At 35.4% G+C, this 144,179-nt stretch overlaps 1 non-coding gene across 1 annotated transcript; it reads right to left on the bottom strand.

The window, feature by feature from the left end:
* Window positions 1–64,782: 64,782 nt before the first annotated feature.
* On the bottom strand, window positions 64,783–64,885 carry LOC149540561 (U6 spliceosomal RNA). The gene has a single exon (XR_016356602.1). It is a non-coding gene; the product is annotated as a U6 spliceosomal RNA (small nuclear RNA).
* Window positions 64,886–144,179: the final 79,294 nt, after the last annotated feature.

Below are 144,179 nucleotides of genomic sequence, written 5' to 3'. Positions count from 1 at the left end.
GAATTATCCACAAAGAAATGCTTAATACACGATTTGAGAGAATAGAAAGATTTTATACACAAGTTCTTACTAGAACATGTACCCATCATTAAAAACATGTACCTGTCACTAAAAAAATTATGTTTTGTCTTCTCCTCTCTTGATCAATATGTCTCACCGCTTATGGTTTTGCAAAAGTCACTCCAACACACAGGTCTCTAATATGTTCCTTTTATCATTAATGCCTACTCATTCATTAATATCTACACAAATCCCTATTCATGCATGTGATCATTTATCGCTTCCCTGTATGACTCTAAATGCCTGGAATTACTTAGATGCTATGGAACATTTGGAATGTCCTCACCACTTTCACATGGATAATTTTATCTTGCAGTAGGATTTCCATCCACTTTCCATAACCGCTTTAGTTGACTTTGGCATTTTCCCTAACCTCTAAAATCTCGGTCTTTGTAGAACTCTAGAATTCATCTAGGACAATTCATCAAAGTTTGTCTTTCTCATTGTAGAACTCTAGAATTCATCTAGGACAATTCATCAAAGTTTGTCTTTCTCCCACTTGGAGCCTCAGCACTTGAATCATGGAACTTAGGGGACTCTTTGTGTATCTCATTTTTACTTTCTAAATATGTGTCAGTGGAATTTAATGCACTAAACAAATTTTTGCTATCATATAAGTGGATCTCAGACGTTAGTCTTAGAGTTTGAATTTTATCCTATGTATTGTCATGCCATGGGAATATGATGATGTCATCATTTTGCCCCAAAACTTGCCTCTTTTAATCATTGATTTTCTGGGCTTTTCTGGGTTTCTTTCAGAAAATCCATGTACTGTGTCTGTGAACCAATTATTGCTTCAAGTTCAAACCTGTAGTTTTTCCTTATAGTGAGCCATCGTTCACAATTCCGATCTGTAATGCTAAAAAGCAATAAAACATACCTGCTTCTTATGACTTGCATGAAGCTGTTATGATGCTGACTGTAGCTGCTAACTTTCAATTCCTTGGAGGAAAGAACAAAGTGACTTTCAAAGTATCCACAATAATTATCTTGGTATTGTCATCTGTAGAATCCTATGGTGGGTATATAGCTGCAGTAGTTTGAAAATATACATTAAATTACTTGTTTTTTGATCTAGCTCTCATAAGAGATTAGTAATTTGGAGTGACAGGATAACTTGTACATGCTGTCAATGGCTATAATGACAAACAAAGTTTGAAGAAATGCTGAAGCACGACTTGCTGCAAGTGCCCTTTTGGATTTACTGCTCCAATTTTTTGAATATGTAATGTACACAAGATGGCAGGCTTTTGAGCAACACAACTATATCTTATAAAATTACCAAATCTACACGAAAACATCTTTCATCTACTGCTCTGTTCTTTCCCTATGTCTAATGAGAATTTTTGTTTTATGATTATGCAAATTCTTGGAGGCATGAAAAGTGTTCAATCACCTTTACACAATTGAGTTAGGTTGGGGAAAGATGAAGCTGGGAGAAATGGTGAGGATGATTGAGAGGTTGAAGGCCTTGCAAATGGGTAAGAATGTGTTTGAGATCTATTTCTTTCCCCCCCATTGGTGAAATAATAACTAAAGATTAGCCTTTAACTGCTGAGCATTCCTCCCACTAGGAGTGGTTATTTAGGATATGACATAATGGTAAAATCTAAATTTGTGAGAGAAAGTTGTAACCATAGGGCATCTTCTCATGAATTCTTCATGTAGCTGAATCTTGTCATCATCTATGCTCACAATAGTTTCTAAATAATAATGCATTCTTTAATTTGAGTAGATGGGATGTGTCAATATATGTTTGGTTTGGAATGCACATTACCATTTTTTGTTTGTTTGTTTTCTTAATGCCAAATGTGAGGTTTTTAAAGATAATTGTTTAATACAATAATGCTACAAAAGATAATTTTTTCAGTATTGCTTTGGGAAAATAAACACCAAAATATTCAATATTGTTAATTTTAGGTAGGGCTCGTTAACCACATGCAAATCATCAAATCTATTGCCTTCCCAAACATAGATGATAAGCTCTTATTGTCACCCTCAAGCACACTGCATATTTTGCATATTATAGTATTCAATGTTCATAACCATTGATGCAAGAATGGCCTTGCATATATATGAATCAATAGTTGGCCTTGTAGTTTTGGTACCAAGAATAGGATCAGTCCTATTAATTACAAGTTACATTCATATAACTCTTGCCCAATTACTTAATTGCAAGTTACATAAATCACCCAAATAGGGCCAGACCAAATGAGTATTGATATGACAAAGTTCATTAGTAACTTGGCTAAGGCTGACATGCCAATTAGCCATTAGGTGTGTCCTAGGTCGGCCCTAGAAAGGATCTCACCTAGCTAGACATCAACAAATATTTGAAATTCCCATAAGCTGAATATAACTTTCAGATTTATTAAAATGTTTGGGTAGCAAAATCATGATAAAACTACCAATAACCAAAAGAAAAATAGCTTCAAAACATAGTAAGATGGGGATGTGTCCCCCCCCCCCCCCCCTCCTTTCGCCCCACGTCTTGGAGATGGGGATGCATTGGGAACTTCATTCCCCCATCCCCAACAACGCCACTAGATTTTGCCACCTCTGTCGAGGATGGGGGGCATCCTGGTGTTGACTATTTGCTGATTCGAGAATTTATTTCAATGTTTGATGTTCCAATTCAATGCAATGTTCAAGTATTCACTCTTTTACATCTTTATATCTTATATTGCAATAATCTTTTCATAACTAGCATTTTAAGTACCATATGCATAGTATATACAACCCCTCTCGTCCCCTGCCATTCCCTCGGCCCTCCCCCACCATCCCCAAATTAAGGTCCCTCTTTCTCTCCATTCTAAAAATGTGTCCCCCTACCTCTGTCATCCCCCCAGGGTGGTGTAACTATGTTTCAAGATAATATTACAAACATACCCAAAAGCGACAATGCATTACAAATCTGAAACAAAATTTAAAATAGAATGTAATGTCCCATTTTGAAAAAAAGATTTACTACAAAATCATAATTAAACAAAAAAAAATTATTAAATGAATGTGTCCTTAATAATAATATATTATTATTAAAATACTAATATAATGTATAAATATAATTAATACATTATAATAATCTATTATTGATATAACATATTTTTTTTGATAGGTATTGATATAACATATTATTTGTAGTTGGTAAATAATTGTAAATGAGCCAACGGGTAGGATAGTATGTATTATTTGTTATGTAGCCAACTTGTGCCTAACAGGTTCCTTCAGAACCTTCCGAAAGGCCCTTCGGTGAGTATTTATACCCCCTTCGGGAAGCATTGTAATGATTAGAGATCATCAAGCATAATGTAATGTTTTGGCATATGTGAATAAAGGAAGAAGTTCTACTATTTCTATCTATTGTCTGTGTGCATCAATGAATTAATCTATGTGGTAAACATTTGGCGCCGTTGCCCGATGGACTTGGTACGATGATAGACGAATGAAGACTAAATGCCGAATCAGTTGAACAAGAATAAGAATAAGTTGAAGGAAAAGGAGCGCAGAAAAAATTAATTTTGGCACAATAGGTTGAACGCAGACGGAGATTTCAACGAGTTACCGACAGACATAGAAGCACTGAAAAATTGTTGGAAGAGACTCGACAACGGCTCGATTTGGTGGAAGAAGCAAGGGAGGAGTTTCTAAACCTATATACACCGAGGGAAGAGAATCTAGATAGAAGGGGATCGACTTGCACGGCTTGGAGTGCCAAGAGAGCACGAGCGTGGGGTGAACTCTTCGTCCGAGATATACTTCCAAAAAAAATAGCTTCAGTTGATGAAAACCCTTCTTCAAAAAATAGCGCAGGTATCGAAAACAATGCGGGTGTCAAAAACAACGCGGGTGTTTGAAATAGCACGGGTGGGTAGAACAGTGCAGGTGTGCTGAACAGTGTAGGTGTGCAGAGCAACACAGGTGTGAATAGTACAAGTATACAAAATAGTGCGAGTATTCAGAACAACACAGGAATACTAAATGATACAAGAGTGCAAAATAGCGCAAGTACATAACAAAACCCACAACATCTAGTAATAATAGCAGCACCAAAAGAAAAGTTGCCTAAATTTGATGGTGAAGGAGCTACTGATCCGATCCGACATTATAAATTGAGTGAAATGATCTAGAGGGAAAATGGCATAACAAATACAAATGAATGGATTCGATAGTTTCTTGCTACCCTACGGGGTGTTGTGATTGATTGGTTTACTGAGATAGATCCACAAAAGTTAAATAGTTGGGATAATATTAAGAAGGAATTTATTGCAAAATTTCAGAGATTTTGTGAGGATAATGAGATTATAGAAGAGATATTCAATACTAAGCAAGGGAAGAATGAAATAGTCTGAGTCTTTGCTAGGAAGTTGAAGGACCTGATCAATAAGATGGAAAATAAGCCGACTGATGGGCTACAAAAGAGATGGTTCATTGAAGGCCTTCGCCTGAAGTTGTGAAAGAAGATGAAGATCGTGCCACCATAGACATACATTGAAGCGTACAATCAAGCAATGAACCTCGAAAGTGAGCAGAAGACAAAGAAGAAGAAGAAGAGCAGCTCATCCGATTCAGATGACAATGCATCTTCAGGAGAAGATAGCAGTGATGATGAGGGCAGCAACAAGAAGGTCCGTGCCCTCTAGAAAGACATGATTCAGATGATGGAGTTCAAGAACATGAACAAGGAGACTAAGGGCAATGAGCTATGGTGCACGGAGTGCAAGAAAGAAGGCCATATGAAGGGATCCTGTCCAAAAGATCAATTTTGTGAGATTTGCTAGATTTTGGGGCACTCAGTAAAGGAATGTCCTTTCAACCTAAAATCAAGAGCACCATAGCAAGTGTTCCTCACGCAAGAAGCGTCCACATCAGGAGGGAGCGGGAACACCAGTATAGAAGGTGCCACATTGGGTGGATACAGAAATAACCGACGTGGTCAAAATAACAACAACAACAATAGCGGCAACAACAATAATGGCAGGAGGAGTCGAATCCAGTATGATGCGAATGAACGAATGATAGTTCAATCCCACACATGCAATCTATGGGATCACTTTGCCTGAGAGTGCACAACGACGAACACACCAAAGTTGCTATGCCGATGGTGTGGACTTGGCGATGATGACGATGCTAAGTGCTTGAAGTCTGGAGTAAACTTGATCACCGTCGGGATGGACGAGGAAGAAGTTCTGACAATCACTCGGAAGCAGGCAAAGCTATACCCTGATCCGATAGAGGAAAAGAAGAGACTGGAGGAAGCACGAGTAGAGATCCAGAGAGCAACGTAGGTAGAAACAACACACCTGAAGGACACGCCTGGTACCTCCGTAAGGAACTGTGCAGAATAGAACATCGTATGAAAAATATTACAAACCGAGGTATCCATCAGGATAAATGATCTATTGCTCACTATGCCTTAGCTCCGATTGGCACTCACAAACATCGTTCCCACTGCTAAACTACCAGAAGAACATGGAAGGGAGTAGGAAAGTGGAGCAAGTACAGTGGACAAAAAGGAGAAGGAAAGTGGCGCAAGTGCAAAAGATCCAATGTTGTTAGCCCTCTCATCCGGACGCCATTCGACAGTCATCGAAATGAGAATTCTTGGGACTGTATTGACAAAAAAAATTATGGATGGAGGGTTCGGTGTCAATGTTTTACCCGAAGACACCTGGAAAAGGTTGGGACAACCGACATTATGGCCACCTACATTCCAGCTGCTAAAAACCGATCAACATGGAATCAAGCCATTAGGAGTCCTGACAGCACAACCAATGACGATTGGAACATAGCAATTCTTGTTAGATTTCGTCGTGATCCCATTGAAGTGGAGAGGATATAATGCCATTCTGGGTTGGGGGAGGTTGATACAAGCCAAGGTGAAGCACGATTGGAAGAAAAATACTTTATCACTTGAAAGCAAAGGGCAAAAGTACGTCATCGATCTATACACTCAAATGGTTAGGGAAGAAGCTCTATCATTAGATTTTGAAGAAGAGGATGAAAGGAGGTAGAATATGGAACTAGATAAGGAGGGAGTCCTGTGGTTAGAAGGAGGATTGACAGATGACGATCTGGATTTGGTGAATGATCTTTACCACTGGCAGATAGAGGACTACAAACTCTTTCTGAGTTGTAATATGTTAAGGGTGTATGAAGATGAGAAAGAAAAGAGAAATGAATGCCCGAAGGAATACGGAGAAGTGGAAGAAGGAAAGGCGGTTGGGACTGAAGTTGAAGGAAAGAACATATAGTATGAACCCACAAAAAAGAAAGATTCCATCGTACGATTGCGTAGAAAGGAAATATTACGTCAAACCACAGATATAGCAGAAAGGTGCCGGCAGCAAGGAAAACACATCATACGATCTACACAGGAAATAAAGAGGAAGGGTTTAATAAAAGTTGTAGCAGTACGGAGTGAAAGTGTTATTGATGGAAAGAAGGGGCAGTTGAGGGAGTCCATGGTACCAAGCTTCGGGAACAAACTGGGCAATATGGAAAATCGGATGGAGAGATCGTGTACCTTAAATAAACTTGATTAGCGATGATTGCAGGCATAAGGGGACACAAAGGTAACATAGAATAGGCGTAAGGCGTGGCACAATAAGCACCTGAAACTACTTAGGTTTCAACTCAAACAATGGGTGTTGAAGTATGACGGTTGGAACGAGATCAAACTAGGCAAGTTTAGAGTCAAATGGGTAGGACCATACAAGATACAGGAAGTTGGTGATAATGGCGCGATCAAGTTATGGGCACTCGACAGGAAGGAAGTATCGGACACAGTGAATGGGTTAGAGTTAAAAATCTATCATGAAGTGAATAGTCCCCCGTTGATGAACAATTGAAGAAAGAAATTTAAATTTAAAAAAAAAAAAAAGATGAAAAAATTGAAAAAAATAAGTATGAGAATGTCACTGTACGGGTTTTGGAATGCCCAGTCATAGTACGATTTTTAGGGAAAAGTTACCATACAGAATTTTTTAAGCACAGTCATTGTATGGGTTTTTAAAGCCACCTAGCATATGAAGCCTAGCCATCATACGGCTTGGGAAAGGAAAGGTTATGCATCGTATGACTTCATATCATATAGCGTATAGATTCCAATAAGCTAGGCAAATGTATGAATTTTTTAAAGACATTATTTTTGGCAATTTGTACCATACAGATTTTTGGATGTTGGAGATTGGTGTATGGATTTCCCTACCATACGAATTTTTAGAGCTGATGTATGGTAGAGGCCACCATACGAATTTTCCAAGCCTGGTCACCATACGGATTTTTAACCTGCTCACCGTACGGTGTTTGGAGGCTTTGATTTTGTGGATATTATAAAGTCTAATACCAACTTGGCACACGGGTGTATCGATTTAAAAATTGCTAGCATATGGACTCTAAGTAACTTTGGTGTGTGGGATTCAGGAATCCAATAGGGGTATCGATTTTGAAAGCCATTCTTACCATACGGGATTCACAATATCTCTTAACGTATGGTTTTTTTTGCATATCTTGGCGTATGAACTTTAACACTGGTGTATGGATTTGGGAAGGCCTATAACTTGAAATTTCTATATAGATTTCTCAGGAAAAAATTGGTGTACGAATTTCATGGTTTGGGTGTACGGCTTTTGCATGTTATTGCATTCAGATTTTGAATGACATTATAGGTTATTGCATAAGAAATTGGCATACAAGGTTAAGGTTGTAACATAACAGAGGGTGACAAGAGGTTTTCTAAAAGAAAAAAACAAGTTGACAAATCAAGGATGCTCAGATTGAGTAATTGATGATGCCAAAGGGAAGGGAAAACATCAGCGGAGAAAGAGTGTGGGATTAGAAGAAATCGCAAAAATAGTGTGTTCCATGCATTTTGTGTGGGTGTCAAAGTGCTCATTTGGTCTTGGTGGTGAGGGGCGCTGCCCCTTGACCCTGCCCTATATCGTGAGCCCCAGGACCCCACGAGGGCACTGTCCCTCGACCCCGCTGGGGGCATTGCCCCTAGAGCCCCAGTCATTGCGGATTATCAGTTGTGGGAAGTATGACCAGTTGATGAGACCTAGAACTGCTGCAGGCATGGAGTGTTTGTGTACCAGAGGCACTTGGAGTAGGTGTTGGACATGAGGCTGTCTTGGTGGATGCATAGAGAGCTTGGGAGGAGCTGATCATCTAGTTGGAGGCAGTCCAATGACACTTGGCTCAGTGTACCAAGGAGTTGGAAGTAGACTAAGCAGCACTGGTGGCTATCAAAGTCAGCTAAAGAGACAATATTGTGTTAGCAGAGGCTGTAGATGCAACGTGGTTTGGAGACTAGTTTGGTGCGGGAACAAGACAAACGTGAAAGTGATGTGGCAGAAGCACATTTATCTTGTTGTACTTAGTTAGTTAATGAATTTTGTTTGTTAATTGTCTTAGATATTTTGTAATTGTTTCCTGGAGAAGACTGTTCTTTTTGGGGGGGATGACGTAGTCGATAAATAATTGTAAATGAGTCGACGGGTAGGATAGTATGTATTATTTGTTATGTAGCTGACTTGTGCTGGACGGGTTCCTTCGAGAACCTTTCAAAAGGCCCTTCGATGAGTATTTATACCCCCTTTGGGAAGCATTGTAATGATCAGAGATCATCAAGCATAATGTAATGTTTTGGCATATGCAAATAAAGGAAGAAGTTCTGCTATTTCCATCTATTGTCTGTGTGCATCAATCAATTAATCAAATAATAGTAAAAATAATAATAAGTATGTTGTAATATAATATAATTGCATATAGTAAATAATAATGATTCAAATATAAATATAAATATTACTAATTTAATTTATGAAGCATTATTAATATACGGATATAATTAATATATATCATAAAACTAAAACCAAAAGGAGTATAGGATCATAAACAGGCAACCTTGGTATTTCAGGTATAGGAGTTTGTATCAGAGATTGGTTAGGTAATGTATTGGCAGTTAAGGTAGCTCCCATTTATCCAGGCACAAGCAACATGGCAAAGGCTCATGCTCTATTTCAAGGACTAGTTTTGGCCAACAAGGGTGGTTTTTCTAAAGTCCACATTTAAGGGGATTCTCTAGTGATAATTAATGCATGCACATCCAAGATTGTTCACAATTAGCAATTATACTATATTATGAATCAGATATCGCATTTACTTCTGTCTTTTCTAGATACTTGCATTATACACATGCTTAGAGAAGGCAACAAGGTGGCTGACTACTTATCAAATCATGGATGTGACGGGTAACTTAATTGAGTTGTTTTCAGTAGACCATATCTCAAGCTTGATTCCTGAATTGGGGATATTAATATGCTCGAAACTAGTCGAATTTTCCACAAATTATTGTTTGACTGGAGCATATCTGGGCCTACGTCTTGTGAAAAACATGCAGCCCTAGCCCGCAATTGTGTGCACAACTTTTTTTCTCTTCTCTCTCTTTCTATGTTGTAACCTGGTAAGGATATTGGGTTTTCGTCTTGATTCTTTCCCAATTGAGCCCTTGAATTAGGTTTTCTTTTATATATTCTAGTGGTTTGCCACTTTTTCTTTAAAAAAAAATATCAAAATATTTCAAATATAACCTTATAATAATAGATGAATACCAAACAAAGCTTGTTTACCATATGGGTAAATAGATTAATGCACACAAACAGTAGACAAGAAAAATAGTACTTCTATTATTCGCATATGCCAAAGAGATTACAGAATGCTTATCCCCCTTATAATGATCCTGAATGGTGTATATATACTTTCCTAAGAACCTTCTTGAAGGGTCGTCAACTACATAACAAGAACCTTCTTGAAGGCACCGTCGGCTACATAGTATTTACCGACGACATACATCCCATCGCCTACACAATAATTACCAACAACATCATCCCCCCCAAAAGAAAAGTCATCTTTGGACAACAATACAACAAAACTCAAAACAACTAATTACATTTATTCATAAAAACAACATAAACAAGTGAAAAAGAACAATAGTACTCCTTTTATTATTCGCATATGCCGAGAGATTATATAAAGCTTCTAATGATGATTACAATGATCCTGAAAGGTATATATATACTTTCCTAAGAACCTTCCCAAAGGGTCATTGGCTACATAACAAGAACCTTCCCGAAGGCCTTGTCAGCTACATAGTATTTACCGACGACAGACATCCTGTCGGTTACACAACAATTATTGACGAAAAACCTAATCAATGACTACGCCATAGTTCCAACCCTTCATTGACCACATATATGGAGCAATATGGTGGGAATGAAGGATTAAACATCAACACTTAAAATTATACAGTCAACAATCCTTATATGTGCAAAATTGAACCATAATAGCCAATTGGAATTTATGGGGAGCAACTACATCATATGAAAGAGAAGAAGATTTTTTCTAATATTGGATATCAAACTTGACCTTCAAATTAATCCTTAAAGTCATGGATACATAGACCAAAAAATATTATAAAGAAGAGACAAAAATCAATGAGAATATTCAAGAATCTATGTGGACCAACCATTAACAGATAATCACATACGTTTAAAGATCAAAAACATAAATTTATACATTACTTTCAAATCACTATAAAGTCTATGTTTGATAAACATCATGTAGCCATAATAACTACTACTTATTCATTCTTTCCACATCATTGAGTCATTAATAGAGCATCGAAAGGATCCCTGTTTATCTGAAATTGATACTTATTTACATTACATTTATCTTCCGATTTCCATAACCATCAATTTGGCCAAACACAGATATTACAGTGACTTGATTGATTTTGGATATAATTGCAGATCAATATCCAATCTCTCTACACTTGTAGATTGATATTTATTAGCTTACACACATTGTTTAGAGGGATATGGGTATAAGGTTTATAGGGAGAACACTATCATCAAGAACCATTTAAGAATAATTTTGGAAATGTAAACACCGAGATAGAAAGAAGTCACTTGATATTTAGAACTATAATAAAATGCTAAGAAATTGTATATGGGGATATTATAGAATGGCTCCAAAACTTTGCAATTCTGCACTTATCCCAACAATGAATGTTGTCCTTTCCTTTTCTATCCCTAGGTTTTGCCACCTTTGCCAAAACGTCAGACCAAACCTAGGCATCTGGCTTCTAGATCTCCAACGTACCTCTTTTAAGTGGACTACTAGCCAAGGAATGGTATGACCAGAGAAATGAAGGAAGAACTGCAAAAAATCTCTTCAAAGTTGCTCCTCTATGCTTAGGAATTTGTCAATAAATCCCTTCATTGAAATAACCTAGAGATTAGAGTTGAAATCCTTCGAATAAAGCTCATGTGTAGTCACTGAATGAAACTACATGCAAATCCTCAAAGAAAGGCCTTGCACATTCAAAATGGATATCCTTTGTGAATGTTTTCATCCTCAAAAGAAATTTGGAAAAACACTGTTCAACGTGAAATTTCTTCATAAAATTCTCAACCATAAGTTGCAAATGAGCTCCTGAAATCTCTTTTACTTAAATTTCCTTTATCCAATTCCAACACTTAATAATTATAAATCCTCCTTATGTTTCTCACATTAGACCACCCTTTTTAAAATAAAAGATTAATGCATTTCTAGTACTCCTTATGTTCCCTTAGTGTCCATTTAAGTTACTTCTTCATCTTTAATAACATTAAGTTGTAAGTTACTTTTTAATCTTTAATAATATTAAGTTGAATAATAAATTTAGATTTATAGCTTTACTGTTATTAAATAAAATCTACTTAATAAATATCACAAACTCAATACTAAATCCACCCATGGACCATCCCAAGATGAAACCATCACAATTGACCAAGTTAGAGCCCAAGGTGACACTAAATAGAATTAAAATTGACTAAGAGAATGAAAATGCTCAAGGGAGTGTTAGTTGGAATCTCCAAAGGCACTAAACTCATTGCAACACTTAGAAATGCCAAAGAGGTTGAACAAAATGGTATTGGAGATTTATCATTTGCCTAACCAATCCACATTAGGCTACAATAATTTGAGGAATATACTAATTATTTCCAATGATCAATCACTTAGGAAAGGGTCACTACAAACACCCTCCCAAAATTGCTTCTCCCCAAGTAATTGCAATTTTAGATGTAATAAATGTTCACTCTCTGATGTCGCATCCTAAATAATTATATTCTTCCCTTCCATTTAACCAATATATTTTGTAACAATCCACAATATAATACACTCCTTAACATCAATGATAGCCTCAAGAATCAAAATAAACTTCTGCTCATCTAATGGTGGAAAATTCAAGGAATCACATTGTGGCCAAGTTCCTTTTTGAGGGATGACACATGAAGCACATTGTGTACTCTACTAATTGTTGGTGACTCTAGCTCATAAGCTTTTCCAATCCTTTTGGAGATTTTTAAGGGACATAACATTGTAGCCTAAGATTCTCCAATCCATTCTTCTTAAGAGTGGATTGCCTCTAGTGTCATAATCTTAGGTATGTCGTGTTACTTTCCTCAAAAATGAAATCTATGTGGTGATGATTAGTGTACAACTTGTCAGCCGATTGGATTGTCGTCGATATTTTTGTAGCCAACAGAATGATTGTCGTCAGTGTTTTTGTATTCTGTAGCCGATGGGTAAATAGTTTGTAGCAGACATAATGTTTGTGGCCGACGGACTCCTTCGGGAAGGTTCGGTGGATAGTATTTATATCCCGTCTGGGATCATTGTAAAGCATCATTGATCTTATCAATCAAGCATAATCTACTATTTGGCATATGTGAATAATAATAAGTTCTGTTATTCATACCTATTGTCTATGTGTTGATTTCTTTACCCAGTATAATAAACATTCGGCATGGCTCCTGCTGATGAGGAGGAGAATAGTGATGTGGAATGGTCATTGGAGGACTTCACCAAGGAGGATTATAGGTCGGATGAGGATAGGTGTAGGGACTACCTCAAGACTATTAAGTCTGCGTTGAAGAAGGGACACGATGTGGCAATTTAGGCTCTGACTCAGTGGAGGGAGTGGCATTTGATCCAAGCATATATCTGTGGGATTTGTCCTCGATGATTTCAGACTTTTTTTGTAGATAGGGGTTGGTCGATGGTGGAGACAGCTGAGATGTTGGCAGATTGGGTTGCTGAGCCAAAGTTGGGACCTAGTCACACCCCTCTGATGAAGCTGGCACATGAGATTGTGGGATTGTACAAAGATGTTTACTATGCTCGTCGGCGCATGGAGGCAGATAGGGTTGTAGTAGAGAGATCATTGGCAGTTGAGAGAGAGGCTAGAGAGAAGCTAGTTGCCAACTTGGCCAACAAACAGGTAGCATGGGTAGCGGAGCAGGCAACACTATTGAGGGATATGGCAGCAGTTGTGCAGGATAAGGACATGGCTATCCGAGTTGTGGAAGCGACTGTATGGGATAAGGATGCAGCTAAGCACGAGTTGCAGTTAGCTAGGAGACAGGCTATGGATGCTGCGCTTCTTCTAAAGGAGGTCGTCGAGGTTAATTCACAAATTCATACAGATCTGTGCATCAAGACAGAGCAAGTGTATGAGTTACGTCGTTAGCAGCACTCTTCTAGGACACCTCCTCCTTCTCTCTAGTATTTCTTTTGTTGTCTATACATTGTCTCCTAATTTTTTTAGTCATCAGGAGACAACTTTTCTTTTTGGGAGGATGTTGTCAGTCAATTGGATTGTCGTTGATATTTCTGTAGCCAACGGAATGATTGTTGTCGATATTTTTGTATTCTGTAGCCGACGGATAAATAGTTTGTAGCGGACATAATGTTTGTGGCCAATGGACTCCTTTGGGAAGGTTCGACGGATAGTATTTATATCCCTTTTGGGATCATTGTAAAGCATCATTGATCTTATCAATCAAGCATAATGTATTGTTTTGCATATGCGAATAATAATAAGAAGTTCTGTTATTCGTACCTATTGTCTGTGCATTGATTTCTTTACCTAGTATGGTAAACAAAACTTCTCCTAATTTTGTGTGTGTTGCAAGTTTTTTTTAGAGATTTCAATGTCTTGACTCTCCTATAAAATTATTGGTTATAGAATCTTTATTAGCAAAATGAAAATCAACAAATCTTGGAGATTCATACCCATACTATGCCATGAATGGTGAGATCCTAATTGACATGTGGTAAGTAGAATTATAACGGTATTCCCCAAGGTATAGCCATCTCACCCATGCCTTTTTCAGTCCTTAGAGTTTCAAGGTATCCTTCCACCTATTTGTTGAATATTTCCATTTGCCCATCTACCTTTGGGTGATAACTAGTACTACGAGTGAGTTCAATAGCTAATGCATATAGTTCTTACCAAAGAAGACTCAAGAGCTTGTCCTTGTCACTCCTAGGCATCCATGAAGTCAACATATTTCTCTAAAAAATAAACCTACTACACATTAAAATGGTAAAGAAATGGGTATTTTTTTTAATCTATCAGAATGACATATACCTTCCTTACCCTTTTACCTTTTATAGCCTTGTGATGAAGTCCATAGGTGCACTTCCATTTCTGGTTGGGAATAGGCAAGGGTTATGATGATTCAACTAGATAAGTGTGTTCAATTTTATTCTGGTTACATGTGGGGCACTTCCTAACATGCTTAGGGGCTTCATTAATCATTTTATGTAAATCTCTCTTGAATCTTCCTATATGTTTTGAAGAAACCCAAGTTTCCATCCATATGCACACCATGGAAAGTACTAGTCAATGTGTATAGTTCTTACCAAAGAAGACTCAAGAAATTGTCCTTGTCACTCCTAGGCATCCATGAAGTCAACATATTTCTCTAAAAAATAAATCTACTACACATTAAAATGGTAAACAAATGGGAAATTTTGTTAATCTATGAGCAACACATATACCTTCCTTACCCTTTACCTTTTATAGCCTTGTGATAAAATCCACAACTACTTCCTTTTTTGGTTGGGAATAGGTAGGGGTTATGACAATCCAACTATAAAAGTGTGTTTAGTTTTATTCTGGTTACATGTGGGGCACTTCCTAACATGCTTAGGGGCTTAATTTTTTAGTCATTTTGTGTAAATCCCTCTTGAATCTTCCTATATGTTTTGAAGAAACTTGAGTGATCATCCATATTGCACACCATAAAAGTCCTAAAAACCTTCACCTTAAGTTCTAAATTAGGTGCTAGGTAAATTTTCTCTTTTGTAATAGATTAAGTCATTAGTTACTTTGTACCTATCATCCTATATGACTCCCTCAATAACGACTATAGCCCAAGGGTCCCTAGCATACTCTTCTGAAATCAAATCTCCTCTATTAGTAGTAATATCTACTAGATAACATAAATGAGGTCTCCTAGATGGGGCATTTGCAATATCATCTTTCTTTTCTTTGACATACACAATTTCAAAGTCATATGCCTCAAGTTTGCTCACCCATTTTTCTTTCCTATTATTAAGGTCCTTCTAACTTAAGAAGTACTTGAGGCTATTGTGGTTAGTTTTTAAATTAACTTTTCCCCCACAAGATAGGGTCTAAAGTTGGCCAAACCATACACAATGACTAACATCTCCTTATCATATAATTCCTCTAAGCAACCCCTAAACTTCCTACTACCAAGAGTGATCAAATGCTTATCCTACATCAAGATAGCCCCTATCATCTCTCTAGAAGCATCATAGTTCAGCTCAAAAGGCTTGGAGAAATTAGGAATAGCTAAAATTGGGCAAGTAACACAACCTATTTGAATTGATCAAAGCATTTTCATGCTACATATGACCAAGAGGAGGCCCCATTTTGGTCAAATCTATAAGTGGAGTTTCCGCCTATGAAAAATCCTTGACAAATATTTTATAAAAAGATGCATAATCAAAACCTCTTGAACTATGAGAGATTGGAGGGTGGCAGCCAATCTATGATTGCTTTGATATCATTGAGATCCACTCTAGCTCCTTTAGAGCTAATGATGTGCACAAGGTAAAGAAGCTCTACCATGTCAAATCAAACTTTAACTCCTCGCTATACAATGATTCCCATTCTTGGATGCTCAAAACCTCATGAAGGTGCCTCATGTGCTTCTCCCAAGAAATGCCAAAGATCAAGATAACATCACCAAATTACAAGTGTCACTGAATAACAACTAAGTATTATCTTATCCACATTCAAAACTCTGAATCGAATCTTATGATACCTTGAAATCAATTGTTGTCAATCGACTAGATGGTCCCGGTAGTGTTTCTGTAGCCAATGGGGTGATGTTTGACGGTGTTTCTGTATTCTGTAGCTGACATTGTCAGTAAATAGTTTGTAGGGGATAGAATATTTGTGGCCGACGAACTCCTTTGGGAAAGTTCAATGGTAGTATTTATATCCTGTCTGGGATCATTGTAATGCATCTTGTGATATGATATGCTCTGTATGTAATGTCTGGCATATGCGAATAATAATATAAGTTTTGCTATTCATGTTCCAGTTATTTGTATGCATTAATCTAGTTTACCCATATGGTAAACATTTGGCGCCATTGCCTTATGAATCTGGAAGGTGGGAGGAATGAAGATCAATGCCAAATCAGCTTAACAAGGATCGAAATAAGGCGAAGGGAAAATATGGAATCCGTACTGCGCAAGAGAATTTAATTCTGGCACAGCAAGCCGAATGCCGCCGGAGATTTCAGAATATTGCCGATAGAAACTAAAGCATGGAGGAATTGTTGGAGGAGACTCAATAGCGGGTGGAATTAGTGAAAAAAGCATGGGAGGAGTTTTTGAATTTGTGTTCACCAAGGAAAGAAAATTCAGATGTAAGAGCATCAACTCGCATGGCTCACAGTGCCGAGGGAGCATAAACATGGAGTGACCTCTTTGTTTGGGATAGACTTTCATGGGAGACCTCCGGTGTGGGAGAGCAATCCGCCGGTGTGGGAGAGCAGTCCGCTGGTGTGGGAGTGCAAACCGCCGGTGTGGAAGTGCAGACCTCCAATGTGGGAGACCAGTCCGCCGGTGTGGAAGTGCAGACTGCTAGTGTGGGAGACCAGTCCGTCGGTGTGGGAGTACAAACTATCGGTGTGAGTGTAGACCGCCGGTGTGGGAGTGCAGACCGTTGGTGTTGGAGTGAAGAGTGCCAGTGTTGTAGGACCAAGCAATGCCTGTTTACAGAAACCAATTGTGATGGCATGACCAAAAGAGAAATTGCCGAAGTTCAATGGAGATGGTACGACCAATACCATTCGACATTGCAAAACATGTGAAACGATCTGGAGGGCAAATGGCATAACTGATGAAGACGACTAGATGAGACAATTTTTGGCAACCCTACGGGGCATGGCAATTGATTGGTTTTTGGATACGGATCCACAAAAGCTGGATACCTAGGATAACATTAAAAAGGAGTTCCTGATGAAATTTAAACCCTTGTGGGATGATAATGAAATCGTAGCAGAAATTTTCAATACCAAATAGGGGAAGCACAAAATTGTCCGCGTCTATGCCAAGAGATTAAAAGACTTAATAAACAAAATGGAAAGCAAGCCAGTAGACGGATTGTAGAAAAGATGGTTTGTGGACGGCCTACACTCAAAGTTGTGGAGGAAAATAAATTTTTTGCCACCGTCATCATATGTGGATGTGTATAACAGAGCACTGGACCTTGAAAGTGAGCAGAAGACAAAGAAGAAGAAAACTAGCTCCTCTGATTCGGATGACAACGAGCCTGACGGAGATGATAGTAGTGATGACGAAGGCAACAACAAGAAGGTTCGTGCCCTACAGAAGGATATGGTTCACATGATGAAAGAGTTTAAAAATATGCAGAAGGAGCCAAAAGGCAATGAGTTGTGGTGCACAGAGTGTAAGACGGACGGGCATACTAAAAGATTGTGTCCAAGGAACCAATTCTATGACATTTGTTAGATCATGGGCCATTCGACAAAGGAGTACCCCTTTAACATGAAGACAAGAGGATCTCTTTCTCACATAGGAGGCTTCCCCGTCGAGTAGTAGTGGAAACATGAATACCGTCGGTGCTACATCTGGAGGATACATGAATAATAACAGAGGATAAAATAACAACAATGCAAACAATAACAATAATAATGGGAGCCGAAGTCGAACTCAGTATAATACAAATGGATGGTCAATAATTCAATGCTGAGCGTGTAATTTGTGGGGTCATTTTGAATGGGATTGTACAATAGCAAACACATCAAAATTATTATATAGATGGTGCAGACTCGGCGATCATGAAGATTCCAAGTGTCCAAAGTCTGGAGTAAACTTGATCACTGTCGGCACGGATGTAGAGGAGGTTCTGGAAATTACACGGAGGCAAGTGGAGGAAAAGAGAAAATTGGGAGAAGCATAGGTGGAAATTGGAAAGGCATCGTTGGCAAGGACATCTCAGTTGAAGAACATCACCGGCACCTTGGCAAAGAACTTTGCCAAACAAAACATTGTACGACAGATCTTACAAATAGAGATACTGGTCAAGATAAGTGACCTTCTTTTCATAATGCCCTAGTTATGAACAACCATTCTAAATCATACACCATTTTCAAAAGCAACGGAGGACATAGGAAGGGATAGTAATGCAACAGCGGCAACAGACCCAATGCTTCTGGCTCTCATGACAGGACAGCATCCGGCGGTCATCGAGATGGAAATTTTGGGAAATGTTTTGACAGACATAATTGTTGACAGAGGGTCTGGTGTGAATGTGTTATCGAAGGATACTTGGAAGAAGTTGGGAAAGCCGACATTGTGGCCACCTGCATTTCAGTTGCTCATGACATACCAACATGGAATCAAACCGTTGGGAATCTTGAAAGCGCAACCAGTAACAATTGGTATGCAACCATTTTTATTGGATTTTGTGGTCATTCCATTAAAAAGAAAAGGATATGATGCTATTCTGGGATAGGATTGGTTGGTTCAAGCAAAAGTAAAACATGATTGGAAATGAAATACCCTATCAATGGAGTGCGGAGGAAAAAGATTCATAATTGACCTACATATACAAATGGTCAGTGAGGAGGCAACATCATCAGATTTAGAAAGTGACGGTGAAAGTGATGACAAAGCAAAGAGGAGAATGGAACCCGACGAAGAAGGAGTATTTAGACTTGACAGAGGATCGAATGATGATGACTTGGACTTAGTGAATGGCCTGTTCCACTAGCAGATAGAAGACTACGAACTATTTTCAAGTTGCAATATGTTAACAGTCAATGAACGTGAAAAAAAATAGGAAAATGAATGTCCGGAGGAATGCAGGGAAGTGAAAGAAGGAAAAGCTACCATGGTTGAAGCTAAGGGGAAGAACATACAGTCTGAACACAGAAAAAAAAAGATCCCACTGCCCGGTACATGGTGAATGGACCGCGCAGAAAGAAAAGGTTACACCGTAGCATAAAATTAGTGGAAGGGCACCGACATCAAGGAAATAATCCAGTTGCGCGATGACCGCAGGAACAATGGGCGACAGAGGTGGCACAAAACAGACGTAAGATGTACAACGGTCGGAATGAAATCAAAGTGGAAAACTTTAAGGCCAGATGTGTTGGACCATATCAGATTCGAAAGGTCGACGACAATGGAGCAATCAGATTATCAACTTTAGATGGGCAGAAGGTACCTCTAGTAGTCAACGGATCCAAATTCAAAATATATGATGCTAGGAAGACTCTGTCGTTGTCGTTGAAGGAGACTCCCTTGTCGTTGCCGAATGGCGACAGTCAGAGGCAAATTTGAGGTGCTTCGTATTTTTTTGTAAAAAAAAGGAAAAAAAAAGACAACAAAAAAAAAGAAGAAAAAAGAAGCAAGTAGAGGGTTGTCTGCGAGCTCTCCTCGTGGACTGTGCTCCGTGGGCATTATCCTCGCGGACTGCACTCAGTGGGCAGGATGTCTCGCGGGCTCCTGCGTGTCTTTTCTACAGATCTTCTTTTTTCTCGCTCTTGCAGACTCTCTCTTCTCTGCGTGGTTCTAATTCTCTTTCGTGAGCTTATTTCATTCCGCACGTGGTGCTCGCAGGTTGCTTTCCATGGCTGTCTATCCTACTTGCAGATGAAGAGGTGCAGGTAGAGTTTTTGGTGCGGCATACATAGTTCACGTCACAACTTCGCAGGGTATATTCAAACAGAGTGTGCAAGTTTATGATCTGAATTTGGGATCTGGAGTAGTCTGGAGAGCATGTGGCCCAAGCGAGGATGCCCGACATCTTGTTCTTGTATTTTAGCCATTAATGGCGTCTATGCATTTAACAGAGGAGGAGCTTGGAGTTACGATTCGAAAGGGCATGAGTGGAAACAAATGGCGACTCTCCTGGATGGGATTGATTGTGTTAGAGGAGCTGCGGTTTGGCGAGATGGGATATTTTTTATGGGGTCCCCGCGGTGTTGGGTCGGCAGAGTCCATATTTTCATGGAGCAGTTGACCATTTCCGTGGGAGTTCTAATTTTTGGCTGGGATTTGTTAGTGTCGTGGGTTGTGATACCTGAGGTGGCGTTCTTTTCTTCCACTGTGGAGGTTTTCATTTACTAAATATAAAAAATAAAATGATGACAGATTCAAACAGCTCAAAATGAGTAGCAGATGATGCCAAAGGGAAAAGGAAGTATCAGGGGTTGCCAAAAAGAGTGCAGAATCGATAGAAAATAATAGAAATGGTGTGTTCTGTGCATTTCTATGTGGGTTGTGAAGTGCTAATTTGGTCTTGGTGGCAAGGGGCGTTGCCCCTCGACCCCACCGAGGGCATTGCCCCCTAGACCCTCAGTCATGGTGGATATCAGTCATGGGAGTCTGACCAGTGGAGAAGAGTTGAAGCTACTGTAGGCATGGACTTTTTGTGTACCAGAGGCACTCAGAGTAGGTGTTGGTCGGGAGGCTGTCTTGATGGATGCATAGAGAGCTTGGGAGGAGTTGATCGTCCAGCTAGAGGCAGTGTAGCGACACTTGGCTCGGGGTACCCAAGAGTTGGAAATAGTGAAAGTAGCATGGGTGGCTATCAAGGTCAGCTTGAGAAGACAGTATTTGTTAGCAGAGGCTACAGGCAGGGGACAAAGTGAAGTGATGTGACAGAAGCAAATTTTTCTTGTTGTAGTCACTCTGATGATGTATTTTAATTTGTCTCAGATATTTTGTAATTGTCGTCCAAAGATGACTTTTCTTTTTGGGGGGGATGGTGTCAGTAGACTAGATGGTCCTAGCGGTGTTTCTGTAGCCGACGAGGTGATGTCCGACGGTGTTTCTGTATTTTGTAGCCGATGTCATCGGTAAATAGTTTGTAATAGATAGAATGTTTGTGGCTGACGGACTCCTTCAGGAAGGTTCAGCGGTAGTATTTATATCCCATCTGGGATCATTGTAATGCATCTTGTGATATGATATGCTCTGTATATAATGTTTGGCGTATGTGAATAATAATATAAGTTCTGCTGTTCGTGTTCCAGTTATCTGTATGCATTAATCTAGTTTACCCGTATGGTAAACAATTATCTTATAAACCCTTTGACTCCTAAATTCCACACTTTAATATAATACTTACTCCAAAAAGTATTATTTATTATTTTCCTAACCATTCAGTATAAATTATTTCCATGTTGGATAATAAAGGTTGTCATGAATGGAAATAAAAGAATTGAATCGAACATATATAAATGGAAATAAAAGAATTGAATCAAACATATATATACTTCCAATTTTTGCGAATCTCCAAGAGCTATCGGCCAACTCAAATATTTAAGTCCTTCCATGAGTCCCCACCATACCTTAGAAATTAAACAATACCTCATAAATGTCTTCCTAGAAGACTTCACAAATTTCAATAACAATTAAGGCCAATTGTGAATTTGGAACTAAATGCTTAAAGATGCCAACTACAATTTTCCCTTAGACTGTGGAGTTTTGTTTGTAAACTTTTCCTTTGACCGGCTAAAGGTGTCATTTTTGTTTTGGGTCTACTTTCTGATTTTTTTAGTATTCTCTTTTTTCTTTTTTCAGTTTTATTGAATCTTTCACTAAATTGCAATGCAACTACTAAGACTAAATAAGATCAGATTATTGAAAGTTGAAATTGCTATAGCAACATTAAACAAATTACTCTAGGCTAAATTTTGGATTCTAATTTGTATTACTCAAATAAATGTCCACACATGATGATCAGACCATGTACAACCTCAACATATATAGTGTGCACAAATGTGATAGCTTCACACCAACTTGATGATAGAAATCAAAGACAAATTTCCGACATCATCTTCTAGCTCCAATCTATTGCTTCTTGAAATTTCATGTCAACCTTGGTAGGAGTGATGTCAACCTAGAGTGATGCAGCCAACGCAAAATTAACCTACGAAACTAATTAGATTCCCTAGTAATGCTAATCTTCTTCTTGAGACTCTTTTTCTACTTGCTATGAACAAAAATAGTTGATATCTCTCCCAAGACAATACCTTAAATGATTTCCCTTCTTGATTACAACTGTATGGTTATAAGGAATGGCCTATAAGTAAGTGGTATAACTAACTGTTCTAAAGCTATTTGTGCATCAATAATACCCACTAATACCACTTCAATCTGATCTATGATTTTAAACTAGGCAGTTAGTAGCACCAAACAATAAAAATCTGCTAGAGGATGATGCCCCAACTGATATTAGCAACAATTGAGTACTGTATACAGGATGATACCATAACTGACATCAACTACAATTGAGTATTGTATGATCCTAGAGGGAACAATATCAATCTGAAACTTCTTGAAACCTCTCGCAAGAGTGACCGATCTTAACTGTAGCTAGTAATTTCACCTTCACACTCCAAAATCATACAAGAAAATCATTCCTTACAAGGTGAAATCAGCTGCAAGGAAAATTACAACTCCACTGAGAATATTTTGATGCAAAATTATTGTTGGTCCTCCTTGATCTACAATAAATCTCTGATTATATTTTGATTAATAAAATGTCTGTCAAGCTGATAGCCAATTAATTCTCAACCTTTGAATAAGCTATAGGGATGTCCACCCTATTCTCTTTCCAAGAGGTTTCATTCTATTAGTGCTACAACCTTCCTATAGAGAGCTCTGTCATGAATTCTGAGATAAAAATAATGTGGATGATGATAATAGGCTTCCAACATCCTGCTTTATTGGCATTAATCCCTAATTTGTTTTTAGAGTTTCCTTGCATTATTTTTTTATTAATTCTTTTATTTTGTCCTTATATCTCCCTCAACCCCTTTAGGCTCCCTTATTAATAAAATTAAGTTATTTTTAAAACCAAGACAACTATGTCTCCTAGGCATCATCACAGAGGGGGGCCCAACTTGTTACTTTATTGTTATAATTAAAAGTAACATTATTGTTATTTATTTATTCCAACCAACTTAAGAAACATTATAATATTTCTCAAATTATTCATAAAATTTGACTTTGGACTCAGAGCAGTGCGATCACTAATGTTGTCTAACTCCTTATACCCTAATTGACAAATTCTCCTAATATTTAGGAAATCGTCCTAAAATATAGGAACCTTTCTTAAATACTGGAAACTCTTTCAGAGGTTTTTGCTCTATCCCATGGTCTCTTAGGTGGTCTTTCTATCAACTATCAATTCTCTCTTCAAGTTAGAAGATTGCCCTAATATGTATGAACTATTGTGGAAATGCTCAACATTACTCACAGAGTCTCTGCAATTCTCTATGAACTTTCGAGTAAGTCCTTTAACCATTCTGTTGGCCCATAGGAACTCAGGTGATAGGCGAATTTCTTGATAGGCCAACATCATATGTCTATTGGTATGATTATATTTGAGCTTTATATGGACATGATGTCCTAAAATTTGTGGATTTGTTTTGTTGCAAATAATAAAGTGTTAGGGGTAAGAGATTTGGTCAAGAAAAGCTACAAATTTTTGGAAATGTTCAAGGAAAATATCTAATGAACAATAATTCAAAAAAAGATGTAAACATATTAACACATAAATTTTAAGGTGTAAGCATGGTTTTCTTGAGGTTGTAGCATGATAAAAAGTCATCTCTTAGGAGAAGTAGAACTAAGAAGCCCAAACCTCACTTTTATGGGCCTAGGAAATGTCACCATGTTGGAAGATAGCCTCCATCTGTTGTGCTGATATCTCCTTCGAACCATCATTTTTCATTCCTCTCAGAATGACTTTTTAACTCATCGACATTAAGGGAGAACTTAGTTCACTGAAAACTTTGTGTGTATTCAATAAGAATTTCCATCCAATGGATGCCTAGAATGACCTCCATGTCATCCACCGCTGGAGTACCTCCTTCTTAACTTGGCATAATCTTTGTAAGATATATTCCCTTCCATATTTGCATTCCTCTAATCTTTTTGTAACTATTCTTCCATTTCTTCAAAAGTTGGTTCTTGTCCTTTGTATGGTGCCTCAACTCATGGAGGGAAAGTTAGCATCAAGGTTTGTGAACGTGCAGAATGAGGGTTTTCTTCCTTGTAACTAAGTTGTCACTATGTCCATTGTGTTCTCTGGATATTTTTCCTTTGGTCAATTATCATAATCTTTCCATGATTCATTGAGTGTCATTGATCTAAACTTGATTCCTTGTGAGCTCACTTAGCAACGACATGACTTTGGCAGTGGGATCTTGGGAATCTCTCATTCTACCAAGTTACCCCATTCTTTTCCTTGTATAAACTTGCATTCAATTTTGTTGGTAAACAGGTTGTTCTTTTGATTCAACTCTTAAATGACCAAATTCATGAATGACATCTATTTGCAACAGTTGGAAAGTTGTTATGGGATGACTAACTTTCCTCTAAATTCTTAGGTACAACTCCCTATTGCATTGTGATTTGCAGTGAATTATGTTTTCTTCTAAATCTAAAATGGGGTGTGTTATTAACCTGAGAATAGGAGAGGTAAACCAAGCTAGGCCTAAACAGGAACTAACTTAGGCAAGAGTTGGTACTTTAAGATTAACTAAGCTTATGAATTTACACATCTTATGAACCCGCAAGGCATAATGATTTGATAATACATGCTAACTAAAACTAAATTGATATCAATAGGAAACTAACCACAGAAACAGAAAGACTAACTTGATGGAAGACACAAAAGGGATTTCTCTTGAACCTATGATAACAATACTATCAACTTCAGTTCGCTACCTCAAAACAGGGGACTGAAATCTATTCATTCCTTGATTTGATTTAGATGAAGGAGAAAATGTAAAATTAACATAAAATAGAATGGAATAGAAAATAATTGACATAAAATACCATTCAATTGTCTCTGCAACATCAAGTATTTCACAGCAAAAATTAGCTGACCTTTTTTTAATCTTTCAATCTAGTACATATAGGATTCCGAGATGACCGTTACAAAAGGAACTTAAATTGGTTCGTCTCCTTCAAAATGACAAATGGAAAGGAGCCAATTTGTCCATTACACTTATTACATCAAAATATGAAAGGGGCAGAATATGAATCACTTCACCTTCTTTCCTTCTTTTGATTTTTCCCTTTAGGCCTTGGCGGCAACAATAATTGAAATTAATTCCTCGTGCCTATGAACATGTACATTAGTGTATCTTAAGAGCCATTTAGAATGCTCTTTGGCTAAATCTTTGACAACATTTAACTGATCTTGTATTTCTCCATGGCCACATGTACACACCCGCCGAGTTTTTGGAGCTCGAAAACTCTATTCTAGTGACTTGACGATATCCCCATCAAACTATCTATGTAATTGGAGAAGTTCATTTGCATGGCGGCTACTCCAATGATTCCCTTCCCTTGTCCACTAGTTTGTGAGTCCGTATGTAGACCTCTTAAGAAGTTCATAGTCTCTGTCTTGATCCTTTTTGATTTTAGATTTTGTTTCCTTAAATCCTTCCACTCTCGCCATGATCATCTCAAATTTGAACTACTTGCTCTAGAGCCCTCAAATAAAGGCTCATTTCCTTTAGGCAAAATATTTTCTTCCATAGCCTCCTTAGCCTTCATATGGGTAATCATCTTTAGTAAAGAGACACAATCTTCACTCTTAGCTTTCTCTGCTGCCAGGGTGCTCTATTTGCTGAAATGTTGTCCTTTGTTTTGAGCTTTAGTATTGCATTACTGATTTGCTCGGCTACTCCAATGATTCCCTTCCCTTGTCCACTAGTTTGTGAGTCTGTATCTAGACCTCTTAGGAGTTTATAGTCTTTGTCTTGATCCTTTTTCACTTTAGACTCTATTTCCTTAAGTCCTTCCATTGCCGCCATGATCATCTTAGACTTGAATTGCCTGCTCTGGGGCCACTCAAATAAAGGCTCATCTCCTTTAGGCAAGATCTTTGCTTCCACAACCTCCTTAGCCTTCATATGGGTAATCATCTTCAATAAAGAGACACAATATTCACTCTTAACTTTCTCTCCTGCCAGGGTGCTCTATTTGCTAAAATATTGTCCTTCTTTGTTTCGAGCCTCAGTATTGCGTTGCCAATTTTTTGTATAAAGGCGAGTCCTTCTAACTTGAGTTTCCTGCTCCAGTCTCTACCTATTTTCCCAATGTGTTTATCTTCTTGGAGTTGAGAGATGAGTGCTTGGACATCAGAAGCAATAGGATCACAAGTGATTGACATTCTAGAGATGCTTGCCAATGGGGTAAGTAACTACCTGATAAAGCCACTAAGTTCATCGATTTTTGTCTTCATTCTGAACTTCGATAATTTAAGGCTTTCAATTTGTCCCTCTATTACCTCATTTTTTGACTTCCATAGGCCAACCTTGATATCATGTCTGACCTCCCCGAGATCCACAGATTGCAGGGCAAAATCATTTGCAGACATATCTTCGATTCTTCCTTCTTTAGTGGACTTTTCAATTTTCATTGTCAAATGCCTTGTTTCAGGATCTTGTCTGAGAATGGACAAAATCTTCTTCTTTTTTGACTTTGCTTAGTGCTAACCCAAAGAAGATAGCCAGAGATAAAGTCTCTTTTTTAGGAGCTCCTTCATCTCTCCTCTTTCTTTTTTTGTCCAAGGTGTCCTCAAGCCATGAATCTATGTCAATCACCTTGGAAGTAGTCCCAAGAGTATCTATGCTAAACATCTTTCTCTTGATTGGAGTGAGTGTTTTCATGGCCAAAGAAAAAGGATTTTTTGGGGCTTGTTAAATGAGCTTTGAAGAATTCGGGCCCTTCTCTACCTCTGAAGTCTTCTTCATTGTCTCATCGGATTCAGTTCACTCTCTCTCATTGCTCCCACCATCACTGAGATCTACTACTTGCACTTGGGGACTACTCGGAAGGAGTAGTGCAACACTTATAGATGAGATTGGACTACTATGAGGTGAGAGGGCAAGAGTGACTGCACCATCTTTTGATTCCTCTGCCTTCTTCTCAGCCTCTGATGGAGTTACCGAAAGGGATCCATCCTAACAAGTCTTAGTTAAGGGAATACTTTTGTTGGGAGGTTGATCACCTCCATCTGATGGTTGTGTTGGCCCTTGGGTAATGGCCAAGTTTGCACTTGATGTGCCACCCTAAAAGGAGGAAGCTACTACAATTGTTGGGGAAGCTTGAGTGGTTGTGCTTTTGCTCTGACTCCTTCTAGTTGCGGTCCATTCGAGCCATCATTATATCTAACTCTTCCTCGGAATCTTCATAAGGTTCTAAACTTTGGAGTGCCTCTTAGCTTAATCGGTTAAATATTGCTCATCATCCTCCACTCCTTCCACATCAATATTGAATTTGTACATTTTCACCTGATCAACTATTAGTCTAGTGAAGGCAAGATCATGGCTCTCAAAATCGTTCTTGCAATTAGCCTAGTAGTCTTCAATGGTGGTGATGTGCTTGATAACACTTCCAATTTGCAAAACATCCCTTGCGTACCCATTCAGGTCGAACATAGGCCTCAATACTTCATACATCTCCAATTTATACTTCATTTCAAACACCTTCAATGTGTTCTTGGCATCCGAATGGGTGTCACAGCTGAAAGCTCCCACCTTCATGAGAAATTTATACCCTTTCTTCTTCAGACTCCCACTCAACACGTTCACTTGAATAGCTTTCCACACGATCTCGATCAACATGATCATATCACTGGGATATCTTGGCAGCTTCAAGGGGAAACCATCAAAGGCTACAAGATGTAAATAAGAAAAGGATGAGAATTGGATGAAATAACTTCCAAATTGGCTAATGGTTGCCATGGCTTCAAGACTGAATCTCCTTTTTGGACATCCCTATAGCTCCTTGTAAATCCTCATAGTGAATGCATCATTAACTTTTACCTATTTTGCATAGCTATTTTCCAACTATAAACATGGGTAAAACTCATAAGATTTCACGTCATCAAGAAAATTTTCCACTCTAGGGAGGCCTAGCCATAGTTGTAAAGAAGCTAACATATAGATGAGGAAAGAGGACATATAGAATTTATTGTAAAAGTTTACAGCACGGAGAGCATTGGATAGAATTCTGCTTACCTCATAAGCCCAATCAATATATTGGGTGTCAGAGTAGATGAATTGCACTAAAAAGAAATATTGCTCAATGAAATTCAAAGCTTCTACCTCACCTTCCAATCTATGCAGAAGGACCAAGATGTCAATAATCTCTACTTTGAGGTTGGTTCCAAACAAGGTCTTAGGAACTTTGCTCTTGGCACTCCATGGTTTTTGGAACCATGTCTGCATGATTTTTTTCCTCCATATCATCTTCTTTACGGAGAACTTAGAGACAACCCCTCCAAAGGTCAACTCTAAGAATTCCACTCTTTTCGGTACTCATAGGAAATTCACCACAGTTTTCTTGTGAATTGAAATCAACACCGTGTTATCCAGTAGTACAATCTACCTCGTTTCTAGGTTGTAACAGTGTATACATTCGTAGATCAAATCTGGGGCCTAAACTACAATTGGAAAACTAGTTGCCTCAACCAACCCACATCCTCGAAGCTTCTCAGTGATGGGATGAATCTACTCAAAATTCACTCTTTTTTGAAAATCCCCCATGTCGTAGAGATGGAGAGAGATATCTATGAAATTCTGCAATTGGGATTTGATTTTGTTCAACCCGTCAAAGCTTGCAAATTTGGTTGCCATTGTTTTGAATATGAGTTTTGAATTAAGAAGGTGAAAAGAAAAACTAATGCAATAGATGCTGGCTTTTTTGAAAAAGTTATGCACATTAACATAATATTAGTTCAAAGAAAGAGCAGTAGTTTGTTCAACTATTAATGTTTCCATATATATGGGAGCCTCGATTCATCCGTTGATCTTTAGAATTTGCACCACATGAATGAATTGAAGAAGAGATCTATTGAAATAGTAAATTTGGGGGTTTAATGGATATCTAGGGGTCTTTTCAGTATTTCATTGGCTCAATGGTAACTTTCTTTCTCCCCATAACTTACTTTCCTATTTTCATTTAAGTTTCAGGAAGTTACCAATAGAGTACTCCATGGGAGAATGTCCACTAAGTTGAGTTCTGATCATCAACTCTTTTTTGCAATGGGCTTAATTATTACTATTATCATTCTAAATCATTTTATGCACAAATTGTAGATCCAATCTGATTACTGGCTTGATTTTCTTTAAAATTTTGGAAATTGTCTTCATGGGTTGAAAACTCGCCAAGGAGAAGACAATTTCTGTTTCTCCACCAACACTTCTTTTCTTGATTGAACTTTTGATCATTATCTCTTTTGGGATCGAAAATTCCTAAGTGAGGTACAAAGATTTTATAGGAGCCCAGTTATCATTTCTTTTCACTCTAAACTGCCTTTTCAAAAAACTAACTTCATGGGTTAAAAACCCATGGAGGAGAAGTTTGTTCTGAGTTTTCTGCCAGGAATGATTATGAGAGCTGTGATGAATCTTAAACATTTTATGAGGTCATAATTGCAAAGGGAACATGGATTTTCCATAGGGTACCTTGCTATTTTCATGTTTTTGATTCATGTATATCATTTGGTGCCTTTTGCAGGAAATCATCTTCATGGGTTGGAAACCTGCTGAGGAGAAGTTGATTTTCAAATTTTTGCAAGCTTCTATTTCTATTGAAAAAGTGATAGGCTGAAAGTGGACATAACTTTTAATTGATCATGACATGGGTAACATGAATCTTCATCAGACCAAGCACTAACCTACCCATACAATCACTTCAACAAAAGGAAAAACCATCCTACTAGAAATGGGGAGGATGGAAAAAGGAGAAATTTGATGGAGATTCATTCTACCTAAGAGGGATTAGACCTAGACTCAATCACAACTAAGAACTCACTCCTCTCACTATAACACAAACATTCACTTTGCTAATCGGTTAGAGGATGAAAAGTGGGGCAACAACTTTCCATAGGCTGGTAGGGTCACTGACTCTGATACCATTGCAATGTTCCAAAGTTGGTGAGGCGAGTCCCTTCCTGAGAGGGATGTTACTTGGAGCCCACACTTTTCATGAGGTATGACAATTTGACCACACAGACTACAAATCATCCCTCCCAAATGTGGTGTATGATCACCAAATTCCCAATGGTGCTCCCTTTCCTCTATGTTATTCTAAGATATAGTCAAGGCTATTGTATGATGTTTGAGCAAGCTACTTGGCTATACGATGAAGCCAATGCCTAGTCAAGCTATTCTTATGGTGAACCCAAGGGGTTGTATGGTGTTAGAAGTCTAAAGGTGGTGGTGGGTGGCAAGTTGTATAGGCAAGTAGGTCGTATGGCATGGATGGTTACAAGGAATGGCATATGTGAGTTCAGGCAGGTCGTACATAAGGTATTAGGCATTTAGGAGGGAGTACAATTATTTGAGCATGCAATTGGAAGGATGAATTTGCCAATGCTAGGAAAGGGTAAATTGCAAGACTTGATGATGTCAAAACATATATGAATCAATTGAACACTAGCTATGAACAAAATATTGCCCAAACATAGATATGTACACCAAACATAGAGATGTATACAATTTGGCACTGAAATAGATAATTATATTTGTAGGCAAGGATGGTGCTAAAATTTTCTAGATCCAAGAAAGGTAAAGCATGTAGAATAGGGTAGGCCATAATCCTACCTAAACTACAATAGCAAAATAGGGAAGGTCTTTCACTTCCAAACTAGTGCAATAAGTAGAACTCCATCTAGAATTTGTAGAAAAAACAATTCAAGTCGAATATCTATGATAACCAAGTTGAGAAATATATATACCCCATTGGAGAAAAACTTTTGAGGGATAAAACAATGAGTTGACACATAACATAAAAAATAGCTATAGAAATTAAAAATGGTACAACAAGCAGAACTCCAGCTAGAATTCATAGAAAAAATAGTTCAAGTTGAATACCTATGATAAGATAATATTAATGTCCACAAAAATCCAAAAATAGTTTATGGGACTAAGCATACAAACAGAAGAGCCAGCCAAAGCAGAAGCACCAAATGGTGACTGAGAAGAAACAAAAGCAAGAGACAAATGATAAAGAAGAAAAAGTAAGGACTACGAGTCCTTCCTTGCCACAAAGAAATCAATAATAGAGAGGTACGCTCATGAATAATCCATAGCCTTATAATGCCATGAGGGACGGCTATAAGACTGTCACTGCCTAGAGAGACTGGTACAATGTCTGACTGATCTTGAATGAGAAGTCATGGAAGGCCTTTTCAAACCCTTTGGAGGAGACAAGGGATAGAAAAAGGCGGTAATGAGCTGATTTGAAGTATGGTCCTAAGGAATAAAAGACTGCAGGGTAATCTCTCAAAGGTGGGTGGCCTCTTGAAGAAAAAGTGCAAGACACTGCTGATCAATATAGCTAAAGAAAATTGAAAGAGAAGAGCAGTCTCTGAAAAGGAAATAAAAGCTCCCTCTGATCTCATAGTAATAAGGACAATGAAATATGAAGCATAACCAAGTTGAAAAATATATATACCCCGCTAGAGGAAATTTTTCAAGGAGAAAACAATGTGCCAACACATGACACAAAAAACACCTATAGAATTTTTTTTAAAAAGTAGGTCTCAAGATAAACTAAATTGATTAGTTCCACCATAAAATTTAATATCTTACTTTTATTTTATATTATGATGGGATATTACACTGTTACAAGTACTTTAAGTCTTGGGTTTTGACTATGGAGGGGCCAAAATGCACCTACATAACGAATTTGTTTGTATATTTTAATAAATTAAAATTAATGAAACTGTTATACTTAATTTTTAAATTAATTAATAAAAGTGCATTGTCGCACCTGCATAGACTTTGGCTTCCTATATTTGTTTAACAAAATATAAAGAGTAATCTACTACCTTTGGTGTTGTTTTAATGTCAATTTCAAGATCATCAGTATTATTGTAGCAAAAAGTCCTTTTTGTTTAAGTATTAATGTTGTTTACAACTGGTATTATCATAGCAACAAGTCCTTTTTGTTGAAGTATTAGTGTGTTATGAGTTGTATATTGAATCATTCTTAAGAAAAGAGGAATAGATTGAGAGAACCAACCTATTTTGTTAATTTTAGTTAAAGTCATTATTGAAACAACCTGTGATAAGAAGGGAGCATCCCCTATTGCTGAGAGGATAGAAAAACTTCATGAGATATTGTCTAAAATTTCTATTTTGCAAGTTGTAGTCTTAGTGACTTACTAAATTGTTAGCCAATAATTTTTGGCAACTTTGTAGGGGACACAATGTGTGTTTGAAAGTCTCACACTTTCATTTGAAGTCTACTCGTGTCCTTTTCTTTGTGAATATTTATTGTAATTTTATTTCTTGTAGGTTTTTCAAGCTTTTACCAAGAACATGTAAACGGCTGGCCAAGGTCCTTGGGGAAAAAGCTTTTGGTCTCATTAAATCTAGCTATACCAAAAGATGCTCTATCTAAAGGCTCATGGAAGAATTTTCCCAAGTTCTTTAGTGATGAACAACATGCTGATGAGCATTTTGCTGCTTTCTACATTGCACGTGGTGTTAATGTTGTTGAACATGAGAATGTATCTGTAAGGTTTTTCATGGATAGTCTCCAAGGTGTGGCTGCAAACTAGTTCTACTATTTACCTCCATGTACTATCACAGGTTGGGCTACTCCCATAGCCAAGTTTAAAGAAAGATTTAAACCCCCTAAAGATGGTCATGCACTGTAGGCCCAACTTACTTTGCTAAAGAATGTTAATTGTTTTTGTATATTCATTCATTTCCAAGAGGAAGATTCGACCTTCCATTAAATATATTGGTGGTGTTCCTTCACCAAGGGTCACCATTTTTGACCCATTAACTAATTCAAATAATTATATTATATTATTATATAATAAAATTATTTTATTATAATAATTACATAATTCTCTCACAATAATATTATCATATAATAATATAATAATTATATTATAACAATAAATATAGTTATGATATTACTAGTATAGTTATTATATTATCAATAATCATAATCACACAACCTTTATATTAACTAAGTTTGCCTGAAGGAATTTGACCATAGCTACAATAACATTAACACTCCCTCTTAGCTAGGGAGGAATCCTTCTTATCATTTACAAGTTCAATAACCTTATTTTGATGATTGATCACAATGGATACAACCATATGTGGAAAGATATCACCTCTTGTGATATCAACCATTCAAACTTATCCATAGATATCACTTCACGTAATATCCACCATTATGGATTCCATAAATATCACATTACATGATATACACTATTATGGATTTGCATGAATATATCCTCACTTGATATCACCACTATGACTTTCCATAAATATCACTTTGTGTCATATCCACCATTATGACTTTGTAGACATCTCCACATGTAATATCCACCAATATGGGTTTTCATAAATATTACTTTACATGATATCCACCATTATGTGTTTCCATAAATATTACTTCATGAGGAGTCAACCATCATTGTAAGATCATTACCTTACAATTATGGTAAGAAGCACAAGTGTCTAGCATTGTGAGATTGTAGTGCTTGCCCCTAGGTCACATTTTTGCTATCATGGTCAGACTATGTTAGACTAGTTTTATGTTGATGGTTAGCAGCATTATTTTGAGATTATCAGATATTGTGCTATGGATTTAATTGATATGTGATGAGATTACCTGGTACTTTACATTTCATGTATGCATGATGATTATTCAGTGATTTCAGTTATTGATGATGATTAGTAAGATGATTTATTATCATATGTGTTTTCTTATGGATACTTACCCCATACTTGCATGTGTTTGGTGTGTGTGTTTGCTATTATGTATGGCGTGTTTGATGCGGTTAAGGAAGGGAGTCGTAGTCACCTGCTAGTCAGGATCTACATGATGCATCACTTCCTACCATTGCCTGTTTAGTTTAGTATATATTGTGCTTGTACATGCATGGTTTTTATGCAGGTTGTAGGTACCGAGTATCGACTTCCCTGAATTGCCAAGATGAGCGTACCCTATCACATTATCTCAATAATAAGAGAGGGGAGATAAATTCTCAAGTCCAAATCCCAACCCTTTAAGCCATTTGTCCTAATTGGAAAATTAGGACAAGTATCTGAGTTGAGTACCCTCTGAATACGTTGGATAATGTAATTCGTGATATTAACCCTTGGTTTGATTTTGTATGTATTTTGGCTGTGATGGATTTTTGTATTTTACCTTGTGAGTCTTTTGAGTATTTTCTATTAATCAAGCCTAATTAAAAGATTTAATTAATGGTTTAATTTAATAGAAAATTAATATGATATTTTAATATTTATTTTATTTAATTAATTGGGAAATTAATTAAATAAAATAATTAAATTTGAAGATAAAAGTTACAAGTTTAAATTTGGAATGTGACAACATTTATTTTAATAATAATATATTTGGAGTTCATTTTTAAATAAATGACTAAATAATATTATTATTAAAGTTAATAAATATTTTAGCAATTAAGTTTTGAAAATGAAATTTAAAAGTGGAAAATATATATTAAAATTATTAAAAGATTAAAGGTTGCATGATGTGTGCACATGATTAAAATATAAATATATTAAGATAAGAATAAGTGGAATTATTAAAGTTAGTGCATGAGATTTAATAAATAAATAAATTAAATTGAAAAGAGTAAAGTAAATATTATATTAATGATTGTGCATTATTTTTAATGTTTGCTCACATAGGAGTTTTCAAATTCTCGAGAGTTGTCATGTAGACAACACAGGAGTTTGCACTCTAAGTATGCACTAGTTGTCTACACTTAGGAGTTAGCATTTTATTTGAGCACATGGTGTCTACAACCTTATGACTCATCTAGAAGGTTGGAGAAGACTCATGCTTGGTTGTCATGCTTATCTTCTAGTTGTTTCTAGAGACACTCTAGATGCATCTTAGAGGCCTTTAAATAGAGGCTCTCCTAGTGTGTTTGGGAGAGCTTAAATGGAAGCTTCAAAGCTTACATGCATTTGAGAAGCTCATATGCTTCTACATGCTCATATGTTTCTACATGCTTCTATGCTTTTTCAAGCACTTCTAGTCACGTGGGATTTTTGGTTGGCTTAGATCTTGGAGGAATTGCGAATGTAGGTGAAGGAAGGAATTTTCTATGTACTTCTGAGGCATGGAAAATTAGCATCAGTGTCCAAGTGCACTCGTGAGATTCGCATATTCCCTTTGCACTCTTTCTCTTCCTGTCTTCATCGTGTCTGTTATATGTGTCTGAAACTTCTCTATGATTGAATTTGTGATTTGAAATTGGTATCTAGATATGTATTTATTTGGTTGCAAAAGAAAACAATAGAGAACTTAATAGAAAACCCTAGTTCCAAGTGAGAAAGAATTAGATCTAAATCAGGTTTGGGTTCGAATTAGAATCAAATCGATAATGGTTTCTAAAACTATAGTCAAACCTATTAGAGAAATTATTGGATAAATTAGAGATCAAATGTTTTATAGAAATTTATTAAAGTTTGGAAGCCTTTTTGTGGAAACTTACATGTTTATATATTTTCAAAATCTCCACATATATATATATATATATATATATATATATATATATATATATATATATATATATATATATATATATATATATATGTTTATACTGAAGAGCAAACTCTATATATATATATGTACACACATATATATATACATATATACTTATATATATACATACATATGTATATATATATATATATATACATATATATTTAATGAAAGTCGAATATTAAAAAAAAAGAAACGCAATGAAGAAACTTTATAAAATTCGAATGACACATTTGATGAACGTTTTATAAAAAACATTATGTAAAAATAAAATTTTATATATATGTTGTAGGGGTAGGATATATCCCCACCCCCCCGTACCCCATCTCTGCTTTAATATTCATCACTGACAGTTGTCTGTACCTGCTGACGTAGGTATAGCGACTACCGTTGCAGGCCCTATGTCAGAGGGCAGAGGCCACATGGCCAAAGCGCACGACGTTGTTGCAATTTATTATCGTAGTGTGTATTGAGTGTTGTGATCGATATTTGTTTACTATCTAACGCGCAGTGTACTATGTACTGCGACATCTATTGATATAAACAGGTTATGTGATATGTTGCGAATTTGATTATACATATATCAATTTTCATATTATATTAAGAGTTTATATATATATATATATATATATATATATATATATATATATATATATATATATATATATATATATATATATATATATATATATATATATATATATATATATATATATGGATATGGATATGGATATGTATATGTATATGTATATGTAACATTAATGAAATGTTTATTTAAGTAATAAAATACATATAATTGTATATTCAGAATTAATAAATTTATTAGAATGAGTTTAAATGCTATAAGTTATTCTCATATAAGATCTTGTTGATTATTGTTAAATTAGAAAGAGATATTGAATTATTAATTTGAATATTGAGTGTTTAGAGAATTGAGTCTAATGGTTGATTTTTAATATTAAATGTTTAATGTATATTAATATATACATTAAGTAATTAAGAAATGGTAATTTTATAATACGTTTTTAAATGAGGAGACTTTAATGAAAGTAGATTAAGATTTAAATTGTCAAGGAGTCATTGTTATAACATAGCTATGAATTGAATTATTAGTACATTATGTGTTATTGATATACCCTAATGGTATTAAGAGTTAGCTAATGAAGCTTATGTAAAGATGCTCTGGATTGATTAATATTAGTTGTGATGAGTTTATTATTTATTAATGTTTGTTGGGTCTAACAATCTATTAATAAATAATAGTTTAAATGGTTTAAATAGTTATCAATTAGAGTTAATCTAGTGGAGATTATTTAATAATTAAGTTTTTGTAAAAGATATTAATCTTTGGATTTGGAGTATAATTGATTTTTAAACAATTGATATTCATTGAGTTGACAATATAACTATGTTATTAATAATGAAGTTGTACGATATAGTCTTACTTGAAATGATTATCATGATAAATGTGGTCATTATGGATAAGATTCCTAAAATAACTTGTTATTATGTGTGTATTGGATTGAAGTTGGCTTTTACGTACAAACTATTGTTAGTTAATAGTCAATTGCTATTATTTGGGTTGATGGTATGGTTGTGTAATTATTAATTAAATCAATTAACTAGAGTGATTTGGCTTTAATTAATAATTATGTAATAGAGATTTAATTGATATAATTCTTTTAATGAGATTGTAGAAATATTGATATTGAAGTTGATAAGTCTTATGACTTGAATTATGACTTTAGATATTATATGGTTGTCAACGATGATAACGATTAAATTAAAAGACTCAAACTTTAGTAATACTTAATTAAGTTTTTAATTGAAAACTATTAGAATGTTAATAGGTCATGGATGGTGTACCTATGTTAATTGATTGATTTAATTGATCATTTTAATAAAGCTATAATCTTCTTAATTCGAAGATTGATAATTGGCTCTCTTATAATCTAACGAATAATGATCCTTGATTTACGTTGAAAATTGAAGTAAGATTAAAGAAGAATATGGTTCATAGTTAAATAAAGAGAACAAGTTAATTAAAGGTCAATGATGATCAGTTTAATGAGTAAAGTATTTACCCTTAAGCTATTCTTAGAATATTATGGAAGGAAAATGCTATCGGGGTGAACAAATGGGTTGACTTGTAGGTCAAATGATGAAACTTAAGACACTAGAAGTATACTGACAAACAGAAACTGAAACCTCTACACTTAATTCAACAATGTAATATAGCAAAACCAAAACATGTGTTTGCATTGTGTATTCTATATGCTTCTTTTTTTGGGTTTTGGGTTAACTAGTGATGACCAGTCTTAGGTTGTTACCAGAGGCTCGGGGGTTATGAGATGTGATGGCATGTTGATCTTATTTGGTCTCGATCTTTATAAACCCAACCATGGTAATCTGATCGTATGCTCTATGAAATGTTTGTATTTGGGTGTATGCACCGAGTTGTGGTGCCAAAAAGATGACAAAGTTTTTTTTTTTTCTAATTTTCAATAGCGACACTATAGTGCACACGGGCTATAGTGCGTAGACGCTATAGCGTGTACGTGCTATTTTGATATGAAAAAAGTTATATGATGGGCCGCAGACCCGCGGCCCATCATTTTCATTTTTCTTTTTGGCTCTCCAAAAGTGCATACGCGGGTTTGATAGCAAAAATTCACCACCATTTGCCAAAATGCCTCCTCATCGACGAAATCCAAGACAATGAGCACACCAACGACGACGAGGTAAGTGATATAAACTTAACTTTGCATTGTTTAATATGTTTTCCATATTGTTTTATTGGTTTTTGATATTCTTTTGTAGGGTTTTTACAAATTTCATTTAGATTTGTTTATTTAGTTGGATTTCAATTGATTTTTTATCAAGAAATGTCCATAATCAACTAGAAAATCCACAAAACCCTCAAGAACCTCAAAATCAAAACCCTCCTCAAGAAGAACAACAAATTCCACAACCCAAACCAATTGCAAGACCTCTGTCAAGCACACAAGAAAATATAAGAAATGAAATACAGAGAGGCAAAACTGAATTAGAAAGACTCATTGCTTGGTTGAAAGAATCCGGACAAACCAATCCAATGAGGGCTCAATTCGCATCATCCCTCGAATCCATTAACACTCAGATAGCCTTAGTTAGTGGTCAGTTAGATATTTGGCGGGCTAAGAGGGATGATCAAAAAAGATTTTATGCAAATAAATTGTCATATGAAGATGTTAAAAAAAAAGAAATATCAAAAGGTAGTATATGTGCATTATTTAGAAAACCCAGTGAGCCAAATAGTGTTAGAGAGGGTACTAAACGGTTCCCCATCCATTGGTGTATACACGATGCTATTAGAAATAAATTTTGGGATAGATGGTGGATGGTTTTTGATGCCCCTCCTTGCAACAATCACAAGGTCCCCATGTTTTTTTTGAAGAAATTATATTGTGAGTTTGTCCTTGGGGAGATCCCCAATTATTTTGATATGTTAGACTCCCAGGGCAGAGGTGGGGGGTCATCATTTGAGAGGCCAAGAGCACATCATGACCCTAATGTAGTTAGGGCACCTGTGGTCCATCCACAACACAAGCATGTGATTATTCCTTCAGTTGTGAAAGAACATGTAGAGGCCAGCACTCTAGGGACCATTAATGCTTTGACGCAGACCCTCATCCATTCCACGAGCCCATTGGTTGAGGGGGAGCTTTCTATGCGTCGTGGTCACATGTGCACTTCATGCGGATCCCTATGCACATTTCGCACTCATGTCGGAGATGCTATGGATGATGGGCTTGTCATCGATGAGTTCCTGAATGAGACATTTGGCATTGACACACTGGTAAATTACTAATTTGATCACATTTCATATGTATAGTGAATGATTAATTAATTAGCATTTATTGACATTGTTCAAAATTTAGGGTCAAAGTGTTGCTGGGCCTAGCAGCAATCCTCTAGGCCCATTTTTTGTCCCTCCGACGAGTCCTAAGGTATGTATCAATTTAATCATTTTAATTAATACATATATTTATTATGTAATCATATTAAGGATTGACAAAAAAATTTATGCATGTGCATCAGTTCTCCACAGGACCCTCAACCTTTACCATAGACACAGAGCAAAGACATCATACGAGCTTCACACAGGTACAGTTGTTTCATGTTAATTTAATTCATTTGATTATATTTATTCCATGTTTCATGTTAGATATAACGTGTATTGTATGACATGCAGCTCATGATGTCGGACACACCTCCTCATCTGTGACATTCTGTTGATAGTGGAGTGGCCGCAGCTGTGGCTAGCTCAGAGCCACTGACGGAGGTATGAAAGAATTTTCTTTGTTTTAGTTGTTTTTTATAATAGTTAATCTCAAAATTTCTAATGTTATTTATAAGTGATTATATTTATTGAATTTTTGCAGGGTCTTGTCACGCCTGATCATCCACGAGCATTTGAGGTGGACTTACAGAGTGACTATTTTTTGGCGGTAAGAAAATAATTGATTTTGTGTGTACATATATTTGATTTCAACATATAATAAATATTGATTCATATCTACTTTCTTTGTATCAGTTGGACCTGGAGAAGAGCCTCAACAAGAGGTCAAGTGAGTGTGTTAGGAGGGCCCCGTCATCTCCACTGTCTCCCTCCACACGACGGCAGAGGATGTCGAGAGACTTGTTTCCTTCCCCTCGTGGGAAGGAAAAGATGTAGTTGAGATATTTGATACATACATACATATACATACATACATACATACATACATACATACATACATAGATATATATATATATAGATATATATATATATATATATATATATATATATATAGAGAGAGAGAGAGAGAGAGAGAGAGAGAGAGAGAGAGAGAGACTTGTTTCCTTCCCCATGTATATATATAGGCATCAGAGAGACATATTTGACATACATTTGATGTACATATGACATTATATATTTGATGTATGACATTATTGGTTAATATATGATATGTTTGTTCATATACAACATTATTGGTTATCATAATATATTATGTGTTTGTTAATGTATATTACATTATTGGTTATCATTGTATATTATATGTTTGTTCATGTATGACGTTAAATTAGATATGTTTGTGCATGAAATTAAATTAGATATGTGCATGTATGAAATTAAATTCAATTGCTAGAAAGTTGCCATTATGTCTACGAACTAGTAGATGTTATTTTTTGCTTTATTAGTATTTCTCAAAAACTGCAAAGAAGTTGTTTCTGGTGAATAGTTGTAAAAAATTGTGATCATCGACTTCATGTACTCATGGCTTTGGCTGTGAACACTTGTAACTTTGGCTATAAGCATCCATGGCTTTGGCTATGTGCACTAGTGGCTTTGGCTGTGAGCATTTATGGCTTTGGTTGTAGGCACAATATAGCCTTGGTTGTAGGTTGTCTTTCTTGCTACATGTCAAAGTTACCTTCAAGAATATCATTAGTCTAAGATCATTACAATTAAAATACTATGACATAATACCTTGGAAATTATAGTCTTTAACCCATTACTTTATTTGTTAAAACATCATGTAGTATCTACTATAATGCTTCTACTCAAATATGTTTTCAAAAATACTTAGTATGGCAAAGAAATGTCTATGGAAATCTTGTTAAATAGGAATTCTTACAAGAATTAACATGATGTTCACAAGAGCATTACAAGTTCTCGTAATGCTATTTCACATATTGTAATCATATTCAATTTTGAATGGCCATTTGTGTTACAAGAATAAAATTTCTTTAAGGTCTTTTAATACTAGACATGAATTTTATTTTGAAGCTTTTCTATGACAACCCACTCAATGCATATATTGTTGTTCCACATTATGCTGATTTGACTTTCATTGGTTGATTTGGGTCTAGACATGACGTTATTCACTACCTTTTATATATATTATTTTTTTGTAGTGAGGTTCTAGCCTGAATGTATGTATTAATCATCGAAGTTGTGAAACTTGGTCGAGATCCTTACAAATATATTTTCAAATTGGACCTCAAATAGTTTTCTCAGTCACCCCCTGTACACAGATACTGAAATTGTAGTTAATTACAAAATTAATACTGAATTAACACAAGTTTAATTGAGAAGTATTAGGTACCTCAATAGGCTAGATTATTATTGATCGAGAAGCTTTATCTTAGAGTAGTTGGTTTCCTAAATCTTTAGCGCAATGACACTCTTATGGAATGTGGAATTAGGTATGCTAGCTGAGGAATGTTCTTTGAAAGGCAGAGGAAACTCAAGACTCACATGTTTCCAATCAATATAAATGTTTAAATCACTTCTCTAGTTTTTTCTATTTATGATCTTCTTAAAACTTAACTTTTTAAATGCATTGATGGGGAAATAAAGATCTTCTAGGAACTAAAGGCTAATCATGTTTAATACTTACAATTCTTTGTTTTTATCTAATAATTTAAAAAAGATTGTACAAGTGTTTTCAAAGAGCAACACTTGTCACTAACATCATAAGAAGGAATATCCAAGGAGAATTACCACTGATCCCCTACCACCAAATTCAAGAGAAAACAAAAACCCACTACTAAAGAGATAGTAAAAACGATCATCCCTAGTCTCTCCCTTATCACAAAATGATTACCATCAAAATTTGCATTTCCAATTGTGTCATGTGCATTCAAGCGATAGTAACATTTTCACTCTCTTACCTAATGTCTCCCATTTCTGAAACCCCTGGGGAAGGGCAAGGCCATCTTCTCAGTACTTCAAAATACAACGAGTTCCATTTTTTCCCATATTGATAATCGTTGACTTAAAGTATAGTCAAAGTATTGACAGCCCATAGGAACTCAACCTTTGAACATCCCATCTGTAAATGACCTCATAAAGAAAGTTCAATAAACCCGCATGAAATAGTGAAACAAAAGTTGCATACTTGTGAAGATGATCAGACTGCAGGTGATTAATATGTCTCAAATCTATATTCAATTCTTTTACTATGCATATAAATGGTTTTTTATATAAAAGACTTATATCCACCAGATAAATAATCATTTTCTTACTATGCTATCCTTATCCTTGGCTGATCTCTGGTCTTTGCAACATGGTCCTGTAGGAACTGGAATCTCATCCATATCTCGCACAAGCTCTGAGATAGGCCCTGTCAAAGATTGCAACCCTGTGGGATTTAGTGACCCTTAGGGACATTTTGATTCAGCGTGCCTAAGAATGTTCGAGCACTGATGAGGTTGGGGATAGGGTTTACCCAACCACCTAGAGCTAATGGAGCAGACAGTTTGATCCATGATGAAAGATGAGAGAGATTTGGCAGTTGGCAACTTTGTACTAGCCAAAACTGCAAGTTTCAACATCACCTGAGATGGCGTTGTAGAATGAAAATGGAATACGAATTTCAAAAAGTGAGAGAGGTTATTGCAGGTCTCTACAACACAGTCCTGTAGGAATTGGAATCTCATCCATATCTCGCACGAGCTCTGAGATATGCCCTGTCAAAGATTGCAACCTTGTGGCATTTAGTGACCCTTAGGGACATTCCGGTTCAGTGTGCCTGAGAACGTTTGAGCACTGAAGGGGGCAAGAAAAGGTTGGGGATAGGGTTTACCTAGCCACCCGAAGCTAATGGAGTAGACAGTTTGATCCCACGATGAAAGATGAGAGAGATTTGGTAGTTGGCAACTTTGTAATGGCCAACAGTGCAAGTTTCAACATCACCCTAGATGGCGTTGTAGAATGAAAATGAAATGCGATCTCCAAAAAGTGAGAGAGGTTATTGTAGATCTCTGCAACATGGTCCTGTAGGAACCATAATCTCATCCATATCTCACACGAGCTTCGAGATATGCCCCATCAAAGATTACAGCCCTGTGGGATTTAGTGACCCTTAGGGACATTCTGGTTCAGCGTGCCTGAGAATGTTCGAGCACTTAAGGGGACAAGACAAGGTTGGGGATAGGATTTACTCGGCCACCTAGAGCTAATGGAGTAGACAGTTTGATCCCACGACAAAAGATGAGAGAGATTTGGCAGTTGGCAACTTTGTACTGGCCAACACTGCAAGTTTCAACATCACCCGAGATGGCATTGTAGAATGAAAACAGAATGTGATCTCCAAAAAGTGAGAGAACTTATTGTAGGTCTCTACAACATGGTCATGTAGGAACTAGAATCTCATCCATATCTCGCACGAGCTTCGAGATATGCCCCATCAAAGATTGCAGCCTTGTGGGATTTAGTGACCCTTAGGGACATTCCAGTTCAGTGTGCCTGAGAACGGTCGAGCACTGAAGGGGATAAGAAAAGGTTGGAGATAGGGTTTACCTGGCCACCCAAGGCAAATGGAGTAGATAGTTTGATCCCACGATGAAAGATGAGAGAGATTTGGCAGTTGGCAACTTTGTACTAGCCAACACTACAAGTTTCAACATCACCTGAGATGGCATTGTAGAATGAAAATGGAATGCGATCTCCAAAAAGTGAGAGAGGTTATTGTAGGTCTCTACAACATGGTCCTGTAGGAATTGGAATCTCATCCATATCTTGCACGAGCTCCGAGATATGCCCCGCCAAAGATTGCAGCCCGGTGGCATTTAGTGACCCTTAGGGACATTTCAGTTCAGCGTGCCTGAGAATGTTAGAGCACTGAAGGGGACAAGACAAGGTTGGGGATAGGGTTTACTTGGCCACCTAGAGCTAATGGAGTAGACAGTTTGATCCCACGATGAAAGATGAGAGAGATTTGGCAGTTGGCAACTTTGTATAGGCCAACACTGCAAGTTTCAACATCACCCGAGATGGCATTCTAGAATGAAAATGGAATACGATCTCCAAAAAGAGAGAGAGGTTATTGTAGGTCTCTACAACACGGTCCTATAGGAACTAGAACCTCATCCATATCTTGCACGAGCTTTGAGATATGCACCGCCAAAAATATTTGAATTCATAGTGTTTAATGAGAATATAGTTGAGGCTTGCTTTACTTTTCTATGTTAAGTTTGGCTTTCAATTTTGGTTTCCCTACTTATCTATGTGAAATTTCCACTTTCATAAGTAACATGGATGCAATAATACTAAATTAAGTATAGGTCCATGGTTCTAGAAGCTTCACATAGCTTCTCTTCAACTATGGATCTTGTAAGCATTGTACCATGACTATTGGTGTTGTGAGAATATACAAAGCATATATATTATTTGACCAAATGTCTTCAATGAACATGAACTATATGGAAGAAGAGAAGACATGCTGCAAAGTCTTTGAAAATTTTCTTCAATAAATGTAAGGAGCCATGGGTGATTCATCCAAATTATTTGGTAAAATAAGAGGAGGAATGAATCAACCTTTATGATAGAGGTAAATGCTGAATAATATTTATTTAATCACATTGTTTGAAAAAACTTTAATGACCTTGAAATACAATTGAAAGAAATGGAATTGATCTCCCTTACTCATGTAGATGAATAAAATTGGAATTTAAAAAAGAGAGGGACATCCACCATAAAACCATGCAATCATGCACTTCTTGATGGGAGTATCATAAGTTCATTGTTAGATGGATATGCCAAATGTGGAAGAATTAAAAGGAAAATATGTTGATTGATTGAATACAAGCATCAAACCAATGTGATAACAAAAAATCAAAGTTGATTCCATAAGGTCTAACAATATCATATAATTCATTTATCAATAATTTGAAACATCATAAGCATATGTCTAATAATGTCATACATGAAATATATGTAAAAAATGACATACATAGAAAAAATTATACAAAACATATGACCAATAATGCCATATAGGTGTAAAATGTACATCATTAGATATATACTCTTTCCAACTAGGGGAACAAAATAAATCCCTAATTGTCTTTAATTGCCAACAAGTGGGAGATGACCAATGTATATAACGAGGTCTTCCTAACATGCTCACTAGTCCATTAGTCTAGAATCTTCTGTAACTCGACATGTTACAATCAAAATTATATATGAATAAATAAATATTTTATATTAAAAAATATATATATATATATATATATATATTTACACATAAAACTTAATATTTTCTTATAGCTAGCTGATAATTCCTCTGTATGTACACCTTAGGGATACATTGATGGTCAGGAATAATAAGACCCTACAAAAACTATCAAATTTACCACTCGATTGTGCCTATGAATTTTATATTGAATTTTAGTACTAATGAAATTTTAATGTAAACTCTTTCATACCTTAGTCATTGGCTTAGAACTAGTGAGTGCAATAAGGACTCGTTGATCAATACAATGATAAAGATGTAAAGGTATCTTTGATGTCAATAGCCGAAAATGATAATACATGAGACTCAAATGAAGTTATGAAGAATACACATTTTCTTTTGTCTCCATATCAAATAAAATATTTTGGTACCTCTGTGAATGTAGTATGACATCCTTCATTTTATAGTGTTGATCCCAAAGCTACAACACTTATTATTTATTACACATGTATGTAAATCTGTTAAGCATCAAATTCAACACCTTTGTCTGCAAAATAATGTACTATATGTTAGAGTAATAAATTAATTTCCTTAGTAATTAAATTATATTGATATAATTACTAAGTTACTTATTATATTGATATAGTTTACTTATAATTCCTTTCGATTTACAACTAATTGAAATGATTTCCCCAATTTTCCATCTAGTCACTAGAAAATTGGATTTGTTGTCTCTTTCTCTTAAAGAACTGGATCTACTAGTTCCTTTGGTCTAGAAGCCTTCCATTGAGATTGGGGTTTTGAAAGGTTCAAGGGTTGAGGAACTTTTTATAGAATATCTTGAAGAAGGAGAGGTCATGTATAATGGTTTTGAGGAAGGCTAGAGTTCGATCCAGATGGTGTTGCAAAATGGCCAAGCGGAGGAGGAGGTAGAAGAATAAATAGAATAAATGCATGAGAAGGAGGGTCATGGGGGCAATGGATTCAAACCCACAACCAAGCTTTTATACCATTATACAAATTACAAATTATAAGACTATGCCTTTCATGATAGTCGCATTTTCATATTGACAAATGAAGAATGACTTTTGGAACAAACATAATAAATACTTCCAAATAAAAATGAAGCCAATGTATTGTATTATAAGCTTGAATGGTAAAGACCAAGCCCAACCATTTATTAAGGTGTAGCATTTATAATTGTCAGGTTCAGGTGAAGAAGTCATCGTTCATATTCTCATTGTTGTGTAATTTGATGATAAGAAGAATACAATGATATAGAGGTTGATAGTGACTTAAAACTTTACAAAATGCAATAAATGAGAATTTTACATTGAGGGGGGAGTAATAATCAATGTTTCATTCTCATTGTTTGACAAACACTTATATAAAGAGGGAGTAGATAGATGATATGGTTTAGTCTTCTTCCGAGAATCTTAGTCATATTGGTTCAGAAGGATTCATGATACAACTACTATACTTAGCATGACCAATTGATGCTAAAAACCTTAGTATTGATGCTACAAACCTTAGTATTGACATAATTTAACCTCTGCAATTCCAGGCATAAGATGATTATCATACAATAGTACTTGAACAAAGAACACTAATAAATATTGAGGATGTGAATTGATAATACCATTTTGCAGATGATTTTGGCATCTCACCCTTTATCACTTGTTCATCAACTTTATTAGCCCTCTTCTTTGGTGACCTACAAATGAAGAATTAGCACAATAACAAATCTAAGATAAGATTAAAAAAATGGGTCCTATTAAAGAATCTAATATAAAATCAAATAATGTATCTATATTCTAAATAAATCAAAACTAAATCTCATCACTTACACATCATAACAATACGGTCCACCTTAGTCATGTGATAGTCTTGGGGAAGAGGTTGTAACATTGTATTTGGATCCAATTGATCACTTTTTCTCTCTCTCCCAATTCAATCTAATGAGGCAACTGGATCTGCTCGACATTTTAATGTTTCAAGTATTGCCTCATGGTCTGACTCGCGAACTTTCCAAAGAATCTTATTATGTGGTTTTCCACCATATTTTATCAAGTGGACATTTGATGCGAAATCAAGGTTTGAATAATGAAGAATCTTCCTCTCTGTTTGCCAATCCTTAAATAACCACAAGTTAGGATTCTTCATAGGATATCGTCTAAGCCATGTGCCTATTACAACCATCGCACCGACATGGTACTCTAAACCTTCACCATCTATAACCGAGTGATCTAATTTTTGTTTGGCTTCAACACGATGACACAAATAATAATTTGTCCCTTCTTCATTGTCTTCAGGTGCAATAGCAGCAAAAACATGGCCTGCAGTGACAAATGTACAAAATGTGGTCATTAATTTAGAAAATACTTGGGTAAAATTTATAAAGTTACATATTGAAATTACAAAGATATATAAATATATATATATATATATATATATATATATATATATATATATATATATATATATATATATATATATATATATATATATATATATATATATATATATATATATATATATATATATATATATATATATAACCAGGTTGCACTAAATTTGGCAAGTGGTCAAAGTCAATAGATGAATCCATCTCTACTATTTCCAATGCTTGTGGGGGACGATAGGTGTCAATTGGTTCCAAAACCCGTATATCCCATTTGTCCACCCATTCAGTTGACTCACAGTCATCCCTATTTTCCTTTGCACATAATGGACAATAGCATGCTATTTTTCGTGTGTGGATACTCCATGAACCTGCATTAGAGCTTCTAAAAGAGTGTAACTCACTAGATCCTGTTAGTGTGCAACAATCTTGATATGGTGCAATGTTAGTATTATCTATCAACCAAAAAAATCTATGAACTGTAGACTCACCTTCCTTACCTGGACCCATTGTAGTGTTACACCATTGGATGATAGATTTTGCATCTATCAATATTGCTCCATCTTTGTACTTTAGTTCTTCACGAGCCAAGGCTCTTTTAATGCATGCGCCTGCACCATCGTGCTCTCCCTTACCATGACCAGCCTCTGTGAAATTCCACATATATTGAATTCTACACAACCTGTGCATTCTACTCAACCAATAGAACATCCATGCATTCTTGAATTGAGATGCACAATTGTCTGACCAAATAATGTGTTGACGATATGATATACCCCTGTTAGCCAAATCTCCATAAAATAGTTGAAAACAACCATGTACAAACTCCGTAGAATGTGATCGATCATCATTGATGTAAAAATGGCACTCCCTCAAAATCTTCCTATCATCCTTTGTACTTCTAGGTGAATGCATGAATGTTATGTGAACAAATATAGAAACCTGTTGAGATGTATAATACTTTGCTTGCACCTCATTTTGTGGTTGTAGTGTGTAGTTCTCTGCAAAATCTACAACCAAAACAATGGTATCCAATGGAAACGTATCCTTGCACAACTTGAATTGCAAATCCAACCATCGAGCTCTATGGGTATGTCTTGCATACTCGTACATAATCTTTTCACGAAAAATCTTCATGAACTCATACACTAGAATCTTTTCAATAACTAGATCACATCTTTTACCATGTTTCCCATCTTTTAGAGCATATGCCACTGTCTTGAATTTTTCGTAATCTACTATTTCATTTTCAATTGCATGTGTACTATCCATATGTTGACAAGTTGATAAAAGTTGCAAAGAACCACAAAATAAGCATGTACCATCCAAGCATGATGTCTTGTAAAATTGTTGGCCGTCCCCTATTTCACATTAAATGTTGGATATGAATTCCCTTGAAGATCTTGGTTGCTCTTTTATGTCACAATCCTGCAAAACAAACTAAGAATGCAAAACTATGCATATGTGCCTAAAACCATCAAAATGGTTAAAAAATTCAATATGTATCCTACAACAACAATTTGTGCGTTTGTGATTTATTTTCACATAAAAAGGTTTACCCATCTCAAAAAATATTTGACTTATTCAAATTTGAGGATACGTACTAATAAATTTTGCAAAAAATTGTGTCTGAGTTGAGTCCAAAATATGTTTCGCATGTGGCTCGCGATTTCGGCTACCAATCCTCCTTCTTACAACATCTTTTTGATTAGGAGAAACACGTGTGTTATTTTTCCAAAAATCTTCGATCAATAATTTCAAGGCTTTACTAATTTCTTTATCCTTTCATGGTAGTCTACCGCTAAATGTCCATAACTCATTTTTTTTTGGATTTTCTAATCTCTCACGCCTTAGCATGGCTCTCCTTAAGGTACCTCTACCAATTTTAAATGTTTTGCTCATCTTTCTCATGAGTGGAGCTTTCTTCATTTGGCTACTTACTATTGTCGATGTGAGTACTCGTCTTGTGATATTACTATATTTGGTGCGTGATTTAGAACCCACTTTGTCATAAGCACTCATTAGATTCTTTACAATATTTCTTTCATTTGAATCATCCATCATTCTTAGCCCAAGAATCTTCATGATAGGCCTAAATTTCAAATTCCTCATCATTTCAACAAATAATTGGCATTGACCTGTAATATTTAATTTTTTAAAAAATAATCTCCACATATGATTAACTTTTCTTTGACAAGTAAGCTTGCTAATCTTGTTAGGCATTGATTTCAAAATGTTAGTATCAATATCAATCAAATATTTTAGTTTTCTAAAATGAATTCTAGAAGGTGTTCTTATCTCTTCAATTCTCTCAACATTTTGAACATCAATATAAGGTTGAGTGTATTGCATACCTTGAACTAAAGATGATGTGCCTTGGCAATAAGATGTAAAAGATAGAATATCACCTACTTGATGTGTTGATGTTGTGCTTTCAACATGACATGATGGATTGTGTGTATCGTCGGATCTATAAATCAGTGTCTCTTCAACATGAGAGGATGATATGACTTCAACATTGGAAGATGGTGTAGTGGATGATATGACTCCAACATTTGAAGATGGTGTAGCGGACGATATGACTCCAACATTGGAGGATGGTGTAGCTTCACAATTCAATTGTCTTCTTGAGCGTAACAATCTCATTTGTTCTCTTTGTCTTTCTAATTCTTCCTCCTTGTTTCTTTGTACTGGTGGTTCTTGATCCTCTTCGAAAGTTAATTCTTCATCATTGCTTTGCAATTTTCTTTGTTCACGTAGTAATTTCATTTTATCTCTTTTAATTGTCAAATCTCTCTCCCTATCTGCATTTGTTTGAATCTTTGGTTTCTTCCTTGGCATGATGATGATTTCTACATGTCAAATTATTCAAACATCTGAATTACTTAAAATGTGTAAATTACAAATTATTCAATTACATATAAAAATTATAATTATTTGAATGAATACACAATATATATCAAACGACTTGTCAAAATTCTAACCATTTCGAAATAACATTTCATTCAAATATACAAATTTTAATGAATTCACTATATATTACATAACATATCAAATTATAATCAAATTTGTATCTATATATCGACAAACAATATTTAAAATGGATTGCACTAACCTTTTCTATTAAAAGAATATTAAAAAATTCTTCAAATCACGTATCCAATGATTGAATTTGGTTTTTGCTAGCTTCCAAAAGTGTTGAAATAGTGTTTGCTAGATGTTGAAACCTATGTTTTCTGTCGGAATAACAAAGAGCATAACAGACCAAAAGTTAAAAATGGATGAAATGGGCCCCAAGGTTGGTTTTTGACCATTTTTTGGTGATTTGAGATAGTGCGTACGCACTACAAAGCGCTTATGCACTATAAAGTGCGTACGCACTATAGTGCGTACGCACTATCTCAAAACACATCACTCCCCATCCTCCATACTCTCTCTCCCATCCCCTCCCTCTCTCTCTTCCTACTCTCTCCCATCCTTTACTCTCTCACCCTCCCTCTCCCACCACCTACTCTCTCTACCTCTCTCACCCCCTCTCCTCTCCTATCCCCGACTCTTTAGATCTCTCACACACACTATTATCCCCCCTATCTCTCTCCCTCTCCCTCTCCTACCACCTAATTTCTCTCCCCCATCCCCTACTCTCTCTCTTCTCTCCCATCCCCTACTTTGTCTCTCTTACACATGTTCCCATTCCCCCTCTCTCTCCCTCTCCTGCTGCCTACTTTCTCTCCCCCATCGTCGTACTCTCTCTACCACCCCCTACTCTCTCTCACCCTCACACTACTACTACCTACTATCTCTCTCTTTCAAGTTCTCTCTCTTCCTCTCTAGTCTCTCTCCCCTATCTTATACAAGCTCTCTCTGCCTCTCCCACTCTCTCTCCCATCACCTACTTTCTCTCCCCCATCCCTTGCTCTCTCTCTCTCTCGTCTCCCATCCCCTACTCTCTCACACTCTCACACTCTCCCCCATCCCCTACTCTCTCTCTTCTCTCCCATACCCTACTCTCTCACACTCTCATCTCTCTCATCCCCTACTCTCTCACACTCTCACTCTCTCCCATCCCCTACTCTATCTCTCTTACACATACACCCCCATCCCCCCCTCTCTCTTTCCTTCTCCCATCGCCTACTTTCTCTCCCCCATCGTCGTACTCTCTCTCTCTACCACCCCCTACTCTCACACTCTCACACTCTGTCCCATCCCCTGCTCTATCTCTCTTACACACACACTCCCATCCCCCCTCTCTCTTTTCCTCTCCCACCGCCTACTTTCTCTCCCCTGTCATTGTACTCTCTCTCTGCCACCCCCTACTTTCTCAAAACACATCACTCCCCATCCTCCCTACTCTCTCTCCCATCCCCTCCCTCTCTCTTCCTACTCTCTCCCATCCTTTACTCTCTCTCACTCTCCCTCTCCCACCACCTACTCTCTCTACCTCTCTCACCCCCTCTCCTCTCCCATCCTCGGCTCTTTAGATCTCTCACACACACTCTTATCCCCCCTATATCTCTCCCTCTCCTACCACCTAATTTCTCTCCCCCATCCCCTACTCTCTCTCTTCTCTTCCATCCCCTAATTTTTCACTCTTACACACATTCCCATTCCCCCCTCTCTCTCCCTCTCCCACTGCCTACTTTCTCTCCCCCATCGTCGTACTCTCTCTACCACCCCCTACTCTCTCTCTCACTCACACTACTACTACCTACTATCTCTCTCTCTCAAGTTCTCTCTCTCCCTCTCTACTCTCTCTCTCTCTCTCTCTCTCTCTCTCCCATCTTATACAAGCTCTCTCTACCTCTCCCACTCTCTCTCCCACCGCCTACTTTCTCTCCCCCACCCCTTGCTCTCTCTCTCGTCTCCCATCCCCTACTCTCTCTCACTCTCACACTCTCCCCCATCCCCTAATCTCTCTCTTCTCTCCCATCCCCTGCTCTATCTCTCTTACACACACACACTCCCATCCCCCCTCTCTCTTTTCCTCTACCATCACCTACTTTCTCTCCCCCATCATCGTACTCTCTCTCTGCCACCCCCTACTTTCACATTTTCACACTCTCTCCCATCCCCTACTCTCTCACTTTCATAGATACACACACTCTTATCCCCCCACTCTTCTTCTTCTCTCCCATCCCCTACTCTCTACATCTGTCACACACACTCCCATCCCCCCTATTTCTCTCCCTCTCCCACTCCCTCTCCTACTGCCTACTATCTCTCTCTCTCAAGTTCTCTTTCTTCCTCTCTACTCTCTCTCTCTCTCTCTCTCTCTCTCTCTCCCATCCCTTACTCTCACTCTCTCTCCCATCCCCTACTACTTTCTCTAAAACTCTCACACTCTCTCCCATCCTTTACTCTATTTCTCTTATAAATAAATACACAGTCCCATTCCCCCCTCTCTCTCTCTCTCACAGTCCTTGTCCCACTGCCTACTCTCTCCCATCCCCTACTCTATCTCTCTTAAATGCTTCCATTCCACCTCTCTCTCCCTCCCACTCCCTCTCCCACCGCCTACTATCTCTCTCTCTCTCTCTCTCTCTCTCTCTCTCTCTCTCTCTCTCTCTCTCTCTCACTCTCTCTCCCTCTCTCTCCCATCCCTCTACCATTGCCTACTCTCTCTATCTCTCTCTCCCCTCTCTCATTCTTGACTCTCTCTCTTTGACACACACACACACCCATCCCCCCTCTCTCCTCTTCCATCCCCTACTTTCTCTCTCACTTGCTCTCCCTCTCCCACTCCCTCTCCCACTGCCTACTCTCTCTCTCACTCTCACTCTTACTCTCTCCCTCTCCACTCTCTCTCTCTGTGCTACCCTCTAGTCTCTCTTAAATTTTCACACTCTCTCCTATCCCCTCCTCTCTCTCTCTCTCTCTCACACACACACACACACACACATTTCTATTCCCCCCTATCTCCCCCTCTCTCGCTCCCTCTCCCATCGCCTACTCTCTCTTCCATCCCCTACTCTCTCTTGAGCTACTTTTTCTTCCCCCTCTCCCATTCCATACTCTCTCTCTTTCACAGACATGCACTCCCATCCTCCTCTCTCTCAAGTTCTTCCTCTCCCACTCTGTCTCCCATCACCTACTCTCTCTCTCCTCCATCCCCTACTCTTAATCTCTCTCTCCCAACCTGTACTCTCTCTCACACTTCCTCTCTCTCCCATCCCCTACTTTAAATCTCTTTCCCCCATCCCGCACCCTCTCTTTTCCACCCGTACTCTCTCTCACACTTCCTCTCTTTGCCACCCCTACTCTCTCTCTCTCATCCTATACTCTCTTTGCCACCCTTACTCTTTCTCACTTTCTCTCTCCCATCCTGTACTCTCTCCCCTCTCCTATCCCCTACTTTCTCTCTATCTCTTTCATGCACACACATAGCCATTCCCCTATCCCCCCCCCACCTAGTTCTCTTTTGCAACTTACATCTTAATAGTGTGTGCGCACTATAGTGCTTGTGCCCTATAGCGCGCACGCGCTATTTAGAGCTAAGGTTTAAATAGCACGTGCACACTATAGCACAGACGCACTATAGGGTGCACACACTATTTAAACCTTAATCAAACCCAAGCCTAAGGCTTGGTTTTGCCTTGGAGATCCAACCCAAATGTTTGGATTTGATGAACAAGCTTGAGATGTGTTTTCCAACAAACATTTAAAAAATGATTATTTTCTCTTCTGTGCTCCCCTTCAAGATTTCTCGTGGTTGGGTATCGATAAGATCAGGTTACATAGCATTATAGGTCTCTGTGTTAGCTATCTAACCATATAATTTATTTTTAATTTGAACTATTTCAAGCCTTTCATCTATAATTTCTTTTGAATGTATGTTCATTTTTTGTCAAAAACCACCACGTACTAATTGGGCTATAGATTTTAGCTCGTTCATCAAATTTTGTAACAACTTAGTTTTTTAGAAATTAGATTCCATTCTACACACTTTGAAAAAAAAAGTTTTGATTTTAGATTAGTTTTCAATTATTTCTAGGGGGAGCACACAGAGATTTCACGTTTTTGGGATGTGTCTAGTTAAAAAATTCATTAAAAAAAAATAGACATTATAAAATTACTTGAAAAATCTGGGATAAACTACATAGTGTTAAGTAACTTTTGACCAGAGCGATTAAAAATTTTCAAAAAAAAAGTTAAAATTTTAGGGGGGGCCACACTTTGTACTGTGCTATGTTTTTTTGGAATAAACAGTACCACTTTTTGTGGCCCCCTTTTTTGAGGACCTAAAACTAAACCATTTTGGAAAAAAATTAGTAGTTTAGAAACTAGATTCAAAGGACTACGACTTTTTTTTTTTTCATATTTGAAAATTTTGAGCGTAACTATCTTCAAATTCTTGTTGAAGTTCAAAATTTGCAGATTTTAGGAAAAAGGTGTCCACTTATACCCCCCTTTTGGCACCACAACTTTGTGCACTTACCCATTTACTGATTGTTATTGCTTTTCAATCTTCATGTGTGAAGCTGAGATGTATGTGTATGAGACACTTGAGCTAATCATTTTTGAGTCATTGATCAGTTATCCTTGGATTATTTTCTAGTTGCCATGATGGAACTAAAGTGTTGATTTATTTCTTGATGATGTCATGTTTTGACTCAACCATTTTTGGAGTCTTCGATCAGTATGATTTTGAGATATTCTTGGTTGCTTGTTGAGAACCAATGGATATGATGATTTATTTTGAGATATATTTTGGTTATTGAGAACCAATGGATACTTATGATTATCAGTCATGCCTTCAGTTGCCAATAGAGAACTATTGTGGTCATGATTTTCTATGGATGCTTTTCAGATGCTCGTGGAGATTTGATGATTCTTATCATTGAGATTTGATGATTCTTATTGTGGATATTTGATGCTTTTATCATGGATATTTGATGATTCTTTTTATGGATTATCTTTTGGATTTTCTTTCCAGTCGCTTGTATAGGACTGGGGTGATTTTATGATTCCATGAGCTTAGGGTAGGTAATCTACTTGTAGTGTCGGGAAGTGGCTTGCAATGGGGGTCGGGGCCCTAAGTGGTTGCCAGGGTAACTCATTGTAAGTTTGGTTAATAAGTGATAACATTTACACACTAAATGGGGATTAAATGAACCTAAAAAGATAATTGTTTTGATGTTCTCGCCCATGCCTCAAGTGCTTGTATATACTAGGATGAGAGTAGAGAGAATGCAGGGTTGCTACCTTGCATTCCGTAGTATGCCTCGTCAGTATGAGAGGATACTAGTGGTCACATGAGATCAGTATGGACTCGTGGAGTTTAGCTAACTGCCAGAGTAACTTGTACGTGATAAATGCGATGACACTTTCCCGCTTGCAGAGTAGGTTTCCTACATGTCATTGTGTGCCTTTGGGAATTAGATGTCGATTTTGTGTGATGAAACCTTTAAGTTAGTATACTTTTAGGATTCCTGGACTTATAGAGATTTATGCTATGTGATTTTTGATAGCCTGTTTGAGACTTGAGATTATCTCCTCAGCACGGTGGGAGTGGACCACTTAGGTTCCATGCAGTCGGGTGCTAGTGTTTTTCCACTCTTATCATTTGAGATCCATCCGAGACACCGTGGCTGGAGCATTCTTAGTTTGTATTTATCTTCATTATGTTCTTGGAGCATTATGATACATGATATACCTTATGATGGATGTATTTACTGGTATGTTTCTTACATTGATGATTTGCATATGTTAGATGATGTTATCTTATGCTTTACTTGCATGTTAGATTACTTTCTGTATTTGATGTAGTATGATTTAGTGTGACATTCCTACTATATTAATACCAATGATCTCTTCAATGCTTTAGAATGTTATGCATAGAGGGATGGCTAGGATCCACGATGGTCTAATGATGCTATTTATGGTTGGGAGGTACCGTGCACTTAGTTATTTATGTTTGTGATGTATGGTTATCTCTTATGATGGATGTCTATATCTTATGTGATGATGTATGATTTGTGGTTTCATTTATGTTATTGCATCATGGATTAATATTGGATGTTGATGTACTTTATTTACATGGATGTTTATTCTTTTAAGCCTTTCATGCCTTGTGACATGTACAGTGGTTGATTGAGCAATCTAAAATGTAGTTACAAAAAGGACACTTGTATATTGTTTAGGAACATTGGATGTATCATTGTTATTTCATAAGGATGTGATGTTAGATGAATAAGTTATGATTAGATGTGATTCAACATTAAGGGATCTTTAAAGAATGTAACTGTTATGTATGTTATGTTTACTTTCATTTGAATTGTTGCTATTGCTTCCATTACTATTTATAAGTTGTGAATGGTTTATATTTCATGTTAAAAATAAATAAATAAATTGTTGGCAAACTTAGTGAAATTCTTTGGATTCCTTGGCGGGGCATTACAGAGATTGTCACCTTACAATTATATTCACCATGGCTTATCTAGAGGATGAACACACAAGTAAAAGAAAGTCACCATGGATTCTCTGACATGGTATTGTCACGACATCATAAACATGACATCTCACCATGAATCATATTAGGGGTTGGTAATAAGGACCTACACCTCAAGTCTCTCTTGAAGAGAAATGCAATAACAAGGGATTGCACCTAGAACTTCTCCCTTGTAGAGAGCTCATCTCAAGAAAATCTAAAGGAATCACTGGTGTTACAACTCCCTTTCAGTAAGGGCCTCATTCTCCATAATACCAAGCATGTTTCAAAAAATATACAAACTTCACTTTGGCAAGAGCCTTCGTGAGAATATTAGTCCTTTGTTCTTCAATGTTGAAGTATCTCAACTGAATAGCATTCCTTTTCACCATATCTCTAATATAGTGATATTTAATCTCAACATTCTTTGTTTTATCACAAGATACAAGGTAAGAGCTTGTATCAGTCTTGGTGAGCCCCAAACTCATGATGTATCCATCTGTTAGGTATATCATCAACTAGGTGCGAGTACAAAGACTTTCCAGCCTACACATATGGAACTCCATCCCATGAATCATAGTCTTCCAACTGCTGATCACTAGAGAAACCATCTTGACATGGTCCACTCCTTCAATATGGTCAAGATCCGTGGAAGTCAACTAAAGAAAACCCTCCAGTTGCTCCCTCTATTACAAAAGCATACCTTTCTCACATTGTTCCAATCATAAAAGATATTTGGCTCCAAGATACTCTCATTATCTCACATGATCCATATATGGTTGAAAGTGCTAGATCCAAGACCACCTTGGACAGTTATCATAAGATAGAGCCTTAGACAAGAGATGAATATGATCATCTTGATATTAAAACAAAATTCCCTCTTAGTCCACTCCCTCTCACTAGGAGAGCCCTCTTGTCCCAATTTTTCTTTGTAATCCCCCAATTGAATCCAAACAAGCTTTTGAAAACCAAATGTCATTGCTATTGGAAATGCATGATTTACCAAGGCAACACTATTAATCTTTAGTTTGCATTAAAGTGGATATCAGACATATTAATAACATGCCTTTACAATGTTTAGGCACCAATGCATACTTAAAGAATAAATTTAGGGAATGTGTAGCAATAATTGCAACTCTAGACTTTACTAAAATTTGTCCACTATCTACTTTAAACAACCAGGTTGATTTCAAAGAAAGCTAAAAAAATGGATTATGTAGTAACATAACAACATCCCACAAGTTTTTATCAACAAGAATGAATGGTACAACCCATACAAAACTTATATGCATCCATGCTTGTAGAAAGGGCCTAGATAACTAACAACCAATAGTTTGATCCTTTAATTTAACAATAGTGAAGCTCGCACACAAAAGAAGAAGTATCTCATAGCTTCTTGTAGCAGAGGTGGGGGCATTACTCAATATCAATCTAATTGAATCTACTAAAAATGCATCTATTCTTCTTGAAGACAACTCTATTTCTATAGTTATAGAAAACTTATATGTTCAATAGTTTCAAGTATCACACTCATCTAGACATTCATGGATTGTGGGATTGTCTTCAGTTGATTCCAATATAGGGATTGTTTGCAGTTCTCATGCAACTTTATAGTTTTCTTATATTTTGAATGTACCTTATTTAGATTGTTGTCAATGAGGTGATCGACAATCTTTTTCTTTAGTATTTGGAGGAACTTTGTCAACGTACTTTGTTTGGGTAGAGATTGAGATGGCCTAGCTACTCTAGGAAGTTTCTTGTGCATATAAATTTTTGCATACAGGTTTTCAGAGCTGTGAAGCACCTCTCTTAAAATATCCTCTTCTCCAAAAGAATAAATTATCATCTGCTCCTATTTTAGCATGCAACACCCAAGGTTATTGTCAATAGTGTAACTAAAGAGAGCGTACATAATGAAATGGTGGCACCTCATGTTAGTCGAATGAATAAAACATGATCCTTCCAATGGCATTAACATTTGTTAGAAACACTCTTTTTCTTCTTCTCTTCCAGTTAGTTTTGCATCTTGATTTAAGGATGAATTTGATTTATTAGTTTCATGTATTTTTCTTAATAGTTTATGAAAATTTCAAATCAGAGGAAACTGGAACACAAAGTGCATGTTGTGTTTGATTGTACATACTCCCATATGAGAGTGCATAGTTCATCTCTCCACCAAAATGCACACTAGACTTTGCGGCCAGATAACAACCAATGCACAAATTATGTTTAATTTTTCAAGTTAGTCTACCTTGGATATAAGTAATTGTATCTAAAACATATGAATCACCATATGTATATTTTCCCTTTGGATCAAGGGAGTTAAGAATGGCTTCAAGAGTTGAGGAAACAAAATGTCAACACATCAAAATTGGGCACCAAGATGTGGTTCATGACATCATAATCGACTACTACAAATCGAAGCATCACAATCTTGATTTCAATGGCTTTCGGTTCACCCAAACAGTCACCACTCTCTGGTCATCAAGGCCTAGTCTAGCGATGCCTCATCTTTTGTCAATGTAGATTGTTATGGTGTAATGTCCCTATTTTTGGCAGGTCTATGCAGTTGATGGAGTTAGCTCATTATAGAAACCCTTGTGAGCTGACAGGGTGTTTTGGGGGTCCTAGTTGTAGATTTACTATTTTTAGTAGGTCTATTTTTGGTAGTTTCTCTTTTTTGCAATGTAGTGGGTGGTTTCAGCAGTTAGTTGTCACCGGTGTTAAATTAAGTTAATCATTGCATGAGCTCTTATTTATTCATTAATTATTAAGTTGCATTATTATAATAATGACATTAAGTGATATTTGTTTACCGTATGAGGTAAATAGTTTAATGCATACAGACAATAGACAAGAACATGTAACACAATAGTATTCCTTTTATTATTCACATATATGCTGAAGAGATTACATAGTGCTTCCAATCATGATTACAATGATAATCCAAAGTTGTACATATACCATTTCGAAGAACCTTTTCGAAGGGGCCTATTGGCTACATAACAATTACCGACTATATGCTAATCTACTTGTCAGCTATTTTATAATTTTACCGATGTCATCCCCCCCAAAAAGAAGTCATCTCTGGACAACAAATACAAAATATCCACCCATACTGCTTTCTTTGCTTCCAACTCCTGTGTACACTAAGCCAAGTGTCGTTGCATTGCCTTCAACTGGATGATTAGCTCCTCCCAAGTTCTCTATGCATCGACCAAGACAACTCCACATCCAACACCTACTCCAAGTGCCTCAAAGTGTATCACCCCACTTGAAAGGCTTTCTCTATTGTTTTCTCCACCTGTGGTACACAAACACTTCATGCTTGCAGCAGCTCCAGGTCTCATCAACTGGTCACACTTCCCACGATTGATAAATGAACCGACTAGGGGGTCTATGGGGCTTTGCCCCCAATGGGGTCTGGGGGGTCTTACCCCACATCATGATATAGGGCGAGGTCGAGGGGTAGCGCCCTTGACACCAAGACCAAATTAGCACTCTCAAAGCCACACAAAACTTCATGGAACACACCCATTTTGTGATTTTCTTCCGATTGCACACTCTTTCTGGCAACTAGTGTTTTCTACTTGTTTATGTCTTTCTCTTCCCTTTGGCATCATACATTATTCATTCTAAACATTTTTGATTTGTCGTCTTTTTTTTTTTAGCTGTAGATTTTTCCTCTAAGTTTTTCTTCCACTGCCTCTTTCTTGCAGACTTCATTTATTCATTTGCTTAATTAGGTCAGTTATCCCTCTACAAATTTTTCTCCTTTACAGCATCCATATGGCCCTAATTGCTCCTTTGGACTAGTTGCATGCCACTCAATTTGCCTTACTGGCTATACAACACACACTGTACGATCCCAGTGCTTTGCCTTATGAAGCTGTACACCATACGGTCTTGCTCTGCCCTTCGCTTCCTTCTGTATCACTACGTTTCAGCCCTTCTATATCACCGTACAGCCCTTAGTTGTCACTTTTGTCTCTATTTCTTGCTTCTATACTCTGTACGGTGTTTGCGCTTGTTGTGTCCGCTCCCTATTTCGATACATCGTGCGGCTTCATACCTTGAACTCTGCTCCTTGCATGGTATGGGCTTTTGGATTTCGTACGGTGTCAAAAGGCACTAAAATCTTGTCATATGATCACCATACATAGTTAAAACAATGGAATACCGTACGATGTGCTTCGTAACCACCTACTTCAAGTAATTTGCAGCCGTACCGTGATTACAACTCCTGCCACACCTTCATTCACCATACAGTGTCTTCTAGACAACCTCATACTGCCATACGGTGGGGCATTTGAAACACTGTACGATGGGCATTAGTTGACTGCTGTATAGTGGCCATACAATGACTTTGTTGGCTACCATACGGTGACTCCAATAACTTTTTCTTTTTTTCTTTTTTCTTTTTTCAATTTTTTTCTTTCTTTTTCATTATATATATATATATATATAATCATTTGTTTATCGACGGGGGACTATTCATGATAGATTTTTAACTTTGACCCATTCACTATGTTCAGGTACTTCTCATCGAGCGTCCATAACTTCATCACCCCGTTATCACCAACTTTTCGTATCTTGTATGGTCCTACCCATTTGACTTTGAACTTTCCAGATTTGATTTCATTCTGCCTGTTATACTTCAACACTAGCTATCTTGATTTAAACTTGTTTAGTTTTAGATGTTTATCATGCCACACTTTGCGCCTGTTCTGTGTCACTCCCATGGCCCATTGTGCTAGCAATCATCGCTCATCAAGTTTATTTAAGTTACATGATCTCTCCCTTAGGTTTTTCATATCGCCCAGTTCATTCTCGAAACTCGGTACCATGAATTTTGTCAGCTGCCACTCCTTGTCGTCAATAACTGTATTCTTGATTTTAAAATCTTCACTCCGTAATGCTGAAGCTTTTATTAAGCCCTTCCTCTTTGTTTCCTGTGCAGACCGTATGATGTGTTTTCCTTGCTGCCAACACCTTTCTACTATATTTGTGGTTTGACATAACATTTTCTTTCTGTGCGGTCCGTTTGTTGTGTACTATACGGTGGAATCTTTTCTTTTTTGGGTTTGTACTGTATGTTCTTTCCTTCAACTTTTTTTGTAACTACCTTTCCTTCTTCTACTTCTTTGTATTTCTTCAGACATTCATTTCCCTCTTCTTTCTCACTTTTGTCAACCCTTAACGTATTACAGCTCGAAAAGAGCTTGTAATTCTCCATCTGCCAATGGAAAAGGTTATTCAAATCCAAATCATCGTTCCTCAATCCACCTTCCAACTGTAGGACTCTTTCCTAATTTGGTTCCATTCACTGCTTTCCTTCATCATTTTTTTCAGAATCAAATGATAGCACTTCTTTGCCCACCATTTGTGTGTGTAAATTAATAATGAATTTTCGTCCTTTGCTTTCCCTTGATAGTGTATTCTTATTCTAGTCATGCTTAACCTTTTCTTGTACAAGCCATCTTCGGCCCAGAATGACGTCATATCCTCTCTTCAATGGGATGACGACAAAGTCGAGTAGGAATGACTATGTTCCAATAGTCATTGGTTGTGCCATCATGATTCCCAACAGTTTGATGCCATGTTGGTCCGCCGCTAGTAATTGGAATGTAGTTGTCCACAATGTCAGTTGCTCCAACCTCTTTCAGGTATCTTCTGGTAGGATGTTTACCCTTGAAACTCTGTCCACAATTGTGTCTGAAAGGATCTTTCCTAATATACCCATCTCTACGACTATCGGATGCCATTCGGATGTGAGGGCTAGCAGTATTTGGTCCGCTACACTTGCTCCGCTTTCCTTTTCCCTTCCATGTTCTCCTGGTAGTTTAGTAGTCGGGGCTATGTTCGTGAGTGCTGTCCATAGTTGAGGCATTGTGAGAATCAGATCATTTAATTTGACTGGTATTTCAGTTTGTAATATCTGCCTTATGATGTTTTATTCTGTGCAGCTCCTCATTGAGGTACCGGTAGTGTCCTTCAATTATGATTTCTTTGCCTGCGTTGCTTTCTCAAATTTTTCCTGTGCTTCTTCCAATCTCTTCTTTTCTTCTGTCGGGTTAGGGTATAGTTTTGCTTGCTTACGGGTGATTTCTAAGACTTCTTCGTTTGTGCCGATGCTGATCAAATTCACTCCTGATTTCGGGCACTTGGCATCTTCATGATCTCCAAGACTGCACCATTTGCATAACAACTTTGGTGCATTTGTTGATGTACAATTCCATGCAAAGTGGTCCCATAAATTGCATGCTGGACATTGAAGCATCAAGCGGCCATTCGCATTGCACTAAATTTGGTTGTGGCCCCCATGATTATTATTGGTATTGTTGTTTGGCCCTCTTCTATTATTTGTGTACCCACCCGAAGTGGCACCATCATTTTTGGTGTTTTCGCTCCCTCCTGACGTGGAATCTAAGATATCTATTAGACCAAAGACATTAATTTACAAGGGTCATATAACATTGAACACAAATTATATAAAATCTAGCACATTCATTAGACCAATTAGATTTTTTTGTAAGATCATCAAAATTTAAACATAGTATTCCTATTATTATTATTTTAATTTATATTGCTCTTATTTTTTAATTAGTTTTATTACGCTCTTACAAAAAATTAAGTTTAACATTGAAATGATAATACTTATTTAGCTTGTCCAAAATTTAAAAAATTAAAAATTTATATTTCTCTTATTTTTAATTAGTTTTATTGTACTTTCAGAAAAATTAAGTTTAACATTGAAATGATAATACTTATTTAGCTTGTCCAAAAACAATTAAAAAAACTAAAATTAAAATTAAACTGAAAGGTTCCTGTAAAAATTGAAATGATAATACTTATTTAAGTTGTGGACTTTTTGGAAAAAAAATTTAATTAAAAAAATTGAAATGATAATTAAATTAAAATGTAAGGCTGGTTAAAAAAATTTGGACCATTTCTCGATTTATGCGTGTCATCCTTGCGCAGGGGCCATGCTAATCTTCTCTGTATCGTTCCAATTTTATCGGATGTCTCCGAAGAGACACTAGCAGTGTTGTACTCTGACAAATGTAAAGCAATCAAAATATAATCGTACGCCGCATGTGGGAGTAACCAGACTATGTCGCACGCGACACTAGTCACTGAGAGACACGAGTGCTATTTACTATTTACGCGTAATTGGTAGAAGAACAGAGAGACGAATTCGAAAACTCCATTTCAGTATAGAATGCGTCCATATGGAAAACTCTCTGAAATTTAAAATGCAGACCGGAGGCCATTAATTTTTACTTAACTATTGTTTGGAGGAGTGCGCTACCAATGAGAGTAGCATGGTTATAACCAATGCTTTATCCGTAGACAAGACATGCAAAACTTGGGTAGAGATCAGAACAAACCTTTTTAAAAGACAAGGCTAGCTGGGTAGTCTGAAGTCTGAACTTTGACCAGGGAATACGGGTTCATTTTCTGCTAATCAAAGTAGTTCACATAGAATCAACAGCCAGTTGGGCTGAATCAGGGTTTCCCTCCCTATTTCGTCCTCACCGTCCAAAACAATACAAGTAACTCTCGTTATTTAATCCGTGCCCGCCCCCTTCCAAATCCTCAGCCCGCATTTCGCGTCCTCCTCTATAAATTTAGCGTTAAATGGCCGCACCGCGCTGATCGGCCAGCAGATAAATGGCATCCCGCAGGAAATGCCCTATAGCAATGAATTCCATCTGCAATGTGTGAGAAAGGATGCCCAATTGATCCGTCCAACCCATTACAATCCTTCCCCGATGTTCTGTTCTGGCCCTGAATCCATGTGGCAAATACTCGCCATCGAAACCCACATCGGCCGCAGGGCGAAGAACCCACAAAAAGGGCTTTGTGCTCGACTCCAAACCCACCATAAGGATTTCATGATCATTCATCTTTCTCAGAGCATTTGGATTGGTGTTGCTGTTGGGGATGAGCTCCAATTTGAAGTGGAGTTCATGGATTCGGATATCTTGTGGTGGGGAAGAAAGTAATTTGTTTTGGGCAAAGGGGGCTTGGTGAGATGAGAGGATTAGGGGGATTGAGAAGCCTTTTCCGGCGTAGAATCCCAGACATGGTAGGAGAACCAGATGAGGGCGCTGATCGGCCATTTTCCACTGGTTCGGATTCGGCTTGGAAATCTTGCAACCTCCTCTGGAATGGTGAGGAGATCACCCGGAATGCTTCTATCTTGCAACTGGATTGGATTGCTAGAAACGGAAGCCGGGGAGAAGATCGACCAGATTACACTTTTGGGCAGATGTGTCCACTCTTGCTTCTGCAGAATGCTGTCACTTCAGTTCAATTTGTGGTGCAGATTTGGCAAGTTCAACATTTTTTTGTACGATCCAGTCAGTCGGTTTAGGCTAATTTCGTTCATCTACAGTTCCTAATTCATATGTTAAATTTGTCCATTTTTTCTAGGTGAGTGAAGCTTAAAGCTAATTAACTCTTTATAGAATTCATAGAGCACAAGGTGATCTAAAAGTGTCATTTTAAAAGATTCGCCCAATCCTTGCCACTAAGACTCCCAATAGTTGTTATAGTACTTTTTGTACAAATGAACCAATCAGCAATCAAGAAAACTAAAAAATGAAAAACGTGAACGACTATTGGTGTTCATGGTGATTTGTTTTGGCATGTTTGTGTGCAGGTACCCAAGTTTTTTTGGGCGATAATCAGGGGGAAAGGTAACGGTTAATGTGGTGACATTGCGTACATGAGCTGCAACTGACTTGTTTCCCCTATTATGAAAACTACTTGATATTTGTTGCAACAATTTGATGCAGGAGCATCTTGCATGAGAAAATTATTGAAATAAATAAATAAATGGTTGTCATTCCATTTATCGAGGTGTGTGGATAGAATTCTCGAAAGTTATGAATATTGTAAAAAATTGTGGATATTGTAGAAGGTTGTGGAAGAATTCTAGAAGGTTGTGGATAAGTCATGCATGGGTTGGTAAGTACCTATTTAAGTAAGGCATATGAGCATTTCTAATCAAGCTCAAGGAGAAGCTTGAGAAGTAGAAGCTTGAGAAGTGGAAGCTCGAGAAGGAGAAGCTTGGGAAGTAGAAGCTTTGGGAAGAAAGCTTGGAAAGGTGAAAGTTGTGGAAGGTGAAGCTTGGAAAGCTTGGAAAGTTTCAAGGTGTGGAAGAGAAGGAGGAAGTGAAGAGTGCATTTTCCTGAGTCTGTGGACAGAGTGTCGAATGTGAGGCAGTTTACACGTGGATTTTGGATAAAGTTGGAGAAGAGCTAGTGACTGCGGTTTAGAGACAAGGAGGTTGCTTGGTGGCTTGTGAGCACAAGTTGAGATCTTGGAGGTTTCTACCAGAGTGTGGATCTAGACTAGCTTGGGTTTGGATTGGATTTTGAGAGATCTTGCAAAAATGTTATTGTAATTGCTAAGGATTTTCAAGTTTAATAAAATTTCTTGGGAAGCATTTTATCTCTCTTTGTCTTCATATTGTTGCATTCTTGGTTGTGAGTTGGTAAGGGTGGTGTGGCCCTTCGTTAGTGGTATTAGAGTCGTCCTTCATCACAACTATACACCCTTTCTAATAGAGGGACTACAAAGGAAGTAATTTTATATCAAGTGTGACATCAAAAAATAATAATAAAATTACTTATTAGATTTCTCTTGGATAAATTATATACCTTTTCTAATATAGGAATATTAATATATTGGTTTAGTAAATGAAATTATTAGATAAGAGATTTTTTTTCTACACCAAGTCATATTGTGATATTGTATAAGGATTCAAGGTTGTAATTTTTGAGATTTGACTTCTTACATTCTCTTGAGCAGTGTATGAAAAATGACAAAGAAGATGGGCATGATGGATGCATTGGATGAGAGATCACTTCCCATGCAAACCAAACTTGAATTGTTGATGAACATTAACTTTGCATAAAATGGAAAATAAAATATTTCACACAAGACACATGCCACATTATCAAAGCTCCCGAGAATAAAATTGGACCAAAATCTAATGTGAGAATAAAAGTGGGCTTGTACCAACCCATCTCACCAAAATCCAAAAGTGGATCTCCACCGTCGAGTACAAAATTGTCATTACAAACCAAATCAACCTCATTCAAGTGGAAGAGGACAAACTTATTTGCACAAAGTAAGAAAAAGGCAAGAGTTCTCTTAACAAATACATGAACAAATCCACAAGAGTAGTTTATAGTTGGGCATTTAAAGTAAAGGATTTATCGAGTCCAATGCGAAATGATGAAATATTTCAATCACCTTGTTCAAGAGTAATTTCAATCCATGATGACAAATGGACCACTCAACACTCATTGCATCTAAGTGATGCTTGCAGAGGTGAAGTACCAGGACTTACGGGAGGTCACTCATCTTCGTATTACTCCAACTTAAACGTCATTAAAAATAAAGATGCCTATAAGAGGCAAATAGAGATATCATATTTTGAGATGCTTAGTTGGATTGAAGGTAATCAATGGCATATGTTTATGCAATGTATTTACAAGAAGATCATTATGCAATAAGTGATTCAACGATGATAATCATTAAAGTTCCAAGCTATTGTGTCAACAAATAAAGATGACGAACAATGATAAGAAGTGTATAAAGTTATAGACAAAGAAAATTTGTGTTAGTGTTCTTCAAGATATTAGAAACATAGATGCAATGATAATGGTACTACATGCAATCTAATCCAATGTAGTAAAATCAATGTTGTAATACAATCATAAATATGTTGAAAAAGGTTGTCAAACATGCAATGTTGTTACATAATGACAAAGATGCTAAATAAGTAATTTTTTTTTTTATCAAAGTAAACGAGATTTACAATCTCAAAGTCTATGACTATCTTAAAATAAATAAATAAATTACCAGACAAACAACAAAACATTGTTATGATAGGTGCAATAAAGCATAAGATTTAAGAGTAGTGTCACGATCTCTTGAAGAGCAAAAAGGATAGTAGTAAGGAGATGCTTGGGCTTATGAGCTGACAATACTAAAAAGATGTCATGTGAAAATCATTTGAAGGACAATAGATGAATATAGAGATATCTTGAATGTAGTAGACCAGGGGAATGTAGGAAACTATGGTCTAATGATTGCCCATTAGCAAAAGATGACAATGCTAAATGATGAGAATCAACGTTACCAACCAAGTGACAATCAATGTTACAAAATATTGATCTATTCAATGTCAAATAACAATATGAGATCATTGTCCTTAGGAATCCACAATTTTTCTTTAAGAAAGGTTGTAAGATATATTGAATGTAGTAGATCAATGGTATGCATGAAACACTAGTCTAACAATTGTGAATAAGAAAAAGATGACAATGCTAATTGACAAGAACCAGTGTTAGCAAACAGAGTGCTAGATAATGCTACAAAACATTGATAGTCAATGTGAAATAACAATCTAAGATCATTTCCCTTGGGGATTAACGATCTTTTTTTATGAGAAGCAATTGCAAACACACAAAATATTCCCCTTAGCTAAAGAGATAGAATTATAAAATGGGCACTGGTTTGTAGCCCCCCCTAAATTGAGCATTTGGTAAATTTATTAAGCTTATCAATAGTCTTGACAAATTTTGTAGTTGTATATAAAGAGAAGGCTGATATAAATAGTTGTGAAACTAAGGACAATATGCTATGTACTAAAATTGTTTCAAAGTTTGCTATATAGAGACTAATGTTATCATTTCTCTTCCACATAATGTACCTCTCGTACATTATTTCTACAATTAATATCAACTAGCACATCTGTTTGCATCTAGTGATAGTGCTATCATAACTCTCAAAACAAGAGCTACAAGAGAACATAATTCATGTCAAGTGCTGACAGGTAGGTTTTGAGAAATAGGATAAGATGAAAAAAAAAGAGTAAGGAAAGAGTGTGTAGAGATGTGCAAGAATAGATAAGGATTCTATGAACATTTTCTATATAATGACGATTTGTAGTTTTACAGTTTTTATTTGTTGAAAAAATGTTTGAAATAAGAGACGGAACTCTGGCCATTTGACAATGTAGACAAAGTAGCTTGTGTTTTCTACAACTTTTAAATCATGATATTTGTTCAATAAAATATAACCTTTGCATGGTTGAACAACAACTAGGTTTCTCTCAATATTATTCTTAATATAGTTGTATCATTTACAATAACAATCACATTCATAATTTTCATCAGTGTAGACATTGTAAAATCATTGAAGATGAGAATTCATTGGATTGTATGAGATAGTCCTCTACTAGGCAATCTCACAATCTAGGTCCTTAGCATTCTCGGTAGCAACCGAAATGCTTTATTGAAATAGTCATTTGACATGCTAGATTTATAGGCTTTCTATGTCATGGTAGACTTTATTAAAGGCATTTGTTGATCTGGTGTAGAGGTGTTTGTTCCATGCATGTCTGAAATGTCACCCTCAAAAAAAGATCCAATACCATGTCTAAAGAGATAAATATTGTGCTAGGTTATGGAGGTGAAGTCAAGTTGCAAAAGCAAGGTAGAAAAAGTAAAATTTAATAAATTATATTGGTAGCAATGGCAGGTTTAGAAGGTTGGTTCTATGAAAGAAACTAGCAGAATGCATGATAGAGTTAATTAGAGGCACTCATAAGTCGTAAAAGTATTGCAAAATATTGAATAAAAAAGTAACATATTTTAATCCTCTTTCAATTATTCACAAAATCTATGCCACTCAAAAGTCATGTCAACAATTTCCTAAATCTATTTTTAAATAAAAAACATGATTTTTTAAAGTTTTATAAACTAAATATGATAATATATTGTATATATTAAAATCAAATAATAATAATAAAAAATTCTTTTTATTATTTAATTAGTAAACTTTTAAATCTTGACATCCAATTCTCATCAAAACTAACATTTATACTTAATAAACTTCAATTTTAAAAATGAATAAATAAAATGTTAGAGTATAAGTTAAAACATGAAAGACGATTAAAATTTTATGAAGTAAAAGCATGTTTGTTTTTAAAAACTTAATAAATTAAAACTTTCTAACTTCAATTTTTAATCCAAATTACCACAAAAAATAACTTTTAGATTTAAAAAACTTATTTCATTACTAACTAAAAGACTTATTAGTCTTTGCTAAAGAACTAATATTTTTATTTGACCCCCCTTTTTCAATAAACAAATATCATATACCTAAAGTTTTAAACTGAATATATAAATGTTTTGGCAAAAGTGGGTGAACCACTGAATGTATTATTTTTACAAAAACTGGTTTAAGAGCTCAACTGGGAAAGAACCAAAAAGAAAACCCAGCATCATCGCAATATGTACAAGTATTATACATCGATATTTACAATGTTTTATATCAATGAACATAATCAAAATTATAAAGTAAAGGGATATTCCCATCAGAGTTCGAATCTTGTCGAGTTATTATAATTTCAAAAACATTTCAACCAAATGGGTATGAAGCTCCCAAACTCGACCAAAAAATACAAAATGATTAAAAACATGCCATTTGTCAAAAAATCCTCCAAAACAGAATACCTTAAAACCTTAAAATTTTCATTCCTCCATATACTCGCATGAAACACCATGAGTAGAAGTTGAGGTCGAACCAATTTGCAAAGAGTGTCCCCACCCAGAATCCAAAGTTGTCACTAGAGCCACCTCCCAACTCGAGCCCAAACTAGTAGTAGCATCATTTGTAGTATATGTGACAAGAGGCTCCTCCATAGTAATGTGTGCCCCTTCTTGAACATATCCTGGTTCATGAGATACAATCTCGGGAAGAGTACCAAACCAATGCACCCAATTAGTAATCACTATGTCATCGTGCAAATTAGGACCTAAATCTTGGAGTGCACCTGAAGGAGGCCCTTCATGAATCTGATAATTAAAATTGGATAGGCTCAACAAATCCAATATAGCAAAGCCAGTGTACCTAAGTCTATCTTCTAATTGGTGACCCAAAACCCTTGCAGTAGTTTGGAGAGCAAATTTCATAATGTTGGGATTCTATTTTTCAAAGGCTTTCTAAAGAGCATCGAACATGACCATGTATTCATGTTGCCTTAAGAACTAAGATATTTGGAAGAGACCACCCACTAATGCATGCCCAAACCAAAGATCATACTGTTGCATGGCATTTGCAAGTTATTTTCATTCCAAAATTGAGGAAGAAGCACTTTCACTGCCAACATTTCTAGCAAATGAATCGATTATAACAAGTCCATGGAATTTGAAAGAAAAATGGACACGACATTTGATGGGTATAGGAAATGTTTCACAAAAGGGCATAGAATTGCTTCACCAATTACTTGCCAAAGACGCTAACGAATTGAAGGAGACTTGATGCAGAACATCATTTCCATGGCCCTATCATCAATACACAGGGGCATAACAACTTGATTTATACTGGAGTTAATCCATATATGATAGTTTTTGGGTAGAGGAGACTAGTGAAATCGATTGCAGGATTCACTCTTGGCACATAACTCCAAAGGTGAAGACATTTTTGAGTAGGGCATATCAAATATCGCACAACTCTGTTGATATATGAAGCTAAATAAGCCACTATCACCTTTTATAAAAGCAAAAGGAAATATCTTCATAGTATTTGTGTAGGATAATAAATATTCACCTGATGTGAATACATACCGATCGTATGAAGGATCAAAAACCATGTGAACAAATTGCAAAGTCGATCTTTGTATTGATCTCACCATGTGTAAAAACACCACGCAGCCAAAGTGAAATCAAATCATACATAGGTGATGATAGCTTACATGACGCTATGAATGATTTGAGAATGGGGCAATAATTAATAATCAGTATTTAATTTTGACAAACCACTAATTCATTATTAATTAGAATATGTAAATCTTTGCATTTCTCAAGGATAGCTGAGAGTTGCGTTGTGAAATTTGAAAGCCCACTGCATCCTAAGTTGGAAAAATAATCTGCAACTCTATTCCCCTCTCTATATGTGTGTAAAAATATGACCACTTGAAGTTGATCGATAGTGTCCCAAATTTTTGTTGTAGCACATACTTAAGTTTCCAAGTTAAGTACAACTTAGTGACAACTAGTGACACGGTCAACACTGCCCACTCGGTCATCACTGCCTTGCTTGGTCAGCACACCGTCACTTGGTGCTTGGTAGAAACTCGATCAACAAACCACCTCTTGGTGTCTGAAAAACACTCGATCATCACTATTCTGAGTCACTCAGAAAGACACTATGACCAAACAACCTGGTCAACACTAGGCCCGAGTTCACTCGGCAAACACTATGCCCGAGTAACTTGGCAAGAGCATCACCCTACCTTACTCGGTAAGCACTAAAACTCGACAAGTACTAGATCTTGGCAAGTGCTGAAGCTTGGCAAGAGTACTTGAGCTTGGCAAAATCATCAATACAAATATGAGTAAAAAACCAATTACTGTTGACAATCCACTATCTCATTATAAATCAATTTTTGCAAATCTTTGTAATGCTCAATGGATGTGGAAGGCTGTAATGTAAAAATTGTGATCCCATTACAACCTAAATTGGAAAGATAATCTGCAACTTTGTTCCTCTCTTTATATGTGTGTGATAATGTAACCTTATGGAGCTGATAAATTATATTCCAAATTTGTTGAAGCACATAATTATGTTGCCAAGAAGACAATTGTCTCTGATACAAGCTGATATTATAACTTGAGAATCACCTTCTATCTGCACATGATGACAATTCCCTTTCTTAGCAAGAATTAGTCTTGATATCAATGACTGAGCTTCAACTATATTATTAGTTCCTATGGGTAAGGATGCCATTTTAATTGAAAGCATTTTACTAGTGCAATCTCTAATGCATACTCTCAGTCTCGATTGGCCTAGGTTCCCTCTAGATGCCCCATCAAATTCGAGCTTGATAAATCTAGGCATAGGAGGTTGCCACTTAACTATAGATCTATCTATACTTGTTTGTAATCTTCTAGATGGGCTAGATCCTAATGGAATGAATATTGATTTCCATTCCCAAATGATATCTCCATCCTAAGAAGTGATAATTGAATTGAATTTACATCTATAAAAACTTGCATTAGTAATTCTGAAATCAAATTTTCAATGATTTGGAACACTCTATCTATAGATGATACTTCTTTTCTAAAAATCCTCTTATTTCTTTCCCACCAAATTGCCCAAATTACTAATGTAGGAGCACATTTCCAGATCCCCACAAATAAGGCATTGGGGTAAAGAACCGGCCAGGCCTGAAAGATGTCCCAAATGTTATTTTGTAATGGAGTAAAGTAATTTAATTTGTTTAGAATAAAAGTCCAGCATTGATAAGCAAAATGACATCTTACAAAAAGATGATCAATTTACTCATACTCTTCTTCACATAAAACACATTTAAAAGGAGGACCAATACTTAACCTAACCAATTGATCACTTGTTAGAATCTTGTGTTTAATTTCTAGCCATGCAAAGCACCTAGCCATAGGTAACACTACCTTGTTCCAGCAAAACATGAAAGCTCAAGAAGGGGATTTTTCCAAATCAACTTGTTGGAGAAGTTTGTATCCTTCCTTTATTGAATAATTACCATTCTTAGCTGGAATCCACAATAATTGATCCTCATTCTTCGACACAAAAGCCTATCTTTCTGAAAAAATAGATTGAAACCATTGTTTACACTAAGTATCTAAAGGGAGATGATCTAGATTTTTCCATATTACTTTCCTTGAAAAAATACACACTGCATCCATAAAGTTTATAACAAGATTACCCCACTTTGCTTTTTTGATTGACACAATTTTTTTAACATTTGGCATTGCAATTAAAGGACGTTGTCCATTGTAAGAATCACCCTAAAAAATTGATCTTATCACTACAATTTAATTCCCGGGAAATGTACTTAAGAACAATGCCTCTAGATGCAATCATGAAATCCCAAATAGCAGACCCCTTAGGAGGGTCCAACATGGAGAATCCTCATCATGTAGTCTAGCTTTAAATCCAACATTTTCAATGATCAGAGCTCAAATAAAAAAAAGTTATGTATACTGATTTTGATTTTTCGAAGAACCTAGGAGAAATATGAGGTAACAAGGAAAACCTGCTACTTTGCTCAATGGGCTCAAGGTAAGATTGATATCCTATGAAGCACTACAAACTTCCAAACTGTTGTAATTATTGTAAAAAAACACACCATATTAGAAAGATGCAAAAAAGCATAAATCCACCCAAAAAAACTATAAGAAACTACAACCACTACAGAATTAGTGCTCCACAAACTTGTTCTGATCAGTCTCACAATGCTTGTGATTTTATAGTAACCATTATAGAAAATGAATTTATATTGTTGTAACAACATTGACTAAAACTATTTTCACCAAACCTATATTACTCTTGTTGCCATGGTGGTAGAAACATGTCTTGTATGGCTGAAGAACCCTATCATCAACATGACAACACTAACAATACAAAGAGCTCTATGGCCTCTATTGACTGGAACACAAAGAAAAGCCTATCACCTAACGACAACAGTGAGAATAGAAACAACTCCATGGGATCTGGTGGCTGGAAGAACTGGCTAGAAGCCAACCCAGGAACTTTGTTCCCAACAGCTCCATATCGAACCCCCATCAATCAGAATACTAGAGTGAACCCTTTGTCGGGCGGAACAGGACACTTCCCAACAAAGGAACCCTAGAGAAGTAGCCTATCAGCTAATAATGTATTTATTATCATTAAAATTTTCATATATTATACTATGAAGTAATATATTTTTAAAATATATTATTATATATAAATAATAAAATAGTAATATATTGCATAATTATTATTACCTTAATAATATTGTATTTGTTTATTTCAAATAATATACAAATCATAATATTGATTTGATATACTATATAATATACTTTATATTAATTTATTATATTCTTAAATTATATCATAATTTATTATTTGTTCTTTTATTCTTGAATTCTTTTCTTGAAGAAGCACGGGGATATTACATGCCCTTTAAGTTTGGTCATTGCAATCTTCTCACATTCAAAGTAGTTATCAAGGGCTACAATCAACTATAACAATTCCTCCTCATTCGGATCACCTCCATACATAGGTGCATCGACCTTTACCCTCGGTTTTTCTGCCTAAACTTCCCTCAAAAACTTAGTCAACCTCTAGTCTTCAAGATTCAATTTCTCTTCCTCTTCTTGAGAACTCTCTTCTTCCCTTCTTCCTTAGGTTCACTCTCATCTCCTAGAATAGTACCTCTTTTCTGACTAGTCTCTAAAGTAATAAGCCTCTCCTATAATGCCCTTATCTCTCTGGCATGCTTGTCCTTCAGTTCACTTACCTCTCTAGCAACATTATTCCCCTTTGGAGGCATCTTGCCTCTTCAACCACACCACACACCCAATACAACCTTTCTTAGATCAAACTTAAGCTTGGACACATATTGATGCAAAGGTGGGGCTCTAGTCAACACAATGTAGGCATGTTTCCAACAATAGCCTCATTTATGCTCCACAACCCAAACAAGCCACCAAGTAGAACATTCTCCTCTCAAGGAAAAGCTTCTTGACACTTCAATGCCTCAAACAAGCATGATTTTTTATTGGTTAAGTCACCAACCAACATTCCATTCGTACCTTCTACATGTTCAAGGTTTTTACACAATGATCTAATGCCCTTACAAGGCCACAACTCCCATCTTGCTTTAAGGCCCCACAAATTCCATCCTAACATGTGGGACACTTTTATATGAAAGGATAATCATGTTATAGACTAACCATGACTATCAAGAATCATAGTTTCAAAATCTACATGATGTTGGACACAAACAGGTCTACCTCTTTGTAGCCCTTCCTAATGACAAATCTGGGCATATCTTTTAAGACACCTTTGATATCAACTAACAAAAGATAGTTTGGAGTACCCTTTAAAGCCTATTACAATACATCAAAAATTTGCATAGGGTTGTTTTGGAACAGAAATTCCTATAATTGACTTGTGCAGATTCCTAGCCGCATTAGGTCACTTTTACAAAACAATACTAAGAAAGCTTGATCCCCAACTTCTAAATTATACTCCAATGAATTGGACAAGTTAAAAATAGTTAGAATCCACAACGTTCTATAGGAGAAGTGCTTAGAAACTCTCTCAATCATAAAACTCTTGTTTTGTCCTCCTTATAGCTAATTTAATGAGGGCTTCGTAGCACCGTCCAGGCCTCTACACTGCCAACCAACACTTCAAACACCTCTTAATGGGTCTATCTAAAACCTCCAAGTCATCATAGGTCATTGCATTTCATGCAATTTTCGTGTCTGATCCATAATCTTCAAGCCAAAATTCATGAAAATGCACCTAGGGAATCACCCTTTTGCCTACAAGCACCATTGACCACCCTTGCAAATTACAAAATATTAACATACATCATCACAGGTCTTATTCCATCAATCATGAGGAAATTCTAAGAGTGGAATGAGAGTCTAAACCTAAAATTTGTGTTCAAACCTTCAAAGTCAGGATTCTAAAATCCTCAAATCTTAATGAAAACCTTTCAAACCGAAATCCAAACAAAGTCAAATCATTCCCCAATTAAATGCAAAAGGTTTTGGATCATAAATGCATAGTACAAATCTTGCTACAATCTTTGTTTAGTTTCAACTACATAAATCCATTTGATTTGATGTTGGTGTTCAGATCATTCCTCTTCTTTTGTGACACCATTCCTTGTATTTTGTTTTAAAAAAAATTGTTTGATTCCATAGTCATGATAAAGAAGGGGATCTTGCATGATAATATAATGATTTGCAAGGAGCTAGGTGAATTGTCTAATAACTAAGCTGCTCCATTTTGGATTTGCTAGAACTTGATTTTCCTCTAATTTATCTTTCATGTGGTTGGGTTCCACAAATACCTAAATCTTGGGTGTCTCTGTCTTTTCTTTGTTTCTTAGTCTCAAATAACCTTAAGAGTGGTTGATCCAATCACTTTTCTAATGCTTCCATCATGTATTTTTTTCAACTGTTATTTTTACCAAATCTTACTTCACATTGACCTAACCCAACTTTGCAAAGGCAAGAACACTTGAAATGTTTTTCGCAAATTGCTACATTACCAATAATACTTCTCCTAGAGCTAACTTGCAATCATATACCATTAACAATAAACACAATGTAGAAGGCTTTATTCCATAGTTAGTGTAAATAAAATTTTATTAGTTTGGTACATGTATAAACTATCAGAACTACACCCCTGCCTTTGGACTTGTAATGTTTAGGACCAGTGATTGTTGATTAAGAGACAACTACACAACCAACTGCTCATAACTAAATAAAAATTTACACTTATATGTTGACAATATATTTGATTTAAAATCGAATCAGTTCAAGTTAGCTAACTTGGCAACTTAAATTTTCTTGTTGAAGCCGGTCCTTGTTCTAAACAACTCTAAAATCTCATTCTTGCAAATTGACATCTAAATCGATTTTCCAAAGCTAACTATTAAAGGGAAATATAGAAAAATGAACTAAATGATCTGACTACTACGAATTTAACTAGGGTTGAATTTGTGTCGCTAGTTGATTGCATGAGTAAACATGTTGCAAAAGATGACAGATTGGGTTTATTTTTTTTGGCTCCTTCGAAACATCTCAAAATGTTTATTTTAAGTTGCAAGAATGTAACTCCTTGTTGCTTATTCTTGCAACTTACTCGCTCTAACTAAGTTCTCCTTAATGTTTCATAGAAAATTTAATATGTAGACTTATTTTCTTTGACTTATGATTAAGAGAGTAGCATTATATAAAAAAAAAATCATAATTATTATGTTCCTCGTCACATCTGGAAAAGTGTTTCTTGAGTTTTTATCAAATTATATTTCTTAATGTACTTTTTTCTTTTCTTTTTATTGACTTGTTTATATCCCTCTAACAAATTTTTTTAAAGTATGAGAACAATATATGGGATTAAATTAGAACTAGGTTATTTTGAACTTAAAGTTTACATATATTATAGACTTTATATATATTCTATAATTGTAGCATGTATTGAGACTACATTTATTTGAGACATTGTATTGAGTGCTCCACGTACCTTATCTCTGTTCACCATCTTGTATTCATTTAAGAACTTGAAATGTATTAACGGATCTTGATATATATTCTTACAATTATTATATATCGTTTGCTTACTTCATTTTGCTACATAGGTGTCATTTCTAGGAGGCATTATGCCAAACAATTCACGTGCCATTTTCCATTGTGTTATTTTTTCAAACACATCACCAAATACTATCTCAACAAACCCATTTTCTGCATGTCACACAAGCACTGAATTTAATGAGGCATACTTCTTTGACGCATTTTATCATGGCCTTTGTATGTGCTTCATGGGTGCGAGTTCTTACATTTTCAGAATTCATTCTCCATGAGGTGACGTTCTCTATACTGTGTCTACCAACTTCCATTGAAGTACTTTGGAAAATCATTTGCATGCCTCTGTTTTATCTCACATGTGTGCGGTTAAGGTGGAGGTCGGCGACACCATATGTGAAGCCTCATGTCTTTACAACTTTTCCTTCATTTGTCATAGTTGACTAAGCATTTCTCATTTCAGCAAAGCTAATTTGAGTCATTATGGTTATATTGAACTTAAAATTTTACATATTAGTAATAGTTTTCTACATAAGGGTTTAACATATTAACTTTTCCAAAATACTAGTTTGTGATCTGGGATCATGGCACCTACCATTTTATCATTACAACTATTTTTAAAATAGACTTTTAGGTGGAATTATGGATGAAACTTGAGGATGTGAAATTGCTCTTTTAGGGTTTTGCATGTGGTACAATTTTTCTTCTACATTCATCTTTGTGTATTGCACATGTCATATTGCATTTATTGTTGGGAGCATTAGGGTTTTTTATAATGGCTCCAACCAGCTTCAACCTAGTTGATTTTGGTGTTGGAGTTGTGACAGATGTTCATAGCATCCCCAGTGAACAAATGCCCTTGCAAGTTTTTTGCGAAAGTGTTTCATGAGGTAGACCCATCTGAAATTGTTCTTAACATTTATAACTTCGATACTACTTGTGATTGGTTTGAGAAATATAGTTTGATAGGATAGTTTGTGGGTAGGACCCCTCTTGAAAGAATGATTAAAGAATGGGTTGCCAAAGGAAAGCTTGGACTCCTCATGGGGTCTGGATTGAATGCCTTCAAATCCTCACCAAGGGTTTTTTTTTTGTTTTGGTTTAAAAACTTTTCTTTGGCTAACATAGTTTTTAACCACTGGCCTTGAACAATTAGGTCTTCACTACTTGTTTTTCGGTGCTGGTTCTAAGAATTCTCTATCTCATATGACAAGAAGATGTAGGTCCCTATGTGGGTTGAGTTCTTGGGTCTTCCTATGCTATGTTGGTTGTTTATCCATGTAATTTCTCAAAGCCTTAGTAAGGTGGTGTGTATGGAGCCAAAAAAGTTTTTCAATGCTCGCCCTTGGAGGAGGGTTTGCATTGAAGTAGACCTTTCCCGTGACCTTAAAGAAATTGTTGATATCCTAGTTGGGGCTCATACCTTCACCCAAAAGGTTCTTTATCTGAACCTACCAAACACTTGTTAGAGGTGTTAGTCGACTAAACATAAGATCAACGATTGCCTAGTGGTCATGCCTTACAAATCAGTTCCTAGCAAGGACATGCAGGCTAACACTATTGAGGGTGGTAAAAAAGATGAATGGGCAACCATTGTTTGCAAGTGTAAAGTTTCCTTTCCTTGAAAATAATCAACATATTCATTCACCTAACCTTTGCTAGAGATTGTTCTGGTGACTTCTGCGATTGGTCCAATCATATATGCAATCTAATGCAAACTCCATTCATGAAAAGGATTTAGAAACTTGTAAGCTAATGTAATCTTTGGGTGTGAAGCCAAATTCCACAACCATTCCCAACATCCTCTTCACTATGCCAATATGGGAGCTCTAGAATAAGCCATGGGCATCAATCAAAAGCACGAAGGATGAAAATGCCCTGGTAGACATGCATGCAATAGGTAGAAGCATGGATGCCTTAATAAAATGTGGTCTCATGAAATGTCATCGTTGTACAATATGTCCAAGTTGGATTTGTTAAAGGGGTCTTCAAAATTTTTAAACAAATTGAACTGGCAAGTGTAAAATACTAAAATGCCAGACTCGTCAACCTATCCTATTGGCCTATAATTCAATTGGAGCTCTGGAAGAGAGAGTGGACACCATCAAAGCAAGATTGAAAGTGGATTATTATTAGACTTTGAAGTGTCATTTCTTATCACCACAACCTTTTTAAAAAAAAAAAATCATTATCATGCAGTCCAACTTTAAATTCAACATTTTCAATGATTAGAGCTCAAATAAAAAAAGTTATGTATATCGAATTTGATTTTTTGAAGAACCCAGGATAAATATGTGGTAAATAGGAAAACCTGATGCTTTACTCAATGGGCTCAAGGTACGATTGATATCCTGCAAAGCACTACAAACTTTTGAACTATTGTAATTTCTGTAAAAAAATACACCATATTAGAAAGATGCAAAAAGTATAAATCCACACAAAAAAACTATAAGAAACTACAACCACTATAGAATTAGTGCTCCACAAACTTGTTCTGATCAGTCTCACAATGTTTGTGATTTTATGACAACCATTATAGAAAAAAAATTTATACTGTCATAAAAACACCGGCTAAAACTATGTTCACCAAAGCTATAGTACTCTTGTTGCCTCAGTGGTGGTAGCATGTCTCACATGGCTAAAGAACCTTATCATCGGCACAACAACAATAACAATACAAACAACTTTGTGGCCTCTGTTGATTGGAATGCAAAGAAAACCCTATCACCATAATGACATCAGTGAGAATAAAAATAGCTCCATAGCATCTGGGGGCTAGAAGAACTGGTGGGAAGCCAACCCAGGCAGCTTTGTTCCTAGTAGATCCATGTCGAACCCCTCTCAATCAAAATACTAGAGTGAACACTTTGTTGGGCTGAACAAGACACTTCCGGACAAAGGAACCCCAGAGAAGTAACCTATCGGCTAATAATGTATTTATTATCATTAAAATTTTCATATATTATACTATGAAGTAATATATTTTTTCAAAATACTATTAAATATAAATAATATAATAGTAATATATTGTATAATTACTATCACCTTAATAATATTTTATTTGTTTATTTTAAATAATATACAAATCATAATATTGATTTAATATACTATATAATATACTTTATCTTAATTTATTATATTCTTAAATTATATCATAATTTATTAGTTGTTCTTTTATTGTTGAATTATTTTCTTGAAGGAGCATGGGGATATTACATGCCCTTTAAGTTTGGTCATTGCAATCTCCTCACACTCAAAGTAGTTATCAAGGGCTGCAATCAACTATAACAATTCCTCCTCATTCGGATCACCTCCATATATAGGTGCATCAACCTTTACCCTAAGTTTTTCTCCTAAACTTCCCTCAACAACTTATCTCTTTGGCATGCTTGTCCTTCAACTCACTTACCTCTCTAGCAACATTATCCCCATTTGGAGGCATCTTGCCTCTTCAACCACACCACACACCCAATACAACCTTTCTTAGATCAAACTTGAGCTCGAACACCTATTGATGCAAAGGTGGGCTGTAGTCAACACAATGTAGGTATGTTTCCAACAATAGCCTCATTTATGCTCCACAACCCAAACAAGCCACCAAGTAGAACATTCTACTCTCAAGGACAAGCTTCTTGACACTTTAATGCCTCAAACAAGCATGATATTTTATTGGTTAAGTCACCAACCAACATTCCATTCGTACCTTCTACAAGCTCAAGGTTTTTACACAATGATCTAATGCCCTTACAAGGCCACAACTCCCATCTTGTTTCATGGCCACACAACTTCCATCCTAACATGTGGGACACTTTTATATGAAAGGATAATCATGTTACAGAATGATCATGACTATCAAGAATTTTAGTTTCAAAATCTACTTGATGTTGGACACAAATAGGTCTACCTCCTTGTAACCCTTCCCAGTGACAAATTTGGGCATATCTTTTAAGATACCTTTGATATCAACTAATAGAAGATGGTTTGGAGTACCCTTTAAAGCCTATTACAACACATCCAAAACTTGCATAGGGTTGTTTTGGAACACAAATCCTTATAATTGACTCATGCAAATTCCTTGCCTCATCAGGCCACTTTTACAAAACAATACTAAGAAAGCTTGATCCCCAACTTCTAAATTATACTCCAATGACTTGGACAAGTTAAAAATAGTCAGAATCCATAATGTTCTATAGGAGAAGTGCTAAAAAACTCTCTCAATCATAAAACTCTTATTTTGTCCTCCTTATAGTTAATTTAATGAGAGCTTTGTAGCACCATCCATGTAATGTTCCTTTTTGGATATTTTCTAAAAACCTATGATATAAACTTGTAGATTTAAATCTGAATAGTAAACCAATATTTGATACAAATTCCAAATCCTTAACCGATTTGTATCCCACAGATTTGCATTTAAGGAAACTTAGAAAACTTTGTTTTATTTTTCTAATATTTAGAAAGTACATATATAAACTAGGAATTAACTCAGATATCTGCCAAAGATGTTACTATATTATAATAATAGCAATACAATAACATGCAATAATTCAAATAATCCAATCTTATAAACAGAAATAACAATTAATTGGCAAATGTAGATAAAACCTATAAGAAGGCTAGGTTTGTGTCCAACCTTTAAAGCTTCTTCAAGAGTTTGTGTCCTCAAAAAAATAACCAACAACTGTTTCCAGGTTCCAAATAAATATTTGTTTTAAATATTATATCTTCATGTCCTCCCATGTGGAGTCTGTTGTACCTTTATCACTTTTCCCAATGTGATGCATGCTCTTTTAATGAATGTGGGATAAAGCACCTTTTTCATCCTCCAGTCACTTAAGTGAACATAGTACCTTTTTAAATAAAGTGACAAGTTAAATGAACTTTAATAGTCACTTAGTCAGTAAACCATATAATCACCAGACATTAAAATAGTTGACCAAATGAACTCAAATAATCATGTGCAATAGCTCATTAGAAAGATCTCGGCAAGACGCTTCCAAACCAACATTGAGGTTTTAAAAATATTGTGCTCTATTTACTTACTAAAAATAGTAAGTATTCGGGAAACCTGCCAAAATTGTTCTAATGGGTTTGAAACTGGAAATACCTAGGCCAAACCTCAAACTGAACCCTATAAAGAACCTTATCACCCCCGAAACCTAGGCGAAGTGAGCCATCACATAGAATTATAATGTCCTAGAAAAAGGGACATTACAAAGCCTCCCTTCTTAAAGATTGCTTGCCCTCAAGCAATCTGCTCATACCTATAGAAACCAAATTCTAGGATCCCATACTCACCTAGAGAATGCGATTCTACTCCTCAGCCGATGTAAACCAACGTGCAGCATCCCAATTCCAAAATGGCAAAACAATACAATAGGAATCGATGTGCCAAATAACTTAATGCCAAGATCCCAAGTCTCACCATAAAGGGACACCAACTGCCATGTGTGCCAAAACCCTCAGTCAGCATGAATGCCTCACTCCATGAGTGACTTTGCAAGTCTCTACTGTCAAGTAAAAATGGGAACTCAACAATATACTAGTATGCAACCCAAGATGATAACAACCAAACTCTCCTCCTAGCTCCTCGATGAAAAGAAATACATAGGGATGCTCCACTTGGATCCTAAGTGAGAACTCATGTGCTATCTGAGATACCATTGACTAACTCCTATAATATCGACACCATTGTACCACTATACCACTCCTGCAATATTTGTACCGATGACAATGACAGATCCGACCAATCTAACTCCACCATCATATCACCCTAGTAAAAATGAAGTAATCCTAATCTCTAGAACTTTGATGTGTCAGAAGGCTGAAACACAGAGATCATAATCCTGTGACTATGTAACAACACTGCATAATTCACCAAAAGTAAGATACTATTAACACCTGGATCCCAAAACAACCGAATCCCACATCCATTCACCATATAGAGATAAAATTGTCTATGAGCATCTATAACACAACATCTCTCTACAGCTCTCGCTAAACTCCCATGGATGTGATAACTGACCAAACCTTCATGCCAACCAACACCATATTCATCTGGTAACCATGTACCCATAAGAAAACTTTGTGACATAGAAGGAGCAAACCATGTTGGATACATATTAGCATGATGTATAATTGATAGCTTCCGTTGCAAGTAATCCCCCTCAAATAACTGAGTCAGATGCTTGCAGTCGCTAATCTCATCTTCTGAAGATGGTGAATACCCATCCCACAAAGGATGGTGTAATTCTGGATCCAATCCATATTGATGCATCATTAAGTCCTCCGTGCGTGGGTCAAAAGGAAAGTGATGAGCACTCCTCACTATGTATTCAGGGTAAAATGCTCCAACCTCTGTCAATGGCTCCTCACTAAAAATACTTGAATCAAGTAGCTGATCCCTCTGACTCTAAAAAATAAGAAGCTAGCATCCAAAATTAGCTGCATGGAATGAAGTGGCAGATTTGCTTCCAAGAGATGGAAACAAATCAACATGAGAGCTATACTCCCAACCAGATAACACTTTGCAAATGCCCTGTGTGGATGACAGAGTAGCATTGTGTACTACCACACAACTCTCAAGAGAATCCATCATTATGACACAAGAGCTACCAACAAATTGTCCTATATCAACTATCAAGACACTAACCTCAGGAGAAATTGATACAACTAGTGGTTCTCTATTGTTCTCAACCAAGGTAATCATCCCAGCTGAAGCCTTTGTACTTATATCCGTGATAGATGTAACCACATCCCCACTACAACCCAAGGATATAGGATCCTTATCAACTGCCTATGTATAAAACTATACTATATCTATAGTTGGTGTAGACTGTGTTGAACTCAACTCCTCTGTAAGCTTCTCAATCTGTAATTGTCACTCTTGAAGGGCCAACTAGGCACTTTGCAATGAATCCATAGTCACCTCAAGCTCATGAGTGAGCTTATCAACCTTCTCCTCATTTCCTGCAATGCAACATAACAAATGCAATCCCACTCGAGAAGAAAATCTCTATCTGCAAGTAGTTGAAGGTAACTTTGTTTCATCATTCTAATCACTTCTCAGAGTGCATGTATCTCTGCAAGGGAAAAAATACTATCACCATGCTCATCTGTAAAAGGAGTACTCCAACCATAGGTGGCCAACATTTGACGAGCAACATCAAAATGCTTAACGGTAGTGGCAACCATCCTATTATTTACCTTCAATTGGCTTGTTAAATGATGATCCCCTTGTGATGAAAACTTCTCACACAATTCTTCCAATTTGTCATCCGCACTGTGATATGAGGCTAAATCAATGTCACTCAGCATATGATAAGTAGCATCATGTATGCTATCTTCTAGGCACACCTCAATATCTAGAGTGTTGTTGCTATGCACCTCATAGGATGGCTCAATTGGCAAGGTAGAAGCTTCTGATATAACAGTATCTTCACATACTTGCACTTCCAAGGTGACTGCATGTCCATCCACATCATGATCTTGGGATTTATTGTCATCAAATGAACTTTCTAATTCATTTTCTAAGGTCTGATTCTTTCTCTCCATAAGGTCAGTTGTATGATGGTCAATAACTGTTGGGAATTCATCATAGAGGCTTCTAGATACTATAGAGACCTCTTATTCCTCTTTCTCTTCATTTTGTGATATAGTCTTCTTAAAAATGGAAACCATACATCATGTCACTTTGTCTAGTTTTGCAGGGTCTAAAATCAATTCATTAATCCTTTTCTAATTTTCATCCAACGTTCTCAAACTTTGTTTAAGTTCCTCCATATTCTTATCCAACTATAGGTGTGGATAATACTGACCAGTCTGCAAACGTGAGTGGCAATATAAAGTATGAGTCTACTATGATTTTTCTTCCAGTGCCCATGCTCATCTATTTTCTTTAAGAGCTGACTGCTTCTATATACTGGTAATTTTGATGAGCAGTTACCATGCAAATTATTTCTCAAACAACTGGTTACTGTTATTGCTATGTTCTCATAAGGAAATACATATTACTATCAACTTGCAAGTTTGTACTCAAAGTTCCAACCAAAATATCTGAGACACATGGATGATAGTTGAGTCTACTCCAACCGCCGGTTACTCCTTAACACAACTCACTATTGTATATTGTCGTGCTCTTCAATGTTAATGGTATTTCAACTACTATAATAATCTTGGAAATTTTTTATAACAGATTTCTAAAACTTGTAACTGGGGACTTATGTCAAACAGTTGTCACACAATACATCACATGCTTCATTCACCAAAGTTTCTTAATAATTCCAAATCACTATTAAAATTTTATACACATAGGAAAGTTGAGTTTAAGATGTAAACAAGTACACAACCCAATATGAAAGTTCAGTCTAAGTTTAACAGGCCAAGTTTTAAATCAGTCTAGTGTATAGTGAAACATTAAGTTCTCTCTGAATATATCTCTTGCTTTGAAATCCTTAACAACAATTTGTATTACTGATGCCTAAACTAGAGCCTTACCCACAACTCGAGCACATTATCCCCTCAGCACAATGACCACTGGTAGAGTGTGTGAAATTCGCTAGAAGGGAAGGAGTCACTGCATAACTCGAGTTCGTACTGTCGTGAAGTTCCTACTGGAGTGTTTTCGCATATACTTGGATGTGTTTTATGATGACCTCCATTTTTCCTTCTTAGTGACATAACAATCCTTGCTTAATCTACTTAATCCACTTTAACTAGACGCTTCTCCTGGTCTGGTCGGTACTGAGTTTTATTGTTGCAGACTCCAAACCACGTTGCTGACTAACATTCAAACTATTCTCTCTATGCATAATAAGGTGGAAAAAATGCAGCTGGAGGAGTTATTTCCCAACCAAATCTCGTGCTGGTATCTCACTATCCCTCACATGTTTTTGTTGGCCGACTAAGGGAAAATAAATTATAACTAGCTTCTGGTCTGTCTGAACTGATAACTGATAACCTCGTGCCTCATTACTTCCTAACCCGTAGCTTCTCTAAGACCTGTTAGAATGCCACAATGAAGGTTCCATGGCTGCCAGTCTACCTTAGCTCCATGTGCAATGGAAAAAAAACCACGAACTCAACCCGTGAGTAAGAGTTGGTCATTGGCCGCGGTTTCTACATTTTTTGGTGGAGCTCATGGATTTACCTTCTGCAATCATAGTCTGGGTATTCACATCACCTTTAATGCATTAATCTTAGTTTAAACTCCTCACACCAGTCATGGTAGGGCTGTAGACTGCCCGCATTTAGAGATCTCAACTGATTGACGTCGTTCTTGAAGTGATCACGCGGGTGGAAAAATTATTAATACTGGGCTGGCTCACGTCAACTATGACTACCCTCAAATTTTGGGACCTGGAGAAAATTCTCATGTTTAGATGGCATGTGCTATTCTCATCCTGATATGAACTGATAACTACCTATTGTTAATTGCACAATAACTTAGATAGCATTTCACATAAATCAAATGCACTTACTATCAATCCACTAAGGGCCCGTTTGGTTGCTAGAATAGAGTGGAATAGAAAGAGAAAATTAGAATATGTTCTATATTCATTGTTTCGTACGCTCAATTAGAATTGGGAATAGGAAGACATATTCCAATTTTGCCCCCAAAATGAGCATATGTCTATGCCAAAAAATAGATGGAATTAGAATAGCCATTCATATTCCCAATCTGTTTTTTTATTAAAAAAATAGAATTTAATTCCAGTCCTATTCCATTTTTCTCTTCTAATTTTCAATTCCTATGCCAGCAACCAAACAAGCCCTAAGTGTTGCCGATTTTCTTTTTTGCCCAAACCAATACAATATTGAATGGAAAGGAAGGTTGGGGTGATGTCCAACTCCCTTAGAATCTCCTAGATTTGAGGGGTTTCATCCTCATAGTCTCAGACTAGTCACATTAAAGCAGAACTCTCAATATTGTTGTTCATAAATTCCTATGTGTGTTAACTCCTTCCATGATTTAATTGCTGATATAATTTCACAGGCTAGTAGGATGCATGGCTCTGATACCACTGTAATATCCCTTTCTAGATATTTTCTAAAAACTCATGATATAAACTTGCATATTTAAATTTGAATAGTAAACCAATATTTGATACAAATTTCAGAACCTTAACTGATTTGTAACCCGCAGATTTGCATACAAGGAAACTCAATTTTTTTTTATATTTTTCTAATATTTAGAAAGTACATATATAAACTAGAAATTAACTTAGATATCCACCAAAGACGTTATTATATTATAATAACAACAATACAATAACATGCAATAATCCAAATAATCCAATCTTATAAATAGAAATAATAGTTAAATTGGAAAATGTAGATAAAACCTGTAAGAAGGCTAGGTTTGTGTCCAACATTCAAAGCTTCTTCAAGGGTTTGCATCCTTGAAAAAATAACTAGCTACTATTTCCAGCTTCCAGATTAATACTTGTTTTAAATATTATATCTTCATGTCATCCCATGTGGAGTCTATTGTACCTTTATCACTTTTCTGAATATGTTGCACACTCTTTTAAGCAATGTGGGATAAAGCATCTTTTTTGTCCTCTAGTCACTTAAGTGAACATAGTACCTTTTTAAATAAAGTGACAAGTTAAATGAACTTTAATAGTCACTTAGTTAGTAAACCATATAATCATTAGGCATTAGAATAGTTGACCAAATGAATTCAGATAATCATGTGCAATAGCTTGTTGGAAAGCTCTCGGTGAGATGCTTCCAAACCAACATTGAGGTCAAGAAAATACTATGCTCTGTTTACTTACTAAAAATAGTAAGTATCTGGACAACTTGCCAAAACTGCTTTGATGGATCTGAAACTGGAAATGCCTAGGCCAAACCTCAAACTGAACCTGTAAAGAACCTTTTTGCCCCTGAAACCTAGGCAAAGTGAGCTAGCACATAGAATTATAATATCCCAGAAAAAGGGGACATTACAGTCTAGGCCTCTACACTTCCAACACCTCTTAATGGGTCTATCTAAAACCTCCAAGTCATCATAGGTCATTGCATTTCATGCAAGTTCCCTATCTGATCCACAATCTTCAAGCCAAAATTCATGAAAATGCACCTAGGGCATCACCCTTTTGCCTACAAGAACCATTGACCACCCTTGCAAAATAAAAAACATTAAAATAAATCATTAGAGGTCTCATTCCACCAATCATGAGGAAATTCTAAGAGTGGAATGAGACTTGAAACCTAAAATTTGTGTTCAAACCTTCAAAGTCAGGATTCTAAAAACCTCAAATCTTAAGGAAAACCTTTCAAACCAAAATTCAAACAAAGTCAATTCATTCCCCAATCAAATGCAAAAGGTTTTGGATCATAAATGCACAATACAGATCTTGCTACAATCTTTGTTAAGTTTCAACTACATAAATCCATTTGATCTGATGTTGGTGTTCAGATCATTCCTCTTCTTTTGTGACACCATTCCTTGTACTTTATTTAAAAAATAAAAATTGTTTGGTTCCACAGTCATGATAACAAGGGGATCTTGCATGATAATATAATTATTTGCAAGGATCTAGGTGAATTGTCTAATAACTAAGCTGCTCCATTTTGGATTTGCTAGAACTTGATTTTCCTCTAATTCTTCTTTCATTTAGTTGGGTTCCACAAATACCTAAAATCTTGGGTGTGTCTATCTTTTCTTTGTTTCTTAGTCTCAAATAACCTTAACAATGGTTGATCCAATCACTTTTCTAATGATTCCATCATGTATTCTTTTTAACTATTACTTTTACCAAATCTTACTTCATTTTGACCTAACCCAACTTTGCAAAGGCAAGAACACCTGAAATGTTTTCTGCAAATTGCTACATTACCAAGAATACTTCTCGTAGAGCTAACTTGCAATCATATACCATTAACAATAAACACAACGTAGAAGGCTTTATTCCATAGTTAGTGTAAAGAAAATTTTATTTGTTTGGTACATGTATAAACTATCAAAACTACACCCCTACCTTTGGACTCAAGTGATATTTAGGACCAGTGATTGTCAATTAAGAGACAACTATAGAGCCAACTACTCATAACTAAATGAAAATTTACACTTATATGTTGACAATATAATTGATTTAAAATTGAAATAGTTCAAGTTAGCCAACTTGGCAACTTAAATTTTCTTCTTGAAGCCAGTCCCTATTCTAAACAACTCTAAAACCCCATTCTTGCAAATTGACATCTAAACTGATTTTCCAAAGCTAACTATTAAAGGGAAATATAGAAAAATGAAATAAATGATCTGACTACTACGATTTTAGCTAGGGTTGAATTTGTGTCACTAGTTGATTGCATGAGTAAACATGTTGCAAAAGATGAAAAAATGGGTTTGTTGTTTTTGGCTCCTTCAAAACATCTCAAAATGTTTATTTTAAGTTGCAAGAATGTAATTCCTCGTTGACTATTCTTGCAGCTCACTCACTCTAACTAGATTCTCCTTAATGTATCACAGAAAATTTAATATCTAGACTTATTTTCTTTGACTTATGATTTAGAGAGTAGCATTATATTAAAAAAATATCATAATTATTATGTTCCCTATCACATCTGAAAAAGTGTTTCTTGAGTTTTTATCAAATTATATTTCTTAATGTATTTTTTTCTTTTCTTTTTATTCACTTGTTTATATCCCTGTGACAATTTTTTTAAAAGTATGAGAACAATATATGGGATTAAATTAGAACTAGGCTATTTTGAACTTAAATTTTACATATATTATAGACTTTGTATTTCTTCTATAATTGTAGCATGTATTGAGACTACATTTATTTGAGACATTGTATTGAGTGCTCCATGTACCTTATCTCTATTCACCATCTTGTATTCATTTAACTTGAACTGTATTAACGGATCTTGATGTATATTCTTACAATTATTATATATTGTTTGATTACTTCCTTTCACTACATGAGGTGTCATTTCTAGGAGGCATTATATTGAACAATTCACGTGCCATTTTCCATTGTGTTATTTTTTCAAACAATCACAAATACTATCTCAACAAACCCATATTCTACATGTCACACAAGCACTGCATTTAATGAGACATACTTCTTTGATGCATTTTATCATGGCCTTTGTATGTGCTTCATGGGGGTGAGTTCTTTACATTTTCAGAATTCAAGGCACCATTCTCTATTTTGTGTCTACTACCTTCCATTGAAGTACTTTGGAAAATCATTTGCATGCCTCTGTTTTATGTCACATTTGTGCGGTTAAGGTGGAGGTTGGCGACATTGTATGTAAAGCCTCACGTCTTTACAACCTACATATCCTTCATTTGTCATTGTTGACCAAGCATTTCTCATTTCAACAAAGCTAATTTGAGTCATATTGATAATGATTCTATGGTTATATTGAACTTAAAATTTTACATATTAGTAATAGTTTTCTACATAAGGCTTTAACACATTCAATTGTTCCAAAATACTAGTTTGTGATCTGGGATTATGGCACCTACCATTTTATCATTACGACTATTTTTAAAATAGACTTTAGGTGGAATTATGGATGAAACTTAAGGATGTGAAATCACTCTTTTAGGGTTTTTCATGTAGTACAATTTTTTTTTGAATTCATCTTTGTGTATTGCACATGTCATACCACATTTATTGTAGGAGGATTAGGGTTTTTTATAATGGCTTCGACTAGCTTCAACCCAGTTGATTTTGGTCTGAAGTTGTGATAGATTTTCATAGCACCCCAAGTGAACAAATGCTCTCGCAATTTTTTGGGATAGTTTTTCATGAGGTAAACCCCCCCTGAAATTGTTCTTAACATTCATAACTTCGATACTACTTGTGACTAGTTAGAGAAACATACTTTGATAGGATACTTTGTGGGTAGGACCCCTCCTAAAAGAATGCTTAAAGAATGGGTTGCCAAAGCGAGACTCCTCATGGGGTCTGGCTTGAACATGTTCAAATCCTCACCATGGGGTTTGTTTTAGTTTTAGTTTAAAAACCTTTCCCAAGCTGACATTATTTTTAACCATTGGCCTTGAACAAATAGGTCTTCACCGCTTGTTTTCTAGTGTTGGTTCCAAGACTTCTCTATCTTAGATGACAAGAAGATGAAGGTCCCTGTGTGGGTTGAGTTCTTGGGTCTCCCTATACTATGTTGGTTGTTTATCCATGTCATTTTTCAAAGCCTTGGTAAGGTGGTGTACATGGACCCAATTTTTTTTTTCAATGCTTGTCCTTAGAGGAGGGTTTGCATTGAAGTAGACCTATCTCCTGACCTTAAAGAAACTATTGATATCCTAGTTGGGGTTCATACCTTCACCCAAAAGGTTCTTTATCTGAACTTGCCAAACACTTGTTATAAGTGTTAGTTAGCTAAACATAAGATCAAAGATTGCCTAGTGGCCGTGCATCACAAACTAGCTCCTAGCAAGGACATGCAGGCTAAGCTTGTTGAGAGTGGTAAAAAAGATGAATTGGCAACTGTTCTTCACAAGTGTAAAGCTTCCTTTTATTGAAAATAACCAACATGTTCATCACCCAACCTTTGTTGGAGATTGTTCTAGTGACATCTGTGATTGCTCCAATCATGTTGATGGTGCCTCTTGAGCATCCACTCATTTCAAACCATGTTGGATAGGGGAGAATGGTGTATATGAGTGTCTTACAACCTACTTGGGTCCATACTCTGCATGCAGCTTTCATGATTGTTTCTGAGTCTTTGCATAGATCTCGTAGCCTAAATGGTCATGTTGAAGATCCTGATGGTGGTTTTAAGAAGCAAAGAATCATCTTTGACAAAAATTCTTCTCCTAAATTAACTACTAGTTCTTTCTTGCACAACAATTTCTCCTCTTTTGGGGACAAAGATGACATGCAAGAATTTTCATCATGAATTTCCACTCATGGAATTTGCGGGGGCTTATAGACCTTCCTTGCAAGTACTATGTGTGAGACCAAACATTGGCTTGGTTTCTTTGATTTTTACCTCCAAGAAGTGAAAAATTTATAATTTTTGCTCAAATTGGCCAGACAACCCAATTTTTTCCTCCCAACATGAAGCTGGTCGAGGTGGTGTGGTTACTCTCCTTTCACCTCCTTTAATTTATTCAATTATCTCTCATGGCTCTAACCCCATGCATCAAATTGTTTGGATTTTGTTGTCCTTCAATAATCATTCCTTTGGTATAGTTAATGTTTATGCTGTCAATGAGGTTGTTGATAGATCACAATAATGGCATTGGATAGTGGATTCTCTACCACCTACTACTTGGGGACTTCACTATGGTTGAGCTAGCCTTTGACAAAGATGGGGTTTTACCTTATTGATGGAAAATTGAGGAAAGAGAAGCTTGTTACTACATGCATGATAAATTAGGCATTTTTGGTCCCAATGCTCATCACCACCACCATAGTGGGATTTGGCATACTTGGTCTAATTTTAGAGCTAGTTCTAGCTGGATTTTTAAGAGGCTTGACCTTGTGATGATATATGGACAATCTTTTTTCTCATTTTTTGAAGATAGAGAATTAATTTTCATTCCTCTGCATGATGTGACTTTGTTAGACCACTATCTTATCCTATTTACTATCACTTGGAAAACATCTCAGAGACATCCTTGTAAGACACAATTTTTCCTAAACAATTCATTCCTGAGTCATAATCCCACTATAGCTTACATTTTGCATGTTTGGAATTTGGAACCTCTATCCTACACCCACATTAGATGTATTCATTGGTGGAATGATTTTATTTCCTATACGACAATATTTCTTTGCATCTATGACATGCAACTTGCTCTATACTATAGGTGGTTCTCTGACGCCACCACCAAAGATTTATGTGCTGCTTTTGAGGCCCTAGACTTGAATATGTTTGGTTCTGACCTACAACTTTGGCTTGGAAATTTCCACCACCAAAAAAAATTGCTAACAATTATGATGCTAGGGATGCTTAGATCAAAGCTTCTCTCCACTGACTTCATGTCAGAGACCAAGCTTCAAAGGAATTCTTCCAAGCTCTAAGAGCTCGTCATACCTCTATAAGGATTAAAATAATTAAGAAAGGCTATTAGATTTTCTCTGAGCTTCCTAGCATTCTTTAAGCCTTTGTCTGGCATTATGAGAAGGTGTTTACAATGTATGAAAATTTAGCTAACAGAGACTAAGCCTTAAAGGAATGCACCGCTGTGACTCCAAATTACAAGAAAGTTGTCTTTTCTATGGTAGATGACAAGGCCCTTAGATGTGATTGCTTCCCCTATGAAATTTATAAAGCTTTTTGGGATTCCATTGGGTCAGATTTGCACAAAGTCTACTGTGAAGCCTTTCATTCCAAATCCCCTAGCAATATTATTAACAAAGGAAATATCAAATTCATACCTAAAGGCAAAGATTTGAAAGATATTTTTAATTGGAGACCCATTACCTTGTTGAATGTCTCCTTTAAGATCATAGCTAAGGCCTTGGCTCTTAAGATTCACCACCTCTTGCCTTTGATTGTGGAGATATACTCTTGACAAGATTATTGCTATCTAGGAAGGTATGGAATGGGCTTGTAGGTCTAAATAGAAAACCCTTTTTATCAAAATTAATTTTTCCAAGGCATGTGACAACATCAAATGGCCTTTCATTCTTGCAATGCTTCAAGCCCTTGGTTTTGGTCTTGTCTTTCTTCAATCAATTGAAATTCTCTTTGGAGATGCTTCAACTTGTATCACCACTAATGACAAAAAATTTGAGGCCTTTGTTCTCTTTTGACTACTAAAGGTTTTATCTTTATCTTTATATGTTCTGGCTACTAAAGGTTTTGGGTATTTTCTTGCCAATGCTATCTCATCTTGCCATGTCAAGGGTATTTCCCTACCTGAGTTGCCTTCTCATCTTGTCAATGGCCACTTTGTTGATGACTCTTTTCTCATTCTCTTAGAGGATAAGGAAAATTTTTTAAATGCTCTTCAATGTCTTGAGACTTTTTACCTGACTTCTAGTTCTACAATTCAATGGCACAAAACTTTGTTCTACATGTAATCTTTTCTTACTGCTCTGCCTTGGCTTGCGCAATACAATTAGAAATAGATTCAACATGTAGAGATTTTTGTCCATTTTTTGGGCATTCCCTTTTCCTTCCAAGCTTTAGTTTTTGACCTCTGGAATGTTGTGCTTACCAATATTTGCAAAAATTTGGATTACTAGCTCACTAACATTCATGTTGTCCCTCAACTTCTATAGGCTGGCATAAACTGACTCTATCGGCATAAGTTAACTTTCATCGCTCGATCTTCATTATTTTACTTGACATGTATACTAGCTTAGTCTCTACTGGGGTGCTTAGAAACCTTTTATTCCTCAAAATGTAAAGAAATATTAACAAGTCCTTATAGCTCAACCTTCTCTAGATGGCTTAGTTGCAATAATGACCAACCGACACTACCTAGAAAAAGACTAAGTGATGGACACTAATAGGTAACTTAGGCTTAGAGGTCAACATCATCTCACATCACAACTAGATAATAAAGAAAATATGATTAAAACTTTTCACTACTTAAATAATATAATAGAGTAACAATATTTACTCATAATCCATCCATGAAAATATAAAAACATGACACAAAGATTTTGGTAACCTAGAAACCCTCCAACATAAAGGTAAAATTGTGGTGGGGATGCAACCCACAAATATTTAGTATTGCAACAACAAAGTTTTCCTATTAGGGCTACAACTTGATCACTTTTGATGATCTCCCCTATGAGTGACCTGCTCAGTTAAAAGCAATATAAGATTGTTAAGTCTACCTTGATTAAAGGATTTAAACTCACAATGAAGTAAGCACTATGTTAGGAGATTTGAATAAGGTTTGTTAAAACCACTCTGTTAAGAGATTTTACCTAATACACTTATTAAAATGTCTCAGTTCCTGATCCTTCAGTTCACTCTAGAAGCTATTTATGGATCTCCTCTATTCAATGTCTAAATGTGATCTCTTTATTTGATCTGCTCTATTATGCCCTTTAGTACTAGGTTTCCTTGTTTGATCTCCTTATTAAACTTATCCTTCTTTACTCTATCCTTTTCTTGTTCGATTCTTCACACTTTCTTCTCACTCCCATATTAATTTAGTGTTAGATCCCTTCTTATATATATATACATAGAAAGTTCTAGATTATAATCAATCATCCATAATTCTTCCTTTTTCCATTTTACCCTTCTGATTGGTTAATATGCCCTTCTTGGGATTACTGCCTTCTACAATCCTTAAATATTTCATAGAAGTCAGGTAAAATGATTTACATACGAGTTTGTGCCATTACAAACACATGCCAAAATTGGTTTACTTGGCAATTGTATTTCCTGACACACAGTCATTAACTGGATTAGTCAATGCAAGTTAACTTTGCATCACTTAGTCTCTATTGTTTAACTCAATGTGTATACTGGCTTGATCTCTACTAGGGTGCTTGAAAACCTTTGGCTTTCTTGACATCTAATAAAATATAAACAAGTCCTTTTAGCTCAACCTTCTCTGGATGACTCGGTCGTAGTGATGACCAAACAATGCTGCCTAGAAAGTGATTAAGCGTTGGACACTAATAGGAAACTTAGGCTTAGAGATCAACATCATCTCACATCACAACTAGATAATAAAAAATATATGATTAAAATAGTAAGCACAAGTATAATCTATAATCTATGTTAGTATTGATACTAGTAAACAAAAATATGTACTATAGCAAGAAGCATCTCACATCTCATAAAGTAAAAAAAACATACTACAACCATGAGAGGCCCTACAACACCTCTCTCCCCTCTCTCCTTCCCCTTCTCACTCTATTTCTTTACCCTTTTATAATAAGAAAATGGATCAAGGGGGTGGTCATGTTCCCTTATGACACACTTAAAAGGAAGATATCCAATAAGACTTAAGCGTTGAGTGATTGTAATTACCATTCACTTTAATTAAGGGTTGATTAAGGGAGTGATTGGATAATGTAATATAGAGGGAAATAAAAGAGTACAATACTAGTTTTGAGATGCATAGACCTACAAAGAATAGACAACTTAATAAAAATGCCAAAAATAAAATCAAAAGGGTGACTGACATAGAAAACCAATATAAAGGAGATCTAGAGGAACTAGGTCGCCCGAGTCGGCCTTTTTCCTACACTTTTGAATATTTTCAATTGTAGATTGCCTATGAGATTTTGGACTTCCTAGAATTTATTCAATGAAGGAAACACATGTTCCTACACATAAAAAAGAAGACAATTGTTGTTTAAAGAGGGGTTTGCTTCAATCTAACCTCAATTAGAATGGACTTTGAAATGAAATAAAGGTAAGCGTGCTAATACAAAGAAGAGGCTAGGTGTAAATCACGAAGTGTATCATACCTCAACAACACAATTGTTTCTTTGAATGTGATGAAGAATGTCAATGTAATACCTTAACTCTATATAAAAATATAAAAGACAATCATGAAAGACATGACTACCATATTGATTATTGTAATTGCCACATTGTTTAATGGAGAGAGGGGAATGCCTTAAAGTGATAAAGGCTTGAATATTTAGATGTATAAATTCTTTTGATCTTCTTCTTTGATGATAGAATCTTTTTCTCAACCAAAAAATCTTATTCATGGAGAAAATAACATTAAAAATAACTTAGAAACCTTTAATAATTGAATGCAAACTATGGATCTTGATAACTCTTGATTGTAGATATGAATGATTGAGAATTGTTATCAAAATGAGGAAAGGTGTATTTTTTTATGTGCACCACAACATTTTGGAGCTCAAAATTTCAAAGGAAGCCAACAATTTAAATTTTCTCACTTAACCACTTAAATGGGGCCTTGATTGAATTTCAAGGAAAACCTTGGGGAATAAGTTAATCGGGCTAACCTATTCCCCCCAAAATGCATTAAAATTTAATGAGGATTAGGCATGCAAAAAATATGTTAGAAGGAAAAGTAGAGTGGGGTTAGATCAAGCATGATGGATATAAAAACTCAAGAACACTAAAATGGGGCCTAATTAAGCATGTAATTATAGGTGCTTATAATTTAGAATGATATATTTAGCCCTAGTACTTTAGCTATAGTATGGTATTACCTCATACTCATCATATTCAGATTAAAGTATTGAAAAAAGTTATCATGTGATCAAGAAGAGGAGACACCAAGCTTCCAAGTGACTTGTGTCATTATTAAATCCAAAATTAAGACAAAAAGAAGTAACAATAAAAAAAAATGAGAAAAGAGACTTGAAAAGAGATATTGTTCTTGAGGTGCCTATTTTTAATCATATTTGAAAAATGTTGATGAGGCCTGATATATATACAATATAGATGGAACTAGGGTGTAGGTTGAGATGGTTAAAATCTCTCAAGACAAAGTGGCAAGCTATGTAATTTTTCTATTACTATTAGTAAAAATATATAATCATGGATTAAAAAATAGGAATCTCAAGAATGATACTGGAAAATCAAACTATGAGTTTTTTGTCTATTGAAAAATGAAAAATAAATTAATACATCATAAAATTATTAAAAAATAAAATAATTAAAATGACAAAAACTTTAATTTCATCTTATCTTTGATTGTAGTGGTAGGTCCTATTACTCAATAGATAGGAAAGAATCATCTTTTTATATATTTAATTATATTATAAAATTATTTAGAAAAAAGAAGTATTGTCACTGCAAATTATTTATTTATTTTGATATTTCACTGCAAATTAAAGTTTTTTATTTGTTTTGATATTTGACTTAGTTTGATTTGTTTAAATTTAAAGGCTACTAAACTATATCAAAAATAAAAATTTATAATGAATTGGTTTTTAATTTAAATTATTTAATATATTAAAAAATAAAGCACTATCTCTACTTCAAAAGGTGTAGTGGTATTTATTGTTGAATTCAAAGACTTTTTGAATTATTTAAAATATACGTATGTCTATTTAAAATCTATAAATAGTTTTTTCATGTTGTAAAGTGTATTTTTTTATATAATTCATGTGCCATATTTTGATATTTTGTAGACATATATGAATATTGACAAATATATAAGAACAATCCTTCAAACATTTACACTTATTTATACACACTTATTTGTGTGTGTATATTCCTTGCATAGATTTATAAATATTTACACATTTATATAGATTTATACATATATACACATATATTAATAAATATTTATATATTTATCATATTCATACACATTTATACATGTTTTTACACATTTATACATATTTATACACATTTAAATAAATATTTATAATTATATTTACATATTTATACATATTTATAGCCAAGAGCCTACAACACAATGGTAAGTTTTTGTCATGCCCAAAATATATGGGCAAAACACACAATTTTTTTTTAAAAGTAATAAGGTTCACTAAAGTTTAAGAGTTGAATACGCAAGTGCAAGAATAAATTCACTACATTTTCTCTTAAGTTTGTAATCATGAGGATTGAATCGATCAATAAATTTGAACTCTCGCTATTAAAAGATAATGACATTTGATTTGTTATTATATTAAGATTATAACAATATATTGAAATTTATTGATTGACAATGCAAACTAAACTTAGATTTTAACTAAACAAAACTAACTAACATTATCTATATATATTGATAAAATTTCTAACTTCATGTTATAATCTAAACACTTCTTACTAATACTAATAACTCAACATCCTAACACTAATAACAAAATTTAATTAACCTTTCCATACTTTATTTAATTTAGGACATACTACTAAAAAATAAATATAATAATCGAAAACTATAAGACATTTTTTCTAAAAAACCTCTTGTCCATCATTACTTTAATAAAGCTTAAAACACTACTACCAATATTAAATTAAATGTTATTAATGTAAATCCAAACTAGTCATAAATTACAACTAACTAAAAAAACTTTTAAATAAATAAAATACTAACTATCCTAACATACACCCTGTAATCAATCCTTAAAAAAAAACTAACATAAATCAGTGGCTAACATTCTAACTTAAATCTAAAACTATCTTAAATTTAAAACTAACTAACTTTAACATATACTAACTAAATTTAACATAGGCTAACTAAACTTAATATAAACTAACTACAAACATGAACTAACTTACAAAACAAGAAAAGAAAATCTAGAAAAACAAACTTAATTAAATTATCACTAACCTAACCTAATCTACCCCACCCCTACACCACATCACATTTCCCTTCAATAGTGACACACATCACATCCCATTTCCCACCCTTCCATGTGCTTCCCAAGCGCTAGGCACTCTACCCAAAGCATTGTGTTGACCCAGACTAGTGAGGTGGCGCCAACGACATTGCACAGGCCAAGGAGACAAATAAGTAAGGGAGTAAGAGCAAAGTTCAACTTTAAATGCAAACCCACTTGCGTTGACACCAACTGCCCCACTTGCCATCCATGAACCCTCCCACCAATCACAAATGAACAAAAACATTAATGCCATCCCATGGAGACTGCACCTAGGTTGGAAGGAAGGAGATTTAAAAAGAGGTCACATTAATCATTTGTTTGACTTTAAAACATGCCTCACTTCCCAACACCTTGTCACCCACAAATTCCCATAGAGTGCAATTTAAAATATAATATATATATATTTTTTAATAAGCCTGTGCCAAAGAGGATGGGAGAATAATTAATGACAAAAAGTTTTATGGGTAGATTCTAGGATATTTTGGATATTAAGTTGTAAAGGTTTAATAACTTATGCAATTTACTTGATATTATTTACTTTTAATTTCTAATTTTAAACATAATAAGGTTCCCAAAATATTCTCTATTACAAGGGAAAAATTAAATTGTTTCCCATACAAAAACCAGAGAGTTTTTTTGCTCCTGGGAATGCACATTTTTTTTGAAGCCAATTTTTGTCTAAGCGTTGACATGTTTTACTATATTTTTTTTTGTGATATACTAGGAGTGATATCTAACCTAGTAACAACATTAATCCCTTTTAGCAAGCATACTAATATAAGGAGTGAATAAGGTTATTCCTTTCTTTTCTCCTACCATTCATGTTTTATCAATCATCCTACAACAAGGTGTATGTTCCTTTTATTCAGAGTTCAAAGTGATGCATAATTCTTAATCAAATTTGATTGTGTCAATTATGAAATTTAACAAGGAGAGAGTTAACTTTGTGACCACAATGTAGGATTTTTATTTCCTCTTGATACATAAACCTTGAGTTGGAAACTTCATCATATCAAATTACTTTTCATTACATAATTGAAAACTTGAGAATTCATAATTTGAAGACATAATCTATTAACCTACTTTCTCACATACATATGCAAAACTTGAAATCACATAAAAACAATGCAAGGAGATTTTCATAATCTTTTTCTTTCTCTATTATTCATCCTAGTTCAAGGCTCCATCAGGAAAGAACTAGTAAGAAAACCCAATGTCTTTGCCAATACATCAAAATTCAAATACATTTGACATACTATTACAATTCAAATAAATTCTCTTCTAAATCCTTCACAAGTGCTTCCTTCCAATATCTTCAATTCTTCAGGGAAACAAGGAGAAGACAAGAGCTGACCCGGGGTGAAACATCACAACATCAAGAGCAATTCAAGCATACACCCCAACCCGGTTTTACACAATAGGTCCAAACATAGAACCTGACTAGGGGAGAGGTGGATTTTTCCAATGGGAGAAGTCAACCACCATACCATAACATAGCCCTTTTGGGGCTAAAACTTCAAGAAATTCCATTCTTCTACAAGGCCCTTTCAAGGCTATTACCACAAGGACATTCCTTTCCATATTCAAGAATTCACAATATCAACAAAGTATGTGATGACAAGTAAGGGCCCATACACCCTACCCTCTTTCCCTCCTCTCACCATGAAAGGAGACTCTACACCATTGAGGTCCAACTAAGGCCCTTCCCCCGTACATGGCCACTTCTTCCCTATCCAAGGGTGAGTAATGCCAAAACAATCCCTATGAAATTCCCTCAAAATACAAAACATCAAAGCAAGCATGAGAATAACATCAAAAGAAAAACAAGTTAAGATCCCTCCCAATCAACCTCAACACACAAGCAAGCAATACAAAAACAACACAATGCCTTATGCATGATTCAAGCAAGATTCAAGCATGAACAAATGAAGAAAACAATTCAAAGAAGTGAAGAACTCCTACCTTCACCAAAAGAGTTATGGAAAAAAATGGTGGGTTGAGAAGAGCTTTTCCTTTTCTTCCTTCAATCTTCCAACTTTCTCCAAATCTAGAGATTATGTAACAACCCCAAAAGTACTCCAAAATGCCTCTAAGTATGATCCCTAACTCAACTAGACTTCAACTAACTCAAGATGGAGTTTGAGTCACCAACTCATGTAGGATACAATCAATTTTCGTAATAAACCAAAAGTAGAGTTTTTGAGTGATCCTCAAAGTCAACCAAAGAGACTAAGGGGTTGGAAAGTGCTCTCCACCCACATCCTTACCCCTAGGGTACTTAAATTTAATGTTTTTAGGCCTTAAAGATTTAATAGAACCCAACAAAGCTAGGATAATTTTAAGACCAATTACAACCCTCCAAAGAAGACAATGCAAGATAGCACAAAATTAACAAGTGATTTAGTTCCATCTTTCCATTGAGTTTTCTTGACTAAATTTTTTACACACTCATTGCACACATCAGTAGATCAAGAAATCACATGCATTACGTAAATTTTGTATTAGAAAAATCATATAAATTAAAGCGTCCATTTTCTAATAATCAATTGTTTATCTAATTCTACTCATATCTCCGACCATTAGAATTGCATAATCAAAGTGTTAGTTTTGCATTCATTTACTTCATCATCATACACGTTCATAAAGCATTAAATGATAAAGTCAAATATCTGAAAGTAAAGCATCACATATCATGAATAACATAACTTATTCATGAATTCAGATTAAAGTACCAAAATAATCATCGTTAGGCATGCATATACCTAATCATCATAACAACACCAATTAAAGAATACTGAACTATCTAAAGCATAAAACTTGATCATCGAGATATCAAATCAACATCCTCATTATCAGGTGAAAGCATTTCATACCATCGTTAGTAAAAATCAATATTTTAAACAGTCAGGGTGATGTAGTAGTTCTTAACTCACTAAGTGTCTAAAACATGAATGAAACAACAAATCTTAGTTTCTTTTAGGACAATCATAATATAAGCATTTCTTTACATCCATTTCAATCTCCTATGATAGTTTTGTTGAGATAATGGGTGTTGCACACATTGCATAATATTGTTATTTTATTAGTTTATTTTATTATGTAATGTTTTGCCTAGATGGACGTGCAACATGTAAAGATTCCCATGGAATATTCTTGATAAATTGTATTGTAACATTGTGATAATATTTCATGTAATTATTTAATATTGGGGGAAAAGAATTAAATGCCTAATATTAAATGTGGGGTCAGTGGGTTAGGTAGCACATGGTTTTAGCACATGGTTTATGTAATACCACTTAATGGTTTTGTGGGACTTGCTACTATATAAGCAGCCACAAGGGTAGTTGTTGTAGAGAGAAACAAGAGTGACAAGGAGAAGACAAAAGGCAAGAGTCGAGCGGGACAAGGCTTGACAGGTTAGCCAAGGGAGCATTTGTGAAGGTTGGAAGCATGGCATGGGATGTGTGGATTCATGCTTGTTCACATAGTTTGCTCGATTGTGGCTATGGCCATGAAGGCTTCCATGGTTGTATGGCAATGGTATTTTTTGCTGAATAATACATGGTGATGGATGCTTTTGGAGGCTGGGTTTTCCCCTCAATGAGGGTTTCCCAGGGTATATCTTGTGTCACAATTTTGTGGGTATGTTGTCTATTCTCTTGCATGTGGATTTTAATTCCGTGTTTATTTCAGATCTATTATGGGTTATGTGGAAACGGTTATATTCTTTATTGCCAAGTTTCCTTACAAGTGGTATCAGAGCTATGGTTTTATTATTGTAACCCTAGATTGAATCCATGGGAATGCATGAGAGGATAAAAGAAAGGGCAAGATATATGAATGATTTATTGCAGATCTGAGGACTTTGGATTTGCTGTTATGATGGGATGTTAAAATATTTGGGCATGGGAAATTGTTGGACAAATTTTTTTTTTTTCGGATGTTTCATTTAAATGAGAGTTTTGGGGGGTAGCTTGCAGAAATGACCTCCTGGGCAAAAACAGACCTCACCATTGGATCCGAGTCGACATTTCCATAAATTTTGATATATAATATGCCTTAGTTTGGCCATGTTCAGAGAAAATGAAAGAGTTTTTTGGTTTCAGCTCATGATGGCCGTCAAATTTAATCCCGTCGGAATTTTCGTCACTGAAAAAATTAAAAAATGAAAAATCGTACTGAAAATGGTAAAAAGACTGTCTTAGTAAAATGGCCATAACTTTCTCTCAGAATATCGGATTTCAGAGTTCTTACAGGCGTTGGAAAGCTAATTCAGAGTGCTACAAGATGGTGTAGGTTTGGTTCCATGATTTTGAGATTTTGTCAGATTTTAAGAGCCCTAAAGTCAGATGTTGTTTATTTTGAGTACGGATTAGGGCATAACTTGGGCATACGGAGTCGGATTTTAGACTTCGAGTAGTCAACGGAAAGCTCTTGGAGAGCTCTACACATTGGTTCAGATTTGGTGCAGGTTTGGAATGATTTATTTGTTGATATTTTTATCTAAACAGTTTATGGTATATATTTTGACTATGGTAACATTGCGAGTTTATGGCATTGGAAGATTTAAGATTTGATGTCATTGTATGCTCAATTCATATTTTAGATTGGTCTCATGATGATATGGTTATCAATGTTTGGTTTGGATATGCATGATGACTTGTTGGGTCTACAAGTTTTTCAGTGTTGTAAGCGGTCTATACTTACAGGTTGCATTTATAGCTTGGTTATGGGTTGTCTTTGCCCATTGATCTTTCATTATTGATGCATATTCAGATTGGTGGCTTGGATTTGGGTTGTCTATGCCATGAGTCACATGATTTTATTCTTCATGTAGAAGGGATGAGATGTTGTTACCAGGTACAGTCATGGTGGAGGATTATGGTTGACTATGCTGGCAGGTTGGACACTATTGAGAACCAGATGCTCGGTTCATGGATGTGATCATGGTGTCATGGATTTTGGCATGACATGATTGGATATACAGGTACATCCTTGATGTTCATTAGCTTGGATTTCTGATATAGTTATGGTGGTATATCTTCTTGGTTGAGGATCATGGTTATTTGGTTTTCTTTTTGAGGAGCTCATGATGTGCACTTTGAGTTCTTTGATAGTTTGATGCCTTGGTTGATTCTCATGGTTAGAGGATGGATTTTTATCATTATTATGTCATGGTATACTCTTGATACGCATTTAGAGTTGTGACATGTTATAGTATGTTCATATGGAGCATGTTATCTCTTTGGTTGAGATGGTAAGATCGTGTTGTCATGTTTATGTTCCTGAGGCCATGGTTGGAACTTTGACATTGATCTTGGTTTAGTTTCTTGGTATTGAGTACACTGATCATAAGCTGGATACTTCATGATATTGCTATGTTGCATTTGGAGTTGGCATGGATTGATTGGTTACAGGTGCTCATGGATACTTAGAGACGGTGGTGATGCTGATTTCTCTTGGATTAGAGAAGTATTTGTTGGGCGGTTGATGGTTTCAGTAGGAAGTCCGAGGGGCAGTCACCTGATATGGACTTGAGAGGAGATTGTTCTTAGATGAGTCTTGGTTGGAGACTTGGATATCTTGATGAGCATTCTCATTCCCCACTCTTGGTCTACTCGGCGGTTTGCTACTTGAGAGGTATAGCCCATTATTTTTCTCAAGTGCATTATATTTATGCTTGTCTTGCATGGATATGGATCTTGAGCTATGGTACATGAGTTAGTTCTGGAGGGTTCATTTGAGAGATGGTTAAGCATTGGTTATCTCCATGTGCATATGTTGTTATGCTGGTTGAGTTTGGGAGATGGTTTTATTGGGCATATTCCTTGGATTAGGAATGATTATTCCTTGGTTTAGGAATGGTTTTATGAGTTTGATCTTCTTGTGAGAGGCTTACATCCATGATTAGTTATATGATATGGTTTGGGTGTTATTGAGGCTTCTTGTTGGGGTTTTATGGAGGAGATCATACTTGCACAGTTTACATCTAGAGGTGTGTGTAGAAGGACATGATACATATTATGATTTGCATGGTTTCTCTGGTCTTGGTTATCTTCCTGGATGTTTAGTTTTGCCTACATTGGATTTGAGATTGGTTGGAGATTGTGATCACTGGTTTGTGCTCATGTATGTCATGTGAGAGATGACATGGTTATTCTTTTATCTCTTTCCTCTGTTGGTTGTGGTGAACTTGGGAGACTGTTGGAGACTTGTTATGAGAGTTTTTTCTTGCAGGATATTGGTTTATGTATTGTGGATGTCCTTGACACTACATGGATTCACTTCTTTGAGATGTGTTGAGTGGATTGGTTATAGATTTGACATTATCTTTTGCAGTGGGAGCTTCTTGGTATATATGTGGCAGGTATTGCTCTTGAGGCTTGTGATTGCAAGTTATAGATTGGATATGTCAGTGATATAAGATTCACTTGTTATACCTTTGAGGTATGGATAGTTGGATGGGTTTGGCACTTGCTGTGGGTGCTATTTCAACTATGGATATTTTGACAACTACAGATACATGTGATTACCTTTGGATCAGGTTTTTTGTGCTTGGAATTTTAGTTGGTACAGGATTGTATGATCTTCTAATGCAACAGGTTGGGTGGTTTTCTCTTTGGATGGCTTCTATGTATGTCCAGTGGGAGTGGCATAATAGGAGGTGAGATCATTCATGTTCGAGATGCTGGATACTTTTATTTTGTTGCGGGTACCAGGATGGAGCACTTGGTTTATTTTGATCCATGATGGTGGATGTGCTGGGAGGGATTGTTCCCTTGTTCATTTGTGTGGCTACGGATTGACCCTATGCAATGTATACAACAAGTGGGAGATTGTTGAGATAATGGGTGTTGCACACATTGCATAATATTGTTATTTTATTAGTTTATTTTATTATGTAATGTTTTGCCTAGATGGACGTGCAACATGTAAAGATTCCCATGGAATATTCTTGATAAATTGTATTGTAACATTGTGATAATATTTCATGTAATTATTTAATATTGGGGGAAAAGAATTAAATGCCCAATATTAAATGTGGGGTCAGTGGGTTAGGTAGCACATGGTTTTAGCACATGGTTTATGTAATACCACTTAGTGGTTTTGTGGGACTTGCTACTATATAAGCAGCCACAAGGGTAGTTGTTGTAGAGAGAAACAAGAGTGACAAGGAGAAGACAAAAGGCAAGAGTCGAGCGGGACAAGGCTTGACAGGTTAGCCAAGGGAGCATTTGTGAAGGTTGGAAGCATGGCATGGGATGTGTGGATTCATGCTTGTTCACATAGTTTGCTCGATTGTGGCTATGGCCATGAAGGCTTCCATGGTTGTATGGCAATGGTATTTTTTGCTGAATAATACATGGTGATGGATGCTTTTGGAGGCTGGGTTTTCCCCTCAATGAGGGTTTCCCAGGGTATATCTTGTGTCACAATTTTGTGGGTATGTTGTCTATTCTCTTGCATGTGGATTTTAATTCCGTGTTTATTTCAGATCTATTATGGGTTATGTGGAAACGGTTATATTCTTTATTGCCAAGTTTCCTTACAAGTTTTAATGGAGAATTCATATTAGATAGTTTCATACGAGGAGCGTCCTTACAATTTTGAGCCTTTCATGCAAAAGGTCTTGAGTTTGAGCCCACGCAAGCTTAACACTTAATAATAGTTAATATTAACATTACTTGAAAAATTAATCAAGACCTCCATTGTTTTGTATAGATTCACATATTTATACACATTTTTACATAATTATAAACATGTATACACATTTGTACATATTTATGAACATTTATACATATTTATGAACATTTATACATATTTATAAATATTTATGCACAAAAAAATATTTATACACATCTTTACACAATTATATACATTTATACACATTTATACACATTTGCAAATATTTATATGTAGTTATGCATATTTGTGCATATTTAAAAAATATTTATATACACTTGTACATATTTATATATAGTTATACAAATTTATACATATTTATAAATATGCATATACATCTTTACACATTTATACATGTTTATATATATATATATATATATATATATAAATATATAAATATATATAAATACACATTTGTACATATTTATATAAATTTATGTATATTTCTACATATTTAAAATATTTACGTTGATAGGCATCCTCTACAATGAAAGATGGATCATACTTTTTCCCTTGTCCATCAAAAAGATCGAAGCTATAATAACAACTGTCATCACTGCCGCATATATTTTTTTAGACCTCTCCATAATAGTATGATTAATATAGTCTGAGGTTGGAGTTTCCAGAGAAACAAATTCCAAAGTTGAATCGGAATAGAATCTAAAATTACTGGAAGCCGCATAGTCGTTGTGTGCTCTGCTCGACATCATAGATCTCGTAACAGTTATGAGGAAGAGTAAATGGGGTTGTAGAGTATAGAGGCATTTTCTTCATTGGAGGAGCAAAGTGTGAGTTACGAGGAATATTTAGTTGGACTCTTCATTAAATATTTTTACCTGACCTGACCACCTCCGCTTTATCCATGTGACTTGTCATCTTGTCATTTTTTGCTTTTAAATTTAGCGTCTTCTCATTTGTCCTTTTTTCTAAGTCATCCATGCACCAATTAATTCTATAATTTGAGAAACACTTTCTAAGGTATGACTTCCCATTCAGATTTCATTTTATCTTGAGTTGATAATTTCATCATTTTGCACTTACGAATTGACAGTATTAAATAGGGCCGATTAATGAACTATCACCCCCCATTCTTTCTTAACGAGCATAGCTGGCAAAAAGTATAGATATTAATTGAAAAAAAAAGAATGGTAGTGTGGAGATAAAATATTAAGCAAAGAATACAAAAAATATGGATTATCAAGGTAAATAGTAACACATGTCAAGCAATGCATGTAGTATTTTCTATTAAAAGAATGAGTCAATTATAGTTTGACAGTTTGTAATGATCACTTTAGGCTGACAACTATAGTTCTCTATTTTAACCCTTCATAGACTTGAACTCTATCATCATTTTTCAACTACAACTATAGATCAAAATTAAATACTTGTGGCTGACAAGTCCAACTCTCCATTTTAACCCTTCAACTACTTGCAATATGTCATCATTTTTCCACAAAATTAGATAAATTATTATTGAAAAAATATTATAAATGGTAAATCTACCATTATCTCTTCACACACAATAGCCTCACAAAAATCAAGCGCATAGGTTAGTGAATTTGTTCTTTCTTTTTAATGTTTTGAATAAGTTTTGCTCAAAGATACCATTTTATAGCAGTGTCTTTCAACAATCAAATGATCTATTTATTTTATTTTCTGCTTTGTTATATATGTACTTCTATATATTTTTATAGTTTTCATATATATATGTATACATATTTATACATATTTGTAAATATTTATGAACGTTTATAAACATTTATAAATATTTATAGATATTAATAAATATTTATACACATTAATATACATTTATAGATATTTGTACATATTTAACTTTGACAACTATTTTAATGTATTTTTCTATGAACATGTGCAAAATTTTTTAAAATTATATATACATTTTTTTAATTTTAGCAATTATTTTAATATCTTTTACTATAAGTATTTACAAAATTATTTAAAATTATACATATATATTTTTAGCTTTGACAATTATTATAGTGCATTTTATATAGTTAAAATAAATAAATATCACATAATTATTTTTTTAGTTCTATTAATCATTTTAGTGTAGTTTTCTATGAACATGTGTAAAATTGTTTAAAATTAATTGTTCATTTTGTCATGCCCAAAATACATGAGGAAAAACACACCAATTTTTTTTAAAAGAATAATTAAACTTACTAGGTTCACTAGGGTACAAGAGATTGATAAGCCAGTTAAAAAAACAAAAATCAACTCACTCAAAACATAATTGGCATCTAATTAGAAACATATGCAAATTAACCATTTAAAACAGTATTGAGCAAAATATTAATGAACGATATATAGTATTAATTCTAAGATTGATCGGGTGGAGTATAAGTCTAATTGTTTCATAGCATAAAAATCAAGAACTAATTTCTACTATATCATGTAATATAATAATCCCAACTATAATTAAACTTTATTCTAAAACCAAATCATTTAAAATTTAAGAATTATCCTAGAATAATAATCACATTAATTATATAACAAAAATTGAATGAGTGAAATCTAAACTAAAACATACTAAGACAACTAATATTTAAAACGTTTATACTAACCAAACTTATACTAACATTATTTATGAATCTAATATTTATTACAACTAAACTTTAACTAAAATAAATATTAAAACAATCAACACAAAAACAACTAACTAAATTTGAAACTCACTAAAAATCTAAGTAATATTACAACAAATTCTAATATCTATCCAATACTAACACTACATTATACTACTAACAACTTAAATGATATCACTAATCTTAACCCTATACTAAACTAAAACTAATCCTATCATTAATACTAACCTAGCATTAAATCTAACTAAATCTTAAACTAAAAATAAATTAAAGAAAAAATATGATACTTAAACTAAATTTACTTAAAGTAACTCAACCATATAACACACCTACCACTCACACCCTACACTCCCAAGTGCATATTCCAAAGACCAAGTGCTTCCCAAGCGCTTGCCATGGATACAACGCTCTGCCCCAAACATTACTAGTGCAGACCCAGACCATAATAAATGTATTTTTTTTTAAAAACAAAAACTATGTTACACTTTGACATTACTGTCCATAAGCAACTTGCACATGGATAGAAGGTGGTGCTCCAAGACAAGGGTAGGAATTGTTCAAGAGGCAAGTCATGATAAAGTTTTTGGGCATTAATGCCACTTCACACCTGCCCCCTTCATTTCAAAGTGTAGGCCAAAGTATGATTCGACCCACTACTAAGGACAAGGCGCAGGTGGGAAATACATTTAAAGCAATTTCAAACAAAACCAAAATAAACCCCATGCGCATCTCCATGATTTACTACTGCACAAAGATAGGGTGAAGTATAGGGGTGGTGTCACCCCAACATGATTAATTTGACTTGTTTAAAGTCTCTTTTAAGCCCATTTTAAGAGCTAGCAGGAAATATATTGGATAGTTTAATATGTTTAAAAGTTTGTTTTGATTTGTTGTATTTATTTATTCATTGATTTAAGTTATTTATATTATTCAACAAAGATAAATAGGGGAATCTTTTAAAGATTCTATGTTACTAAAGGGAGAATTAAATTTGTTCCCCATACAAAAACCAAAGAGTTTTTGCTCTCTTGGTTCAAATTTTTTTTAAGTCTTTATTTTTCTAAGTATAAATTTTGAAGTTGATTAATTAACCAAGAGGGGTTATATTTTTTTTTCAAAGTAAATCTAATAGGACTAGTTACAAACTAAATATACCAAGAATTTAAATGATCCATTTTAACAAAATGAAAGAATTGTTTTGTTTTCAATAATCATGAAACTTAACCTTCATTCATAACATAATTTTTGTTTTCAACATATAAGAAAACTTGAAATTTTGCCTAATTGAACATCATCATTTCATATTTTTTTTTTGATGTGCATCCATATAACCGAAAAATACCAAGAAAACTCATGACAAGCAATAATACTCAATCACTATTTTATTGACAACTTGATTCAAAGGCTTAGCTGGGAAAGAATCAGGAAGAAAACCCGACGTTGTTGCCATTACAACAAAGTTATTAAATACAATTTACATAGGATTCCAATCCCAAAATTACAACAATCTAATAAAAATTTCCTTCATGACCCATATCATTTTCTACACTACATTGCTAAGATTGTGGAGGGAACGAAATCTGACCAGGTGACAAACAAACATAACAAGAAACTAAATCAAACATTCATATCCAAACTAGGTTTCCACAATAGGATTCAACACTAAATCAAAATTAAGGAAAGGTGGATTTTTTCAACAAGAGATGTCAAACACAACACCAAACCAGGTGCCCAATTGGGGCTATAACTCAAGAACTTCCTTTCTTCCATTCCTACATGCCAAAACTCATACGTGGTTTGTGCTGACAGGTAGTGGCCCATAACACCCTACCCTCTCTCCCTCTTCTCATCTTGAGAAGAGACTCTACACTATTGGAGTCCAACTAAAAAGACCTTTTCCGAAATCGGCCACTTCTGCCCTCTTCAAGGGTGAGTAATGTCAAAACACTCATACAAGAAAACTTCAAAATTCAAACAAAAATATGAAAGAAAAGCATTCAAGAAAACATGGTTTCAATCCTTCCCAAACACACCCAACTTACATACAAGCATACCAACAAACAATCACAATAGCAAAAGCATGAAACAAGCATGAACAACCTGAATGAAGGAGATGAAGAACTCCTACCTTCACAAGAGGTTATGGTAAAATTAACAATTTTGAGAAGAACTTTTCTTTCCTTGCCTTCAATCTTCCAAGACTCCTCTCTAAAAGTAGAGATTGGGTAACAACCAAAACTACTCCAAAAAGGGCCTCTAAATAAGGTCCAAACTCAACCACCCAAAAGGCAATAACTTCCCCCACTTACCTAAAAATCTAGAAGTTTCTAACTCAACCAAACCCAAGGTTAACCTCCAAATGGAGTTGTGGTTATACAACTCATGGTAACAACTTTCAATTTTCGCACAAAGGCAAAAATAGACTTTTTGAGTGGCCTCAAAAGTCAACAAAAGGGGCTTAGAGGGTGGAAAATGCCCCCAACCCATACCCATACCCCTTGGGTATAAAGATTTCATGTTTTAAGGCCTTAGGAATTTATTTGGGACCCAACAAAAGCTAGGAATAATTAGGACCATCTAACAACTCCAAAATGTAGATTAAACACTAATCCAGATTAGGGGTAACTTAACTTGATTAAGGAACAAATTAGCAAAAAGGTCACTAACTTAATCCAACTTAGGCCCAAGGGTTACACAGTTAACCCTAACTAGCATGCTGGAATGCATAAGAAAATTCATGAGTGTCAAGTGACACTAAAGAACACAATTACAAAACATTAACATTTACTGATCACAGAAAATAAATTCATACATCTCACAATAAAATAAGATACGAACAACATGGTTTTCACAAATGGCACATAGGGATCAGTTCCATTCCTCCGTCGGGTTTCTCGGCTAAAATATCCTGCACACTCATTGCACACATCAGTAGCCCCATAAAATCACATGCACATATGTATATACGTATCAAGAAGTCACATAAATTAAAACATACATCTTTCAAATTAATTAGGGTTTCACTCATCCTGCTCATATTCTTAATCATTATAATTTCATAATCAAAGTGTTAATCCTGCATTTACTTATTTCATCAAAAAGTAAACATCACACAACATGAAATAATATAATATGTTCAAGTATCCGATAATGTATCGACATCTCGAGTTGTGAGTATCAAAATACTAATAATGTATTGCTATGCTACGATGGGTCGCGACGAGGCCTCACACATTTTTATCTTTAACAATCATTTTACTATATTTTGCTATGAATATGTGTAAAGTTGTTTAAAATTAAATATGCATTTTTTTAGTTTGACAATCACTTTAATATATTTTTCTATAAATTTGTGTAAAATAATTAAATGTGCATTTTTAAAACTTTGATAAACATTTTAGTGTATTTTGTATTATTAGAATGAGCATGTATAAAATTATTAAACATACATTTTTTTAGCTTTGATAATCATTCTAGTGTATTTTGTATGATTAAAATGAATAAACATTACATAATATATTTTTAGTTTTGACAAATATTTAACTGTATTTTATTTATAAGCATGTTTAAAATTATTTAAAATTAAACATGCCTTTTTAGCTTTGATAATAAATACACATTTGTAGATATTCATGCAAATTTATATATAGTTATAGCATAAATTTAAAATTATAGATAGTTATGACACAAATTTAAAATTATATGTCTTTTAGCTTCAATAATAAATACATATTTGTAGATATTTATACAAATTTATAGATAGTTAAGACAAAAATTTAAAATTATAAATGTCTTTTTAGCTCTAATAATAAGTACACATTTGTAGATATTTATACAAATTTATAGATTGTTATGACACAAATTTAAAATTATAGATAGTTATGGTACAAATTTAAAATTATACTTTTTTTTAATTTTGATAATAAATACGCATTTGTAGATATTTATACAAATTTAGAATTATTTATGACATTTTTTAAACTTTGATAATAAATATGCATTTGTAGATATTTATACAAATTTATAGATAATTATAACACATATAGTTATGATACAAATTTAAAATTATACATGTCATTTTAGCTTTGATAATAAATACACATTTGTAGATATTTATACAAATTTAGAGATAGTTATGACACAAATTTAAATGTGCATTTTTTTAGCTTCGATATTTATACAAATTTATGACATAAATTTAAAATTATACATGTCTTTTTAGCATTGATATTTATACAAATTTAAATGTGTATTTTTAGATTTAATATTTAAAATATACATGTCTTTTTAGCTTTTATATTTATACAAATTTAAATGTGTATTTTTTAGCTTTGATATTTATACATGTCTTTTTAACTTTGATATTTATATAAAATTATACATGTCTTTTAGATTTGATAATAAGTACACATTTGTAAATATTTATACAAATTTATAGCTAGTTATGACACAAATTTAAATGTGCATTTTTAGCTTTGACATTGATACAAATTTAAATGTGTATTTTTTAGCTTTCATATTTATACAAATTTATGACACAAATTTAAAATTATACATGTCTTTTTAACTTTGATATTTATACATATCTTTAGCTTTGATATTTATATATAAATTTAAATGTACATTTCTAGGTTTGATATTTAGACATGTCTTTTTAGCTTTAATATCTATACAAATTTATGACACAAATTTAAAATTATACATGTCTTTTTAGCTTTGATATTTATATGACACAAATTTAAAATTATACATATCTTTTTAATTTTGATATTTATACAAATTTAAATGTGCATTTTTAGCTGTAATATTTATACATATCTTTTTAGCTTTGATATTTATACAAATTAAATCTGCATTTTTTGATCTAATATTTAAAATTATATGTCTTTTTAACTTTGATATTTATACAAATTTAAGTGCATTTTTTTAACATTGATATTTATAGATTTCTTTTTAGCTTTGATATTTATACTTTTTAAAAATTTTGATATTTGTAAAAATTTATGAAACATTTAAAATTATACCAGCTTGTTAAGGCAGAGATGCCGATATCTATGTAATCCGGTTGTTTCCATTAAAAAAATAAATAAAAAACACAAATTTAAAATTATAGATATCTTTTTATATTTGATATTTATACAAATTTAAATGTGCATTTTTTAGCTTTAATATTTATACAAATTCAAATGTGATTTTTTAACTTTGATATTTATACAAATTTAAAATTATAAATGTCTCTTTAACTTTGATATTTATACAAATTTCTGACACAAATTTAAAATTATACATTTCTTTTTAGCTTTGATAATAAATACAGATATGTAAATATTTTTACAACACAAATTTATACATTTGTGCATTTTTTAGCTTTGATATTGATACAAATTAAAATATACATTTTTTAGTTTTGATATTTATACAAATTTATGACACAAATTTAAAATTATACATGTCTTTTTAGCTTTGATATAATTTTTAACTTTAATATTTATAAATGTCTTTTTAATTTTGATATTTATACAAATTTATGACACAAATTTAAAATTATACATATCTCTTTAACTTTGATATTTATACAAATTTATCACACAAATTTAAAATTATAGATGTCTTTTTAGGTTTGATAATTATATAAATTTAAATGTATATTTTTAATTTTGATATTTATACATGTCTTTTTAGTTTTGATATTTATACCAATTTATGACAAAAATTTAAAATTATACATGTCTTTTTAGCTTTGATATTTATACAAATTTTTGACACAAATTTAAAATTATAGATGTGTTTTTAGCTTTGATATTTATATAAATTTAAATGTGCATTTTTTAGCTTTGATATTTATATAGATTTAAATATGATTTTTTAGCTTTGATATTTATACAAATTTATGACATTTAAAATTATACATGTCTTTTTAACTTTGATAATAAATACACATTTATAAATATTTATATAAATTTATAGATAGTTATGACACAAATTTAAATATGCATTTTTTTAGCTTTGATATTGATACAAATTTAAATGTGCATATTTTAGTTTTAATATTTATATAAATTTATGAGAAATTTAAAATTATACATGTCTTTTTAGCTTTGATATTTATACAAATTAAATGTGCATTTTTTAACTTTTATAATCATTTTATTATATTTTGCTATGAATTTGTGTAAAGTTGTTTAATATTAGACATGCACTTTTTAACTTTGACAATCAGTTTAGTATATTTTTCTATAAACATTTGCAAAATTTAAATATTCATTTTAAAGTTTGATACTTGAACATGTCTTTTTAGCTTTGATATTTATATAAATTTAAAATTATACATTTTTTTTAGTTTTGATATTTATACAAATTTATGACACAAATTAAATGTGCATTTTTAAACTTTGATATTGACCATAAACATGTCTACAAATCTTTTAGTTTTTATATTTATACAAATTTAAAATTATACATCTTTTTAATTTTGATATTTATACATGTCCTTTTAGCTTTGATATTTATACATGTAATTTTAGCTTTGATACTTATATATGTATTTTTAGCTTTGATATTTATACATATCTTTTTAGTTTTGATATTTATACAAATTTAAATGTGCATTTTTAACTTTGATATTTATACATGTATTTTTAACTTTGATATTTATCCATGTCTTTCAGCTTTGATATTTTTATGTCTTTTTAGTTTTGATATTTATACATGTCTTTTTAACTTTGATATTTATACAAATTTAAATGTATATTTTTAGTTTTGATATTTATACATGTCTTTTTAGCTTTGATATTTATATAAATTTATAGTACAAATTAAATGTGCATTTTTTAGTTTTTACAATCACTTTAATATATTTTATTATGAATATGTGTAAAGTTGTTTAAAATTAGACATGCATTTTTAGCTTTGACAATCATTTTAATATATTTTTCTATGAACATGTGCAAAATTTAAATAGTAATTTTTAAGTTTGATATTTATACATGTTTTTTTAGCTTTGATATTTATACAAATTTAAATGTGCATTTTTAGCTTTGATATTTGTACATATTTTTAGCTTGATATTTACAAATTAAATGTGCATTTTTTTGGCTTTGATACTAACAATAAACATGTATACATTTCTTTTTAACTTTAATATTTATACATGTCTTTTTAGCTTTGATATTTTTAGCTTTTATATTTATACATGTCTTTTTAACTTTGATATTTATACATGTTTTTTTAGCTTTGATATTTATATAAATTTATGATACAAATTAAATGTGCATTTTTTAGCTTTTGCAATCATTTTAGTATATTTTTTAATGAATGTGTAAAGTTGTTTAAACTTAGACATGTATTTTTTAGCTTTGGAAATCATTTTAGTATTTTTTTTATAAACATGTGCAAAATTTAAATGTTTATTTTTAGGTTTGATATTTATACATATCTTTTTAGCTTTGATTTTATATATTTATTTTCAACTTTGATATTTATACAATAAACATGTAAATTTACATGATACATGTCTTTTTAGCTTTGATATTTTTAACTTTGATATTTATAGATGTCTTTTTAGCTTTGATATTTATACATGTATTCTTACATTTGATATTTATACAATTAATATGTAAATTTACAATAAACATGTAAATTTACATTATACATGCCTTTTTAGCTTTGATTTTGATATTTATACAAATGCAAAATCATACATGTCTTTTTAGGTTTGATATTGACAATAAACATGTATACATGTCTTTTTAGCTTTGAAATTTATACAAATTTAAATGTTCATTTTTAGGTTTGATATTTATACATGTCTTTGTAGCTTTGATATTTATACAAATTTAAAATTATACATGTCTTTTTAGCTTTAACAATCATTTTAGTGTCTTTTTAGCTTTAAAATTTATACAAATTTACAATAAACATGTAAATTGATATTGACAATAAACATATAAATTCCCCTTGTATGGTTTCTTGGGTACCACCAGATGCCTTATCCAACAATTGTACTCCTCATGGTCACTAGAGAGGTTAGAGCAATTATGCACTCCGTTCACATACTCCAAGGCTGCAGTCTCATTGATGCTCTCCTAGTGGTAGTTTCGGTGGTCATCGTTGCTCGGCCTTGCCTTCATAGAGATTGGGTTCGGGTTGGTCCCCTATGATTCCCCCTATTGTCGTTGATGCAGGCTGACCTTCTATACATAGAAACCCCAAGTGAGCTTTCCCTCGACTGGACTTAGCTATCTCTCTGCCTAGGCTGGAGGGAGAAAAAGAACTTGATGATGTTGTTACTGCCCCTACTGATGGTTGGGCTCCCCTTAAGCTAGCTGCCAACCCTAAGGACTTCTATGGTTTTGATAATAAAGATCCTCCCTCAGTTGGCACTCCTCTTGCAATCTGAGGGCTTTATTTATTTTGTTAATATTTTTTTTTTTTATGAATAGTTGTCTTATCCAGCTTCGTGCCCAGTGAACTTACGGGGTGATCTTATATCCCACAACCCTTTTTTGTGGATATGTCTCTTTAATATTTAATTAATAGGAAAGGTCTATTTATGAAAAATTATATTTTTTAGCTTTGATAATCATTTAGTGTAATTTTCTATGAACAAGTCCAAAATTATTTAGAACTTGATGACTATTTTTTTAATCTTTGACAATCATTTTAGTGTTTTTTTTAATGAACATGTGAAAAATTGAATAAAATTAGATGTGTGTTTTTTTAAACTTTGACAATCATTTTTGTGTATTTTGCTATGAACATGTGCAAAGTAGTTTAAAATTAAAAGATATGTCTTTAGTCTTAACTTTTATTTTAGTATATTTTATTGTGAACAAGTGCAAAATTATTTAAAATTAGATGTGTTTTTTAGTTTTGATAATCATTTTGGTATATTTTTCTATGAACAACTGCAAAACTATTTAAAATTAGGCGTAATTTTTTTTACTTTTGAGAATGATCTTTGTGTACTTTGCTATGAGTATTTGCAAAATTATTTTAAATTAGATGTGCATTTTTAAATCTATGATAATCATTTTAGAGTATTTTGTTATTCAAATATGTACAAAATTAGTTAATATTAGATGTGTTGGTAAACAAATTTGTCACTTAAAAATGGGCCAATAGAGTGTATGTGGAAAATTGTTCATAGCAGTTGGATAGGTCCTTGATATGTGGCCTTCTTCTGCATTTAGAGGGGCAGCTCCCTCATATGATATAATTTTTAAGTTTTTCAAATAAAGATAAAATCTAACTTTAAAAGATCAATAAAAATCCATTGATGATGAATGCACCATGCTACTTCAAAGCTTTCCTGGACTAACTTAAACCATGAATAACAACAATCAAGATCTACACTTGATAATTACTACTAGCACAATGTTGATCCAAAGATTCATAAATGTATGCACAATACCATGAAAATGTTCACTGCAAAGAGAATCAATATTTTTAACAATTTAGATTTTGAAAGAAGAGAACTCAAATAAAATTTTCTTTTATTTTCTCACACCAAGAACCTAAGAAGAACTTTCGATTACAAAGATAAAATTTTTACACACTTTCCAAATATTATCTTATCATCAAAATCTAACCTAAGTCTTTTCCTATTCAAAATTCCAAAAAGTCCCTTTACATAGCTAAGATGATTCCTTATATAGAAATGGAGGTTAAGAACCACCCTTCTATGGTTAATACCTACTTCCCAAATACATGATTTGGGTGAGGTTAATTAACCTCTACAAAATTAACCCAAAAATACAAAACTCTTAACCTTTGACCAAAAGTAATAGATTCACTACTAACAAATTCTCATCCAAGTACAACAAGAGAATGATAATGTTATCCTTGAAATCTTTGAAGAAAGAGCTTGACTGGTATCTCAAATTTGTTGAATTAAAGCTCTCTATAACATCTCCATTTAATTTGATTAGGACACGATCTTATTGAAACGAATTCCCATCTTCTGTTATTTTTCCATGTTGTTTGTCTTTAACTGACAGAGTTGTACAAATGAACATGTACTCTCCACCACTTCCATAATTTCTTTGTCTCTTGAGGCAACCTGTCACACAGTTCATGTGTATTATCTATGCTTTTTCATTTAAAAACATATCTCCATTGAAAGTTTTCTTACATGTACATCCTATCTATATTTACCCTATGAGAAGGGACATGGACCTGTAGATCAAGAATTCATTGGCGAGGTTGGAAATCTAGATAAAGATGATGTACAATAATTCCTTCATTGCATTAGAATGAAAACATCCTCTTCACACAGACTATCCAAGTCATGGGGAATCAATCACCTAACACTGTCAAATTTGTGATGGGCTGAAGATATGGAGTATTCTGTCAAATAGTTTGCGTGTATTATTAATCATGCTATGTCAATGTCCAAAGCAACCCATTAACATTAGAACCCATACTTCATTGCAAGAATGGCTGATTAATTTTTTTTTAAACCTTGTAATCTCTTTGTAGATTAGAGACAAGACTTGGATCTTGAAGAGTGGTCTCAAATATATTTCCATTTTGTACATCCTCTGTAACTTTAAACATTTCATAAAAATGAGAGCACTCTCTCAAACACTTCATGTACAATGTCTGATAATTGGAACCTACATGTGTATATGACCGATGATGGACTAGAATCCATGCTCATTGCCACCATGTTTAGGAGATGTCATTCAGTCAAATAATTTCCATGTACTATCCCATGCTTGCCACTCAATCAACTAATTTTTGTATGTCACCTATGAATTTCTCTACCTGTTGGATAGAATGTGGATAGCAACTTATTGAAGTTAGTCTATGCCTTTACTGTGGCTTCTTCTCATACACCTTGATGTGTCATATTTGTCCAAATGATACTTTTATCTTATTGCAAGAGTATGGAATGCCTAAAAATAATGTTTGATGCAGTGGAGAGGGAGAGTTGAAAGTCACTTGTGCATTGGAGGTTGAAGAATTATGTTAAATAGTTCACATATGGGGTCATCTTGGTTACTTCAATATTTGAGCATCCTTTAACACTTGGGAATACTAAATGTCTTTAACCTACTAGATTTTCAAAAATTAGAATCATTATGGTTTGGTAATGAGGATGGGATTATTGCTCATGCTTGTAGATATTCTAAGGCATGTGTTTAGAAGGGTACACTGACCACAAGCTGGACGTAACACAATATATCAGAATAATCACATGTTGATCTATGCTTTCATGCTTTGTCAAATGACTGACATGCTCATAAGACATTTCAACAAATAGTTCACATGCCTGCCTATTCTTCCAAATCTCGCATTTACAACTACAAGCAATATGTCAAGCAATTACTGACCAATAAAATGTGATTTCCTCAAATGAATCATATTCAAGATCATCATTTCCTCTACTTTGTGAGTTCTTTATAGAGAAATCTTCTAATTTTCCAAAACCATCACAAAATGTGGACTTCCGATTGTTTATAGTGTAATATCATAGACTAGAATAATTACCTATACCCTCAAGATTCCAGAATCCTTTAATAGTATCCACTATTTGGACACATATTCATAAAGACAACCCACAAATGCATTAAGACTATTCAATGTTTGTATTCAAATAATCTTTTGAGTGTGTGGAGTATCAAATTTAGTTAGAATGTGTTCCAATCTTGTGAGGTCATTGCAATCATCTAGAGATTGGAAGGTGCTTTAATTTTATTTGTATATTTGTTTGAGGTAGTTTCACTTTTGAAAATCTTTCATAACATCTTGTGATGCCATGACTTCTTATCTTTGAACTATTAATTTTATGCTCTCATGTCTGTTATGTAATTTTCCATCTTAGATCTACCTCTGAGATGATCTTCCTTCTAGTTATGAAAGGCACAAAGAGTTTAATAACCATCTTAGAAACACATGTTTTGGACCCCAAACCTTAACATTTTTGGATGAGAGGTTAAGATTAATGCTTTGGAATGCGTGCTTTGTAAATTTATCTTAATGTCTTTTTGATGGAGAGTTCCAAAGTGAAACACATGTTTTGGACCGCAAACCTTAAGCTTTTTAAAGGTTAATGGTTAATGATCAAGTGGAAACCACATATTTTGGTTCCTTCCATTAACTTGTGACAACTTTTGACTCAGAAACTGGATTTCAAAGCTTCAAAGTGCTAGATAGAGCCAGAGATGAAACAGTTGCATCAAGATCAAACAATCATTTTACAATTGGCGAGTACAAGAACCATGGCAATAAGATGTACATTTTTTTAACTTTGATAATCATTTTACTATATTTTGTTATAACATGTGCAAAATTATTTAAAATTAGATGTGCAATTTTGAACTTTGATAATCATTTTAGTATATTTTGCTATGAACACATATAAAAAATATTAAAATTATATAGGTATTTTAAAGTTTTGACAACCATTTTAGTTTATTTTAATATGAACATGTGCAAAATTGTTTAGAATTATATATGTATTTTTTAACTTTCATAATTATTTTAGTGTATTTTGTTATGAACGTATGCAAAATTTCTTAAAATTAGACATGCATTTTTTAACTTTGACAATTATTTCAGTGTATTTTGTTATGAAAATATGTTAAATTATTTAAAATTAGAGGTATATATATATATATATATATATATATATATATATATATATATATATATATATAATATTGTTACCAAATTATTTAAAATTAGACATACATTTGTAGTTTACACAATTATTTTAGTGTATTGTTATTTGAATGTTTGCAAAATTGTTTTAATGTAGATCTATATTTTTTTAGCTTTAATAGTCATTTTAGTGTATTTTATATGGTTAGAATGAACATATATCGCATTAAATATTTTTGTAACTTTGACAACCATTTTGGTGTGTTTTATTATGAACATGTGTACAATTGTTTAAAATTAAAGATGCACTTTTTTAGCTTTAACAATCATTTTAGTTTAATAGTTGTATGATACTTATTTTTTAGAGATATTGAAAAAGAACGCCACATTGCTTTAACTGTGTGTCATGTTCCCACATCCCCTACCTCTTCTGCTTCCTCTATTAGGGATATTTGGATTCATCAAATCATCATCCCCGATTTTCATTTTCATCATTATAAATTTGCTGACCTTTTTTATGCAATATTTTTATGCCTTAAATTGGAGATTGTCTACAATAACGGAAAAGCTTCTACTGACTTTCAACACTACTGAGGATGAAATGTTCTAATAGCACAAAATTTGCACTTTTGAAAAATTTATGGTAGAATGTAAACTGCTTTGTGTTCATGATTTTCAGATTTATCTGCCAATCAAATGAAAATTTTATCCCACGATGTCTTCTACTCCATGACGAATCATACTATGAAATCAATGTTGTAACAAGTCTGCTATAAATTTGTCCAATTTCATCATGTTTGCATTCAAAAAAGTTCTGCTCTAAAAAATGGTGAGAATTACGGAAGTAGCGAATCAAGCTAGATTTTTAAATCATTCCTTTTCCAAACAATACCGACATCACTAATCAGTGGAAAATAAAATTTTCCCTAATAAGGGTTTGGATTTTTCCTAGTTATCATATAAGCAACAAGGAGATAGGCTAAAAGGAAAATAGGTGATCCGCTGTATTCTGATCAGTAATAGATTTGAAGCTTTAAATAGTGATCATTCAAAGTCAAACACATTTAGTGCCCTCGTTAAATAGCATGAAGCTAGGGATAGGAAGAAAATAAAGATAAATAAAGACCCATGTGAAAGTAGCAATGGGTAGCAAGTTGTAATTTCAAACAGGAATCAAAGAAGAAATGCATCGCAACTAAAAAAGAGACCAATGATGGAGGAAAATAAAAATCATCAAAAATAGTCTACCCAAATTATCAAACCTATAGAGAAAGAAAAGTGAATGGAAAAATCGGTTACTTTTGCAGCAAAAGTGAAGAAAAATTGTAAGCAAACAATATATAAATCTACCAAAATTTCAAAAGCTAACTGTATTCTAATAGGGCAGAAACACCAACAAGAAAAAAAAGTACTTAGGGTTTCTGAGAAAAATCAAAAAATCTATATACCACCACATGAAAGTGAGAAGGGTATTTTAGATAATGCAAAGTTGCCAACACATAAAAGTAGTATGACAACTCTACCACTAGACAAGGTAAAGGAAACTAATTGCTACAATTGTTCTGATATATTAATCATTAATGACAGGTTCATAGAAGAAAAGTGGAAGGAATGTTTAGAGCTAGGAGTACATGTTCACTGGAGTGGACCAGACAAGCATTTATCAAAATTGACAAAGAAATTAGAGAAGATCTGCAAACAATAGGTAAGTATTAGTACTTTCTCAAAATCCTGTTATAAAGGGCATGTAGTTAAATTTCAAACTTGGATACCTAATTGGAATGATGAAAAAGAGCATATGATACCAACTTGGTATGAATGCAGTAATCTTCCAATAGAAATTAAAGATTTATATACATTATGCAAAAATGATCTCAGAAGATCAAATTGGGTTTGTACCTAGTAAACCAATACTCAATGGAATATCCATCATTTAGGAAACTACACATTCAACAATTAAAAACAAAGAAGCCTATATGTTTATGAAGTTAGATATACAAAAAGCATATGATGTAGTACTTTGGAGGTTTTTATGTAAATGCCTAGAAAAGTTTGGATTTTCCAAACAATGGATACATATAATTTTAAACTATATATCTACTCCAAAAATCTCACTACTTATTAATGGTACTCTTGAAGGTTTCTTCAAGATTTTAAGGGATATCCAACAAGGAGACCCTATGTCACCTTTTCTTTTTATAATTATGGAAAAAAAAATTGGTAGAGCTATTCAAAAGGCACAAGGTGTAGGATTAATTAAAGGAATTACTATCACTGAGAATGTTCCAAACATTACCCATTAGTAGTTTGTTGATGATACCATTGTTTTAGGAATTAGTAAAAAGGAAGAAATCAAAGCTTTTAAACAAATTATATTGGATTATTTAGCAGCATCGGGACAAAATGTTAATGAAGAAATATCAAAAAAATTCTTTTAGAACACACCAAAGATCATGGAGGAATATATATGCAATTATATGGGATACAAAAAGACTAACTTTCCATTCAAATATTTAGGGATATACTTAGAAAAAGGAGTCAAGAGGAAAAAAGGCTGGGACAATATCTTAGAAAGAGTAGGAAAAAAAAACAAAATCATGGAAAGGAAAATGGTTAAGTAAAGTTGGGAGAATAACAAAAATTAAATCTATTTTGTCAGCTATTCCTACTTATCCTCTATCTTGCGTTCCACTACGAAATAATGTTAATAAAAAACTAGAATGAAAACTTAAATTTTTTTTTTTGGAGTGGAACAGAAGAGAAAAAGAAAGAAGCACTAATAAAATGGGATAAGATATGCCATCCTAAGTATAAAGGAGGATTAGGGATAATAAAAATCCTAGTTGGAAAAATGAGGCATTAGGAGCAAAGCTAGTATGATGTTTATACAAGGAAAAAGATATAAGAAAGGGAAAAAATAATTTATAATAAATATCTTAATCCATTAGATCCTTCTCTCTCTTTAGAATTATAAATCCACCAAGTGGTTCAAAAAATTAGAATTTTATGATGAAGTTTAGGCCTCTGGTCAGAAAATATCTTACTTGGGATTTAGGTAGAGGTAAGGAGCCATTATTCTAGGATGATTCATGGTATGGTCAACCCTCGATTATTAATTTTGGAATATCCAAAAATAACATCAATGTCATTTCTAATATTTGGGGACCCAAGATTTCTGATGCCAAAACACTTATTAGGATTGATGAGACCAAGACTTGGGTATGGAAATCTTTCAATAACATTAATATTCCAAGTATAGATAAAACCATCCTTGAAAATATCCTTAAGGGTAGATCTGTGACTCAAAATAATTGAGTAGATGAACTCATCTAGGGAGCATCTAATGATGGAATATACAAAGTTAAGCTAGGATATGATCTTATAATTAACTCACAAAGATGGGATAATATTGCTATACCCTTGGATCTATGCTTGGATTCAACATGCCTACCTAAGGTTGGTATCTTTCTTTGGGCGGTAATTTAAAATCAGATTCTTACAGCCAATGGATTCTCTAAAATATGATTTGAAGGACCATTTAGATGTAGTCTATGCAAAACTGCATCTGAAGATATGGAGCATATTTTGTTTAAGTGCCCCTCTGTGCAAAATTATTGGTATTGAGTTAAGAATCTGATATTTGGGGACCCAAGGTTTAAGATACTAAAACACTTATCAAGATTGATGAGACTAAGACTTGGGTATCGAAATATTTGGATAATATTAATATTTCAAGTATAGATAAAATTGTTGGTGTAATTAAATATTCACTAATTACACTTAATCTTACTTAGGAGTAATGCATTGCATAGTAGTTTGTGATTGAGACACTTGGGAGTTTGCACCTCAATTAAACACATTATGATGTAGGAGAATTCCACTCTAGGTGATCATAGTTCTTATCTCATTCCACCTTTTGTGCACTTATCACATTATCATCCTCATCATCACACATACTACATTGCATAATGGAGGATGATCCACCTTTTTTGGACATGTGATTCCACCTTGTGTGGGTGATATCTTATCTTCTCCTTATCATTGTGTCTTATTGCCTCTCCTATATAAGGAGGCCTATTATGAACATTTCAAATCAATCCATTGGATGTCAATCTAGTCCATTATCAATAATATCATTCTTTCATCTTCATGCAATTGTCTTGCCATTCTCTTGTAGAAGTTATCTTGGTCTTTCATCTGATCCTAGGGGTGTTGCAGAGTCACCTAAAACTCTAACATGGTATCAAAGCTCTCATGATGTGAAGAATTCTTCTCAAGAAGTACAATCTTGGCTTGACTCATTGTTGGTGCAGTATTTGGTAATTTGGACATCACAATTTGGAGGAGATTTTGGGAGTTGTATTTTGTGACCTTCTATTGTTGGCAAAAATTAGAGCTTATTGATGCAAATCAAAGGTTGGGATCATATAGAGGAGGCCCAAAAACCCCTAAATCAATTTTTTTTTCATCCATATTAGACATCTGAGGCCAAATCTAGAGCCATTTGATTTTTGAAGTTGCGATAGCGACGATTTAGAAAAAACAATTTTAGAGGTGATTTTCAAACAGCGATATCTCCCTCATACATACTCCTTTTTCAGAGAATTTTTTTTTGTTTTAGGATAGAATTTCACAATCTACATAGTGGTGTAAGTGATTTTGGATCTCTGTCTCTAAATTTTTGTAAAAATCACAAATCCCATTTTTTGCAACTTTCAAGGCTCTATTTAGGCACTTTCGGTAACATTTTTGTGTACAATTTTTTTTTAAAGTGCATGAATTTTCCTCTACTTTTAAGATCCATAATCAGATTTTAGTGATTTGGAGTGGGCATATCACTTTTAGAAATATGTCTTTTTTAGTTATATTTACTTTGGTGAATACTTGTATTGCAATTTTCATAATTGAATTAGTAATTTGAAGGAGTTATCAGTTGATTTCAATCATTCTTTGATTCATTATGGATTTTTCAAAAGCTTCATTGCTCACTCCATATAACTATTATGAATGGAAACAAGCAGTTTCTAATTAGGTGATGAGTATTGGATTGTTTAGAATGATTCTTGGATAGGATCTAGAACTAGCTACAAGTGTTGCAGAAAGAAGGAAATGATAGAAGGGATAAAGAACTTAGCTCTCTTAGATCTACCATCTCCAATGATTTTCTATATCATATTGGAGATGGTAGATCTAAAAGTGTATCCAAAGCTATATATTTGAATATCTAGAAAATAAGCATAGACACCCATTGATGACCTTATCATATAAATATTGGTATTGTACTTTTATTAGTGTGTGTGTTAACAATGGGTGACTATCTTATGTAATTGTGATAAGGTATTATCTTCATTAGCACAATGTGAGTGGGCCTATAAGCAACACTATAGAACAAGAATTAGTATGCAAAGAACATTAACAAATAAGGTAAACATTCACAAACCAAAAACTAAATTCACATATATGCTTAGACAAAGAAAGCAAACAAGAAGTGCAAACCTCACAAGAGAAAACACTCCATGCTTTCTTGATTCTGTAGATGTGTCCTTTTGCTGTGGATGTATGCTCAAGATGCTCAAAAGATGCTTCAATGGGGATGGGTAATGGCAAATTGGTAGCTTTGTGAGCTCTCAATTTGGCATTATAAGGGTGATATTGATGGCTTTGGTTCTCAAAATAGCATGGTAACTTTAGCTCAAAGATTGTTGATAAAATGGCTTGGGATGGGATTCAATTTATAGGCTAAGGGGTAGAGAGATGGAGGGCTTAGATGCAAGGATGGATGAAGGCTTAAGGAGGGCTAAGATGCACTCAAAGGGGAGCACATGGATTGTGCTTGTTTAGCGCCAATGGGAAGGTGACACTTGTCACAAGGAGGATGAGTGTGAGAGGGTAGGGTAAAGGGTTGGTTAAAGGCATGATGAGTGGGGTTGAGTATGTAAGAGGGATGTAAGAGGAATGAGTGTGGAAGAGGGAAGAGTGTGGAAGATGGGTGTAAGAGTCATGAGTGGGCTTGTAAGAGTCTTTATGTTTTGTAAGAGCACTCATGACTTAGTGGTTTGGTTTTTTGAGGCGAGACTTTGGTTTGGATTAGGAAAGTCTTAAACTTGTTTAAGGAATGTGACAACATTAGGGGGTGGATTAGGCTTGGGTTTAGGATTAGCTTAGGGATGTTAGAGATGTGCAAGTGGATGACATTAATGAGGGTGGGTGAGTTAGTGGCTAAGCTTGGTTAGTATGGGTGGATGGGGTGGATTAGGCTAAATAGAGGATTAGAGATAGGTTAGGGGTTTTTGAATTTGAGGATTTCATTTATCAAATAGATTTATTTAATAAATGGGGATTTTTGGAATTAGATAGAAGAATAGGATTTAATTGATAAATAATAGATTATTTGATTTATCAATTAGGACTATAGATGATTAATTAAATTAATCAACTAGGGGATGACAAAGGATTAATTAAATAGAAATTTAATTAATAATGCCTTTTTAGATAACTAAATAGGATTACTAAAATAGTGTAATCAAATTTAGGTGTCTACATTTTGCCCCTCTTTGACATAGTGTTGAGACAACACTATTTCAAAGAAGTTTGAATGAAGATGACACGAGGAAGATGTTTTAGCAACAAGGTTGCCCCAATCTCGGATAAGAAGAGGAGAGACTAGACTTAGATGATGCCCCCTCAAGAAGGCGACGGGGAGAGAAATGAGGCTCGACGATTTTTTGAAAAGTACAAAAAAATGAGATGAGCTAAGACACAGGTTGGCAAAGAGAAGGGGCTGAATTAGCTCAAACTCTCACTACGGGAGAATGATAAAGGGAAATTAGAGGCACAAAAGTAAAGCAAGCTTAAGACTTTCCAAGATTGGGGGGGGGGGATGGAGGAGCGGAGCGCTATAAAAGGAATCTATGGTAGGGAGATGGATGATAGAATGATAAAGATGATGCAACAGGATTTCAAAGAGTCAGACTGGCGGAAGATGGGTTTCGGAGATCCCTAGGACTAGGATTGTGGATCTCGAAAGATGAGGCTTGGTCGATTGATTTGAGTGGTGGATCCCTAAGACTAGGATCGTGGATCCCTAAAGCTAAGCGTGAGGAGTGATTCAAAGAGATACCAATGCATAAGCTGGGATAGGTGTTGGATATGGATGGGGGATAATGGAGATGAAGGGAATCCATTGAAGCTTTTTGAGCGGGGGGATACTTCAAAGAGAAGTACCACCATGTAGTTGAGCACTAGATTTGCTATAGGACTGTTGGTTAATTGCCAGGGTTACCAAGAACATCAAGGCCTTTTTACCAACTGTCCAGAGGACTGACGAACTGACTCAAAAAAAATACACAAGGATTGCCCCAGTATCACACATGAATCCCGGAGGAAGTAGCGTGGAAACGACACTAGGTAACCCACAAGCAAAAAAAGAAAACAAGCAAAAGACCTGATCAAGACCTTACACTCTAATTGCCCCATTCGCAACATACCATGATATGGAAGATCGTGGCAACCTTGAGGAGGGAACAAGGAGATTTCTTGGAAAAGATATTTCAAGACCCAAAAGGGAAGATCCCAAATCAAAAGAAAGCAAAAATCCAAAAGAGAACTGTTTGCCAATGAGATGGATAGGATGAGGTACTAATGGACCAAGATCAGACATGAGGAAAGCTATATCCTGCAAGGATCTATCAAAAAACACCTAAGCTGATGGATCTAGATGAGTGATGTGTCTGGCAAGCTGAACTAAGAAGGATAACACTTTGGTGATAGGAGATCTAGCTAAAGGATGCATTGGAATATCTAACCAAAGTGTGTGATGTGTGCAAGATGTTGACCAAGGATGAACTAACACGAAAGCCGGATAGATACAATGATACTAAGCTAAAGAGGATGTACAAGTTGACAGACCAAGATATGTTACAAATGTACAAGTTTGTTCATGTTTTGGTTTTTTGTGAGATGGAAATGTTTGTGAAGGATGGGATGTCTATAATAGTTGATAGGTGGATAGGTAGATGGTTTGTGAAAAGCTTAAGGAAAATGGGATTCTGTGTGTGCATGTGATAGGATACAGGCTAGGATACAAGATCATTTACAAGCTGGAATATGGTACAAGCTTTGGACAAGATTTGGATATATACAAGGTATGGTACAAGATTTACAAGGTATAATACAAGCTTTGGTACAAGATTTACAAGCTGTACAGGAGGTATTGACAAGCTCCATCAGATTTTGGATATTTGATTGGAACACCAAGGGAACAAGCAGGTGTTTTATGGGATGGTGGGTGGATGGATGAGGGATAGGATAGTGATAGATAATGGATTAGTCTTTAGCACACAAGGCACCTGAATTACCAGGTTTTCACCAAGGTACCTATCCAAGGCACTTGAATTGCCAAGTTTTCACCATTGGACGCTTATTTCTCTTTACTATTTTTTTTTGTATTTTTCAAAAGCTGGGTATACCAAGGATCTTCAAGCATAGAACTTCTTGAGATGAATGATGTTAGTGGGATCATTCAAGAGTTCTCCTTCTAGTGTAGATAATTGATAGGCTCCGGAGCCAAAGGAGGCAGTAACCACATAGGGACCAAGCCATGTAGGTTCAAACTTGCCTTTCTTTTCTCGATCTGCTTGGACTTTCATATTTTCTTTGAGGACCATGTCACCTAGCTGAAAGTGTCGTGGGAGCACCTTCTTGTTGAAATTCCTTTTGAGACGAGTTTGATAGACTGTGAGATGGTCATAGGCTTGTTATCTCTTCTCGTCTAAGAGATCTAGCTGGGTGAGTCGAGCTACTCTGTATTCTTCATCTGAGATTTGCCCTCGCAAAGATATGCGTAGTGAGGGAAGTTCAACTTCTATAGGTAATACCGCTTCGGCACCATAGACTAGGGAGTATGGAGTTGTTCCTGTGGATGTACGAAAGGAAGTTTGATAGGCCCATAGAGCTGGATTTATTTGAAGGTGCCAATCACGGCTAGAATCATTGACAACTTTCTTTAGGATTTTGAGGAGGGTTTTATTAGTTGCCTCTGCCTGGCCGTTACCTTGTGGGAAATATGGGCTAGAAAAGCGGTGACGGATGCGGAGGGAAGTGCATAATTCTTCCATGTTGAGATTTTCAAAGTTACCTTCGTGGTCAGTGAAGATGGTGGATGGGATGTCGAAGCGGCAAACAATGTGGTACAAGATGAACTTGGAGACTTGAACTCCTGTAGCTGAGACTAGGGGGACTGCTTCCACCCACTTAGTGAAATAGTCTGTAGCTGTTATTATCCATTTATGTCCATCAGATGAGAGAGGTGTGATAGTTCCAACTAGATCAAGGCTCCAACAAGCAAAAGGCCAAGGTGGTGCAATAGGCTGTAGATCCTGTGCTGGAGCGTGCACAAGATTTGCATGCTGCTGACATGGGAGACACTTTCTGACAAAGTCACAAGAGTCTTCTTCAATGGTAGGCCAATAGTAGCCTGCTCTAAGGATTTGTCGTGCTAGGACAATACCACTCGTGTGGGCACCACAAAGTTCAAAATGTACTTCTTTTAATGCCATCGCGGCCTCATTTTCATCAAAACATCGAGAGAGGGTATCATGATAACCCCGATGATATAGGGTATTGGCTATGATAACATAGTGGGATGATTTTTGAATAAGGTTCTGGCGTTGGGTGCGTGTGAGGTGAGGGGATATGATACCATCATTAAGGAAAGCGTGAATTTCATGGTACCAAGGGGATTGGGGACCAACCAAGATACAAACACGGTTTGAATCCTCATTCGCATAAGTGGGTGTGAGGAGCTGCTCAACTAAAAATTCATACTGCGTAGCTTCTTGGGGAATTTCCAAGAGCGAGCCGATAGTGGCCATGGCATCTGCTGCCTTATTCTGCATTCGAGGTACTTGTGTAAACTGAAGCTTTGTAAAATGTTGGGTCAGCTCATCAACTAGCTCTTTGTAGGGTAATAGCTTTTCATCTTTGGTTTGATATTCATTTAAGACTTGTTTGATGATGAGCTGGGAATCGCCAAAGATTTCTAACTCAGTGATATTCCATTCTGCAGCTATGTTTAATCTTGCTACAAGAGCTTCATATTCTGCTATATTGTTGGTGCTAGGGAATTGTAGCTTGAAGGCTTTTGGAATGTAATCTCCTTAAGGTGTAACTAATAATATTCTTGCCCCTGATCCATGAGAGGTGTATGAGCCATCAAAATAAAGCTTCCATGGGGGCTATTCTTCAATTAGGCAGATATGCTCATCTGGAAATTTTGTGAGCAAAGGATATGCATCTACTAGAGGTGCATCAGCTAGGTGATCTGCTATAGCTTGCCCTTTGATTTCCTTTCTGTCCACATACTGGATGTCAAACTCACTTAGTAGCGTAACCCATTTGGCCAAACGGCCTATAAGTGCTATTCTGGAGAGCATATACTTGAGAGGGTCAATCTTGGAGACTAGTTGGATGGTATGACTTAGCATGCAGTGGCGAAGCTTTTGAGTTGAGAAAACAACTGCCAAACAAGCTTTTTCCATAGGAGTGTAATTGAGTTCATAACCAACTAGGGTTCTACTGATATAGTAGATGGCTCTCTCTCTGCTATAATCATCATGTTGTGCTAGAAGTGCCCCTAGGGCAGTAGGTGTTGCTGATATATACAAGATCAAGGGACGACCAGGAACTGGTGGAACCAAGATAGGGGGATTGGTGAGATACTGCTTGAGCTGATCGAAGCTGCGCTGACATAAAAGATCCCACTTGAAGTTCTCATTCTTCTTTAGCAAGTGTGAAAATGGTGTACACTTATCTGCAAGTTGGGAGATGAAGCGCCAGACAGATTGAAGTTTTCCTTGAAGAGAGCGAAGCTGTCGCCGTGTCTGGGAAGGAGGCATGTCTAAGATAGCCTTGACCTTTTTGGGGTCGATCTCTATACCCCGTTTAGAAACTATGAAGCCTAGAAGCTTGCCAGATGTGACCCCAAAGACACACTTCTTGGGATTTAGCATGAGATGATATTGGGCCAACCTATCAAAGACTTTTTCCAGGTCAGCAAGATGATCCATGAAGGTGTGAGATTTGACTAGGATATCGTCCACATAATCTTCCAAAATGCTATGGATAAGATCATGGAAAATGGCTGTCATAGCTCTTTGATAGGTAGCCCTAGTATTTTTTAGGCCAAAAGACATCATGGTGTAGCAAAAGGTTCCGCAAGGGGTAGTGAATGCTGTCTTATGCTGGTCCTCTTCTGCAATCTTGATCTGATTATACCCAGAAAATCCATCCATAAGGGACAGAATTTCATGTCCAGCTGTAAGATCTACAATCATATCTATTTTGGGCAAGGGAAAATCATCCTTTGGACAAGCTTTGTTAAGATCTCTAAAATCAGTGCAGATTCTGATGTCACCGGAAGGCTTAGTGACAGGGACCACGTTGGAGATCCATTCTGAGTAGTCGATAGGTCGGATAACCTTAGCAGCTAACATTCTTTCTAGTTCAACTTTGACTAGTAATGCCACCTTGGGGTGCATTTTTCTAAGGTTTTGTCTGACGGGCTTGATCTTTGGATCGACTGCAAGATGACGAACTACAAGCTTTGGATCAAGTCCTGGCATGTCCTGATATGACCATGCAAATCAGCCAATGTTCTCTCGTAAAACCTCAAAGAGAAGGTCAGCTTGGTCTTGTGATAGGGATGCAGCAATGTGAACAATTCTAGGGATCTCTGAAGAACCAATGTTGACTTCTCTAGTATCCTCTATTAGAATAGAAGACACCTCTGGTTGATTATCTTGAGGAGGCAATACTAAATCCTCATGTTCTGCTTGTGGCTCTAGATTTTCTTGCTGAGGGGTTCTCTTCGCTGCCTTAGCTAGTCCCAGATTTACCTTAGTTCCAGTTTTGGGTGTATCGAAACTAGGTTGGGGATTTTCTCCAAAATACCCCTTGGGATCTAGCTTGTAGATGTAGGCAGAATCTGGCTTTTTCTTCTTATGAGGAGTTTCGGCTCCCATGAATCTTAGAAGCGCTTCCTCTGATGCAAACTCATCAATATGTATGACACTTGGTTGGTCCCAATCTATGAGTTGTGGATGAGCGAGTGGTAGGTCAATGAGATGGATGGATAGTTCTCGAAGAACAGAGTCTCCTAGGAAGATTTGGTCTGGGATATCGTCGTAGGCTCTCTTTTCAACTTCCTCAGGAATGTCTTCAATTTTGACAAGGTCGCGGTGAATGTTCAAAAAAGTGTGACCGTTCTTGTTGGTGCCCCCAGTTGTGGGTATGCCAAAGCCAAGACCTGACTTCGTTTCCCAATTATGTGCTTCGATGGGACATTGCATGCCCCTTTCTTCTGGTCCTAGTCCACCTCCTTGATAGTTCCATTTTTCAGTGATGAGCTTATGTTGTTGGGGATACTTCTGGCTGAAGTGATCAAGGCGTGCTTGATTTCTTGGAGGGGCATCCTTATGTAACCAATTGTTGATATCTGGAGTGAGCCCCTCATGAAGAGGCATTTTTGAGGATACAAAGGTGGTTGGGCCAAACCATTTGTATCGAGGAGGTGGAATCTCCTTAGCTTTGTGATATGTTGGCCGTCCATGGGTATGTGGATCAAGTGGGATTTCTCCGACAGCAAATGCATCTGATAGACTATATTCTCCACAGCCTTTGTTGTTGATCTTTACAGTAGATAGGGTGGAGGCGAGGATGGTTTCTGCGTCATTACAAGTGTTGGATGAGCTGGCGATGGCTGTGCCGATGTCTATTCCAGGGCAATGGTTTGTATATGAAGCTTCAACCGCATTGCAGTAAGCAAAGGGTTCTGGATCAGCATGGATGGTTACCTCAGTGCCTTGATGCAGAAATTTGATGCACTGATGGTAGGTGGATGGAACGGCCTTCATAGCATGAATCCATGGGCGACCGAGGAGGATGTTAAATGGTAGGTTTAGATCAACAACATGGCAAACTATCTCTTGGATGACCGGCCCAACCTTGATTGGTAGAAAAATAGTCCCTTCTGTGGTCCTTTCGAAGTTGTCATAAGCTTTGATGGTGATAACCTCACTGATCATATCTGCCTCAGTATACCTAGCTTGTTTTATAAATTTTAGGGTGCAAATTTTCAAGGCTGATCCATTATCTATCATTACTCTTTTCATGGCAAAATTGGATACCATGATGGCTATGCGAAGCAGAAGGGTGTGATCTGGCTCAACCGCAGGTATGTCGGTGGGTTTGAAAGATAGGGCACATGAGGATGAAAGGTGTCCAAAAAGATTACAAAAATCAGTAGCATTAATATCAGAAGGGACACGGGATTCTATGAGAGCACTATCAAGGATGTCTTTGTACACAGGACTAGTGCGGAGAAGGTCTAAAATGGATATTTGGGCTGGCATGTTCCCAAGGTGTTCCAAGATATTGTACCAGCTTTTTGATGGAGCTGATGGTGTTGATGAAACTGGTGGGCCTGCGATGTTAAATTGTGATCTTCGAGTGGTGACCGCACACTCATTGTCTGGTCCTCGGATACTGATAACATTGATAGAAGGCTCTTTCTTAGATATACAACCTATAAGGCTACCATAGTCTATATAGGATGAAGTGTGGTCATTGTTCTTCCCATGCTGTTGGTTTGGTTGGCGGTTGTTGGTGTTGTTTTGGATAGGTGCTTTTCCAGTATTTTGGTTGTTGTGTGGAGGAAAAGCATTTTGATAAATCTGTAAGCCTGCATTGGGAGAGGTTTGGGCACCAACAGTGATTTCCTTCCGATCAATGAGGTCCTACACATAGTCTTTCAGTTTCATGCATCTGAGGGTGGTGTGACCGTTTACCCTATGGAACTTGCAATACTCATTGTCCTTGTACCATGCAGCTTTGGATTGGCTTGGATCAATTTGCTGGGTAGGTGGAAATTTGATGAGGTTTTCCTTAGCCAATTTCTCAAAAATAACATCCAATGGCTCACCAAGGGGTGTATAGTTTCTAGGTGCAGGTTGGAATCTGGGCTTTTGCCCTGCAGCTACATTGATGGCATTAGCTTGATTGTTAGACCCTTGAAAGTTGGGTCTTGTATTGTGGTTTTGATAGCTTTGGTTATTTCGTTGCTGGTTGTTTATTTGATATGGTGGGTTAGATTGGTTTTGAGAAGGACCAATGATATTCACATGTCTGGTATGAGTAACCCCATCTGTTGCAACATGCTTGTTTTTGTTCCAATACCTAGACTTGTCATTAGAATGTGATTGATTTTGGTTGGCCTCTTTGTAAATCTTTACCACACCATCTTTGATGATTCCTTGCTCAAGAATCATTCCTTTCTCTTTGATATCCTTATAGGTCTATAAATAGTTCATGGTCATGTGGTGAGCCAAGCTGGGATGTGCATTATCAATAAACATTTTCACCACATGGCGTTCTGGCAAGGTGCAGGATATGCGGGTGGTAAGGGTTTGCCATCTTTGCAGGTATTCGGCAAGGCTTTCTCCACCTTTTTGCTTGGTGTGGACAAGATCAACTATTGATAGCTCTGTTTCAACAAGATGGGCATATTGGGCTACAAATGCCTCAGATAATTCAGCAAAGTTTTTAATTGTGCTATAGGGGATTCTATAAAACCATTCATGAGCTGGTCCAACCAAGCTTTTGGAAAAAAGGTGCAAGAGGAAGACATCATTGTATGCCACGTCCTGGCAATGCATGTAAAATTCTTTGATATGTGTGACAGGGTCTCCTTTTCCTCTGAATTTGTCAAATTTAGGTACCTCAAAGTGTTCGAGAAATGGTGTCGTGGTAATGGCTCTGTTAAATGGGCAAGGACACACATTCTCAAACTTGAATGTCTTTGGATCATTGCCTTCTTGGATGGCTTTCAGAGCTGTCTTCATTTGCTCCCACTCTGAATTGATAGGTGATGGTTGCGGTGCCCCCAATGTAGGAGTGCCTTGAGGTAGGTATGTGCTGGATGGGGCCACTGAATATGGATGGCTGTGAGGGATTTGTTGATAGGGATTGTACATTGTTTGGGTAGCTGCATGGTGGATGATGGGTTGTTGAGGGGGAGGCGGCGCATATTGCTGCATGTGCTGCGAGGCTTGCTGTTGATATGGGATTTGAGGTTGGGATTGAGGAACATAAGCTGGCTGTGGGATAAATGGATTTCTTTGTGGAGGTAAGGTATAAGATGGTTGTGAGGCTTGGGGAAAGGATCAGAGGGCTTGTGGGGTTTGACCAATATATGTGGGTTGTGCCCCCATTTGGGATGGTATCTGCAAATAATTGGTGGTTGGCTGGGGTGGTGGATTACCTCCTAGAAGTGGCATTGAAAAATAGTTGGTAATTGGAGGTAATGGATTAGTTGGTGGTGGAGGTGGTGGGAATTGAAAGCTTGGGAATGGAACTGATGGGGTTTGATAGCTTTGTGGCTGGATTTGGAAGCTTGGTAGAGTGGTGGTGGGAGCTGGGGTCACTTGGGAGCTTGGTAGAAGATTGGCAGTAGCTTGTGGGTTTTGATAGCTTTGTGGAGTGAAGGTAGTAGCTTGTGGATTTGTGGTTGGTGGTATTGAGCTCCCAAGACTTAATGGAAATGATGGGATTGTACTTTGGGCTGTGCTGAACAAGCTAGGGGCAATGAAAGGTTGATTACTTGGCCCCATGGGTGGTAGCCCTGTTGTATATTGCTGAGGTTGGCCAAAGATGCTAGCACTGATTTGGGAGATGGGTGGATTTGGAAGGCTGGGTTGGGGAGCAGCAAAAATAGTGAAGGGGGTGAACAGTGAGGTGTTTTGAGTAAAGGGGGTTTGGAGCAGAGAGGTATGAACCAAGGATGGAGTGGTGGTGGCTGGGTTGGCTTGCGGCATGGAGATGTCAACTTGGGTGGATGATGGTATGTTTGGGTCTGTTGGGTCATATGGATTGGCTGGAGGCTCTTCTTTTGGAATATATTGAGGATAATTTGGATCATAAGAGCCTATGGGTGGTGGCAGCTGCCCAAACAATGGGTGAGATGGATCTGATAATGGAGGGGGTCTTCCAAAGTCAAAGGTTCCTACATTGTCCCTTCAAAAATTAGCCATGATTGTCTCTTTGTTTTTGTCTATAATGGCGTTTACCAATACTGCATTTCTTGGTTGGTTCATGAGATCTTCAATGTCAATAGGTGATGGCATAGCTTGCTCTGGGCTAAAGGATGGTTGAGTGCTCAAGGGGGGTGAGGCTGTTTGATCCAAATGATAGGGCTCCATTGTTTCTTTCTTCTTGGCTAAGCGAGTGACGGGTGGCATGAAAAATGCTCCTAGGGATGAGATGCAATAATGCTGATGGATGCAAAAGGGGGAAGGCTTTTCTATGCAAATGATTTCCTAGGTTGAGGCAAAGCTATATGAAAAAACCTAAGGAGGATTGGGTTGGGGATTCTAACTTCAAAGATATGTTGTCAAAGCACAAAAGGTCTGCTTTCCTATGTGCAAGCTTGGTGGTGATTGTGTCAACTTAAGGATAGACTGATGATCCTTTAGGAAGAACACGAGATTGACCACTTGCGAATCCCAACCTTTAGCTCAAGGTGATGAGGGATAACAAGTGACAAAGCTAGATTACCCTAGACAAAGCTCTGTCAAAGGGATAACCTTGGTGAGATTGGTGGATTTGGAAGATTTTAGGAATGGCAAACTTTTAGCAAGGTGACAACAATTTTGAAAGCTTAGATGTGCAGATTTTCAATTACTAGCTAGATGGTATGATTCTAAATGAGATGGATGAGCTAATAATGCTTAAGGGGATAACCTAAGATGGCTGGCTTTTCTACAAAGATGACTCTAGAGTGAAGCTTATCCAAGAAGATGTGGAGAAACAAGGGTGTCTAATCATAGAAATCATGCCTAGTTGGTAAGGCATAAGCAGGATTAACTCCTGGATGTTGGCTAAATTTGATGGTGCGCTCTAACTAGGCCTCTTGAAGTGCTTCGTCGGTAGCTTTGTCCTCTGCTTTGTGGAGTTTGGAAATTCATGGGCTTGGTGTTATTTCTTTTCTCTTGGCTGACAGTTCTTGGTATGCTAGAGATGGCTTGAGTTTGACCTTGTAAAACTTCTGTTTGGGTTTGGGTTGTTCCGACATAAATTCCTGAATTTTCTTGGCTTTGGGAAAAATCTCAGTTGTTTTGCTTCAACTTGTTCAACTTCCAAAATAGGCAGTGACTACGCTAAGTGTGCCCTAAGCTAGGATTGACCAAATTTGGCAAACATTCATTCAACAAGTAAAATAAAAATAAGCAATAGATAGGAACACCCAGATAGAAGTTTGTGGTTCTCAGAATGTGATACTTGCGCCAAGGAGTGTGTATGTTCTACAAATGTTTCGATTAGTCACTCCAAACACATTAACATCCTAGATGGTTTTCTGCAAGGCTGACAATTGGTTTAGCTAGGGAGTCCTCGATATACGCAAGGTACGTGAGGCCCAAATCCGTAGATGAGACCAAAAGGATGTCACACAACCAAGAGGAGCGGTAACCCACTTCTCCTCTTTCACTTCTCAAGGGTATAAAGTTCCTTGAGGCTTAGCCCAAATGACAAAATCTTGATCCCAAGAGAGGTGTCTTTTGATTCACCTCTCGATTCTTATACTCCGTCGGAGCACTGGAGTTGAGGTCATCCAAGGGGTGATGAAATCCCCAAGCAGGCCTCCTAAAAAGAAACAAGGTTTTGGATCCTAATCTTATGCACCCAAGATGGCCTCGAAAGACGACAAGGGGAGAGAAGACTCAAATGACCTTGGGCTAAAAAACACGCTTTTTCTTTTACCAACTAACTCTTATGTGTGCTAATCTAGACTTTGCAAGCACTCATGTTTAAGAGACAATGTTCAATTCCAACTTGAAGCGCCAACAAAAGTAAATCGATTGAAGAATGCAAACAATAAGAAGAGTTAGGGTCAACAAAAGCAAACTCGCGTGCCTGGAGGCCCTCCACGTCAAGTATCAATTAATTTTCCTTAAGGCATTCAAGATTGAGTGTGAGTTTGTTTTAAGCCCAAAACAAAAGTGTGTGAGATTCGATTTCAAGCGCGCGCCCGGAGGCTCTCCACGTCAGTTGTTGTTTAATTTTAGTGCCCAAACTTGAAGTGTGATCGATTTAATCTAGAGTTTTGGCCATTTAAGAATTTTGATAAAGTTAAAGCAAACGTTCAAAGATCAAGTGAGTGAGTTAGATTGTGGAACATTTAACACCTTTTTCAAGTAGACCCATCCCCATAAATGGCGCTGAGATTGCAACCAATGGTTAATATTTGATGGGTGATTAGAAAAGAGGTGAGTCCAAGGAACTACTCAAATTGATTTTTGTAAATTTGTATTTTAACTTAACAAAGTTTCTTAAATGTCCAAAAATCAAAATTTACCTAGATTGCATGTGAAAAAGAGATTTGTTTTGTTCAATTTTAGAAGCTCCAAATGAAGTGTTTGATATTGTAATGGTTAATTGATCCTTGGCATTCAAGATTGGATTTTTTGTTTTAAGCATGCATTCCAAAGAAAGTTGATTTTAATCCATGACATTCAAGAGTGTGTTTTGAGCAACATTCATTCAATGGAAAATGTGTTTAACCATTCAAGTTCATTTTTTTTTTTTTTTAGCAACATGCATTCAAAGACAAATGGTTAAACATTCAAGTTCATTTTTTAGCAACATGAAAACCTGCAAAAAACATGGTTAGTGGTTCCATATGTGCTCCAACCTGCAATGAGACAAAAAAAAAGCAATTTAGTTAGTTAGCCAAAATCTTCAAAAATGAGAGCTTAAATATGGGAAAATTTTTTTTAACTTTTTTTGTTGTTTTTTCTACGCGTAAAAATGCTTAAAATGGTCTAAATCCTACAAAGTGCAGAAATAATAAAGCAGAAATGGAACATAAGCATGCAGAGAAGACAGTCTGTCAAAATATGAAGACGCTGAAATATAGAGACACCAAAATACGAAGAGGACAAAACAGATTTGCAGCACAGAACACAGGTGACAAGCAGAGATGCCGATTTGCGCAGATGCGGATTTTCGCAGATGACGATTTTCGCAGATGCGAATTTTCGCAGACACGGATTTTCGTAGACGTCGATTTTCGCAGATGCGGATTTTCACAGATGTCGATTTGCGCAGACGCGGATTTTCGCAGACAGAACAGGTTGCAGACGCCAAAACTGCGCCAAAAAAGCTGAAAAATGCAAAAAAAAAAAATTTAGATGGTATTTCTTCTTACTAAGTGCATTCTTTAACCTGCAAAAACAAGAAAAACACCCTCACAACACACTCAAACAACAACAAACAGTAGATGATTAGAAAAATGACATATAGATGAAAATAGATGATTAAATGACCCATAGTGGGGTCCCACCAGGCGTGCCAAAATGTAGAACAAGAATTAGTATGCAAAGAACATTAACAAATAAGGTAAACATTCACAGACCAAAAACTAAATTCACATATATGCTTAGACAAAGAAAGAAAACAAGAAGTGCAAACCTCACAAGAGAAAACACTCCATGCTTTCTTGATTCTGTAGATGTGTCCTTTTGCTGTGGATGTATGCTCAAGATGCTCAAAAGCTGCTTCAATGGGGATGGGTAATGGAAAATTGGTAGCTTTGTGAGCTCTCAATTTGGCATTATAAGGGTGATATTGATGGCTTTGGTTCTCAAAATAGCATGGTAACTTTAGCTCAAAGATTGTTGATAAAATGGCTTGGGATGGGATTCAATTTATAGGCTAAGGGGTAGAGAGATGGAGGGCTTAGATGCAAGGATGGATGAAGGCTTAAGGAGGGCTAAGATGCACTCAAAGGGGAGCACATGGATTGTGCTTGTTTAGCACCAATGGGAAGGTGACACTTGTCACAAGGAGGATGAGTGTGAGAGGGTAGGGTAAAGGGTTGGTTAAAGGCATGATGAGTGGGGTTGAGTATGTAAGAGGGATGTAAGAGGAATGAGTGTGGAAGAGGGAAGAGTGTGGAAGATGGGTGTAAGAGTCATGAGTGGGCTTGTAAGAGTCTTTATGTTTT

This window comes from Cupressus sempervirens, chromosome 9, assembly GCF_028749045.1.
Source record: "Cupressus sempervirens isolate cs-2001-9-10 chromosome 9, ASM2874904v1, whole genome shotgun sequence".
NCBI lineage: Eukaryota > Viridiplantae > Streptophyta > Pinopsida > Cupressales > Cupressaceae > Cupressus > Cupressus sempervirens.
This window is presented reverse-complemented; position numbering and strand designations above follow the sequence as displayed.